General features: G+C 40.5%; 1 protein-coding gene across 5 annotated transcripts; it reads right to left on the reverse strand.

Annotated features, from left to right (window-relative positions):
- Positions 1–6,546: 6,546 nt before the first annotated feature.
- Tnpo1 (transportin 1) lies at positions 6,547–96,223 on the reverse strand. Of its 5 annotated transcripts, none has more exons than XM_051183041.1 (25): positions 96,064–96,223; positions 60,773–60,886; positions 58,365–58,440; positions 54,254–54,403; positions 50,258–50,364; positions 46,908–47,041; positions 37,684–37,765; positions 34,106–34,228; positions 32,450–32,568; positions 31,918–31,978; positions 31,186–31,354; positions 27,745–27,897; positions 26,816–27,041; positions 25,316–25,487; positions 23,988–24,074; positions 22,575–22,682; positions 22,277–22,435; positions 22,113–22,200; positions 20,816–20,914; positions 20,502–20,597; positions 17,705–17,780; positions 16,724–16,823; positions 15,061–15,135; positions 14,192–14,334; positions 6,547–12,232 (listed from the first exon to the last, which is right to left on the reverse strand). In XM_051183041.1, exons 1-24 carry the CDS (start codon positions 96,076–96,078, stop codon positions 14,227–14,229), a joined length of 2,697 nt encoding a protein of 898 aa, XP_051038998.1. In that variant the 5' UTR covers positions 96,079–96,223; the 3' UTR covers positions 6,547–12,232; positions 14,192–14,226. The 5 variants fall into 5 exon arrangements, with proteins under 5 accessions (XP_051038998.1, XP_051038999.1, XP_051039000.1 ...); XM_051183042.1 differs by lacking the exon at positions 96,064–96,223 and adding an exon at positions 61,006–61,137; XM_051183043.1 differs by lacking the exon at positions 96,064–96,223 and adding an exon at positions 61,057–61,077.
- Positions 96,224–144,179: the final 47,956 nt, after the last annotated feature.

The following is a 144,179-nucleotide window of genomic DNA, read 5'->3' on the forward strand; positions in this document are numbered from 1 at the left end:
CACATCACATCAGTACCTTCTAGGGGAAGGTACTCATATTATCATTGGATATGGTTCAAGTTAGTTCTAAGAACTTAAAATTAAAATTGATGTGTGTGTGTGTGTTTTACATAATTCCATGTTGTCCAGGCTGGCCTCTAACTATAGCCAAGGATTGAATTGAACTGATGCTCCTACCTCTCAAGTGCTAGGATTAGAGACACACATCTCTAGTGTGTGTGCATTTCAAAACTTAAAATGGGAGCTGGGTGTGGTATTGTATGCCGTTAATCTCACTCAGCACAGGGGAAGCAGAGGCAAGCAGATCTGTGTAGACAAGGGCAGCCTGGTCTACAAAGTAGTCCCAGGATAGCCACGGTTGTTACCCAGAAACCTTGTTTCAAAACAGGAAAAAATTAAAATGTATACATCTACATTGAGAAACAAAATAAAGACCAATCAACTGACCAAACCACATGGGAGCTGGAGAGAGGATGATTCAACAGTTGAGTTTGGTACTGCTCTTGCAGAGGACCTGAGTTCAATTCCCAGTGTCTACTTTGGGTAGTCCACAATTATCCTAACTCCAGTTCCAGGATGTGACACTGTCTTCTGGCCTCTCTTGGGTACTTAATGATATACACACATTAAAAAAAAAAAAAAAAAAGTTACTTAGTAAGCCTCAACCAGTTCCTTTTCAGAGGGGGCTTACCCTCAAGTGCTACATACTTTGATTTGCCATGGCATGCAAACAAGTGTAGATGGACTAGATAAACTTGTATGTTCTTTAACTTCCATGTGCACTGGATTGATTAACTTTTTAATTTTGTTTTTCTCTTTTGGTTTTTTGAGGCAGAGTTTCTCTGTATTGCTTTGGAGCCTGTCCTGGAACTCACTGTGTAGATCAGGCTGGCCTTGAACTCAGAGATCCACCTGCTTCTGTCTCCCAAATGCTGGGATCAAAGGCCTTCCCCACCAATATCCAGCCTTATTTTTGTTTTTCAAGACATGGTTTCTCTAAGTAACCCTGGCTTTCCTGGAACTTGGATGTTAAGACTAGGCTGGCCTTTAAAAGAGATCCACCTGCCTCTTCTGGGATTAAAGTTACGAGTCATCTCTGTTTGGCAGGCTTGACTAATCTTAACACGATTACTACATAAACTTGCCTGTTTGTAGGCTTGTTTGAATTATAAAGCATCAACATTTTGTAAAAGCTCACAATGTAAGTGCGTGGTATTAAATATGCATGGCTATTCAGTCTTCTCTGAGGTTGAATTTATGTACTGGCACTGCCCTGTCTTGTTTTAGGTTGTATGTGTGTGGCTTTTTTATAGGCATCTAGAGAACGACGTTTCCCATGTCTGTGCTTTACTAAGGGCAGACCCCTTCCACGGCACAACAGTTTAGCCCATAATGTCTTTCATTTGTATCAGTTTAGAGAATGTGAAGATATCCAGGACCCTCCCACTTGCAATATCACATGCCCAAGCAATAACTCTGCTTCAGACAGTAAGGAAACAAATCATCAATCATCAGGATAGACAGCCACAAATTCTTTATTGTACCTTCCTTGTTTAGTATTACTTGACTTTCATCAGTGTTCAGGTGACCAAACTGGAACTGGATTGCAACTCTCTGAACAGAATGCACTTAACAGTTCAGTTCTTTATCTGATGAGGGACAGTTAAGGCTGGTTCCACTTCTTTGCTATTGTGGTAAAAGCAGCAATAAACATGGACAGGTATCTCTGTGACACATGAGTAGATAATGAAACATTGCAAAGAAAAAATGAAATTTGCAGAAAAATAGATGGAACTGGAAAGTAGTAATACACAGTGAGGTAACCTAGGCTCAACTATACCCTTTCTCTATGTGGGCCCCACATTGTATTTAGTGGGGCACGTATGGGCAAGAGGCCAGGAGACTAGGGAAATGTCCATGAGATGGGAAGAGGCTTTAAGGGAGGTGGGGAGGATAATGGACCACACAGAATATGTGAAGCAGCGGACTTACTAGGGACAAAAGGGTGAGTGGGGGAGGGGGAAGGTTGATGGTAGGTGCTGCATCTGACTGAATTCAACATCTACAGACACATTTATCTTTATTTCCTCAACACCATCATATACATAGCACTTACAATAATCTTTTTTCCTTTTCTTTTCTGATACAGGGTTTCTCTGTGTAGCCGTGGCTGTCCTGGAACTCACTCTGTAGACCAGGTTGGCCTTGAATTCAGAGATCCACCTGCCTCTTCCTTCTATAGTGCTTGACCTAGAACTATAATACTTAAAAAATTAGAGTCCCCTTTCGCCAGCCTTTCTCCTGGGTTCTCAAGGATTTGCTGAGCCTTGTAACTTGAGTTTGACATGCACAATTAACTTTGAGAAATCAACTGTTTGGGGGAGGGTTGTCTTAGATACCACATTACATTATGATTGCATTTTACACAAACATGGGATTGGAGATGGCTCAGCTGTTAAGAGCACTAGCTATTCTTTCAGAGGACCAAGGGTTTGGTTCCCAGCACCCATTAACTCCCATCCCAGGGAATCTGAAGCCCTCTTCTAGCCTCTGAAGGCACTTCCCCGACATGGTGTAGTTACACACACAGGCAAAACTAAGATTCATAATATGAAAATAAACCATTTAACAAAGTTTAGGATAGTATCTTTAGATCTTTGAGTTAGCCAGAATTCTGGTAGAGCATGAAGTTATGAACCCAACTTCTTTGTTTTAAACTTGTCAAAAAATTCATCTTGTTGATTGAAGTATGGCAGTTTCATGGTCTGCTTTTTCTGGGCTCAGTTCTGCAAAGTTATTGATTCACAAGAGTAATCCCTCTACCACAGACCTGGAAATAGGGAGATTGTTCTACCCTTGTAACTTTTACTTTCTGCCTGCCTTCATGAATTCAAATACCTTTATCTAGTTTAGAAAATTACAAATCTTCTGAGGATGGCATTAAAAGTTATCTCAGGCTCCTTTTCTAAACTTTTAAATTTAGTTTCAGAAAAACCAGAAACTTCACTTGCCAATTTGACCTTGAGAAAATGGCAACCCAAGGCCTCTCAGTATCCCTGGGAGATAGTATCATCTTTCCTAGTTATTAAAAGTTGGTCAAAACTAATGCCTTGCATACTGTAGTGTCAAGTGAACACAGTGCACCCACTTGATCCCACACAATGTTTCTCTGATCTTTTCATGTATTTTATGTTTTGAATTTTGTCGACATGTAGGTCTGTCTACCAGAAGATGGCATAAGAAATGGTTGTAAACTACCATCTGAGAGCTGGGAATTGAACTCTGGGCCTCTGAAAGAGCAGCCAATGCTCTTAACTTCTAACATCTTTCCAGCCCCAACTTGTTTCTTTTCTTTTTTTTTCCACCTTTGAGCCTCAGTCCTTTGCCTTCTGATATTTTTTCAGCTTTATGGTTTGAACTGCCGTTTATACACAAACTTCCAGCTCATCATCTTCAGCCAGGTATTTTCCTGTTACTCAAAGTGCCTCCTCCTCTGCTTCTCATGGATCCCTCAAACCTCTTCTAGTTAATTGCAATTATGCCCTTCCAGCTGTTTGCCATGCCTAAGGTCTGCCATTTGTCATTCTTTTTCTACTCCGCAACACATTCAGTACATTGTCAAATTCTGCCCACTCCTTACGACACACCCACGGGTTCTTTCATCAACCCCCCCCCAACAATAGTGCCCCCAAATCTGCTTCTTCCTTTGTGCCTGCTGAGCAGTATCGGATTCTACCCCAAAGTCCTGCAGAGCCCTTCCCGCTCACCTTTCAGTTACCCTTCAGGCCGTCTCTTTCCTTGCTGTAGACACTAAGGTGATATCCAAGTACATAACTGTCCAGGCCATCTATCTATGTGTGCCCCATCACCTGAGATAATCTCCAAGAATCAACAGCCTCTCTCCCTCCTTCAGACTCTTAGCCACATGACATCCTTTCACGACTTTGAACCCCTCAGCTCAAGTGACAAAACAGTCCCTTGTATCTATCAACTGTGTTCCTTTCTTGTACCAGCACCATATAACACACTGCTTTAGATAGCTCTCTCACTTCATGTGACCAGGACAGTGTCTGCAACATTAGACACAGGTAACTTAAACCTGCAATACAAAAATACACTTCATACATAAACTTGAAGTTAGAACCCTGGCCGTTAGACTACAACTCACAGCACACAGGTGCTGCTGGCTAGGAAAACCTTAGACCACAACTGACAGGTAACCTTGTTATAACTGGTTTTTTTTTTTTTTTTTTTTTTTTTGGTCTAACAAGTCCATAGAAAGAATACAAGATTACTGTAAATGTATGCCGAGTGTTTAAGCATCTGAACACCCATCACTATTTCATTCGGAAGTAACATTAGAATGAGTGCCAATAGGACAGTTGTAGAAGCTGTAAACTAAATCAAGTACACAGCTACATGAATGTGTACTCATCTGCTGATGAGTCTGGAAGTAACCGTGTCTACAAGCAATGCCAACTCCACACTTACATGCATTCAAAAGCATCAACAATAAACTACTGACAAAACTCATCTATTTCTTTATTGGAGAAAGGGCCACTCTATGTAGTCCTGACTATCTTGGAACTTGCTTCTATATAGACCAGGCTAGCTGTGAACTCAGAGATCTTCCTGCCTCTGCCTCCTGAATGCAGTTTTTGTACTTTTTACTCACTGATACTGAAGAGGAATACTTGAAATGGTCACAGTAAGATCACTGTAACATTTAAAAAATGAGTGGCTGGGACAAAAAAAAATCTCAAGGTGGCAACTATAACAATCTTCATATCACTGCCAGTCAACTAAGTTCTATTAAACTTCAGGCTGTCATTACAGTTTTATAAACACCAGACTCAGAGATAAAGGTGTGTGACCACGTGTGACAGTCACAGTGTGAGTAGTTCCCGATGTCAACTGCATAATGAAGAAAATCCACCCAAGACCTGTACAGCTTCACTGCCACTTTAACCCTGACCCCGAATTAGTATTTTTGTCAGACTATACATGCATTACAAAAATGCCAGTTCAGAGATGGAATGACCCATTTACTCACTTATCAATATGGGTATCATATGAGCTGAGAGGGAAAAAACCATTTTAATAACTGGTAAGACTACAGTTTCAAGATTTCATCTTCAGGAAGCAAACTAGAATCCTGAACTAAGGATGAGGCAGATTTAAAGGAACATCAACAACAACCTAACCCCACAATCCGGGCCTTTTTCTTTTATTCTTTAATTTTAATCTATTCATTTTATATCCTGGTTGTAGTTCCCCCTTTCTCCTAGCCTCCCAGCACTCACCCCCCAATCTTCTCCTCCTCCATTTCTGTTTAGGAAAGGGCAGCTCTCCCATGGTATCAACAAAACATGGCCTATCAAGTTTCAGTAAGACCAAGCACCTCCCTATGTATTAAGGCTGGGCAAGGTGAACCTGTATAAGGAGTAGGGTCCCAAAAGCCAGTGAAAGAGTCAGAGACAGCCCCTGCTCCCACTGTCAAGAGGACCAAGCTACACAACTGTCACATACATGCAGAGTGCCTGGGTCAGTCCCATGCAGGCTCCCTGGTTGTCGGCTCAATCTCTGTGAGCCCGTGAGCCCAGGGTAGTTGATTAGGTGAGTTTTATTATGGTGTCCTTGACCCCTCTGGCTCCTACAATCCTTTCTCCCCAACCATGGACTCTTAAATTCCTTCTGCAAGTTGTTTCAGAGAATACTGTATCTCAGTTCCAATTCATTCTTGTCAACACAATGTGTTACCTCAAATGTCTTTAAAAAGAGCAAAGAACCTCAAGTTTCTGAGCTGCCCTTTCTTGTTCTAAAATGCTCTATATCTTAAATTAAAAAGACCACTTTACAGCTATGTCTGCACACACTCTAGAATGTATCAACACTTAAGTTTTAATTGGCAACATGCAATTATGTTAGTTGCTACAACCTGAGGAGGAAATGGCTGGAAAACCATAAGCCTCAGCTCTCTGAAGGCTGTCTTCTCTATCGCCAGCTCTTTCTATCATAGTATCGCCGTCATCCATTCCCTCTGGCAGAGCAGTTATGGCCCCTCTCCTCCACAGCTTGAGTTGAAAAGCATTAAGAGTAGTTACGCTGGGCAGTGGTGCACGCTTTTTATCCCAGCACTTGGGAGGCAGAGGCAGGCAGATCTCTTTGAGTTTGAGACCAGCCTGGTCTATACTGCCAGGATAGGCTCCAAAGCTACATAGGGAAACCTTGTTTCAAAAAACCAAAACCAACCAAACCAAACAAACAAACAAATCAAACATTAGTTAAGTTAAAATGTATGCAAGTTTCTTTTTACTGTAGTACATGACCAAGAAAAAAAGTTGTTTGTTCAGATAACAACAGGTCACTAATGTGTAAGCTAAAGAAAACCAAAACCAAAACATTAAAAAAAAAAAAAAAAAAAAATCACACAACAACACTTTAATCCCGTTCCCCCAAAAGACCCCACTAAATCTAAAAGAACACAAAATGTAGAAGGGACAAAAAAAGATAATTTCTTTCCATTAAAAATCAGAGTGCAACGTCTATAGTTAAACAACTTTATTAACATAGTCAAGCAGTGATTAACATTCACATCTATTATGTCACATCATACAAATGTAAATACAAAATTACTACAGTACAATATATATTCTCTGCATGATCCAAAATATTTGGTGGCCCCAAAAAACTCTCTTTAAAATTCAGCAGCTTATCAAAAATTAAAACCGTATTCTATTTAAAATGAAGATCTGTTAGCACAGAGTTAGACTTCAAGAAATATCAATTTAGTACAGTTTGAGAAGTTGCAGGAGGATATGTTTGAAGGACACATTCTAACATAGTGTGGCAGGTACAGGAAACATCGAATTTAAAGCTTTTAAGCATAACTCATACAACCTAAGTTGTCAGCAGAAAGATCCAGTTATTTATAACTAAGCAAGTACTACTAAGTTATTGCACCCAATGTTAACATGAATATTAAGTGTAAAACTTTCATAACATGAAGTGATTTACCATGTTTAAGCATCTCTTAAGATGATAATCTATTCAGTAAAATTAATTACATAGTATTATCTAATTATTATCTCCATTAAAAAAAAAAAACAATGACGCTCAGTTTGGTTATATATATCCACATAGGAAAGCACTGACAAAAAGATATGAGGAAAATACAGTGGAACCCCCTTTATGAGGTGGACATTAGGAGGGACGACACTGCCTTACAGGCTAACCATGTTATAGCAGGCATTTAGCAAGATGACCATACCTGTGAATAGATAATCCTGCATAATACCAAGCCACAGTAAGAGTGACGTATGGCAAACAAAACCTCTTGCTAAAAGGAAAACTACTAGCTTTATAATTAGTGATCTACTATTGGCAAATAGATTTGGCTTAGTTTTTAATGTACAGAGGTGGGGGAAAAGAAAACCAGTTTTAACTTCCCTCAAAGTCATGCATACATTCAGCTGCTATGCATCTTTTTATTTCAACACAATACACTCTGGGATACAAACCACAAAAGCAGTTGCTGTAATTAAGCTTATACCTTGCAACTGTATAAGTATAATAAGTAGGCATTGATTGAGAATTATCTACATATATGTGATACCAACAGGGAGAAGATCTATATCAAGCCTAAAGTTAGTTTTCAGTTACCAAGAAAGTATACAGGTAAGAGAAACTAACCTTCACGTGAAACTTAACTTTAAAGAGGCCTTAGAAGCACTGCCATATTTAATCTCTACGAAGTGCACTGACTGATATACAATGCTACTGCATGGTATTGATACTAGATAATATTGTTACCAACACAAGTCACTACTGCTCATTTTTCCATCTCAATTATCCCAGGCCGTTAACCACAAGACCCTAATTTTCTTATAGATTCCAATGCCCACTTTACTAAACAGTATTAGCAGCAACAATTAGTGTCTCCCTGCCTTGTAATATTTGCAAAAGTAACTCTGTAAGCAAAGCTGTGTGCACCTGAAGTACTAACAAAGGAAGAACTCAGGGTTGCAGGTATGCACGACACACTCTTCTCTTGGGAAGAATGCTTTTGCTCTGGCATCTGTTAATACATTCAATATGAATATAATTAACTATATGAAGCAAAAAAAAATTTCTTCATTGCAAAGGTGTTAAATTGAGACAAGAGTTCAATATGTAATTCAATTCTGGCACCTCAACTACACAGAATTTCATGTAGGGAAGAAAAGGTTCCACTTTTGTATTTTGAGGATTTGAAAAGGGAAGGACCAAACTCGACTCATTTTCAGATAAATCTACAGACCAAATGTGGAGAGCTTTCTGTATTGCTCAGTCTGATAGAACAATTGGGGGGGAGGGGAGGGAAATATCAGACTAATTGGGAAGATTCTCAATAAAATACATAAAAACAACAACTCACAAACCTCCAAAGACAATTAAGTACGATGATCTTTCTTTATAAACATGTCACCAAAGCAAAATGATACAAGGATATTCACCTGAGATAAAACTTGTATCCGAATATTCATAACTGAGTAGACAAAGCAGTAAGAGGAAAGTCAGTTGAAATTATCTTAAAATATACATCTGACTCTATTTTACAATATATGCAATTTAAGCAGTTCAGATCAATGAAAAAGTCTTAACCAAAAAAATCACAGTGTTCATCAATGTTAATTACAAAATGTATGCTACTTGTTTTGTTTTAAGATGTAATGGCTTGGTTAAGTGTTTTAAGATCTGAAATCTAAGTTGCATAACAAAATCAAGTAGCAATAATGTAAGCATCAGAACTGGCTCTAAGGATATTTACAAGTTGATTATTTTGGAAATAATCAACAAACAATACAAAAGTTTTTTTTTTTTTTTACACAGTATGAAGTCATTAAAGAGATTAGACAATACAAAAAGCAAAATTATTTCCTGAATAAATGAACACCTGTGGCACTAAGTTCATTTGCTAATGGGCTGTAACATGGAACTGCCAATATGCATTTAAATTACACTAAACACACTTTCTGTTTCCAACTTAGGTTGATCAGCAGCTTTTGTTCTGTTAGAATCCTTCAAAGAGAGAAGCTCAAACAGGAAAAGAAGGCATATATAAAACAGTAAACACTGACCTCCTGAGGTTCCTACAACATAAAAATATTCAAGTAGAAAATCTACATCACTCAGCAGCGGCTGTCTCTGTAGCTGAGCACACTAACAGCATTTTAGTGTGAAAGGAGCAGGCGGAGGAAGCCGCGCTTTAAGCATGCCAAGAGGCAGAAACACTGGAATGTAACAATGACAAACTAACAATCTCACAGACATCCAGTCAACATTCAAAGCTATCAAGACTGCACCACAAGAATTGAGTTGCTTTTTATATATATTTATATATCCCATGATGTGTCACGTTTCATCAAAACAATAAATGCTAACTCAGCGTTTACCTCAATAAAACTTACATGGCTTCTGCAAATTCCTGTGCTATATATATACTATGTTGTCTGAAATAGGAGGAAATAATAGCCTCAACAAGGAAACAACATAAGATAATACCCCTAATCTTAGGTTGTCAGTCATATTTACTTAATTTTCTATCATAAATTTAGAAACAAATCAATTCACTACAAAACAAAATATTGGGTTTTTTTTGTGTGTGCTGCATAACTGCCAAATTGGAAATATATTCGTAATCAGACAGGTGACAATGTTGCTTTTATTTAATAAAGATTTTTTTAAATCACAGGTATATAACTTTATTGAAAATTTTATATTTGTTTTATTATGTTAAGAGACTAATCTGGCTGTTTATTTACTCTTACACAAGATTATTACCTCCTATGTTACTTTTTGGAAAGCATCAGAAGCACTATAGGGCATATGCTAACTACAACCCAAGGGTAAAACAGCTATTCTGCTCCAGCTTTAAAGCCAACTCAAGAAGCAAATTTTGAGCTCCCAGTAAGGTAACTGCACGAACAAGTGATATGCCACATACCCTTGAGTCTAGCTTGAATTAAAAAAAAAAAAAAAAAAAAAAAAAAAAAAAAAAAAAAGATCAGGCATTGTTGATGGTTTTATTTCAGGCCCTATAGACTGAAATTTGCAAAGCCAAAATAGAAGGAAACAAAGTAAAAGAACATGTTAAACATATACACAACAACTAAAACCTTTTTGCATGCTGCCATGCATGTGAAATGTTTTGAAACTGTTTATAAAGTCACATGCACACAGCTCACGCTTCAGTGCAATGGCTTTACCAGTCAACACTTTTAGAGAACAGAACCATGCAAAGAGGAGCAACTGCTTATAAAAAACGGTTATTCGGTATTTATTCTGCAATGCAAAGGTGACAAATTAAAATATAAAAAGGCTGTTATGGCTTAACATTTTGTTGCAGATTAAATATGCAGCATTGAAAAATGGAAAGGTGTGGCTTTATCTCTGACCAGCAGAGCTAAAAAGATAAATCTCTCCATTTTCCTTCATCATCATGGGATACACACTGCTCAGGCAATCCAAATTAATAAAGACTTGCACTTTCATATGGACATAAGATCAAGTGTACCAGTTAGGGTCTTCACATTCACAGTATATAAGAAAATACACATGGAAGGAAAAGTAAAGGGTTAACTTAACAAGGATTTATTCACAGGAATACATGTAAGTAGAGGGGGGAAATAACAGAAAAGTCAAACAAATGAAATGAAGAGGATCCAAACCAACTCTCACTCTGTAGCTTTGAACTTGCACCCTGTGTGCATATACTTAGGGCACAAAGGGCCACCAACATGCGCCAATACAGTGTAGGAACCCTGCATTACATCCATTAACTTAAACATATCTTTAAGATCATGCTTTGAACAAAAAAGAAAAAAGAAAAAAGAAAAAGAAAAAAAATGAAAGAAAAAAAAAAAAAGGAAAGCTTAGAGGCAATATGTTGAGTGGGAATAAACATTGAATATAGCAATCATGTTTCAACTTCTACAATTGTCTTTATGTGCCAACTAACATTTATGCAGCCTTTTACAAATCTTTTACCATGTAATTTGAAATTTGATAAAAATCACTAGTAGTATATAACCATGCAGAAAGCACACCACACTGACAGCACAGAGGCAAAGATTTTGCACAGGTATATCAGCTTTCCACATTGTGCAGGTTACACACAATACAATACCAATCTTATTCCTAACAGATCCTAAAAAGATATTTCAAGGCCTAGCTGTAAACTACAGTACTTTATATATCTATATTCTTAATAAAAATAAAATCCACAAATCTTAAAGTAATTTTAAATGCAGGGCTATTGAATTGGTAAACTGCAACCCAAACTGGCGCAACATAGGTAAATGAATACCAACGGCACTCTATGTGGTGCAAGCATGCTACGGTCCCACTAATTTACACCACTTTCAATCACTATGAGCCAGAGCGCATGCCTGAACCTTAAACTGCACCTTACGATAACGTGTTGGCCTAGAAATTAAATCTAAGAAGTACAACCATAAAATTATATCCACTAACGTTTTAATGTAAAATTAGATGTCACCTTTAGTTTGATACCCCGACCCCATTTATTCCTCCCTCCCTGCCCATCCCGCAAAGGTAAAAGGAGTGACTCGTTGGCATCTCACAGGGTGCTTCATTGTTCAAATTTGTTTTGTTTTATTTCCAACTTTTTGGGGGTACCTTAAAAATTGTAAGGTCCAAGAACCTGCTGCTACTAGGGGAGGCAAGCTGACTTTAACTGTTAGTTTTGTGTATCTCTTCATCAGCATGCAGAACAAGGTCCCCGTACGTAACGTGGGAAATTTTATATAAAACCTCTAATGAACAAAGCTTCCTTACTGTTGTAGCTTCCCACTCTCAGGTTTCCTTTGCTGTGGACCATGGGATTTTCCTCCTTCTCCTCATCCCTACGCATTGTTTATATGGTTCTTGTTTAGGTACAATTCCCCATAATATTTCAGAAAGTACTGTTCTGTGAGTAGACTGAATAGTTTTTGCTTCTTCACATCCAGTGCAGAGTTGTAATTGGAGACAGATTTCCACCCACAAAGGCTCCAGATGTTAAAACATTTCCCAACATCGACTTAATACAGTGACGGCAACACCTCCCTCCCGCCCCTCCCAGTAGGGTTGGGATTGTACTGTATTCCCTACTGGTTTACCCTTCCCCCTGTAAAGGGTAACATTTTCCCTGGGTGCAGAGGCTCCCTCATAGTCTCCAAGACTGATGGACCTGCAAAAAACAAAACCAATTTTATCTTTAATACCCACCTTTCTTTCAGAGCCAATGGAGCATAAAAATCAATCAAATAACAATCCTAACTTTACCTATAAAGAAAATAAGAAATTGGACAAATTGCCAAAGATCATGTTATGTTCTTTTGTGACTGAACAGTTGTCTGCATTAGATATGAAAGTGAACCCACACCGGGGACATACAGCGTATAATGTTTCATATGATGAATTCTGCCTTGTATAATGTTATTTATCTTTAGCTCTTTTAGCAGAATGAGTCTCATGCAAATTGAACATTCCCTGCATAATGTCACCTTACTTTCTTAAAAATGAAATCACAATTTAAGATAGTCACTTTCCTTCCAGGGAATTAAAGGATCATCTACTTTTCTAATATATCCAATGTTTAAGGAAACAAATTCTATTTTTTACCCTATTGGGGGTCAGAACATTTGATAATGTCCAAAAATAGAACTTAACAACCTTCTTTCTTTAAAATTAGATTTATTTATATCTGTGTATTTATGTATGTATGAATGCTCTGCCTGCATGTACACCTTTATATCAGAAGAGGGCATCGGATCCCACTATAGAGGGGTGTGAGCCACCATGTGGCTGCTGGGAATTGAACTCAAAGTGTTCTTAACTACTGAGCCTCCTAACACCCATCTTGTTGATGTTTGTAACTATTCATCCTTCCAACCCTATTGGTTATTTCCTATATTCTCAGACAATTTCATTTTTGCTGATGTGGATGTTTTAAATTGCTAAGACAGACATAAGAAATCAAGTAAGATTACTGGAATAGTTAAACCAAAATCTGACAGTGGTCCTTTTACAAAAATTGCTACTAACCACTTAGGCCAAACTTTTGGACACCTGTAAATGTTCCTATGAATTCAAAGGTTAACTGGCCCACTCCTTTCTCCTGCTTCTGCATGCTACCACAAAGAAGCAAGAACAAGAGATACTGACCCACTTTAAAAATCTAGGAAAGAATTATTTCCTACCTCATCTCAGAAGCAGGATTACCACAGTTAACTCCTACTTGGTGATGAAACCAAAGAATGACAAACTACTTAAGACTTACTAGCTCAATGCAGACTCTTTAAAGCTAAGTCGTTTCTCTCTATCACATTCTCATGGCCTAAGAAAGTGAACCAAACATTTCAGAATACTAAAGCTGAGGATTCATAACTAAAATGGAACAATACACAGAGGGACTAGACAGCCTGATGCTGTAAATAAATTCATTTCTACTCTCTTCTAGGTTAGGTAACTTGGACAATGAAATCTTTCATGCCCAGATTAAATAAGCAGCTAGCAAAAAAAAAAAAAAAAAATAAAATGAAACAACCTTCCAAACCCTCGTGATGTAAAGGGTACTTCAATCTGGTACAGTATACATTTCTACACATTTAGTGTATCCTATGGCTGGCTTCCAGTCAGATAGGTAGTTCTCAAGTCTTGTTCACAACCTAAGAATTTTTACTAGCTCACCACTGATCCATACAGCGAGGCAACTTTGTGTGAAAGGCAAACGTACAAAGTTCTGTTACTATATACTACACAGTTTAACCCTCAACACAACTTGATTAGGGAACTGGAACTGGAGTTAAATGGACGCAGCTGTTACTCTCAAATTAAGAACACAGACTATCAAGAACAAAAACCCAAGTACTTGAACCTCCACTTCCTCAAACTAAGAGAAAATCATCTGTGAACAACTTTGTAGGGCAGAAGGAAACAAGAAATAAAAGAAAGGGATAAAATAATGGATAGAAACCAAAGCAGGGCAAAAGTAAAAAGGAAAGAGAGGGATAAAATAATGTATAGAAATCAAACCAGGGCACTAACCAGAATTTCTGTTTTTCTAAGATTGGGGGTAGGGAAGGAGTATTTGACTGCAGTATTCATTAATACTTTAAATACTTTCATTCTAAAATGTGTAACTTACCCCTAATTCTGGGACTGCAGCTTAAGTGTATCAGATTAAACACCATAAAAAGCTGCAAGGCGCTCTTTTAAGGGAAGAGGGAACTGGTCAGAGAATCGCCTCCAATTTTCATCCCCAACTTGGTTTTTAAATCCATGAAGGATCTGCAGAGAGAAAAACTATTAATTTAAGAGTAAAGACAAAACTCAGATCTGTATAGCTTTAGAAATCAAGCATTACTGCTGTTAATTATGATTTCCATATCAAAGTAGTAATCCTCCAACTTTGTTAATTAAGCTCTAGACCTTATGACAACCAAAACTACCTCCATGCTTTAAGTTTATAATTCAGGAAGTGTCTTTAGCAACATGATGCACTCAAGAAATCTCAGATATTAAATTACAAAGAGCAAAAAAAGTCAAACCAAACAAACACAAAACCTATCTAATGGATAAATTTTTTTTAAAAATGCTGGGTTAAACACAAGCTTTGGGTTTCTGAAGTATAGTCACTAATATCAAGTGACTCTCTTGCTGGGACAGCTGAATACAGATTGTAACTAATCAGAAGAGAGCACTAACAAAGCAAGAGCACCGATCCCTGTGAAAGTCACTTGTGAAGGTTACTCTGGGTTTCAATGGATGTTCCAAATTCACCTTGACAACTTCAAGCCATTTTCAAAAATCGCAATAATAAGACAACACCAATCAGTGTTGTTAACTGGGAAAATACTGGCATGAGTTAGTTCTATATCTTAAGATCAAGTCAGGTTCTTTGCAAAGGACTTAGGTGACATAGTCAACCAATACTTCTCTGGAGAAGCTAAGTTTAAAATAAAGAAGAACTTATATTTAACTGGGAATTAACTGTCATAAATGCTGATTAGTTACCTTACAGAACATGTCTCTGAGATCATCTTTTGGGTTAATCCATGATGCAACAGCATCACAAAAAAATATAAAATCCTGTAACAAGCAAGAAGCATTTTAGGTTGCTACTATAGTTACCAAATTCAGTAAAACACATCTGTAAACTTGAGAGCTTGTCACAATACTTAGCTAAAACCAAAACATTTAAAATCAACTAGGACCACTAAGGAATTTAACATTTCTGTTAAGTCATTATCATCTAGTAATTTAGCAAACAAAAGCAAACCCAGTCTAGCAAATATTTCGCATTAGAAATTGTCTGAAAGTACCAGTAAAGTCAACAATAACACAGTTCTGACTGAATTGTAAACAACCTGAAATCACCTGAATTTATACCACATGCTAGTTTGAAATAGAGAGGAAGAGCATTAAATTTAACAACCATCTTGAGATAGTAAACAAATAAAATGCCTTTTGCATAAAGCCCTTGCTCTTCAAGTTAGGAGTTTTCACATCATCCAAACATCTATGTTTGATGTTAAAAATATGTGGCTGAAGAGATGGCTCAGCAGAGGACCTCAATTCAGATCTCAGCACCCACAGGCCATACACAGTGAGAATCTATTCCAAAAGAACCAAACAGGATCTGGAGGTAGGGCCTAGGGTTAGAGCAACATTGCTCTTGGAGAGGACTGACGGACGGACTGACTGACTGACTGACTGACTGACTGACTAACCAATCAACCAACCAACCAACCAACCAACCAACCAACCAACCAACCAACCAACCAACCAAAAATCCCACCAATCAACCACACAAATGGATACTGAATATTTAATTTATGGTTCCAAACAGGTGTTTTGTATTTTGAGCATGTGGTATATAATTCAATGGTTTATTTCTTAGTTATGTCTGACAAACTGCAGTTGGAACATTTTACTGAAGTCCCATATATAGAACCTGCCACTAAATAATTAAGTTTCTACAGACAGACTGGAGAGATGGTTCAGCAGTTAAGAGAGCACTAGCTACTTCCGGAGAACCCATGCTTGATTCCCAGAACCCACATGGTCACTCATAATCATATGTAATCCAGTTCCAAGGGATCTGATGCCCACACTTCTGGCCTTCAAGGGCACCGGGTACACAAAGTGTACAGACATAAATGCAGGCAAAACGCCCATACATATTAAAAATGATAAGTATAATTTCAAAAATGTTTAAAGACAGCACGAACTTAGGAAACAATGAATAAATGATAAGCTTTCAAAAAAATTTCAAAGAATAACTCAATATTCCATTTTATTTGCTATTTTAAAGTTCAAACTCAGTAAACTGGACAGAGGCATGTACAAAGTAAATACATGAGGTCTACAAGTGCGGGAAAAGGCCTAGTCCAGCAGAGGACAACAGCATAGCCATCCCCTCCCACTCTGTTACTACTCTTACTCAGTGATGTAAGGCTTGAGAAGTCCAGCAGGTATGCTGCCAAGCCGTGAGACCCGAGTCAGTCTCTAGGAACCACTTGTTGGGGAGAGGGCTGACTTCTACAGGCTGTCCCGACTTTACCATGTGTCCATACACAAAATAAACAAATGTACTTAAAGCCATAAAATATTTTTCCTTTAGAAATCTACTACTTAGCACACAGTACACTGAAAACAAACCCCTGTGAACACTTACTTGGATTACGCCACTGGGATTCACACTGATCATGGTACAAATCCCACGGAATGCTGAGTCTTTTTCTTCATTGTCTCTTATGTTTCTCAGAGAGGTACACCTATTGAATTACAGAACTGAGTTTAGTATTTAAAGTAAAAAGCAGATTCAACACAATGTTAACAGACAGTATTTAATGGAATAGGCACCACAATAGAGATAAAGATTACACTGTATTTTCAGAAAACTAGACTTTCAGGTCCTCATATTCTTGTATGTCTGACCCATCTTATCTCAATAACTTCAACAGTGAAATTCACATTTTCTTAATAGACTGAATCTATAAAAACAGACAACTGGTTTTTCTTACTTAAACTATTAGGCAGCCTGAGCCAAAGAGAGTACATTAGCAAATTGATTTTTAAAATTCTTTTATGACTTGTATTCCATTAAACACTTACTAAAATGATTTGAGTTGAAAAATTAGCAATTGAAAGAAGCAGAACACAGGCTATACTGTCACAATATAAACTATTGCTATACACTTATGGTATAGATGTTTAACTCTGACATTAACAAGCAAGTAAGATTTTGTATGTAACAAATTTAAACGTGTATTTAATGCAATCCAAGTTTCCAAATTAATTCTTAAAAAAAAAAAAAAAACACAATGCAAGAACCTAAATTTATAAAATTTGCATGCATCTTAATTTTTCTGGTGGATATTTAAATGCTTTTATGTATAATCAAGCTTTTAAACACAGCAAGCATGTGACAATCTTATCCCATGCATCAATTAGTTGTTAGCCACAACATAAAATAAATATACATGACGATGCTACTGAGAAACCTCACAAACCTGATAGGACAAGATTAGTCACATGGTTGGCAATGATTAAGGATTGTGATTTTTGTAACCAACTGAAAATATATCTAAAAGTGAGATAGAGAAAGAAAGAGTGAAGAAAAATGAATTAAAATAAAAGATTGAATAATACACACCAGGGTCTTATAAACTGCTGTAGCATGGGGGCCACCTCTTGAGGACAAACGTAACCAAGACGACCAATTGTTATTGCTAAGGTAACGCAATCACGGTTATACACCACCAAACGCCAACCAAGACATGAGCAAATGAGGGGGAAGGAGAAAAAATAAAGAAAAAACAACAAATAACTCAGAAACAGAAACCAACAGAATTTGTGTATGATAATAAACATAAGATTCACCAGTGCTGTTTATTACCACCCCCTGATGGAAGGGGCAGCAACATATATAGCATACTCTTGGAAAAAGGAAAACAAAAGGAATTAAAGTAACTAAAGATTGAGAGAACACCAAAAACCATCAAGTGTTTTTCTTGCTCACCCAAATGTAAGTATTGGTAAAAAGATGAGCGATTAGTGTGAGTGGGTTTAGAGATCCTTCATTTGAAGCCACTCAAAACTTCAGAATATGAAGTCCTTCCCCAAGAATTATTAGTAGATGTGGTTACATTTATGAAGTTGATTCAAACACCAATCTCTGGAACTGCATTAATTCAAAATTTCTCAACTTTTTTTTTTTTTCAAGTGATTTCAACCTTTAAAAATCACCCACAGATACTAACCCAAATTTTGATAGCTTTTTTAGTGAAACTTTGTTGCTTGTGTCAAAATCAATTGTCAAACATTGAGTATCATGGTGTCGACCAAATGAATAGACAGAAAAACTGTTCTGGTGTATCAAACTCCTTTGTGACAAATATCCAATAACTCAGGTAGAAGCACTAGCCATATAAAGTTCCAGTGAAGGAAATGTAGGTAGTCTACTGTAGTGACAGGGGATATGGACTAGAGGAAAAAAAAAAAAAAACAAAACCCACACACACACACAAAAAAAAAAAAAAAAAAAAAAAAACTTTGCCACAAAAGGCCTAACCACAAAATATATAATAGCATAGTACATCATTTAATTTAAAAAAAAAAAAAAAAAGTGGGCAGACATTCTTCATCAAAATTCAGGAATTCCTGAAAGAGCTAAAAGAGCTGCAACTCAGAACTGTGGTCTTGCAATTCAAAGATACATACATATAAATACATTTATACACAACGGGTAAATATACAAACAGAAAACAAACCATGAGGTGCTTTAATGGTGTTCTCTCAAAAACTTACAGGTTAACCTTTCATAAAAAAAGGGTGGGGTTGGGAGGGTAAAGAAAAATGTTTAAGGATTACTTGAAGCAAACTACACAGATAATACTAAAATTCAGCAGATTCATATGAAGCAAGAGAAAGAAAACCTATGTTCAAAAGACACAAAACTATGCAACATTCTCATTAAACAGGCAAGTATGAACAATCCAATGAAACATGCGAGAAAGCAGATGATGGTCCATTGAAAAAGTTCAGTGTAGGATATACTAGTTGGAAAAAGCAAATATAACACACTAAGGAATTGGCCTCACGAAATACTGAGAATATGGTAATTGCTAAAACATATGGTGATTTTAATAGTTTAAACCCATTCTTTGGGGGAAGGAATGAAGTCAGTCATTTATGTAGCCACTTGTGGCAAAAGTAACTTAATGAATCCCATGTGGTTCTCATAGGGATTCAGTCCATTAACCTGTACGGCATTATCAACTGTTTTCTTGTTACTTAGGTATGACGATGCCCGGAGTATAAGCTGACCAACAAAGCCAATTGAGTAAAGGAAGTAATAAGATGTCCACCAGCTGATATCCCACAAGAAACTTAAGTATACAATACACTCAACATTTATTTGCAGTTATGCATTCACATTTAAAGATAAATAGGAACTTTTCTTTAGGTTCAACAATATTCTTATAATAGCCAAGTGTTTCCATTCTGAATGTCATGTATAGGTACTGCATTTTGGGAAGATAAAAAAAAAAAATCTGCCAATGTTTTAAAACCATTTTCAACAAGAAAATCTAATTTACTTTGAAGTAAACAGTACCCATACAGTCAATCAGCCAGATAACTGTTCCATCATTAAAAGATTTCCTTCCATACCAATAAACATTATAAACTTCAGTTACACGAGGGTAAAAGTGTATAATTTAAAAATACCAAATTAAAATGCCTCTGAAAACTTGTGTATTTGGAAAACCTGATTTTAATCTTTACCCAGTTATAGTAGTAGGACTCACACTGACTATGAGAAACTACTGGAATTATTACCTCAGTGATGTGCCTGAACATAAATGAAACTTAAATATACATTAGCAACTGTTGGAGAGGTGGAAGGAAAAAAGATGTAATCACCCTGTGTGCGCTATTGTATGGAAGGCATTCTTTAACATCAACATGCTTTACATAAATGCAAAAGAGAAACAGCCTCAAAAATAAAAACCTACCAGGAACTGCCCAAGTTCCTGATTTTAAAAATTTTAGGGTAAAATGTAAAATATATATGACATGTTGAGCCAATTAGCTGCTGAATTACATCTATTTTTGGCCATATATAAATATATATTTAAAGCCATTTCTTCTCTCAGTTACTTTCTGAATTTAAAATAAAAAAAATTCACATGACTCAACAATTAACTTAGCAAGAATACATATCAGAGAGCAGTAAACTTGGGAATATGTAAAAAAGTACTTTTTCAATGTCCCTATAAACTGGCTATGGAACATAGCTGAACTAAGACACTGTTACTAAGAATTCAAGCACACAATAATAATAAGCGGTCAGATTTTCAAAGCTAGCTTTGCTTTGGTTTCTCTTCGAATCTCAATTTAGACTTAAGCAGATCATTTTCTCTTCACCAAACATTTCAGTCACATGGTACCTGTGTTCTCTAACAGCGTCTTTGGTGTGTTGGGTCTGTTAATGATCTCTACCAGCTGGTGTAACACCATAGGAATATAAGGCTGCATCTCTATACCTAGTTCATACACAGAAAGAGAGAACAAGAAAAAAAAAAAAAAAAATCAACATCAAGAAATCATCACAAAACATTTTCCTTACTTCATAACGTGACATGTCAGACTTTCTCCTTCCCGCCACTATCAGAATCTTAAAAAATTAAAGACAAACAGAACAGTGATGGAAATGATCAAGGTACCTATAAATGCATACAGTTCAAAGGTAAAAAAACCTTACCCATTTGAATCGATATTTCCCCAATTGCCCAGGTGGCATTGTTGCAGACTGAAATAAACTCTGGATTCAGATTTGTTCCCAATATTGGCATGAAATCAGCTAGGAAAAACAAAAATAACAACAAAATAATAAAATGAGACTATGTAATAAACTTGTCAACAGCAGATGTCATACTTTTAAAGGAAATCTACTAGATAGAAACTGAAATCCAGACAAAAATAATTTCATCATAAACACTATAGTGTCAATACTGAAACTGATTTTAAACTACATGAGGTAATGCCAGCTACTGAGCTAATTCCACATGAGGTTAAGTATACCCAGGGAGCAGCTCCCCACCCCATCTACTTTTATCTTCTATGCACATGGGAGTTTTGTCTGAATGTGTGTGCCTATACCCACTAATACCAGAGACACTAACCTGTGCTAAACAGAATGCAAACCCCTACTAATCTTCACTCCAAACCCTGGAATTGAACTGACCCTTAGCTTCCAGACCTGACTACTAATTTATGATAACTACCAAGGAATGGCAGGTATGTTAAGTAACACCAGAGGTGCTGTCAGTACACTAAGAACATCAGTAAGCTCAAGACAAAACCTTGGATCCTTTTAACAATGAAAAACAATTTACAAGAAAGAGACTCAGAGATATAAGTTCTGAAATACTGAGTTTAAAAATACCCATGGTCTTTGTGTCTGTGGACAGCAACAATGGGAAACATGTTTTAACATGTGTGGACAACAGAGCTTTGTTACACAGTTATATAAGCAGCTTCTCATAAGAATGTTTTATAATTTAGAAACTGGAAATCGTGGCACATGCATTTAATCCTAACACTCAGGAGGCAGAGGAAGGCAGTTCTCTGAGTTTGAGGATAGCCTGGTCTACAGAGTGAGTTCCAGGATAGCCAGGACTGTTACACAGTGAAACCCTGTCTCAAAAAACAAAACAACCAAAATTTGTATTTACATATAATAGAGAGCACTAAACCAAAAGCTTAACAACAACACACCATAGCTGGCATGACTTAAAGTGCAGAAATATAGTTGATTCAAAAGCATAGTCCTACCTAAAGGTCCACACACCTTTAATCCCAGCACTGGGAGGCAGAGGCAGCTCTTTTAAGTTCTAGGCCAGCAAGAGCTACGCAATGAGAAGAGAGAGGAAAAAAAAAAAAAGCATATTTCTATCAAACTAGATTGTTATGTTGGAGTTCTGTGAAATTTGTTTTTAATAAAATATAACAATTAAGACAGATAGGGTACCCACACCCAAAGCAGAAAACATTCATACCTATACAAGGCTTAACATGTTGAAAGCAAGCTTTAGTCAGATCACCGAGTAAGGCGAAAGAACTCTGCCGAACTTCTGGCATTTTATCCTACAAGAAACGAAGAAATTAACTTCTTGTAACACAAAGAAGCAGGTTCCAAACCATCCACCCTTAGAAGTCTTACCTGCATGCATTGATACATTAGTGTTAGGATGTTACTTCGGGCTACTAGCTGCTCGATGTTGCCTCCCAGCCCCTCAGCTAGGCCACTAAGTAAGTCAAGAGCCACAATCATGAAATCTTTATCTGGAGCTTCATATTGTTCTGGTTGAGCATTGTTTAGCTGAAATTAAACACATTGTCTTTATTGTTGCAGATCAAAAAGTGTGTATAATATTAGACCTATCTCTAAAATTATGATTGTCAGGAAAATTAATGTATTAAAAGTAATGTATATGCACATACATACATACAACACATACCATAGCTTGTGCTAGAGTCTTCTGTACTAGATTTACACAACGCTGATACACAGGTTCACAATATGGAAGGAAGCCAGACTGCAAGGCTGTGGCAACAGATGAGAGGCACTAGAAAGAATCAATCACACACACTGAGTTTTCAGATTATAGAAAAGACCGTAAGTGCTTTAAGCTAAGCAAAAAAAGGTCTCAGTCATTTATGAACCTGTTCTGATGCTATCACAGCAGGTTTATCCTTTCAAACCTTATTTGTTTTGTTAGTCAATCAGAAAATAACTTACACTGTGTTGGGTATTATAAGTAATTCAGATGTGACTTATTCTGAGGGTGTATAGGATATGTATATGTTATACACAAACGCCATACAACTTAAGCATGAGAACAGATTTTTGAAGTGTGTCTGCCTATAGTGTGATAGTGGCATGACTATTATGGAGCAACCAACCACTCTGTAATTTAATAAAAAGTCTGTTCCACAGGAGAGACTTCATACTTGATACTGTAAACTTGGTCAAAGGTTCATGGTTAAGGTGGCCACTGACCTTTAGAGTGCAATTACTGTTGTTTTTGCTAAGTGGATATGTTGTCAAACTACCTTCTAAATGTTTATACTTACAAAGATTAAACTTAAGCTTAACTTAGTCAGAGAAGCTTCTTTTTGCATTGGGAAGTAGTCAAGAGCTGAGAAATAAGACAAAAGCTGGAGGGTGAGGAGTGCTATGAAATGCTGGCTTCTGGTTCTGACAAGGCCAATGCACTCATCAACTCACGGTAGCACAAGATCAAGCTGGCCAATATTCCAGGACAGATGGGAGAGGGGCTTGTGAAGTCCAACCCTAGCAGCTATTGGTTGGTAACAGACAGCTACTGAACTACAGAATAGTAATTTTTCTTTAAGGGTGTGGCTGCTAGTAGGTTGCTCTGGTAGATGTCCTATATTCATAGGCTTACATACAAACAATGATATTTGGACTTAGTAGGTTATTTAAAAGAGAGAGAGAGAGAAACAAATCAAATGATGTACTCCTTTAATTCCAGCACCTGGGAGACAGAAATAGGAGGATCTCTATGAGTGTAAGACCAGCTCAATGAGTTTCAGGACAGCCAGGGCTACAGAGTGAGACCTCATCTTAAAACAAAACCACCGCCATGTAAATGGGAGGGATGCATAGTGGTACAGTTTTAAGAGCAGGAAAGGAAATTTGGGCAAAATATAACCAAGATATGTTCTATACATGCATGAAATTGTAAAAGAATAAATTTTAAAATTCTACAAAAACAAGTTATGTGCCTATTCAGCATTTCAACAGAAACTGTTCTGAGAAACAATTTACCGATGGTCTACCATATACACACCACGTTTGTCATGGAATCACATAGTTGGAATAAATCAACATCACCAGCTCAGCATACCTCAAGTAAAGGGAAGAGATCTTTGTCTTCATCCTTTAACATGTTCCATTTTTGGATCAGAGGAGGCATTAGCATCTGAATGTACTCCTGTTTACAGAGATGAAAAAAAAAAAAAAAAAACACAAAGCTTCACTATCACCTGTAAACAAGTTAGTTCATTCTGAGTTTATAAAAACTAAAGCCCATCTGGAACAATTGTACTAACCCTTTACACACCTATTTTAAGACCCATTCTTCACTTTACAGTTCCCGTCCCATCAATTTTTTTCTACTCTGGCTCCACTTTTTAATTCATATGACCCTGATTTAAAGTAATCTTACATATTTTCTGAAAGAAAATGTGTAAGTATCTCATTCCATTAAAATCTACTACCTGGGTTTCTTTTTCCTTTTTATTTTTTAAGACAGTCTCACTATGCAGCCCTGGCTGGCCTAGAATTCACTGTTACAGTCAAAGCTGACCTCAAAGTCAGAGATCAATTTTCAATTTACCTCTGCCTTCCAAGTGCTGGGACTAAAAGTGTGTGTCACCAGACCCAGCACAACCCACAGCTTGTTAAATCACAGGTTTTACTCCCAAGTGGTCAGACTATTTGGGGGGTGGGGAAGGACTGGCGGTGGCCTCTAATATAATGGCTACTGCTTTATAGTACAGTAATGACACAAGAGGTATGGGCTGTAAAGCACAACCTACCCCTCAACTAAGCAAATTACCCAATACCAAAGCAGACCTACAGACTGGCGCCTACCTTGAGAGTAATTTAAAAGCAAGAGTGAGTTAAGGCTCATCCTACAGGGCCCATGTATCTGATGAAATAGTTTTCAGCAGGGACACTGAGCTATCTTAAAAATTTTAAAGCATTATTTTCAAACCCTCACTTCCTATTCTACACGATGACGACAGACAAGACACTTTGTACTGCACTTCAGCATTTTCAATCTACCATGCCCATTCTAACTTTTCTATAGTAGACTCCTAATGCCCAATATACTCTGAAGAGAAAGTAGCAAGTCTAGACATGGCAGCTTTGAAGTCAGTGTTAAATGATGCTTAAGTGGAGCTAGGTAAATGTAGAAATTCAGGGCACAAGTCTTTTTTTATCCCTTTTCCTCCAGACACTTTAAAAGTGTATTCATAAGATGTTATTACTAATTTCTACACTAACCATAAGCTTACTTCAACTGCAACACCTTTGTTAAGATTTATATTCTCAAAGTAGCAAAACCTAACTGTTCACACTTCTCAGACTTTTCACTTGGAAACACACACTAAGTATTTATTGCAGCTTATTGTAATGTTCCCATAGCAGTCATCCTCAGATCCTTACTGGCTTGTTTAAATGATGTCCCACTGAATCTGCTAGTGTCCCTATGGCATCATACAGAATGAGCAGGTTCTTATGCTGGTATTTACTGAAGGCGAAGACGAGGGTATCGAGTATATAAGCAAGGTACGGGACAAGCTCTGTACAAGCCTCCTCTTCTAAGGTAGCGAAGGCACTACAATGAAAAAGAGAAACATAAGAAATGAAGTCTCTTGTTTGTAGATTATATGTTACACCCACGCATATCTCCTTGCCTCACTGTACATGCTTTCATTTCTCACAAAATTATTTCATGTGTATACACCTGAGTGTATGTGCACCATGTGCACACAGGAGCCCTCGAAGATCAAAATGAGCATCTAATTCCCTAAAATAGACTTCCAGATGGTGGTGAACTGTCATGTGCTGCCAGAAACTGAACCTTTAAGTGTTCTTAAGTACAGAGCCATCTCTCCAGTCTCTTCAAAAAAAAAAAAAAAAAGACAGACAGATAGACAGACAGCCCGCCCGCCCACCCTGGCTATCCTGGAGTTTTACTCTGTAGGCCAAGTTGACCTCAAATTCAGAGACCTGCCTGCCTCTGCCTTCCAAGTGCTGAGATTAAAGGCATGCACCATCATTGCCTGGTTCCCCATTTCTTAATATACTACAGTGCTGAGATCTAAAACCATTAAGTCTTCTGACCCTTGTATTTATTCATCCAATAAGTTTATTTGGTGTTTATTATTCATATTGTCAGAGTGCTGGGAATGAACCTAGATTTAAAACAAAAAACAAAACCAGGTATATTAGTGATTGCTTGCGATTCCAGAGCTGGGAATGCATTTGGTAAGCCAGCCTGGCCTAGTAGGCAAGTCCTAGGCTAATGAAAGATCCTGTCTCAAACCCATGAACACACACATACTTGCAGGAACACTCAAAGATAAGTTGGCTGAGTGCTTGTCTGGCATGTGCTGAGCATCTGAGGTTTGATCCCTAAACACACATTAAGGGTCAACGGTAGAAGCAATTTAGAGTTTTAAATTTAATGCCAGGTCTCTTTTCTCCAGGAGCAGAAATGAAGGCAAGTTGAGTGCCCTAAATCCAACAGAACAGCTTCTCGCACAGATTCACTAGGCATACATTACTGCATATACACCAAAAGTCCACAGGACATTCTGTCTTGTTATGGCAGTGGATCTTTAGACTGAAGATATAGCTACAATTGTTATTTCTGTGAGAATCCATACTTTAGTTGACAGAATGAGAAAGAAGCAAAGGCTTATGCTTAGCTAGGTCACATTTTGTTTAACAAAACCATTAGTAAAAATATTTCCTAGTCAAAAAATATGTTAAAATATGGTAATGCATAAACATCCCAGAGATATAAAACTAAATTTCCAATCAAAATGGCAACATTGTGTGTTATAAAAACTCCATTAATGGTTTAATGTCAACATTCCACTATTGGTTCAAAACAAGGCTCTCACTTTCACAATGAACACTGTTAGAAATCCGTCCCACCTGCAAGCGGCTTCTTGTACTCTCTTGTTGCTGTCCAGGATACGCTTCAGCAATTCTGTCATTAATGGCTTCAGGTATGTATCTGGTGGCTGGCTGACTACCCAGTGTGCATAGCGGCTAAGAGTCCAGCAGGTGATGGAACGCACGAGAGCCTTTTTGTCAGAGAGGCACTGAATAAGGTGAGGAATGAGCTCGGGCAGGTATGGAATCATGCCCTGCATGCAACCTAGGAAACAACAGCAATCTTTCAAGAAAGTGCTAAACTCAACTGTATACTGAAAAGACACAGGCACCCAGAAATAAAAATGTAATACATTTCCAGTGCTACAAACTGAAAAGTGATACCAAAGTATTTAAAATAACAAATCAGAGTTAACTGTTCCTAGGTGTCTTATAAGAGGTTAAAATTTTAATTCTTTTTGTCATGAAAATTCTGGTTTGCAAAGACGCCCACAAAATGTTTTGAGGTAGATATTTACAGCTAAGACGGGACAAACAAAAGACAAACAAACACCTCAATCCTTTAGAGGATGATGACACTAGTCTTACCAAGTTTCCTAGATTTCCCTGGGGAATAAATAAAGCTATTTTCTGAGCAACAGCCCGCAGACATCAGATTTCTTTCTTTAAACAAAATTTCCTTTACTATAACAAAAAAACCTGCAGAACATATGGCTAGGATGCCTGCGACTGTTTATAAGAACAAAGTGGCGCCTAGCAGACGTTTACTTTAAGGTGGCTTCTGAATTCAATCATCTCTTTTCAGTTCTGTATGGGACATAGTCCTGTCTACTACATATTGGCCTTGTCCCGGAGCCATGTAGTATGTGAATTCAGAGTGAAGTCTCCACTTGCTAAGTTAAAAATTCCTTAAAGTAACCTAGCCTTGTTAATATCTATTAAGAACTTGTAATTCAAGCTGGACTTACCTTCAGCAATTGCTCCTAAAACCAAGATGCCTGATTCTTTAACAACCCATTCATGGTGGAAAAGCAATTCTTTCAAAAGTGGCAAAATGTGTGGCAAGAGCTCATCACGATAAACATTTGCGAGAACATCTAGAGCAGCAGCGGAACACTTTCCTTAGGAAACAAAGTGACAAAATTAGCAAAGTTATTAAGATACTTTATTCTGTATCCGATTACAGATTCTTCTATCTTTCTAGAAAAATCTAATGTTCTATAAACCCAATGCTTTCAGAATGCCATGGGTATCATTAAGCAAACAAACAGACCCCCCCCCCCAAAAAAAAAGTCATATTTAAAACTGAGTTCTACTCAGGGCCAGGCCTGTAGTAGCATATACTTTCAATCCCAGCACTCAGGGACAGATCTTTCAGAGGCCAGCCAGTTCAACACTGAGTTCCAGGCTAGCAAGGGCTACATCTCAAAAACACCAGCTTAGTTCTATTTACCATTTCTTTCTTTCTAAAAGATTTACTTATTATGTATACAGTGTTCTGCCTGCATGTATGCCTACAGGCCAGAAAAAGACATCAGATCTCATTTCAGATGGTTGTGAGCTGTCATGTGGTTGCTGGGAATTGAACTCAGGACCTCTGGAAGAGCAGCTAGTGCTCTTAACCACTGAGCCATCTCTCTAGTCCCCCACCCCCCCCATCTTTCCCCCAAGAGTACCCCTGGCTGTCCTGGACCAGGCTGGTATCGAACTCACAGAGATCTGCCTGCTTCTGCCTCCTGAGTGCTGGGATTTAAGGTGTGCACCACCACCACCACCGCGGGGCTCAGTTAAGTATATAATTTCTTATTTAACAACATAAATTGGAACAAAAGTCAGTACCACATTCAATATGGTAGAATAATTCTTTATAAAACCACAGTACTCCAACACAGCTAAGATTTCATTAACAAGATAATAAAATTATAAAGTTTAATTTTTTCCATCCAATGTAAGCTAGATATAGCAAATAGATGATCAAACTTCAGTCAATAGCAAAATTTTGTACAACAGTAAAAGCTGTTGAAGTTGCCTACAAGAAACACTTCATCTATTAGAAAAGGTTTTAGTTTTCATACATATGATAGCTTTGTACAACGGAATAGCACACTGATAAACAACAAAAGAAAATTTCTATGTACTGAACATACACAGAAAGAGCAGCAAGTAATGCAATCTGGTGTCCATTTTGGAAATCTGGTTTTACTCCTAAAAGGCTCGATTAGGAATTTTCCATATGTGCAAAGAGCTTCCGGCAGAGTATAAAAATGGGATGTGGTCACTTGCTGAATGAAACTTGCTATCAGTACCATGTATCTATGGTAACTTCATTTAGCCATTCCCTTCCTAAGGTTGCTAGAATGATATGTATATGAAGGAAGTCTTTGGCAAAGTGCATAGCAAATTAGACATTCTTACGTAAAAAGTTAGATGTAAGAAATTAAACAGGCAGAATCATCAATTATGTGGTCCAGGATGACACACATTGCAAGATAATCATGAAGTTATTAGAAATTTCAACACTTGGAAAATAATAAGGGGTGGTGCCTTACCAGGATATTTTATTGCAGGGGTATTTAATAAGGTACGGAAACACTGTCAATTGTCGTAACTTGTATGTACATCATTAGTATATTATAGTATATAGAACAATTCTCACAAAAATGAAATTATGTGAACCCCAAATGTCATTAATGTCCAGGGTGGAAACCCTGACCTAGAGCAGCAGAGGTTCAAAACCAGCTAGCAAGCAAAAAAACAGGAGAGCCATGTGCTGAGGTCCTTGATGAATGAGATCCACCCTGTGGTTCCTTTTTATCAAGGAACTAAACAGCACCACAGTTGTACCTAAGGTCGGGTAGCAGCATGAGCCTTCCTTGACATGTAGAGCCAATCATTTACTTTGTGAAACCAGAACCACTTTTCAGAAAACATGGCCATGTTCTAATCTATGGCTGGAGGAGGGGAAAATCCAAGGCAAGCAATCAAGCTGTTACTCTTCTGTTAAGAGTGTGGGCCAAGGGGTTAGAGAGATGGCTCAGCAGATAGGAAAGTTTGCTGCTCTTGCAGAGGACTGGAGTTCAATTCCCAGTACTCATATGGTAGCTCATAACCATCCATAACTGCAGTTTCAGGGGCTCCGATGCCCTCTTCCGGCTTCCTCTGGCACCAGTTACTTGACGTATAGACAGAAGACGGAGCACCCAAGCCAAACAACAATAACAAAAACTTAAAACTGAAAAAGAATGTGGGTCAGAATGCCAGTTTCATAGGTGATGAGTGAGGGAGGCGGGAAATCAATGGACTTTATAAAATATATGCTGTGCGAGTCAAGATGGAGAGACTGGGGAAACAAGACGCTGGCCCCTTTCCCCGGTAAGAAGACCACGTAAGACCACGTGAAATGGGTTAATAATTAAGACAAGCTAGCTGATAAGTAACTGGCTAACAGAATTATATATATAAAAAATATATGCTGTGCAAGTTTTGAATATGATAAAGCCAAGACAAGAAGCTCCCTATTCTTAATGACAATTATATCAACATACAAAAACTTGTTGGGAAAACAGAAAAAGTCTTTAAAGAAATGTAATGATACATAGAGCATAGAATAGCGCATGCCTGTAATCTTTGCACTCATGAAGCAGAGGCGGATAGATTGGTAAAATCGAGGCCAGCCTGGTCTATATGAGCTTCAGACCAGCCAGGGCTACATAGTAAGACTCTGAATATGGAAAACGAAAGCAAAACAAAACAAAACAGCAACAAAAACCAACAAAGAAGATGAATATGATTATTAAATATAAGAGCATGCTCTAAAGCAAATTAAAATCAAAGATTCCTAGTCACATTCATTAGATTGGCAATAGAACAAGTGATAAAAATGCGAGAAACAACAGCCACGCAACTGGTGTGAAGGTAAAAATGGTGCAGCCACCATGTAAAATCATGCTGGTGGCTGCAGTATCTTGACCCAGCAACCTTAGGTTGGACACAACAGATCCACGTCCACACAAAAACCTGCACACGAATCTTCATGGATCATTATTACTTCCCACAAAATTACCACCAATTGATGCAAGTAAAAATAATAGAGTACAGGAAAAAACTATGTGTACATGCTACAACAAGGATGGCAAGTAAAAACTGGTTAGGAGGGAGGGAGGAGGGCCATTTGTAAGCCCGCAAATTCTAGGAAGTCACAGTCTGAAGGCTGGTGCAGATGGACGTGACAAAAATATCCCACATTAGCGATCATGGTGATGACTGGACAGATTTACAAATAAAACTCAGTACATAGTCAGGCTGACATCAGGCTTGGGAGCTTCCTCTTCAGCTTCCTAAGAACAGGACCACACACCAACAATAGAATTTATCCAAGTTAGCAACCATGCTCTACCTATCTGACTTACTCAGATTCCAGTCAGAAATTGTATCATCATCATCAATTTCATCATCGTCGTCATCTTCCTCTTCAATTCCATCCTCTTCATGCTGCTGAGCCACTGTCCTTGAGCGATGAAACCGTGGCCTTATGTCCTGCTCACTGTCAGGAATTGTTTCGTCCTCTTCCACATCACCCTGTCATTTAAAGAGAAGAGTTCTGTGGCTACTCTAGACCATTAAAACCCACATAAAGTAAAGGAACCAGAACTTCATATGGGCCATGCACAGGATTCCAGAGTGTCCTTTCTGAGAGAAAAACTACTCCCCTCTGTAGTAAACATGTCCCTGGGAAAGGGACAATAAGGTATATGACACTTGCTAGGTTATAGGCCCTTTCACCTATAAGTTGGTGCAATAAGAGTAACCCAACTCAAATTCATATCAGTGTACTTAAAATAAACCCAGAGAGAACAAGAGGGTCTTAACAAGTAAAATAAATTACAAACTAAAAATAAAGTAAAATAAACCCCAAATAGCTTTGGTCAAAGGTAAACTAAGGAAAACCCCAATGTCGCTATCAATTAAGGTACATGCTACCATGAAACTTCATCACTCTTGTTCTACTTTGAACACCTGTAGCCAATTATAGGTAACAGGAAGTCTTTACACAGGGTCTATCTGAAATGTCCTAGCATCAAATTCAAAACTTTATTATCATATACATATTATCTTCCCTAATCGGAGAACGGTTTCCTTACCTTAAGCAGGATAATGTCTATATCTGAGTACTTCATGCCATTCACTAACACAGGAATCAACCTAGAGAGGATTAATTAAACAAAGCTCTAAAGATCCAGAGTTTTAATATGTACACTAATTAAACCAATGGTAACAGTGGCAATATAGTCCTTGAGCATCTCCAGCAATACATCGCTGCTCCTTTATTAACTCAAGGAATATGAATGGGACAGGTTTAAGAAATATCAGCCAGCCAAACCTTCATGCTCAAAAGTTCCAAATCAGAAGACCAATAGTAACTAAACACTGCAGTTATGCTTATTTGTCTAGGTAGGGTTTGGCCTTTGATTTCTACGTGCCTATTTTGGCACCTGAGCATCCACCCCCAAAACATGAACAAACTATTTTCATATAGTTTACAAAAAGGCAATCCTGGAAATCTATTCATATCAATAATGAAGTCTGACTTCTTCAGAAGCTCCCTCTATGGAGAGAGACAGCATTTTGAGTAGGCGTGTGCTGAGGACGGCACTTGAAAGCAGGGACACTTACTTAGGCAAATGCCTTACAAGTACATCTTTGCATATTGGCTGTTCGGCCAAGGTCAGCCAGAATTCACAGGCCTCCAAAGCCACGTTCTCATCTTGGTCTTGGGTCCGTTGCAGCATGTACTGTGAAGGGAATCCATATGACTCATCAGCTCATCCTGGACAGTAAGTAGTGATTTAGTCCTGATACTACTCTGCAAATCATGGTTCCGACCTGTACTCCTCTCACTTTTAAAGCTCCCTATGTGCCTTTAAAACAAGACCAAGACTTACAAACCTCTCCTTAAGAATGAAGTTCTCATCTGTACGCACTATCAGTCTGCTTCTGTGCAGCAGTACAGAGGGAAACTGCTAACTTTTCTGACATGTTGATGTCAATCAGAGAAAAAAAATAATGTATTATGTTTTTGTCTTCTGGAGACAGCGTGGATCAGCACGGCTTCCAGACTGGCCTGGAGCTCACCATGAAGCCCACACAGCCTCACACTTAGGATCCTCCTGCCTCCTAAGTGAGGGGATTATAGGTGTGCATCACCACACCACACCTAGCTCCTTAACTACAACTTGTAGTTTCAGCAAGGTGTTTGTTTTTATCATGTCCTCCGAACATAACCAAGCTGAATTTACTTATGTATACCTGGGACTCGAGTCAAAGTCAATCAACAAAGTTCTAGTACACCCTCTCCCGGACTAAAACACTGCACGGCAACCGTCATAGGCCTGTTCTACTCCATTACATGTCAATACCTGTCTTCAAATACTGCTGAATAAAATACTACATTAAAATTAGGTTCTCCACATGAGTAAAATTTTAAACTTTCTGATTAACTTCAATCATAGCTGACTTCACAGACACACTCAAGACACCGTTTCTATACTTCTGACAACAGAAGATGCTACACACTGAGAATGGCAGCATTTCCCCTAACTTGCACTGTGTGGGTCTGTACGTGTGCACCTTGAGCATGAAGTGCCCACTGAAGTCAGGAGAGGGAGTGCTCTCTCTGAACTGGGATTACCAGCAGCTGTGAGCTTCCAAGAGCTAGGGATGGGACCTTGACCTCTTCAAGAGCAATAAGCTCTCTTCACTACTGTGCTAACTCTCCAGAGTCCAACACACTGTAACTCACCAAACAAGACACAGATGGAAACACAGGCCAGGCTCTGGACAATACACTGCTTAAAGCACCTGGAAAACCATCTAATAAATGAATGTGATTCACCCAGCAGTATGAAGTCAGATGGGAAAGCTCGACTCTAACAGTACTGAACGTTGCCTAAATCAAACGAATCTTGTTGTGAAGCAAACTCAATTTTTAAATTCTATTTTCCAGCAATCTGAGAATGTCACCTAATATTCCCAAATACCCATAACTTGATCTATACCATGTTTAATGAGAATTTCCTAGTTATGACGATTAAAACCTATCTTGATGTTTACTAAAATTCTCCCATAACATCTTAAATCTCACAAAATAAAAATCACCAAGAGGATTTACAATTTAAAGACAACCGTATCTATATTGTTTGTGTCCCTCCCCTCAAAGGTATTACATAAATTAGAAAACTCTATCTTTACATTATTACAGTTATTACATTTTATGCCAAACACTTCTGTTGGGGGAAGAAATGAGGCCAGAGTCTGCATTGCCTGGGTTACCTCGACTATGTTATGCATATGGGGAAGCAGGCGATCCATCCGGACTTCAAGCAGCATCACAAGCGCCCGGCACACGTTTTTCCGCACTTCAGCTTCCTCATCACCAGCCAGCGCAAAGAGGTTCTGGTGTACAAGAAACACGTTTTTATCCCTACTTTAAAATGCCCAACAGATGAGAAAGGGTTACACTTAACAGAAATGATAAAGTAACGGAGCACAAAAAGACTGAATTAAGACCAAACATATAGCACTTGACTGCTGAAGGCAGGAAGATCTCAAAGTCCAAGGCCAGAATGGGACACCCAAGACTTTGTTTCAAAAATCTAACATTACCAACTCCAGAATTGCCTCACCAACAAGTGACGATAAAACAGACAACAAACTAACTGTGAAGTGGCAGCTACCAAGGATCATGATTGTGACATAAAGATAAAAAGTCGTTCTATTTTCCTTTGTGATTTTTCTGAGATAGAGTCTCTCTGTATATTGCTGGCTGTCCTGGATTTCCCTATGTAGAGGAGGCCGTTCTGGAACTCACAGAGAACCACCCGTCTCTGCCTCCCAAGTGCTGGGATTAAAGATGTGCACCCCAGTATCAGGCTAAAAAGCCATTTAAAAATTATGTCTTGATCATGTGTATGTGGGGAGAAGTGGTGCACATATGTACAGGTGCCCATAGAGGTCAAGAGGATTTCATCCCTTGGAGCTGGAATTGTAAATGGTTGTGGGTCACCTGATGCGGTATTGGGAATTGAACTCAGGTTCTCTAGATGACTGGTACTGCTCTTAACCACTGAGCCATCTCACCAGGCCTAAAATGCCGGTTCTTAATGATAAGACTACATTCAGTTATGGTTTGTGTGTGTGGATAATGCACGTTCATGTGAGTGATGTACATAAGAACATGTGTGTGCAGAAAGGTATCCCACAGCCAATCTATACATTATTATTTTTCAAAAATTAGGTAAGATCACTCACTGAATCGGAAGCCTACCAGTTCTAACCCACCCAGTGCTGGGGTTACAGGCGTGTAATGCCATGCCTGACTTTTTATGCTGAGTGCTGGGGATCTGAGCTCAAGCCCTCATGCTTGCACAGCAAACACTTTACAGACTGAGCCATCAGCTGCTCAGTTATGCTAAAAACATTTTCAATGATTTATTTTTATTTTATGAGCATTAATATTTTGTCTGCATGTGTGTCCGTCAGTTCCCCTGGAACTGGAGTTTTATAGACACTTGTGTGCTGCCATGTGGATGCTGGGAATTGAACCTGGGTCCTCTGGTAGAACATTCAGTGTTCTTAACCACTGAACTATCTTTCCAGCCCCTCAGTTTTACTTTAAATTGTGGGTGTGCACTCCTAGCACTGAAACTAAGGCAGAAGTTCACAGCTAGCCATGGTTACACAGTGAGTTCCAGGCCAGTCTAGGCTATACATTTAGACCCCCTTTCAAAGAAGCAACCAACAAAGGAATCAAACAACGGAACTATATCATTGGGGATAGACGTTCACCCTTGTCTGGAGCAGCAGACGTAAATAACAAGCAGGTTAACAACCTAACCCTAAACTGCTATTGTTCACAAGTCAAGTAACAGCCAGTAGAGAGGAAAGTGAACAGTAGTCAAGGTAATCTATCTTATGCAAATGTGTGTGTGTGTGTGTGTGTGTGTGGGGAGGATGAATAGATAATAGACTAATATATCCAATCACTAAGATATTACTCATTTCAACAGATAAATAAGTGAACATTAGTAGGTGTAAAAGAACACGCCAGACAGAGAAGGGATTTGAAACTGGCTTACATGGAATCTTAGATCCACATTGGTACTTTTGATCATATCAACAAATTTTCACTGTAAGAGTGAGCCAACTTTAAGATAAGAATGGTAGCTAGTGCCCTCTAATTGGCCTGTAACTCTGTCACTTGGGAGACAGAGGTAGAGTGAATAGGAGTTCAAGGTCACCCCAAACTCCACACACAGGCACACTCAGTGAATTAGGATTATATCCTGAAGCTGGGTGGTAGCACACACTTTTAATCCCAGTACTTGGGGGTCAAAAGGAGGTGGATCTGGTGAGTTTGAGGCTGGCCTGGTCTATGAAGCGAGTTTCAGAATAGCTAGGGCTATATAGAGAAACCCTGTCAAGGGGAGGGGGGAGGGAACCATCAAAAAGGGCTGAGAGTTGGCTCAGTGAGTAAAAATGCTTGTTTGGTTATGTTTTTTTCAGGATAGGGTTTCTCTGTATAATAGGCCTGGCCATCCTGGGACTTAACTCTGTAGACCAGACTGGCCTCAAACTCACAGAGATCCACCTGCCTCTGTCTCCAGAGTGCTGGGATTAAAGGCGTGTGCCACCACGTCCCAGCTGTTTTTCTTTTTCTTTTTTTTTTTTGTGGGGGGGAGGGAGGGAGCCTGTGGCAATACACATTTGTAATCCCCACACTCCTATAGAGAGCTGGAGGTAGGGGCAGGAGAAAGCTAGGAAGTTTGAGGGCCAGACACCCTGGAGACTACAGAAGTAGTACCAGCAAAAGACTCAACAAGGAAGGAGAGAACTCAAAGCTGTCTGTGACTTGTGCACCCATTGCTTCTTATAGGTTCTTTTGCATGGCTGGGCATGCTGGTGCACAGAGGAGGCAAAGCACCAGCCAGTAGAGGCCTTCAAGTTCAAAGCCAGCCTGGACTATAGAGCAAGTTCCAGGACAGTCAGGGCTACAGAAACCCTGTCTTGAACTCCAATCCCAACTTGGCAAAAAAAAAAAAAAAAAAAAAAAAAATTCTATACAGAGAAAGAGATTTTTAAAAAAGGGAAGAAAAAATTGTTACTTTTAGAAACTGCATGTAGGATTGAGAAAAACAAGGAAGCTGTTCTCAACTACATATTCAGTTACATCTCTAGGCTGCCTCTACTCCATGCTACAACAGGAAAGAAGTTATTGAGAAAATAAAATGAGCCCTCCTTCTTAAAATTTCAGTTTTTATACTTGCTGTTATCAGGTAAGAGATTCTGAAATGGAATTGTACTGCTTATTGATCATGGCCAGATATTATGATCTTACTCTTTCTGCATTCATGCCCCCAAGAAGGTACTTAGGAATTAATATTTACATTTACAAAGGAAGGCAATGTAAAAACACAAAGTCAAGCCTAAATGGTCTGGCCAGTATACTGAAGCCGCTTACACAACTGAACAATGCAGTTCGCAGCAAGCTCATTGATTGCATAGCTGTTCTTTCACAGTATGTAACTTTTGGATTGTTAACTTCATCCAGTCTTAATGTTCTGTGTTTACTTTCTTTAAGTATTACTCAAGAGTTGGGAAAATCAATTTGCACATACAATTTGAATGGTATATTGAGGAAGAACTCTTTAAGCTAGTAAGCAGAACTACATGTACTTCTGCCATAAGCAGCGTCTGTATCACCACTCCAATGTTCTACACACAAAGAAAGCTTTAATTTTCAGCTAGGAAAAACTCATGACACTGTACCCAATTTTAATAGCATCGGCAACAGTAACATTTTTACACTGTAATTACCAGCAGCCCAGGGCAGTGCTACAGGGCAGTCTCACCTCAATGAAAGAATCAATGTGTAGCATAAGTGCTTGAGTCCGACTGATGATGAACTGGTTGACACATGCAACAGCATGAGACCTAGAATCCAAGTTTACACGTTAATGTATGCTCACTGCAGTCAAGAACTTTAATGTGCATCTCCAGAAACATTACGGCATATGTACCCACTAAAAGTCTAAGTCAGAATCCATGTGTCAACAAAGAAGGTCAATGTTACAGAAAGCAAAAACTAAAGGTGAACAGCGACCCCAGCATTTAAAAAGCAACGGCAGAATATTCCTAGCACATAGCCATATACTTTTATTTAATTAATCTCTGAATAAGATCTGCTTGACATATAAATGGCACTTACTCAAATAATACCTTTTCTTTTACAATGCAGTCTCTCTCCCATAAAAATACTTTTAAACTGAAGGAAAAAAGTGCTTACTTTAGAAGTATATGAGTGTTTAGTAAGCTCGGAGCAAACTTAAGCAAAGTAAAGTATATTTTAATTCCAATTTCCATTTTGGAATGCATGTATAGTTTAGGTCAAATAATACTTGGCCTAAACAAACAAACAAAACCCAGACATGTAGACCATTCAAACAATAACCAAAGACCCAAATAAGTACATGTGACTTCAGCCAAAAACAGGCTAGAGAGAAGGCATTTCCAACAAACAGTGCTAGGAAAACTGTTGTCCACATGATGAAGAATAAATTAGACCTGTATCTATTACCATGCAAACACTAACACCAAATGTGTCAAAGACCTACATGTAGAGCTGCTAAGAGAAACCAGGCAGTACCCCGAAAATGACTCAGGCATGGGGAAGGACTTCCTGAATAGGTAGGACTCAACTTGTCTCCAAATTAAGGCCAACAATCAGTGACAAGTGAACTTTGTAAATCTAATAAGCTTCTGTACAGATAAAGAAACATCATCAGCCATGTGAGGAGAAAACCCAGAGAATAGGAGAAAATCTTGGCCAGCAAGGCATCTGACTTTAGATCTAGAACATATGCATAACAAACAAACAATAAACAGCTGCCCCCCCCCCAGACCCATTCTCAAACTGGGCCTAGGACCTAAACAGTTCTTAGGAAAATTTAAAAAACAAGCTGCTAATAAATATCTAAACACAAAACAAAAAGCACACCACAAAAAACCCACAAACAAACCCCCCCCCAAAAAAACCCCAAACAAAAAAAGTTCATTGTCCCTAGTCTCTGCGATTTCATCTTACCTCAGTTAGAATGGCAAAAATCAACAACAACAAACTCTATAACAAATGCTGTACGGAGAAAAGGGAACCCTCAATCACTGCTGATGGGATTGCAAACTGGTATAGTCAAAAACAGCTTTGGAGAACTATCAAAAAGGTGAAAAGAACCCATGACATGACACAGTCATAGCATCACTTGGCATGTATAGGCCCAAAGGGTTCAACATCATGCCCCACACATACTTGTTCAGCCAAGTTCACTGCTACTCTATTCATAATGGCTAGGGAATGTGGTACATATACTGTACAGGATACTAGTCAGCCATAAAGAAAAATGAAATCATAAACTTTGCATGTAAATGGGTGGAACTAGAAAAAGGCCTACTGAGTGAAATAACCCAGACACAGAAAGAAAAATGTATCAGGTTCTCTCTCAGAGAGAAATCGGGAAAGTAGAAAGGGATATGGGGATGGGGGACCAATAGAGGGAGAGATAAACAGAGGAGGAGGGAAGGGGAGAAAATAACCACAGTATAGGTTACTGCTATTGCCTGTGGCTGACCCTCAGAGTGAAAAGTTAAGTTCCTATTGCTGAAAACACCATGAATTTCAGACACAGGGCCCAGAGGCCCCTGAGCTGGAACTGATCCATATCCTTCTTCTTAAGGGTTAGCTTTCATGGTACCAGACGGCACCATGCAAGCTTTCAAAGCAGGGAAGCAACAAACAAATTTTCTTTTTTCTTTGGTTTTCCAAGACAAGGTTTTTCTATATAACAGTTCTGGCTGTCCAGGAAATCATTCTGTAGACCAGGCTAGCCTAAAACTCAACTTACCTGCCTCAGCCTCCCAAATGCTGGGATTATAGGCGTGTACCACCGCTGCCCAGAGCAACCAACTGTTCTACCCAGCTATGATGCCTATCAGCAACCAGCATGACACAATGACTGTATTAAGGGTGCAGTAGTGGCATCCAAGCAAGAGCTCTTTATTGGACTTAAAACCTATCTAACAATATGGGAATCAGGAAGCAAGTCAGCCAAGTATCAGGGCTAGTGAATTCATGGACCCTGAAAAAGAAGCTCTACCCAGCACTTAACTAAGCGAGCACAATCCCTAACCACATTCTAAATATTTGTCCTTACACCCACAAAACAAGGTGCAGTCTGCACCCTCATCAAGAAAACACCTCTTTTCAACAGACATGGACCACGCAGAAAACCACAGCCAAGTAAGTAAAATGCAGTTGTTGAGCCTTGTCCCAAGGGATGGACACATCGATAAACAATTCCTGTAACCTAAGGCTCAAGGAACCTTCAGAAGAGGGGCAGGACAGAAAAGCTGTAGAATCCAGGGGGTTAGGGAGTTTGTTGTGAGATTGTGTCTCCTGAGAATGTCAGAAGCTACACTTATTAAATGTCTTACCAACAAGACCTTAACAACGATTATGAAAAAAAGAGAGGCCATGAAATTTGAAAGACAGCAAGGAACAATATATATGGGAGGGCTTGAAGGGAGAAACAGGAAAGATTAGAAATTATGTAATTTCAAAAATAAATAGTAATATAAAATATATGATAAAGCCAAACATAGCTCCAGTTACAAGATGCCTATAACACAGGCAGAGGTGAGACCTACCCACAGGAGGAGTTTCTCTCAACCTCAAATCCAGTCACAGGCCCTGCTAAGTTCATGCCCTCTAGGCCAGCACAGATCAGCAGTAGGAAGGAATTTTCAATGGCTCAGAGGGCTGACAGGGAGCCTACTGCTTAAAATGAGGTAACCTAGGGACCTGAGCATAGGCAATAATTGAAGTTGGGGGACCTAAATTCAACCTGCCATAGCCCCAGGATGAGGAAAAACCCTAGGAAACAATTGAGGCCTCATGCTGACAGAGGCTCTCTGTATTGGCAGAGAAGTATATGGGCAAAGGCAATCTAGCCTTTGGTGCTCACAAGCTAAACTCATTAGCTTGAGGTCAAACGACCATGGAGCCAGCTATCTGTCATGGACTCCGAACGTCAAAGCTCCACAGGACTACCTGACACCCACAGCCCAACCCCACCAGCAGGGTGAATAATACTTGGTGGGATTTAAAAGTAGGAAGAATTCAACCCACGCATATCTCAGTGGCAGGGATGTTCCCCACACTCTCAGGAAGATGGGAGAACCACTCAGTACACAGTCTGCAGAATAAAGTGTGGCCAGCAGAGGACCGTGGCATGCAACAAAGCGAAACTACCAAAGACAAGACACACAAGCTTAAGACCAGAATAAGCTATAAGAAAGCCAAGAGCCCCCAAGTACAAACGATGTTCTCACAACTGCACATCCCTGGCATGCTCCAGTTTTCAAAGGTCCAAGTAAGGCTCCACACCAGTGTGCCCTTCCTTTTCTGTTTTGCATTTAGTATTTACTTTTTTGTGTGTTTTTTTTTTACTACCTTTAATGTTTATGCATTCCCACCATCAATCTTTTTAATGCCTTGGTTCTTTTTTCTTCTAATATATAACTTCTAGTAGAATTTTGAACTTTTTCAAAGATTAAAATTTTTGTGTGTTGTAAGTACAGATGTTTTGCCTGCATATATGCCTAAAAAAGGCATCAGAACCTCTGAAACTGGGGTTGTTAGCCTAACACCAAGAGGTGTTAGGAACCAAGCCTGGGTCCTCTGTAAGATCAATGAGTAATTGTAAACACTGGGCCACCTCTCTACTCTCAGTTACTGTTCTTTGAGACAGGATTGATTTCTCTGTGACGCTTTGGAACCTGTCCTGGAACTAGCTCTTGTAGACCAGGCTGGATTCAAACTCACAGAGATCCACCTGCCTCTTCCTCCCAAGTGCTAGGACAAAGGTGTACACCACCACTGCCCGGCTACCCCCAGTTACTTTTCAATCATGTGCCTGTATCTGTGTGTAGGTCTGCAAGTGCCCTCGGAGTTGTCACATGTTAATAGGTTTGAGTCCTAGGAATCTGACTCAGGTCCTCTGTAATACTATAGTCTTTTAACTGCTTAACCATCTCTCCAACACCAGCAAATTCATCTTTGCAAATTTTATTTGCTTGAGATAAGGCTTCTCATGTATCCCTGGCTGTCCTGAACTCACTATGTAGACCAGCTGGTCCTAAACTCAAAGACTTGCCTGCCTCTTTGAATGTTGGAATTAAGGGTGTGTGCTGCCACTCTTTCTGAAAAAGCTTTTGTTACCTTTTATTCCTCTTCTCACTTTCATTTTATCTTGTTCATATATTTCCATTATTAGAGAATCATTTTCATTTACCTGCCTGTTCTTTTCTCTTCCCCTTCCTAATCTCCACTGTTCTTTCCCTTTCATTTACCTGACCTTTTCTTCCCTGCCTGTCCCTGCCTCCTTTGTCTGACCCACCTAATATTTCCACATTTCCTATTTCCTTAACTTCACAAAACACACACTGCATTTCCCCCACTTCCTACTAACAAGTGGAGTATGTTCCTTTCTTGTACTGTGTGCCATCACTGCTTCTATAACAGTTTATCTGTGCCAGGCAGTGGTAGTGCATACCTTTACACAGAGGCAGAGGCATGTGGATCTCTGTGAGTTCGAGGCCAGCCTGGAGCACAGTTAAACCCTGTCTCGAAAAACCAAAACAAACACAACAAAACCCCCCAGCTTATTTGTCTCTCACTAAGTGGAACTGGAAGCTGATTGAATCACCAAAGTAGAGGACTTACTAATAAGATCCATAAATAGAATGGGAAGAAGCATCTAAACCAAGAGTTATACAAATTACAACATAGAAACACAAGAAATATGAATGGGGAAGCAACAAGACTCCCTCAAAGATCATAATTCCACTGATGGATTCAGACAGTGCAATGCCAGACTTCAAAGTTTAATGGCAAAAAATGATCAATGTCCCCCAAAAGGACACAAACACAAGTGAATTAGGGAAGAAATCAAAGCAGCACCCCGAGGAGAACCAGCAGCACAGAGGGAGTGGGTGAAATGGACGAAAATCTCAGTCATGTGCTAAAAAAGCAAAGAGAAATCCAGTAAGTCAACTGAGATTTTGAAAAATAAATCTTATTTTTAAAAAAGTGAAAGGAAAAGACAAGGTCAAGGAAGTACTAGACTCAAGCAGTAAAGTTTTTTCAAAGAAAAAACAAAGCATGACCACTATAATGTCGAAGAACTCCAATATGACCGAAAAACCAAACCTAAGAATTTATAGACTAGAACCTGGTCAACAAATCATTGCAGAAAAAACCCTCTCAAACCTAGAGAAACAGACCATTTAACAATGCCTGCATTAACATCAATAACTTGTTCATAGACCACATGGTAGTCAAAGTGTTAGTACAAAACAAAGAAGCAGCAGGCAAAGTTCTAAGGAAAACCACCACCTTACTAACACACTTCAAAACCCATACAGAATCAGACACAATAGTCACACAACCCCAAACACAGCGGTGCTGGAGACAGCACAGCACCTGACCTCAGATTACACTGGCATCACAGTAACAGAAACTGTACCAAGCTGATACAAAAACACCCACAGAATACAATGCAGGGCCCAGAAATAAACTAGCTTGTCTGTGGTTACTCAACCTAATGGCAACCCAAAGTCTCAAAACAAACACTATACCGAACTGAACAGATAGTTCTGAAAGAAATATAAAGTGATCAATAAATATTTGAAGGTGTTCTACAGCTTTAGGCATTAGTGAAATGTAAATTAAAACTACCACTGAAATTTCATCTCACATCCATTGGAGTGGCTAGAATAAAAAGAAAAAAAAAAAAAAAAAAGATGACATAACAAATACTGGCAGGAAACTGAGAAAGAGGAACTGCTTTTGCCGATGATGGAACAGCAACTGTGGAAACAGCAGTTTCCCCAAAAACTAAAACCAGAACGACCATATAGGCTACTGTACCATTCCTGGGTACACACACAAAAGACCCTAAGTCCGGATATTTTCATATCCATGTTCACTGATGCACCAATTACAACACCAAGGGATGGAACCAGCCTAGACGTCCACCAGCAGATGGGAGGGTAAAGAAAAGCGGACACAAAATGCAGATTTATTTACAGAGCTGTAAAGAGTGAGCTGATGACACACGCAGAAATGCAGAGATGGAGACGCATTAAGATGAAATAAGCCTTATTCAGAAAGACACTACATACTTTCTCAGATGCAGAACCCAGATGTAAATTATATACACACATACTCCGTAACACGTCAAGGTATAAGACTACAGAAGGGCAAGGACAGATATAAAGGAGGTATTGTGGAACAATCTTTTACACTGTGTGAAGATGTATCACTGTGATTGGTTTAATAAAAAGCTCAACAGCCAATAGCTAGGCAGGAGGTATAGCAGGGAATCTGGACAGAGAACTCTGAGGAGAAGAAAATTGGAGTAGCCAATCAAATGGAGAGAAAGCAGGATGGGAAAAATGGAGATGGGGTAACGCATGTAGAGTAACAAATTTAAAAATATGGGTTAATTTAAGTTGTAAGAACTAGTTAGGAACAAGCTTAAGCTATCAGCTGAGCTTTCGTAATTAGTAAGTCTGTTTCCATGTTGGTTTTTTTGTGAGCTGGGGACTCAAAGAAAAATTCAATTACAGGAAGGGGCAACAGCTGCAAAACGTGATAATACAAAATGCCAGTGTGTATCCACAGAATACACATTGTACTAAAAGTACACGTGATGTACCTCCTTAGAAAAGCTCAGCAGCCAAAGAATACTATCCACCATCACAGCAGTAAAACCAAACGCCACCAAAGGCCATGGATGTGTGTGATATGAACTGTGTAATTGCTGTATAAGGTGATTTTAATACAATAGTCAAAGCTGAGTCAGTGAGTGATACAAGATGGGTAAAGCTTAGCAATGCAGAACTAAATAAAGTCATCAGAGACAACACTTAGTACATTATCACTTTTATAACACCAAGAACAAACCACTATCACTTTTATAACACCAAGAACAAACGTGCACATAATTTGCCTACAAATATGCTAAAATTATTTAGAGAGACATGAAAGACATAGACGATGCTGAGATTTAGATGCAAAACTATAGTGCAATGCTTCATTGTTTTCCCCACAGTTCATAGAGTGGGGTAGGTGAGGCATTCTTTTGTTTTTGTTTCCGTTGTTGCTTTCCAGACAAGGTTTCTCTGTGCAACAGCCCTGGCTGTCCTTGAACTCACAAAGATCTGCCTGTCTCTGCCTGGAATTAAAGGTGTTAAACTACATAAGATGTCATAAGTGAGTATGTTACATAAAGATAACACACACACACACAAAAAAAAAACTATAAAGATGGTTTTAAAAACAACTAAAATATGTAAGTCCATTTACCCCCATCCAAAACATAAAAAAGCAAACTGCATATAAAACTATTTGAAGTGGCTAATAACAGAGATTCACTAAAGGAACATTTCGCTGTTGCTGAATTCTACCTAAAAGCTTAATCAAATGACCATGGACAAAAATCAAACCTTTTATGGATTGTTCTGTTGTTCTTCTCTGTGAGAGTCAGGGGGTAGAAGAGCCTACTGCTAAGCCTGGCAATCTGAGTTTAATCCTCAGGAGCCACAAGGTAGAAAGGGAACCAACTACAGCAAGTGCATGCACAAGCCTACACTCGTAGATATTAAAGATTCTTGATTAAAAACGGGCAGGTGTGGAGGCACACACCTTTACTCCCACTCAGGAGACAGAGGCAGGTGGATCTCTTTGAGTTCTAGCCAGCCTGGTCTACACAAGGAGCTCCAGGCCAATCAAAGCTGCACAGACAAATATAAACAGATTTCTAGAAGTGAAGGCTATAAATAAGCACTCTATCACTTGGCGACAATGTTGACAGAGAAGAGTCCATGGAGGATAAACCCTACCTAGTAAACAAGAATGAGGACAGTATCTTACTTCTAAAGGGGACACTTCATATGACACTACTGACCAATATCCATTGAAACATTTCCACCAAGCACAACATAAACCAATACAGTGTAAGATGAAAAGTGCCCAAATGGAAACTGAGCTGTACTTGTAAAATCAAGACATAAATTCATGTTAGGTCTCTGGTCATACAGTTGAAACAAGCCCATGGGATAGAAAACCGAGGCCCAATGAATAACTATATATGGTCTGCCATGAAGTCCATTTACCTGAGAGTGATTATTTCTAGGCAACGATTTCTACTTATATACACCTGTTTATTCTATGGAAACACATGAAGCATTGGCAGCAACAAAATAAAAAAAATAATCAGAAGGAATTGACAATTAACAGAAACAACGATATGTTCCAAAATAACAAGTTAAGAAAATCAACCAATCACACACAAACATAAAAGCCAACAAATCTAACAGCTCAGGGAAGTATAGGAGACGTCACATACTTCCATTAGTTTGCTAGGGAACTGAAGGCAATCAGCTTCATGAGGCCAAGTCAGCTTCCCATAGTATTAGAGTTGAACACTGCAGGGCAGCATCGCGTAGGAACTGCGCTGTTTAAGGTGAAGAAAGACCACTAGCCCAGTCTAACTTGGGGGCTCCCATGTAGGTCTACTACGTCATTTCAGGGCTTACAAAAAGGGTGGTGCTTGTTTAAATGACTCCCCACCCCCGCCCAATTAGATGTAAAACCTTTAAAGTAACAACAGTTAACTCAATGAAAACATGTTTTCATTACAATCCAGTCAGTTTACCTATCACAGGTAGACCTAGACCTAAAGAGGAGCAGACAAGAATGAGGACATCTTGTTTAAAAGTTCAAACATCAGCTAATCTTGTTCGCCTCAATGGACACATGTATTCCATATCGCACTGGAAGAATTTTAATTACACACACACACACACACACACACACACACACACACACACACACACACACACACACACACACGGAGATATATATGGAGGTAACAAGGCAGCTAACTTAAAAACAATTCTGTTCTTAAAGAATGTAATGGTCTATCAGGCTTATAAACCAACAATGCTGCATACACACCTTATTTTGGGACTACTGTGCTTGAAAAACTGTAAAAATTTGGGAATCATGATGTTGAGAGGGCGATCTAAAACATCGCTATCCAAAATCTCGGCAGAATCTTCACATATCTTCTGAAGGGCACCAAATGCTCCCTGTAAAAGACAGATTTATAACATCAGAGTTCACTGAAAACTACTACAAATGGAGAAGGTGCAGTAGGACATTATCTGTAACCCTAGCACCTGGGAGGCTGAGATGTGTATGAACATCACTCACTGGTTTGAAACCAGTCTAGACAATACAGCAAGACCCCATCTCAACAAAGCAAGATCCCAAGATGTATAGAATACTAATTTAGACGAATTTATTTTTTCGGCCCACATGCTTTATAAAACTTAAAAACAAATTAATTCAGAGTATCAAAATAAATTTTAGCATTAAGTAAGTTAAAACTGGAAAATATTTTGGTTAGTTGGAATGTAATAAAAAATGTCTAATCCCACTGAAATATTCTTAACAATTTTAAGTCCATATTAAAATTTTCTTATTAAATGCTAAAAAAAAAAAAAATCACCACAGGAATGTATTTAACCACTGTAACATGCATTAATTTTAAGGTATATCTTAATGGTAACTTTTAAAACAAGCCATATATTGGGAAACTGACAAGGGGATTTATCTTGACAACTATTTCTCCCAATTATTTTTCTTACCAAGAGGTTAATTCTTGCACATACTACAACATACTAAGTAGGTAAATTACTCCTTCTGCTTCCATCACCAACAACTTGATACACAGCTGCAGTATACTTAGTTTATAACAGTGCTAACAAAAGGTACAATCTTTGGGATGGGTGTTGGTGGTGCACGCCTTTAATCCCAGCACTCGGGAGGCAGAGGCAGACAGATCTCTGTGAGTTTGAGGCCAGCCTGGTCTACAGGACAGGCTCCAAAGCAATACAAAGAAACCCTGTCTCAAGGTTGGGGGGGGGGGAGTAGAAAGGGTGCAGTCTTTGTGGCAGTTCAAATATTACTGGCCCCTATATTCTCATAGGGAGTGACACTATTATGAGGTGTGGCTTTGTTGGAGTGGGTTTGGCCTTGCTGGAAGAAGTGTGACTCCATGGGGGCGCACTTTGAGATTTCCTATGCTCAGTGTCTCAGTCGACTTCCTGTTGGCCTGCAAGATGTAGGGTTCTCAGCTCTAGCACCACATCTGCCTGTGTGCTGCCATGTCCTGCCATGACAATAGACCAAACCTCTGAAACTAAGTAAGCCAACCCAATTAAATGTTTTCCTTTATAAGAGTTGCTGAGGTCATGGTGTCTTTCACAGAAATAGAAACACTAAGACATAAGACAGTCTTTTAAGGTGATAGTACTGTAAAAGTCTCTTTTAGAATTTATAATACCTCAAAATTTAAATTTTGGAATTTACACTTAAAATTATATATATATATATGTATGTATATATATATACATACATACATATATATATATATATATATAAAAATAAAGCCAACCTTAGATTTAACATGTATTAGCCAGTATAGGTTTTAACTATGTTACAATAGCTATACTTGAATATCAAGAATTTTACAAACTAATATTTTTTAAAGCTAATGATTGAAATCAAATGTACACTTGTTTCCTGTTGTGGCAATGAAAATTTTAACTAACTGGCTAGCAAAGTAATAATTAATATATATATATATATTTGGAGGCGGTGGGTTTCTCTGTGTAGCCCAGGCTGTCCTTGAGAATCCACCTGCTTCTGCTTCCCAAGTGTTGGGATTAAAGTGTGTGCCACCATCACCAGGCAGAAGAATAAATCTTTAAAGAACCAAAAACCCCACCCCCCAAATTACCATTAAGAACAAACATTTAGGAATTATTGTGTAAAGATATAGAAAGCCTACCTGCTTTTGCACAGTGCCTTACAGTTTTACAACAGGTATAGTTCACCCTCTGTCAGCGTGTCCCAGGGATGCAGCATACCCTGAGACATACTTTAAGAGTGACTTAGACTAGTTTGCCAAGTCTCTCTTCTCTCTGGGGTCGTTCCCACTTGATACAGGCCAGGTAGTCATAAAACTACCTGATGCCATCTTGTTTTTTTCTACCTCCAACATGTGATGCCGTAGAAGCATCTACAAACAGGTTTCTGCCCACATGGAGCATAGCTTTCATCCTATTACTCAACTGCAAAGAGAGATGGATCTCTAGGCATTCTAGGTCACCCAGAGTTACAGTGTGAGACTCTGTCCCATAAGAGGAAGGAAGAGAGGGGAGGTGGGAGGGAAGGAGGGAGGAAGGAAGGAAAGATTGATTCTGCTAGCTAGAAAAATCAAATACTACAATGTTCATCAACACTAAGAAACTATAGGAATGAAATTCCAACAGGGTATGTATGGTGTCTTATGTCTGCAATCCCAGCCTTTGGGAGCTATGAGGAGTTGAAGAGATCAAGGTCACCACAGGACTGTCTCAAAATACAAACCCAAACATTTTCTTCATTTCTTCAACGTGATAGTTTTACAGATTTTTACCAGTAGCAATATATAAATAATTAAAATAGCAGCAGCAGCAACACCACACACACACACACACACACACACACACACACACACACACACACACACACACACACACACACACACCAAAACCCAGGAAACTAAAACACAAAATCAAGAGGTCAGAATTAATGTATAATTTAAAATTTTTGTGCCAGGCTGGAACGATGGCTCAGCTGGTAAAAGCTAGGCTCACAACCAAAAAAAATATGAAAATGCTCGTGTCTTTTATTGTATATCATTTAGAGGAATTATAAGCAATTTATGGTCAGCTATTTTGGAAAATTTCAGTTTACCTTTAAATATGTAAGACATTCATGGGGGGCTGGAGAAATGGCTCACCAGTAATATTAAGAATGCTTGTCACTTGTGCAGGGGACCCTGGCTTGGCTCTCAGCACCCACATAGTAATTCAGACACCAGTCACTCGTTTCAGGGGAATCTGGTGACTTCTGACCTTGAGAGCACCAGGCATACACGCACAACATATACACACATGCAGGCAAACCACTGCCAACCCATAAAATTAAAAAATTAATTGATTATACATAAAAACAGCTATGAATCACATGCATGAAACATTTAAAAATAACTTTAGACAGACAAAATATTTCCTTATAGGAAACACAGTGAAGATTTTTGTTATATTAATTCCAGAAAACCAATAAAAGTAACAAATATAAAAATTACAAAGATACCTTTAGGCTTCTGTGTTTTGAAGTTGTCTATTTAAAGGTACTTCCCTGAAGGTTAATGCATGCTATGAAAAGACAAGCGTAAGAAGCGAACAGGCTACCTCACAGGTGTTGTAATCCTCAGAGTCCAGCAGGCTACAGAGTTTTGGTAAGAGATCAGGCCAATTCTGCAGTTCTCCCTTGGAGGCTATGGTTGTAATTAAAATACCTAGAAAGACAACATACATTTGGAGCTCACTGCACTTTGTGAAGTACATGCAAATATACACTTCAAAATATACCAAGAGAAGCATATTGCAATCAGAGTTGTGCTTAACGTTATCACTCGTATTAGCTTTTAGGCAAGAACCAATTATGTAACAAGATCTTGTTCTTCATGTCAATTATTCTTTCCTAAAGTTAAAATGTAACAGGACACAGGGACTCTGTGGTCACTAAAACTGTAATCCCAACGTGGAGATGGATGCAGGAAGACCCAAAAGCACAAAGCCAAGCCAGGCTCTATTGTGCACACCTTTAATCCCAGCACTTGGGGCACAGAGGCAGGGGATCTACCAGTTAGAGGCCAGTCTGATCTACAGAGGTCTACCAGGACCACAATGAAAAACTCTGTGCCCTCCAAAACCAACCAACCAACCAAACCAACCAACCAACCAACCAACCAACCAACCAACCAACCAACCAACCAACCAAGGACAAAGTGCAAAAAAACTTCAGAGAAGCCAAGTGGACAAAATATAGACATAACCTACAACTTAGATGGCATTATGTTTGTTAGGGAAACATTAAAGAATGTTGATAGACTGACAAATTTCAAATTTATGTAGTCCAACAATCCTATCTTCTCCAGAAAAAGCAAAGCAAAACAAAACAAAACAACAACAACAAAAAAAAAACACACACACACACACACACACAAAACTCCTAATACCCAATACTAAGAAGAGGCGAAAACTTGAAAAGTGACAATTTTTAGTGTTTAGAACTCAAGGCATGGAAGCAGGAGGTTCTGAGTTCAATTCCCAGCATCCACAAGATGGCTCACAACCATCTGTAATAGGATATGACCTCCTCTTCAGAAATGCAGGAATACATGTAGCACACTCAAAATATAAATAAAAAATTTTAAAAAAAATACTTTGGTCCCAATAATGTAATTTATATGAACTTATCTTAAACTTTGCCACAAGTATATAAGCATACATAAACAATACTCATTGGAATAATAAAACTACAAACAAGCCATGAATTATATTATAAGGTAAACAAATCATTCACCCAATGGATTAGCACATAATCATTAAAATGATGTACCTTCCAAATAAAATTTCTTGACAAGATTCACAAATACTTTAGAGAAACGGAAGAGGAAGAAGAAATTATACTTGAGTGCAGAAGGCACATGCCTCTAACTAACTATAGTCCAGGACAGTGAATAGGAAGCAAGATTCCATATCAAATTCTAAAAATTTTAAACCTAAAGTTGCAAATTTACTTTTATAATCAGAAATCCTTAATTAAAAATATTTACTAAGTTCTTAATATGATATGAATATTGTATCAAAAGAAATCATAATTCCAGGCAATGCTTCATGTGATCTACTTCCACCCCAATAAAGTACTTTAAATTCCAGGTGATGGTTTACAATCAAGTAACTGCAATATTGTGATCCACCCAGTAAGTTCTCTCTGCAAGTCACTCCTACTGGTCTACCATCTTCATTCTCCAACAAAACAGGAGGAAAAGGGGAAAGGGGTTTTCTTTGTATTAAAGTTGTTCTTTGACAATTTCATACACCCTAGTTATTGTCACTCTTACCCTTTCTTCTCAACGATCTTTCTTCCTACAAATTCCCTTTCCATATGATGCCTTCGTTAGTGATCCATCCTTTGAAATCATGCACTGGAGCTTGGTGGGTTCACCAGCATGTACATGAACGAGGACAATGGCTACACCTCCCCCACAACCTTTCAGAAGCCAGCAATAGTGGACCCATGGACCCCTCCTCCACCCAAAACAAACTGTTCACAGGGCAGTCTGGTGCAGTCCCAGGACAGGTGAATCCGGTGGCCATCTACACCCAGAAGACGGCCTTTCAAAGCCCTCCTCACTAGCTTCCAGTGCTTACTTAATTCTTCCTACCTGCTCCTTCTGTCATGTGTCCTGAACTTTCAGAAAGCGGTAGCTGTCTCGCCTGGGCAAAGCATTAACTCTCTCCCATTCGCAGCACCATGAGCAGGTGTAAATCTCTGCATATTTTTAAGCTTTTGTTTTGCTGTCTTGCAGAGTCACTTGTCTTTTTATTTTTATTTAACAACACAAAGCAGACACGTTGCTTAACTATTTCAAGTTGACAGTATTATGTAGCTAATATTTCAGACTTTTAAATTATCAAAAATTATTAGCCAGGTGTGGTATGGCCTAAGTCTTCAATTTCAGCACTCAGGGGTAGAAACAAGAAAATCTCATCATGAGTTCCATGCCAGTTAAGAGATACAGTGAGATTTTCTCAGAACAGTCAGATTTTATAGCAATGTGAATTATGGTAAGGGTTGACCAACAGGCAAAACATATGTAAACATCCCCAAACCCCAAGGGATATTTAGTCTGTATGTAAAAGTCAAGAAATACAATGAACTAATTAAATATACTCACTACCATTTTTTTTGCCATTCTTTTAACACATGCCAATCAGTGTTTTAGCCATTCTATTCACAGCCACCATTGAACTCATAATTACTATATCATATTCCAGACATCCCTTGGAAACATACTGCACTGACATCTGAAGTTAAAAACTGGGTTACACTGGAAAACTTCAACGGCCTCACAATCAGAATATTAGAGTAGATAATAAAAATTAGACCTAAAACCCAAGAAGTGGACAGACTTTATGAAATGACATCAAGAAATATGCATTACAGACATCAATAAAATTTTTTGATAATATTTAACTAATTCCAAGCCTGACAGCTTAGGAAGCCAACAACAATCTCACACTGAATTTTCCTTTCCTTTCAGCTAAACTGCTTTTTTCTGCTAAAATCCCATTGTACTACATGTATGTGGATTTCTTTCCTTGGCTTTCCACAGAAATCACTGGCATACTCCATTCTTTTTATCACTACTGAGAGCTGGTGATGCTGCAAGGATACATGAACGCATGAGAATAACCTACAGAGCCCGAGTCTGTCCCCCCAAACTACAAATGTACCATACTCCTCAAATGTGAAGTCAGAATAATGGCACTCTTTAGTACAGAAATGCCCGAGGAGTCAGAACCTCAAAGACACAAACAGTACTTCTCAACTGAAAGACAAACTGCAGGGAACTAAGGATCCTCACCCTGAACAAGAACACCGAATGAGACATTGAGCCAGTTCACAGACGTCATTTAAACAACCTGCTGAATTAACATCGTTCCAGGCCCTGGTAAAAGACAGCTGCTTAAACCCATGGCACTCAGACAGTGGAGGTTCTGTGAAGTACATGTAGCTCCCTAGGAAGTACCTGTGCAGAGCTGTTGACATGTGACATGCTGACATGTGCTGACCAGTCACAGCAGTGAGCTCCCAAAGTGACGCATGCCAGCTATTGCCGTTATTTTACTTTACTACTACACAAACAGTTCTTCAGTCCCTGAAAACCAAGCTGAACACTGGAAAGACTTAAAAAGCAAAGAAGCCAAACCCTGCTGCTGCAGCAGACACAAAGCAGGCTAGTGGCAGGGGAAAACAGTACAACTATAGAATCCTACACTTAAGACTGGTGCTTTAAAACAAGACTTCCTGTACGGCAAGAGCAACACTAGAAACGCCCCAAGGCATTGCAGGCAAGGAATCCCGGTGAACACAACCTCCCAGGAAAAAAGGCAGAGATCCTAATTTAGTCCTTGACGTCCCACTCTGACCAACTGATTTATCCACATCCAGTGGCCTCGGCTTTACGGGGTTGCAGAGCTTTTACTGCAACGGTGAGCACTCACTATAGACAAGGGTTTAAAACAGGTAAAGAAACATTCCTGAAAATATAGCATCCCATTTCTAAAAGTAATCCAGTTAGAAAAAGGACACAAAATTTCTGTAACAGAACTTACCAACAGTGGCTCTAATCAGAGGTGAGGAGTCACCAATATTATTTAGACATTCGCTTTTGATGAAGTCAGTCACACCGTTTGGGAAGTTCTGGAAATGAGCTTTCACATTATTCTTCAAGATCAGACCGCTCAATGATCTTGTGGGCTCATCTGTAAGAAGCAGTAACAGTTCTGAGTCCTAAAGGAATCTTTACTGCAAAATGAACCAACAACAATCACTTTAAAAGTATTTATATTCACGGATTGATTTCCAACATTACTTTTTTTTTTTTTTTTTTGCTATAGCTGGTTTTGGCACTACTGACATTTCCAGAATAATTATTTGGAGTAGAGCACTGCTTAGTCCATTTTAAGATGCTGGTGGCATTATTGGCACCTTTTCAGACCATGGCAGTCCAAAGTATTTTCAGATGTCTCCTTGAAAGAAAACTGCTCCTGAAAAATCACAAACTTCTTCCAGTTGGGGGAGCAAATGTTTAATATATATATATATATATATATATATATATATATATATATATATGGTCCCTTTCATGCAACATGATGGCTATGCTTGTTACTTCTCTATTTGGGGAGACAATGAAGCAAAAATCTCCCAAAGCATTAGAAATAAACTGACTTTCAAAGATGTTCACAGTAGAGCAGGAGACACAGCTCAGCTGTTCAAGGCTCATACTTCTCTTCTGAAAGATGCTTAATTCACCGCTCATGCCAACAGATGACATTAGACTAGCCGACATCTTCTAAAAGCCTGCTGCAAATATTACTACATTCAATCCTTGCACACTTTCTAGGTAGGTAATAATCCAATATACAGCTGAAACTGGAACCTGAATCAAAAAAGACTCAACACAGGCCAAGTTAGTATTTCAAATCAATGGCTTTATCGAGTTATTATTTCAAATAAAAAAATTATCTGAGCCTGGCAGTAGTGGCACACACCTTTAATCCCAGAACCTGGTTAACAGAGGCAGGATCTGAGTTTGAGGCCAGCCTGGAATACAGAGTAAGTTCCAGGACAGCCAGTACTACACAGAGAAACCCTGTCTCAAAAAAACCAAAAGAATAAAAAATAAAAATCTAAAATTATCAATCTGGTGTAGTGGCACACACCTTTATCCTAGCACTCAGGAGGCAGAGGCAGATGGCTCGGGTCAGCTTGGTCTAGACAGTAGAGCAGAGCTAAATAGAGACCCCCATCTCCAAACAAAGTCACGTGGGACCACTAAACGGAGAGTCAAAGGATCACCTGGAAGCACCTAGCTCTCCCCACCACCTCCCTCCATACAGGCTGCAAGGACCCCAGGGCCTGCAGCTAGATGCCACTGTTCTAGAAGACTGAAGACCCAAGTGGTTCCCAGCACCCACACTAGGTGGCTCCTAATCACTTGTAACTCCACCTCCAGGGACCTATTGAGGGCACCCCACACACAGCAAACACACACAGACAAAGTATCAAAATGTAGTTAGTATGCCCACCCACACTCTGACTAGGAAAATCTTCAGGAATAAAGCACATTTCCTTGGCACAGATACCCTATTCGTGTCACCATGGCAATGTGAACTAAGAGCACTTATGACAACACCTGAAAACACCTTTCTACTTCCAATTAGCATGCATTTCAGTGAGTGGCTTAAAATAAAACATTAAATTCTAAGTTTAAAACTCCATGGAAGGCCGTCTTTGTCTAGAGTTAGATCCTAAGTTGCTATGAGATAAATGAACAAATACTAACTTTCTTAAGACACCACAGCTGAATAATTTAGTAATAGATATTTTAAGTGGCATGCATTCATTCATAGGAAATACATTGTCTTTTTATAAGAAATATCACAAGAAGAACACTTTTAATAAACCACAAGGCAAACCAATTTAAAGTATATTTCCAAATTCCATTTAAAAAGCCACCAATGAATTGCTTTCTACCCTTTAAAATAAGATTTTACAGCATCAGGCCTTGATTTGCTCATCTGTAAAAGTAAAGGCACAGACCAGCTTGAACCTAAAGAGCTTACTCAGTCAGGTAATTTAGGCCTGTGATCCCAACATGTGGGAGGCAGAGGCACCTCTTCTGAGTTCAAGGCCAGCTGCCTCTAAAATAAAGAATTGAAAAAAAAAAAAAACTACTAAAAAAAAATCTTTAACGAGTCAATAACAAGATATTAAATAGTGGGGCTGGAGCGACCACAAAAGCCAGGGGCCCTTGCTGCTCTTGTGAGAAGACCTGGGTTTGTTTCCCAGCACCCACAAGGGGTCCACAACCACCTCTAACTCCAGTTTCAGAGGATTCTGGTCTCCACAAGCACGACATTCGTGAGGTATACTTGTGTGTGTGCGCGCGCGCGCACACACACACACACACACACACACACACACACACGGTACGGCACTCTTCTGGGCTGAAGGAAGATACATTTATCGTGGCATAAGAAGAAATAAAAGTTTTACACAAATACAAAACTACCACTATATCCTTGGAGAGTGCCTAAGAAATAGACAAAATAAACTTTAGGTCAAAAGCGAGACTATCTTGTAGGTTTATAATTTAATAGGTCCATGGGGGATGGGGGAGGTTAGCTATCTAGAATTTAAATTCTTCATTATATATATTTGAATTTTTTAAAGTATCTGTACATGCCAAGAAATTCTTAAATAAAAAATATAATACTGTAACAACTTACTTGCAATTAGGGTAAGAAAAGGACAGAGCACAAAAATTTTTAAATAAAACAATTAAAGTTCAGTATGTCATTTATAAATATTTTAGTTCTTTAAAAAAGTTAGCCAGGTGCGTGTGGTGGCATATACTTTTAATCCTAGGACTCAGGAGGCAGAGGCAGATGAATCTCTGAGTTTGAGGTCAGCCCGGTCTACAGAGTGAGTTCCAGAACAGCCAGGGCTACACAGAGAAACCCTGTATTGGTGGTGGTGTGCTGTTCTACAAATGAACTATACCACCAGCCAAATGATCATTGATCACAAACTGGTATGTGAAAAATTTCTCTATATTAATAAAAACAGTATATTCCTAAGTATTTACCAAAGCAGAATAGTAATCAGTGATTAGTTTTAAATTTTTAATATGTCCCTCAATTACAAAAGCCACAAAAGCAACTAGGAAATCATCTGAGAAATCAAAAGAATCACTAGAGTGTGGCTGAATGATCAAATCTTTACTTCTGTAACATGCTAGAGGCTGGAGCTGAGATCTCATAGCATCTGGTTGTCTAGCTGAAATAAGCAGGACAGGTTAAATGCCCAGTGTCAGAGTCCAAACAGCTTCCTTTACAACTCCAAGCACAGTGTTTTCACTATGGCTTCTGAAACCCCATCGCCAAACAAGGGATAGTGCTCTCATTTAGAGGCCACAAAACTGTCAATACTAAGTGTCTACAGTGTTCCAGGAAGTGACGTTCAAATGTTATAAAGAACACACCTCACTATAATATGATCTCAGTGAGGGCAATGATCATTATTTGTTTTATTTGTATTTATTTCTCACAGCCTGTAAATTGCCTGACAAAGAAGTGATGCTAACAAATAATTTGTAAAATAAAGTCCAGAAGGACATATGATATGTATTAGGAATAATTAAAGACCAGTCATTTAAAAAAAGACTAGTTAGCTTTAAAGTATTGTAGGAATAACTTAAAATGAAAATTATATAGTTAATGGCTCCATAATTTGTTAATAATTTTGAAACAGTATATAATCATAAGCCAAAATAAAGTTCAGAGACAACAGTTTTCATTTTGACTACATGGCTATTGAGGTTTTTTTCTATAATGAACATACACATACAGTCAGGTAATTATTAAATCCTACATCCAACCTGCATACTATTAAGAAAGTCATTCTTCAAAAACCAAGACAGACTGTGCAGCACATTTTCCAGCTGCAAATCATGGAGTTACATAAGCATCCAATCAGAAGGAGAATGCTTATTACCCATCTAAATATTAAGAGTGGCAATAACTCTAGGCAGAACATCTGACATCTATCAATCAGATGACAAAATGAAATCCTCTAAAATTAATAATTCACAATATGTAAAATCTTATAGTGAGCAAAGACATTTTTTAGTTAATTATCTACCCAAGTTCTACTTACCTTCAGATTTCAATTTTGTAAGAACAAAAATCAAGTAGTTGTTAAAATCTGGATATTGATTGAGTTGTTCCAGTTTCTAGAACAAACAGTAGTTAAGGAAATTTCTCTGTATAACCTCAGAAAGAAATTAAACATTTTTAAATCTAACAATCAAGAACCCTTTCTACAGTATTTCTAGGCTTCCACTTTTTCTAAGAATAATATTTGCTCACTGAATCGAACTTGATGTTATTTACAACACACTAATACTTGTCAAAAAAATAAAAATCCCTTTCAGTTCCTCATGGCTAACATCCAGCATCGAGTCTATTCACTAAGACACAAGTGAAGGTACGCATCTGCACACACTCACTAAAGCAATGCATGTTCAAAAGCAGAGCTGACAACTTTAAAACATCCTAACCTAGTATTTAGTGCAAAAAGACGGAAAAAAAAAAAAAAAGCGTCCTAAAGAAATAAGAACAAGTTTTTGAGCTCAAGAGCTTTTGAGAATATTAGCAAGATGACTTTTTTTTTTTTTTTTTGACTCATCTGCTTAGAACTTACAAGGGACCAAATGCCATCTTTGCCCATGTCTCTACACCAATTCTTTCCCAGATACAATGTCAGTCAAATCAATTCTCTTTCATCCCAAGATATGAGGACACAAACTGGCAGGTAACAGTGACATAATGCTCTAAATTTTTCAAGCCCTGATTCTCAAATGGGTAGTATGCTTGCCAACAGCGTTTTACTGCACAAAGAGATTAGAATGAATTTTACTAAAGAAATCTAAATTAATTGTTAAATAAATAAGCTAAATAAGCTTTTTACAAATCAGAAATGACCTCAAAATGCCTAGGGTCAGGATGTAAATTCTAGCAATGTACTTTAGTAGAACTTCAAAAAAATCTAACTACTCTCCAACAAGAAAAGCCCAAACATGTGTTATTAACGTGTTAATAAATTTTATGTATTATTTTTCTGATAAAGCTTACTCCCATGCAACTTAACATGCACATACAAATATATAAACATATGTCCATCTGTATAAGTCTTCCAGAAAGTGTTCAAGCCTACACAGAATAAATCGGCTGTATGCTAAGCAGACACAAAAGAACAGGCCCCCACTAGACTCTGAAGTCCTTTCAGCCTCCTAAGTGCTGGGGTTAGAGGTGGCAGGGCCATGCTTGATTGATTTGTTCTTACCCACAGAACATAATATGCTCTCAATACACAGAATAAATTGTACACTAACTACTGGGCTGGCCCAAGCACCACACTTGGTATACAATGGGTATTTAAAACAAGAAATTAAAATACTCAGTGCTACAGAAATTACAATGCAATTCTGGACTTGGCTAAATTTTAGAAACTAATTATTTTGTAAAACAATACCAACATTTTTCAACTTCTAATGACAACACAAATTAAGACTTATCTACATCGTGGTTCAGAAAAAAGCTCCACTATATCCCAAACTATTATTTTCCCTAGTCTCAAAGATATTCAAACAAAATGGCTTTTTAAACAATCCAAGGAGATCCAAGCCACTATCCCATCCATTTTTAATCGGGCAGTGTCACATTCAGTCATCTATTGGAAGGCTGAGGTTACAGCAATGCAGTATTTCCTTGAAGCCCTCTAGTAACTTCACTTCTGTGGTGTTTTAAAATGAAATGAGCACAAACGCCAGGGGCTTATTTACTAAATCCCCTATTAGGTGATTCTGCTGCTTACTGAAAACACTAACAGGAGAATATGCTGCGAACACAGCAGACCTAAGTTCTTAAAGAATTAACTTGCTTGGACTTAGCAGGGGTTAACTGGTTGAGATCTGCCTGTTCGTTCCTTCTGGAGCCTGCACGAGCCCTCCACCCGTGCATCCTGCAAATGCACCGCCTCTCCCTCCCTCTCCAACTGTGGCAACGGGACCGCTACACCAGCACTCGGCACCCGGCAACCCCTGGGGTAACTGTAGTCCAGCCGCGGGCCAAAGCGCTATCCCGCAGCCCTCACTGGAGCTCCAGGGAGGCTGCAACAGGTGTTACCCGGAGCACTACCGAGCAGCCAGGCTTTCCGGCGCGGCTGGAGGAAGCCCCGGGCCCTCCAGACAGTTCAAACCCCGCGCCAGCTCCACCCCCGGCCGCGCCGCGCCGCGCCACGCCGCTCAGCCCCGCGCAGGCCCGGCGCCCCCGCCCCGCCGGGCATTGTGTGGGCCCGGCCGCTCCCGCTCGGCGGCGGGGACGTGGCGGCCCGGCACGTGTGGCCTCCCCGGCGGCGGCCCGGAAGCGGCGGCCGAGCCCCACGCGGCGGCGACGGCGGGCCTGGCGGGCTGCGGCCGCGTGCGCGAGGCCGGGCGGGGGCCGCGGGCTGGCGGGCGGGAGGGGCGGCGGGCGGCGGCGCGAGGCCCCGCACGGCAAGGATACTTGTTGCACGGTCCTCTGGATGGTGGTGTCCGGAGACTGGGACTCCTTGAGCAGCTGCAGGATCTGCTGAAGCCCTTGCTCGTCAGGTTTCCACTCATACTCCATCTTGGTTTGCTGCACATAAAGCCAGACACAGGAAGAGACGAGCAGATGTTAGTCCCGCGCACAGGCCCGCCGCGCGTCCGCGCACCCGCCCGCCGCCGCCCAGCCCCAGCCCCAACCGAGGCTCGGACCCGAAGCCCGGCCGGACCGCTCCACAGCTCCGCGCCAACGTCCGCTTGTGCCTGTGCCGCCGCGGCCGCCTCGAGCGCCAGGAGCCGACCAGACTGAGTCACCGCGAATTTGCAATCTGGCCCCAAGATCCGCTCACGGGAGCCCCCTGGGTCCTAGTGCCACGGAGCGCTCTCAGACCAGCCGACTCATTGAGCCAGCCGAGCTACACAGAAGGCTCCTCAAAGCAAGCCCTGGCGAAGCCCCTGGGGAAATGGGGCTCGGCTCATTCTTTTAAATAAGCATGGTGGAATAACGACAGCGACCGACCGACCGGAATGGGGAAAACGCCGGTAACTCTCCTGACAGCTCAATAGTAAAAATAAAAGCACTTGCACTTCACCTTAATATAAAAAGCTCTTAGTCGTTCAAATAAAATATTAAAGGGCGCGTTGCAATCATAACCACACCTCAAAAACATTAAATGCAACCTTTGCAGAACGTCAGTGGAAAAAATGCATCCTTTCATAAACCTCAACTTAGGGACTCAGTAAATGAAATAAATTCCATCACCAAATAACTAACTGCCTTCCGCAAAGGTCTGTGGAAAGACGGAGAAGCAAGAAAAACCCTGTAGTTTACAATGGTGTAGTGTTTAATTCTGTTCAAGTATTCTCACCAGTCACCCCCGATTTGAGTCTAAAACCTAATGAGGTGCACTCTTTGCTCCCCCTAAAGCTGAACACGACGCTGAGCACATTACTGCAAAGGTTAATCGGTTGAGACTGGGAATTAAAGTGTGCGCTGCATCCGCTACAGCAAACTGAGGCTACTATATCAATGACACAGTTTCATTAAAATTCAATTCTTGAACAAAACCAATAAAACTGAAGCGTTACCTGTGAATTATTTTTAATAAGCAAATCTATGAGAAGCTTGGTGAAGGAGAGGATTTTTAATCAACACTACTACAACATAATGGTTTAACTTAGTGAAAGCCTTTCCTAGCAGGTTAATTTTTTTCCTGATATTGCTACAATCCTCTCATTGACCTTGCCTTCTCCTTCATTTTTAAAAATGAGTTTCCCCCTCCTCTCCTTCACTGTTTTGTGGTTCTTACCTGTAGCATGACTTTGCTTTACATCTTCTATTGCTCCCGAAACAGGGAAAACAAAATCAATTGTTCTTCCAAAGGAACAACAACAAAAGCACCCAGCAACTACACCAAATCCACAACCTTCATCTGGACACAACAAACACCGCTATAGTAAGGGTTTTATTCCAGTTTTCCTAGTATCTGTTGATATTGTAATGTTTTACATTTACATACAATGTATTTTTTTTTTACACTATGTAATAGTGGGATTTTCATTTCTTCCCAACTTTACATATTAGGTGGTTTAAGAAAAATTTAAAACATATCGTGTTCCATTATAATTCTGTGCTGTAATTTTTTAAAAATTTTAATTGACACAATCACAAAACTGTACACATTATATAGCACATAACCAGATGGACTTCTACAAGTGAACTCACCTACTTGACCCACACCCAGTTCAAGATGGAGGTCTCTTATGCTCGTTAGCACAATAAATCCTAGTATAATTTCTATCAGATTATTCTCTTCTAACTTCCAAAGCTTTTTTTTTTTTTTTTAAACTGCAAGACATACGAAAACAACATGGCCATACAAGTGAAGTTGATTCAATGCTACCAGCAAGCTTACCTCTCTGAGACAAAGATTTTAATTGGATAATCTCAATTACATACAGCGTTATGGCTGGAATCTGAAATGTCCCCCCACAGGTCCATGTGTTTGAACCCTTGGTTTTTAGATGGCGATACCACTGAGGGATGTGGTACAAACCTTTAGGAGGTGGCACCTCCCTGAAGGAAATGGGTCACTGGGGTGGGCTGAGGTTTTATGGCCCTTTAGACTTCTGTCTGGTCTCTGCTTCCTGTTTCTCGTCTATGGAGTCACAGGACACCATGCTTGCCCACCATGATGAATGGTTTTCTGCCGCAATAGGCTATCCCCATCAAATTAACTTTGCTTCTTTACATTATTTCTCTCAGAAAATGTATCACAACAATGAGAAATGTTAGGCAATATTCCATGCTACACCAATACTAACTCTACAACCTTTCATATATAATAGAGCACCAACCATCATTCCAGACCAATGCATGCAGTTAACACCTGCTGAAATGGACTACTTATTCCCTCAGGGCCCTTTGAATGAGAAACTAAAGCCAGGGGCTAACAGTCTCTGTATCCTCAGGAAAGCATACCCATTCTAAAGGTGGCTCCCAAAAGACCTAATATATTATCAGAATATTACCACACTTCCATCTCTAGACCTGCATTCAAATCAACAGGATATTTATTTATTTATCATTCATTCATTCAGAGTCAGGGTCTCACTATGTAAGCCTGGCTGTCCTGGAATTAACTCACTATGTAGACCAGGTGGCTGGCTCAAAGACTGCCTGCCTCTGCCTGAGAGATGGGATCAAAGATGTGCTCCATTATGCCTGGCTCTTTGTTTTTTTGTTTTGTTTTGTTTTGTTTTTCTTCCCCCAAACAGTTGAGTATTAAGAATATCTCATTTGAGCTGGGTCTGGAAGCGCATGACTTTAATCTCAGCACTAAGGAGGCAGAGGCAGGCAGATCATCTGAGTTAGAAGTCAGTCTGGTCTATAGAGTCAACACTCTATAGAGAAACCCTCTCTCAAAAGAAAAACAACAAAAAAAGAATATCTAATTTGGTCAGATCATGCTGGTAAGTGATGTCCAACACCTTATTAAAGGTATCTGTTAACAAAAGGCTCTCAAAAATATTTGAGTCACTTTGAACTTCTGTTACCACTTTTTAGTAACTGTGGCAAAGCTAAGTGTGGTGGCATGTGCCTATAATCTCAGCATTCAGGAGGATTAGTCAAGAGAATCAAGAGTTCAAAGTCAGTCTAGGCTACCTAGAACCTGCCATAGCATAGTAAAGCATAAAAATGTAATTACAGATACATAAAATTTACTACTTCAACCATTGTTAGTGTACACTTCAGTAGCATTAAGTACATTCTCATTATTGTACAACCATTGCCACTATCAACTCTAGAGCTTACCACAGTTTACTAGCAATTCAAATTAGGAAAAACCCTATCTCAGAATCATTTCAAAGTCAATTAGATAACAAGATAACCAAGCATACCAGCATTATATGAGGTAGAAACCATTTATTATTTAAAGAATATTTATGTTAATTAAAGAAAGTATCAAAAGTAATGAAGATTTTCTTTAAACATTTAAACAATTACTGGTTGACATACTTTTTCCCCCACAATTGAAGAGTTACAGCTAAATGTCTCAAAAAAAAAAAAAAAAAAGTAACATATAATGGTAAATAAAAACCCAAAAGGCAGTTCTGGGATAGTCAGCTATAGGCAAGAAGATCTATGAGTTTGAAGATCGGCCTGGTTTGCAGATGAGTTCCAGGCCAGCCAAGGTTTCATAGTGAAATTCTGCCTCAAAAAAACCAAAAACATATTTTTGAGAGATGAAGACTAAAGTGCTATAAATCTTAGAAGCTGTGAAGACCTAGGCAAGTAAATCAATCTCTCTGAGCCTTAGTTTCCCAATTATCTTATCTTACCTATTTATCTATTTATTTATTGCACAGTGTTCTGTCTGCATGTATTTCTTCCAGAAGGGGCACCAGATCTCATTACAGATGGTTGTGAGCCATCATGTGGTTGCTGGGAATTGAACTCAGGACCTCTGGAAGAGCAGCCAGTGCTCTTAAACTTTGAGCCATTTCTCCAGCCCCAGTTTCCCAACTATTAAATTGGGGATATACCAGCTTCAAATTAAATTATAAATACCTGGCACAGAATATGAATGACTTGGGAAAAAAAAGTAGTTATGAGTTATCCAAGGGGCTGGAGAGATGGCTCAGTGGTTAAGAGCACCAGCTACTCTTCCAAAAGATCCAGATTCTATTCCCAGCACCCACGTTTCAGCTCACAACTGTCTGTTACTCCAGTTCAGGGGAAATCTGACATCTGGCCTTCACAGGCAACAGTCATATGTGGTGGTACACTGATACATGAAAGCAAAGCACAACGCACATTAAAAAGAAAAAAGCCAAAAAAAAAAAAAAAAAAAAAAAAAAAAAAGAATAAGTAACCAACAGGGCTAGTTGGCTCATGGTTAAGGGGACTGACTACTCTTCTAGAGGACCAGGATGGGAATCCCAGCATCCCCATGGCAGCTCACAACCATCTGTAACCCTAATCCCACAGGTTCCAATGCCTTCTTCTGGCCTCTGTAGGGCACCAAGCACACATGTGGTGCACAGAGTCTGATTGAACAAATATCTGTTAAATACTACTGTGTTGCTATTCATTCAGCTGAATAAATATGAAGTTGAGCAATTATCACATGCTAGGTAAGGACTGGAGATTCTGCTAGGAAAGAGAGGAGTGCTTCCCTTATTTGCTTCAAAGTTCTTCCCCATTTCAATTAAATACAAACAACTATTTGCCAAATTGTCCTAAGTTTCCCCTACACATTGCATCACTGTGAAGAGGTACATGTTGCCATCAGTGACAAGACTTCCCCAAAGGTAAATAAGCTGCGGTAGCGTTCCAAAGGAAACAAGGCATCATCACCCTGCAGTTTTGTTCCTAGAAAAGTGTGTGTGTGTGTGTTTGTGTGTGTGTGTGTACACATACATAATAACCTTGCCAAAAGTATATATGTAAATAAGAGTAAGACTACTGTCTCTGAAAACTGTAAACACATTTTTGTTTCACCTGTATGAGACATTCTAGTGGATCATTCAAAAATCATACAGGGTGGCTTAGGGCAGGTCTTCCCAGGGAACACCCAACACCACTCTGTCTAACCCTGTAAATGAAGAGTACCTCTCAATCATGACATCATTCCCAGCCAGCAGCAATGCCTCAGTGGAGAAAGGTTATGGCAAGGTAAGGGTAAGGGACTAAGACAACAGAATACTAATTCAGTTAGGAGGTAGGGAAAGGCTTCCTTGAAGAACTGACTTTTCACTTAAGATCAAACCAACCAAAAGCAAAAGCAAAAGTGAGGAGGACGGAGAGTGAGGGGGGGCTTTAAAAATCCCAAGGCTAGTAAGTAGACACAGCCTGAAGCAGGGTGAAAGGCAAATCACTTAAAGATCCTCCTACCCAGGAGATGCTCTAGACTCCCATGCTGTTAGGCTAATTTTTATGGGGATTTTGAAAACTCCTCAGGCTATAGTAGTAGCAGGAGGATACCTAACTGCCCAAACTTCATCTAAAGCAGAGCTCCAGTGTCAGGAGAAGGGTAACCATGTTTCACTAAAAGTTCTGGACTTAAACGGTGTAAAACACTGTTCTATATATGTGGGGCATGGTGCTGCTTGTCTCTATTCCCAGCACTCAGGAGGTGGAGGGAGAGCCTGGTCTACAAAGTGAGTTCAAAGCCAGCCCATCTAAAACAACAATAAAAACCCCAAGGTATTATTATGTGAATAACAGTGGCAGCTAATGTATTTTTGGGAGACAAGCAGTCTTCTAAGCACTTACATGGTAACTAATTTAACTTCACAACTTCATGACAGGGTGTTGGTAGTAACCACCTGAAATAGGAAAACTGACTCAGAGGGACGTTACTTGCCTATTACTCAGCAAGTAGATGCAAGACTACACTCAAGCTAGAGTGGTAGCACAGTACTGAGGAGCATGAGGGAGATACCAAGTTCAGCAGTCTGCCTCAAGACATTAAACAAAGAGTAACAAAACAAGACCACCCATGACTCTTCTCTGGTATCAAATCAAGGCTCAGGGCATTTCCAATAGAAATATCAATCTGTAACACACACACACACACACACACACACACACACACACACACGGGAAATAATATATAATATACTGGATACCTCTGTGTGAGGTAAAAAAGTAAAGTCATTCTTTACCACTGTAAAAATCCTAACAGATATGAAAAATTAGTATGTAGTCTGAAAATATAAAAGTGCAATATTTTGACACCGAGTTAAAATGTTCAAAATCTAAATCTTCACTTAGTCCCCTTGTATATACACACCATGTATTACTTTCATTTAGAAAGCAAGTAAGTCAAAGTGGAGCTTGAAAATCACGTGCTGAATTGTTTGTAGAATAAAAATTTAAGACAGACTCCTACAGGAAATAAATGTCTCTTACTTTGGTTTTACCCTTGAAGAGCAAGGAAGAGGGAAACAGATATCCATAGGGTGGGAAAAGAATATCCATTGAATGTCCATTGAGTGAAAGAGAGAGGGTAAAGCAAAACTAAGACTTGAATCTAACCTAGTTCAGCAACTAATCTCAATTAGGCTGAAAGGCAACAAAGACGGGGGTAGGTGGGGTGGAGGGGTATGCATGGTGCTGAACATAGGGCTTCATAATCTTAGGCAAGTACTGGATACTGAGCCATATTCCCAACAAGACAGTATATTTAACATGATATTTGACAGCTGAGTTTTATTTTAAAACACTCTTGACTGGTTGACTGCTTAGGGTAAGTGGTTCAATTAGCCACTTGGAAGAAATATGCTAAGAAGTTAAAATTTTAATTTTCCAGCATTACAAACTTGTTGCTACCAAAGGACTGGAAGAGACACAGAACAGAGAAAACAGAAATAAGGGAAATTTTAAATAAATGTATTCTTAGCATGCGGTAGATCTTTGATCATTAGATATGCCACTCAAATGCAAAAGTATGCACACCAAAATTAAAAGGTATAGTATCTTAGTGACTAAGTGACAAGGGAGAAAAGCTCTATCCCAAGACCCAACCCAAGTTCCAACCGGGCGCTTCTTAGACTTCAGCTTAGCTGACATGCACAACAGTGTGAGGACACAGATATTAATCCTCCATACACAGGCAGAAGTTGGGAGAGATTATGCAGCCTGTTCAACTTATATGTGGCAAAGGGGGTTATTCAACACCAAATTATGATCCCCAAGCCTGTACAGAGCTGAGTAATAACAGTGGTCCACATGCCAGAATTTACACTGTTGTTTAATTCTACGCCTATTATTATCTCTATTTTCCAAAGGAGGATGAAGGCAATGTGTCCACTCACAGACAGTATATACAAAAAGCCAGGATTCTAACCTGGGTCTGCCTCACTAGGGCCAATACACAGGCTAACCCATTATTCCCTTTGTCACTCCATACATGTGACTTGCTCTTCACACAACTTAACAGTGAGTAACACTCTTAGGGACATTTTTCTCCCCTTTGTCATATGTATCACCAAGAACTGAGCAGCCTTCTTGATTCTACCTTCTCTAGTTCAATCACTTCAGGTGTGGTAACTGTGCCTTGTTTTTAGAGGCCCTTGTGTGTGTGTGTGTGGGGGGGGGGTGGCACTTATGTGTGTGAAGGCCATCCTCAGGTACTGTCTATTTATGAGACAAAGTCTGTCACTGGCCTAGAACCCACCAATTAGATAGACTAGGCTGACCAGCCACCTGGGGCTCACTCTGCCTCCCCGGTGCTGGGATTGTTGGCATGTAATACCATGCCTGGCTTTTTGCCTGTGTATGTGTGCTTAATGTGGGTGTTGGGGAACAAACATGTCTTTATGCTTGCAGAGCAAGGCACTTTACCAGCAAAGGTGTCCCATCAGCCCTATTTTTTAGAGTTTAACCCTCACATCTTTAATCAAAACAAAAGTCTGAGAGGACCAGTGTCTTGTTATATTTAACTTTTGGTAATACTTGCTTTTGCAAAATAAAAATAAAAATAAAAAATAAAACAGCAGCTCCTTTTTGAGTTCTGTAACGAGTTTTAACCATCACAGTTACTCTCCATTTCCATGTATCTTTAAGCAACTTAAGCCTGTGGTTTCTAAACTCCAACCATATATTATAATCACTAGAGACCTGCAACCAGATGAGAACCAGTCTAAATAAGTATATCTGCTTCTGGAAATGCTCTGTGCTTCTTACTCTAGTGAGCAATTTCTGAACTAAAAATGAAAAAAAGGGAAGAAAGGAAGAGAATGCAGATTTAACTGGTTAATATGGAAGCCTAGCTGTCAGAAGGCTGATGAAAATCAAAACTCAGGAGTATACTGCTCAAAGTTAGTAATGTGTACCATAGAGCTGGAGATGGCACAGTGGTTAACAGTGGTACCGTTCTTGTAGAGGGCCTGAATTTGATTCCCAGGACCAACATCAGGTGGCTCACAACCACTGTAACTCCAGCTTCAGGAGACTCCTATGCCTTCGAGCTTCCCAGGCACTAAGCCTTTGTGCATGTTGAGTGCCACGAACCACGCACATGCACGCACATGCTTCTCCATGGCTACACCACAGGGCTCTATTTCTTTAAACTGAATTAGTGCCATTATTTACTGAAATGGGACACAGGACACAAACCCTGGGACATGGATTTAAGGGAAAAGCTTTTTAAATGTCTCCTCTAACTATTACAACATGATTATATATTTTATTTCAGAACACTGATTATTGCCAAGAGGTTTTAATAATTTTCAAAATGCTTTTGTATTTGGTTTGTTCAAAATTTCCACTTGAAGAGCTAGCTACTCTTAGTGATATTAAATAACTCACTAAAAGTCACTTAGCTACTTAACAACACTAAGTGTTAAAAACAGAGCTGGGGGGCTGGAGAGAGATGCAACAGTTAAGAACACTGGCTGCTCTTGCAGAAGATTGGGGTTTGGTGCCCAGAAGCCACACAGAGGCTCACGACTGTTAATTCTAGGGGCTACAGCACCCTCTTCTGATTTTAAGAGTACCAGGCACACATCATTTGCATACATGCACACAGTCAAAACACTCATGCACATAAAGTAAAAATAAATATTAAAAAAGACTCGAGCTGGAATGTCTTCCTATTTTGAATCCGATGATTCTATTATTCCGAACTGCCTGGGTTCACAGGTAATTTTCTAAGTACAATCAATAAAAACTGTAGCCTGTCTTAAAGAACCGTTACTCTGTTGTTTGATTTTTTAACTCACTAAGTGTTGGCATGCATAATTCTGGCGACCAATCTGTACCAGTCTCACCAGACTTCGGTAATGCTTGGTAAAGTGCTGGTACTGAGTGATTAAACCCACACCTGTTAGTATTTAGGCATATATACTGGTCTATCCTTTGGGTTCTGACAGGATACGCCCTCAGCTGCAGCCACTAAGAGCACCACCGGTGCACATTCACTGTGTTTCTATTTAAAAGGGCCCTGCCCGCCTCCCATCCTTCTCTCTCTCTCTCCTTCTCTTTGTCTGTTCCCCTCTCTCTCCCTCTCCCTTTCCTTTCTCCTCTCTCCTGCTGCTCCTGTCTCTGGAGGCTGGTCTTCCCCCTTCCCTTTCCCTAATAAAAAGCCCGCTGCTTGAAACCTGCACCATGGCGTCTTTCTCAAGCCACTTTTCTTAAATTACAATAACACCAACATTAGGTAAGCTACTGTTCTCACTAAATGAAAGGAAAAAGGCCAAATCAGCTGGTGGTGGTGGTACATGCCTCAATCCCAGCTCTCTTGTGAGTTCGAGGCCAACCTGGTCTACAGATTTGTGGTCCAAGACAGCTTGGGCTACATGGAGAAACACTGTCTCTAAAAACAAACAAACAAACAACAACAAAAACCCAACCAAATTCCTGTGAAATAAATGTCTGAAACTGTTAATAAAAAGGAATGATCCAATACTTTAGACAATATTGTACAATATTTATCAAGTGAGCCATGCTGGCACAGGAAACTAAGCTGACTCTAAGGAAACAACTACATAGCACATGGGATAAGCACTACAGACCCCTGTGATGACAAGCGTGCCATTTCTGTTAGACTGCTCTGAAGTTCCCACTGAAATAGTCTTGCTCTTTCTCATTCATGTCTCTCACCATCCTTAAGTACAATGCATTGATTCGGTATCTTATCATCTCAAGAAAAACAGCGAGGAGCACAGTGCTATATTCACTCTCAAGGACTAAATCAGAAAATGGCTAGAGCAATGTCTAAAGTAAAATAAAATGGTTAAAAAGTGGTAAGCAAAAGGGGATGGGCTGAGGTTTGGTGGGGGTGATTGGGGAGGGTGGAAGGGTGAGGGAACTGGGATTGACTGTAAAACAACCTTGTTTCAAATTTAAATTTAAAAAAAGGGGGGGGGGGAGCGGTAAGCAGTTAGAAATGCAATTAGCATCATTGTTTAGCCAATTCTCCATTTCTTCACTAAAGCCCACTCATGACAAGGGTGCATCTCAGTAATGTTCAGCCACAGAAGGATGGACACAGTCGGAAAACACAGCAAAGGAAATTAATTTTTATAAAGTGATTTTACACTTATTTAACTTTTGTGTATATGCATTTTTATCTGCAGGTATATGCATAAACCACAATTGTGCCCGGTGCCCAAGGGGACCAGAAGAGGGTCTCAGAGCCCCCGAAACTGGAGATACAGTTGTGAGGCCCCATGTGAGTCTGGGAACTGAGCCCAAGTCCTCTGTAAGAGCAACAAGTGCTATTAACTGCTGAACCATGTCCCCACCCCATCCCCCGCCCAGAAGTCAATTTTTATAGTATTAGTTCCTGGGCTGAATACTGTCATTCTCATATATGTATCACTGTGGACAATCCCGATTTTATTTTCTCAGTAAGCTTTCTAAGCAACAGTTAATTATCTGTGAAAGAGCTGCAATAGTATTCAGTCCTTCACATGACACTCCCTATTAAAACTGTCACTAAAACTCAAGATTCACCCACACAGTCAAACACTGAAGAACAGTCAGGTAAAGATTATGTGCATTAGTTTTGTATTATCAAAGAATAGTCAACAAAAACGGCTGTTTATCTTCTCATTTAAATGGGAGGAGTGTTGCTGTGGCTTGAATGTCACATTGAAAGTTCCAGAGGATAGTAAAAACTGAGCTCTCTGGAAGGCAAAAAGGGCTTAGGAGAGGGTTGAGGCAAACTACTGGCCCTTCCATTCTTGCTCGGCTGCCTGCTAGAACCACATGAAGACACAGCAAAAAACTAGGGAGGACCCACCCAGTATTTTGTGACAGTGGCATGAACAGACTTAGACAGGTGATACCACAGAACCAGAAAAACTAAAAAAATTAGAGGAATGTGAGAAACAAGCAGAAGGTAGAAGACATGGAAATCAAGAGGTGGATATGAAATTAGATAAGAATTTAATATATTTAATATGCCTGCAAAAGTTATATAAGAGAAAACCACAGCTGTCGCTTGATGGTGATCTTCATAGTGTGCAGAGGCAGATAAAATACATCACAAGAAAACTTTATAGTCAACAATGGGGAAAATGTGCAGAAAATAATGACAAATAAGAGATGCTACCTCGTAACTAAGTTTTAGTACAAAAAGCAATACTATCTAGTCTGAGTGTTTCAATAGGTTTTCCTTTTTTAAAACCTTTATATTGAAAATTATCCTAACATTATTAATTTGACAAAGTAAAATATACACACTTCCATCACACATCCCTATTTTTATGATGTATCAACACTTTGGCTGAAAAAAAATCTCTTGGTACTTTCTCTCATTTTCCATCCTCTGAGGGCATTTTCTCCTAATTGCTGTTAGACTGACTTGCAACACACCTAAATGGTTTGGAGGACACCAGAGACTTACCATGGCTCGGGCATGAACAGTAAACCAAACTTTGGCTAATGTCACTGAGAACAACTTGGAATCATAAGCTGAGATAGTCTGTTTTCCTTTTACTATAACGAAAACAAAACAATAATAACAAAAAAATGAAGCTGAATGAGAAATATAAAGTTAATAAACTAAGGCCAGGCACACTTTAATCCCGGCATACCACTGGAGAAGCAGAGGCAGGCAGATTTCTGAGTTCAAAGCAGCCTGGACTACAGAACAAGTTCCAGGGAGCCAAAGCTACAGAGAAACCCTGTCTTGAACCCACCACCAAAACTAATAAATTAAAAAAAAATTAAACAGGAATTTTGAGACTGTGTTGAACACAGGATAATGATAACCAAATATCCACAAGAAATTATTTGGTTCTAAGTATATGACTCTAAAAATGAATATTGGCCTAATAATAACACTTACTGAAATTTTATTTACAAACAGAGGCTGATTTAACATCTCATCCTCCCCCCTCACCCCACAAAACTGGAGTCCATCAGTTAAAATCTAACTGTAGTTAGAGAATAACAACCATTCTCATTTAACCATGAGAATAAAATGAGCACCAGGCAGCAGTGAGCCAATCCTTTTATTTAAAAAATAAGGCTCAGAAATCAAAATTATAAATTAAAGGGAAGAACTTTATTTCTGATTTTGAAACCAAAGCATCATGAGTCCTTTTCTACCTTCATGTTTGAATGGTACATTGACATGGGATAAACATTCCTAAGCAATTAGTAGCTCAGAGGCCGTGTCTCAGGGAAGAGGGTCATGGCAAAGCTTACTGTGTGACCTCATTTCCTAAACAAAACTGGCGAAACTTCAGACAGTGACCTCTCACGTGATGGACCCTAGGACATAAAGGTGAGCTTTATTTAATTGCCTTTCCTGGGAAGATGACCAGGAAGTGCTAAGAGATTTACAATTTGCCTGTTCTAAAAGCTCAAGCTAAAAGGTCACAAGGCAGGTAGCCACACCCAAGATAACATTACATAGATCAGAAATTCTAAGCAGAGAGAATGGACCAGCACAGAGGGTGTACAGTACTGTTGGAAGATCATGTGGGATGCCTTGCTTCCTGATTATTTGTAACTTAAATGGACCTCACCCTTGTTTTCAAAATAATGAAATGTGTTTCTTCTTCAAAAATGTATAGCCAGAGCCTGGCATGGCAGTGTATGCCTTTAATTCCAGCACACTGGAGGCAGAGGCAGGAGGATCTCTGGAAGTTTAAGGCCAGCCTATTCTACATAATAGCTTCAGGACCCTGTCTCAAAACAAACAAACAAACAAAAACAATCAGAACAGGAAGAAAAAAAAAGAGCTTAGCTAGAAAATAACAACTACTATTCAAATATCTATCATATAATCATATACTTTATGTGATTATATAACAATATGAGCAACAAACTTCTCCAAATGTTTTTGCTTCACCTGGATATTTGCAGTTCTCTGGGGGGACTGTTTATTGAGTTGGTACAATGATGGCTCATGATCATCTTGGGAATGCATTTCCTTAGCTTGCACGGCCAGTGTGAATTTGCAAGGGAACATCAAAGTCTGTGAGAGGCACAGGGACTAAGGAATACACCCAGAAGGTAGAGAGGAAACTGCATAGAGGAATGCCACTTTTCTTCCTTCCTTCTTTCCTTCCTTTGGTTTGTGTGGGTGCATGGCCGTGGGATGCACATTTCCAAGTATATATGAAGACCAGGACAATCTCAAACATCCCTCACGAACCATCTGCCTTTGTTGTATATATTTTTAAACTGGACTCTCAGTGACCTAGAACTTGCCAAATCTGCTAGCCAGCTGGCCAGAGCACCCCAGGGAACCACCTGTCTTCGCCTCCAAAGTCTGGCACAATACATGCACCACTATGCCTACGGTTTTAAATGTCGGTTCTAAAGTCCTTTGAAGGCAAACCCTGACTGAGCTCTCTCCGCAGCTCCCTCTTCTGCTTTCCTTTTGAGGGAGGGCGATCACCTCGTAATATTCGCTTTATTAACACTTTTTCCAAGTGACACAGGTAGGACAGTGGCACTTTTTCCTACTGTGCCCGTTTTAGGGGGCCGCTTGTTTCTCAAGATTCTTCACACCTTTTCTATTTCCAGGGGGTAGCACTACGTTTAAGTTGGTAGACAGATACATACTTTATTTGGACAAATGTGAAGGAGTCTCCAGCATCGGTACAAACTGGTATGGTCTCATAAGAGTAATACATAAATAACTATCTGGGAAACTAATTTAGAACCACAGACAGTGCATAAAAAAAAGTTCACAAAAGAAACTCCAGCATTTTACACACACACACACACACACACACACACACACACACACACACACTGAGCCTCACTAAAATGTAATAAAGCAAGCAATGAAGTAAAGTAACTTTTTAGTATATATAACTAGCCATGCTAGTTTTGCAATAACACGTCCTATGGAGCCAAGGCTGTGATGAAGCCACATTAACCATGAAAGAGTCAAACTAACCCAGTCTGCCGGAAGTCAGCTTAATGTGTCTGAGCCTTAGACATTCTTATGCCCTCTCCCCTCAGGGTTATTTTTTTCTGAGCATGCATTCTGAGACTATTAAATATAGAAAAGGATCAACTTAGATTTTTTTTTTCCAGGGTATTTCTGCTCTCAGTTAATCTACAGGTAAGTAGCAAAACATTTAACTGATGAGCAATGTACGACATAGCATCAAAAAGGTAGTAATTTCTGTGTTGACATGAAAAGTGTTTGTGCCTAGGAAGTAAAAAGAAAACAGAAGGTACATCCAGAGTATAATCACAAGTATATATAAAGTACTTGTATGAACTGTGATGTTCTCATAACTGTAATATATAAATAACTTTATCTGGAAAACTAATTTAGAAACAAAAGACAATTCATAAAAGAAAATTCACAGGAGGACAAAACAACAATAAGTTAGTAGATTATCAAAGTGTTTATGTCATAGGTCTATGGGTCTTTATTTCTCCTTAAAGCCTTTTAATACTGTGAGTTTATGATGCCAGTGATGAAAGTTCCATCTTCCCACAATGTAGTTGTTGGAAATCATATAGAGCAGGGATCCAAAGAATGACCCAGATTCATGCACAATGCCGCCTGCCATTCAAAGCTGCAACTTAAGTCCTGAAGCTTAAGTTGCTTTTAAAATGTGTTAAGAAGGCACAGAAGGAGCTGGACAGCCAGCTCAGCCACTAAGAGCAAGGACCAGGGATTGGTTCTCAGCACTCACAAGAGCTCAAAACTATCTGCGTGGAACTCCAGATCCAGAATCCAGCACCTTCTTCTGGCCTCTACTAGCACCAGGCATACAAATGGTACATAGACACACAGACAGGAAAACACCAACCACAAAATAAATAATTTTTAAAAGACAACATAAAACTTTTTGAAAGGCACAAAAGCATGAAATACACTGTAGAAAGTTTTGTGAGTGTATGTGTGTGTGTGTGTGTGGGGGGGGGGATTGAAGGTTATTAAGCTTAAAAGAGTCCAGTCTTTGGGGCTGGGGAGATTCAGATGACTCAGCTGTAAAGAGCGTGGTTGCTCTTGCAGAGGACCTGGGTTGGATTCCTGCACCTACACTGTGGTTCACAGCCATTCCTAACTCCAGTTCCAGGGGATCTGATGCCTTCTGACCTCGACAGGCATCGGCGGCACACCAGTAGTACACACGTATATAAAACATGCATACACATACATAAGTATTCAAAATTTTTTAAAAGAAGTCCAGACTTAATTACCTATAAGATTCATGGACCTAAATTAGTAAACAGAATGATTAAAAAAAAAAAAAAAAAAAAAAAACTTCATAGGAATGAAAAACAAAACAAACGAATGAAAAAAAAAAAAAAAACTCTGGTTCAGCTCTTGCAAGCTGTTTTGTAAGTTAGAGTCCTGGACACAAAGAGGGCTGGTCTGAATATCAAAGGAGAGAAATGTATGTTTTCCTTGGAGAACAAAAAAAGTTCACTTGCGATAGATAACCACTCTAGCTCTGTGTGGAGCCTACTTTAACAATGTTATTACAGGGAGAGATTAATATTCAGACTGACTTAAATGTAAAACATTAAGTAAAGACATAGAGTTGCAGTAACACTGCTCAAAACTTAACATAAGAACCAATGCCACAATTTTATTGAATTTCAAAAGAAGTAAGATTGTAAGCATCTTTTAGTAATTTCCTAATTTTTCAAGACTCTGATGCATAATTGCGAAAATGCCATGCAGGAAAACACCCTCAAATAACTCAAACAACATGGACAGAACTAACAAGCAAAATCTTAAGTCAAAAGAAACAAACTACAACTACCCAGAAAAGAAAGCCTGTAATTCACCAATGGTTTCTGAGACTTTTATAATAGTAAATACAGCAGACTTTCAAAAAAAAAATCATAACTATAAATATCTAAAGAAAAGCTTACATGTATTGCAAGAAACTAGATGGCATACTTCAAATACTAAAAGAGCTAGTGTTGCTGCACTTGCTAAGAAATAAGTTCATAGAACATTGAAATACTTAAAAAAAAATCTTGACAAAACACCTTTTGTTACAATTAAAAAGTGCTTCCGATGGAGTCTGCTTGCTGAAGCTAGCTTGGTAAGAAGGGACATAAGGGAAATGCATGCTTTCCCTGGTGTAGAATTCAGGGCATAGTTCTGGTTCTATATCACCTTCCAGGCAGATAACCACTGCAGCCTACATGCACTTATGAGTGGTAGACACACCAAGTCTCATGAGAGGTCTTAAAAGGACTCCTTGTTTCTATTACTCCAAACTGACTCTGAGTCAGAAATGCACTTCTTACAAAATAAATTCCTAAACTTCTCCCTAGAGAAGGGTGGGGCATGGACAACAAATCTCTTAAGTCGTTGTGACCCAGTCTTCCAGTTTAAATAGTAACTGTAGGAAACAACTGATCTACGGAACAGATTCTAATTGTTTAATAAAAATTCAGAGTCAAATATTGGGGTTAATGCTGAAGATCAGATTAGTAAAGCGGCCACTTACTAGAGAGTTCTTACCTCTACCAATGCTCACACCAAAGGGCTGATCCTGTCCTCAGACTGCAGCCTCAAACTACATCTCTCTTGTCTCCTCCGGCCTTATATTCCTCTCTCCGCCCAGCCATATCACCCCAGTCTCCACCTCCCTAGTGATGGGATTAAAGGCTTGTCACTCCAAGTGCTGGGATCACCCTTGTGTGAGCTGTTTCTCTTTTAGACAGAACCAATTTCCTGTCGCCCAGGGTGGTGCTGGGATTAAAGGTGTGTACCAACAGTGCTTGGCCTCTATGGCTAGTGTGTCTAGCCTTGCATTCTGATCTTCAGGCAAGCTTTATCTGATAGATCATAAACAAAATATCACCGCACCAGTCCCTATCACTTACAGTTAGCAAAATGCATAGGCCTTCTTAACTCCTGGTTCTACGGGGTTTGAGGGGCCGTCTTGCTATCTCACCATGTTGTCTAGGCTGGCCTCAAACTCGAAGCCTCATTCATTATCCTCTTGTCTCAACTCCTAGGGCAGTGAGCACATGCAGCAACTGTGCCTGGCTTGGCTTACACACACACACACACTCACACACACACTTCTCTCTCTCTCTCTCTCCACCACCCCCCCCCCCCAAGTTCCTATGAGGTTAAGTCAGAAATCCCTGGAGCCCTCTCTGTTTTTTTGCCTTCTCTTTTTGTTCTGTTCCTCATTCACCTTCTCAGTTAAACTACGACATGAAAGCTAAGCTAGTTCCTCAGTTCAGTACTACTTATGCTAAAACAAGATTCCAGAAAAAAATCGCTACCTTTACAGGGCCTCCCCATTTCACATCCTTTATTTGTTTGAGCAGAGGATTTGGGCCAAAGGGATGGTATTTGGCAAGGTGTTCAAACTCACAGCTACAGCCTGTCTGGAGCTAGAGCCAACAGCCAGACTCAACACAAACTGTCTCCCTCCAACAGTCTCAAAGTCGTCTGTGCTGTGAAGAGTTTAAAAAAGAAGAGGAAAGGGCATTAGGATTTCCAGGCTCAACTCTCAATTCTCTGCATTAGTAATAGCCATGGGGCAATGCTACACAAATGATTTAAGTTCTTTTGGCTTATTTCTCTACCTAAAAAGTAACTAAAGACCATATTCCTTTCAGCTTCTAGTAGTAAAATATTTACTGACTGTAAATAATGAACATGGTTATAATTCATGTACAAAACTAGCCTCATTTTTACTACCTTCCAGAATTTGCTCTTCAGTTCAGGCACGCAAGTGATGATCCAGGAAGACTGAGCTACTCCAGTGAGAACTACCTGTCACAGGGTTCTTCTGAAAAGTATGTGGGTTCCTGTGAAAGGGACAGGGATGAGCTTGCCTTGAGTCAAGTCTTATACAAGTCACATTCAGCAAGAAAAATAATGCTGAGCTGGGTGGGCATGGTGGCTCATGGTTTTAATCCCAGGCTGGGGAAGCAGAGGCAGGAGCATCTCCGGGAATTACAGGGCAGACTAATCCACACAGACTAGTCCACAAGGGCAACTTGGTCTACACAGTGAGTTACAGGACAGCCAGGGGACAAAGGAAGACCCTGTTTAAAAGACAAACAGACAAAGCAGCACTTTTTGACTGAAACAAACTGCAGCAAGTGTTTTTGTTTATTGGTTTGGTTTTCTGTTTGTTTTTGTCTAGAGACAGTTTCCTTCTGTGTAGCCCAGGCTATGCTGGAACTGAGATCTGCCTGTCTCTGCCTCCTGAGCGCTGGGACTAAAAGCGTGCACCGCAAGGCCTAGCTCAGATCCAGTATTTTAATTTTGTTTAGATACTACTAATTGATTTTTGCATAAGAATATTAATCTAAGTATTTTATTTTTGGAAATTTCTTGGCCAGGTGGTGGCTGCCCATACCTTTAATCCCAGAACGAAGAGGGAGGTTTGAGACCAGCCTGGTTTACAAAGCTAGTCTCAGGACAGCCAGGACATGTTACACAGAAACCTTGTCTCAAAAAAACCCATGCACACACATGAGCATGTGCACACACACAAAACCCCAAAACAAACAAAAAACAAGTAAACAATTAGTGCCTACACTGAAAAGTATGCCAAAGTCTGACATTTCAACACAAAGTTTAAATACCTTCACTTTTCTTGCTTTTCCATCTGCCGTGCACAACTCATCAGCATGAAACATTAAGTTGGTCTTTTCTTAGAAGCACTGTACTGGAGCAATAGCTCAGAGGTTAAGAGCACTTAACTCTACTGCTGCAGAGGGCGGACACCCTCTTCTGCCCTCTGTAGGCAACAGGCACTCACAACACAGCGTACATACATATGTGCAGGCGTAGCAAAAAATACATCTTAAAAAAGTTAAGAAAAGAGGTAATATACTACAGGCCTAGAAGTGTTGTCAAATTTACTTTTAATTTATGCATATGGAAGTTCTGGCTGCAGGTATGTCTGTCTATGCATGCCTGGCGCCTATGGAGGCCAGAAGAGTCAGATACCCTGAAACTAAAGTTACATCTGGCTGTGAGCCCTTATGTGGGTGCTGGGAATTGAACCTGGGTCCTCTGCAAGAGAAGCCAAAGCTCTTAACCACTGAGCCATTTCTCCAGGACCTGATCTAGAAAATTTTAAAGCATTACTGACTTTGATCTATATTTGACTTCCTTGTCTACTTCAAATAATGAATTTCGTCTTTTTCTATGTGCTGTATGAAAGGTCTGTAGTATTAAGGCTTCAAACACACACTGAACTCCTCTGCTTGGCTCTGAGTTCTGGCTCTATGACTTATAAGCCATGGAAAAACTAATGACAGTAGAATTAAGTCTAAGAATAAAATGAGATTGCTAATAGTACCTACATCTCAGGAAGTTGTTATAAAAGAGCAAAATGCCAAAATACTGTGTCTGTCTCTCCTTTTGGTTTTTCAAGACATGGTTTCTCTGTGTAACCCTGGTTGTCCTAGAACTTGCTCTGTAGACCAGGCTTGCCTGGAACTCAGAGATCTGCCTGCCTCTGCCTCGAACATGTTGGGATTAAAGGGGTGCACCACCACCACCTGGCTCAAAGTTCTGCCTTAAAACAAGAAAAGAGAAGAGACCTCTCTTGTCTAAAAAAGTGTTAACAATTAGATACAACACAAAGGTCTGTACTGGATTACATACTGACAGAAAAGAAATACACAATTGGTGTACAAGATTTTATTGGAATAAGCAATGACCTTTTCTGTGCATTTAAAATCCCTTCATGCAGTATTTAATGACTACAAAAAGATTGCTTATACCCAAGTTTCTGCACTCCCTTCTATTTGCAGAAATGCTCCAAGGTAACCTAGTCACCATCATCCCTTCTTCACTCCACCCCACTGAGACAGAGTTCCTGGTTCATTTCCTGGCCTCCCTTCTAACACAGTGCTGAACAGAGGTGACCACATTCACACTGTCCCCATGGTCTCCCTTTCACCTTGCTGGCTACCCTGTTAGTCTGCTGTGATGGCTCACTACCCCTAACCATGATAGGTGCTCTTCTTCTCTCCATGCAGTCTGTGCCATTAAACAGCACCCTGAATCCTAGACTCAAATATCCATCTGTCTGTTAGACAGCCATCTCATACCCAGCTGGGTGAGGCAGGGAGGTCTCTTACCTGTTTTGGGACAGTCTTGCTGCAAGAATCTGCCTATGAGAGAGAGACCTACCACTCACAACAGACTGAAAAAGAGCTCCTGATTCCCTTCTCCACCCATTCAAAGCTACTCCCACCCCTGCCCATTATCACTAAATGTCACTAGTTTTTACCCACTTGTTCAGATCAAATTACTAAAAGGGCATCCCTGATTCTCTGTTTGTCCCACATCTAAAATCCCTCCTGGTGCTGTCAAACATACTTTCCAATGTGCTCAGACTCAGACTGCAGTCCCCTACGAGGGAGGCCCAGACACTGCTCTCTAAGAACATGACCAGCTACAGCTTCCAGGCCTTCATTTTGACGCTGTATAAGCTGCTTGAGATACAGTAGCAAAGATGGTGAACCCTGTGATTAATCATGGACAGGCGTATCCCCTGCCATCGTATCCCCTGCCATCGAAGCTAACCTGGGCCAGTGCTCCTCCAAGTGCACCACAACCCTCCTTGTTCGCCATGTTAGTCACGTCTGCTTTCTTGAGATCCCCTTGCCATGTTGAACATATTCCTAGCTACTGGCCTTTACTCTTGCAACCTCTCTCCTAAACTCTTCACACCGGCTCCTTGCCTTGATCAGCTTTCTGACCACTCTGACACGTTAGAAAGGCAATGTCCTGTGCGCTCCTCTCTAGCCTATTAATCGATTTCTTCTCGCTGTTTCATACTTTTAAAGTATCTAGTTATTATTTCTCCTTTACTCTGTTAAAAAGAAAGGCCCAGGATGAAAAATTAATATGACTTTTCATTGTCAGACAAGGAGACAATATGAAATTCCAGCTCCCTGAAACCATCGTAATCCTGGTTCCCTTCCTAGAAGTACTCTGGGATGTGCTTTTGTGCTATCTCTGTAAAGTTCTTTCCTGTGCATCTAAATATGTAGAAATAATGAAGCATTTTATTTCTGCTCTTAAACAAATCAAAGAATGCCTTAGCTTTCCCAGTCATTGTATATACATTGATGAATACAGTATAATTCTCTGATGAACACTTAACCTAGTAACAGGCTGTTCACTTAGCTATTTTACTGGGTACCTACACATTCTAGAAGTCCTTCAAATATGTATTTTAAAAGAGGTCTAAAAAGGAACAGAGCAATTGAAGGGCTGGGACTATTTTACCTACCATGTGCAAGACCCTGGGCTCACCCCAGCACACCAGAAGAAAGCAATAGAACCAACCAAGCAAAACAAAGAAATTGTAGGCATCACAAGTCACATATGCCTTGCATGCTCTTCATTTTACCACCCTTTAAAAAATCTGAACAAAGCGTTGGAACTCAGCCAAGCAGGTATGTGAGAGGCTGCAGTTACTGGGGTCCTCGCAAGTAGGAGGAGGGAAAGCAGCTGTAAGAAGCGAGGCCAAGGGGTGGGGGGAGGGAGGCAGAGCTTTACAGGTCAGTGTAAGGACTAACTGCTCTGAGAGTCACTCAGGAATGTCTCAGTATGTACAGGCTGCTATGACAAAATACCCTAAGTTAGTTAACTTAAAACCAGTAGGAACTGCTCAGCACCCTAAGGTTAGAAAGTTCATGATCAAGGCACAGCTGAAATCTCATTAGGGCCTTCTTTCTGGCTCATAGATATAGATAGCTCCTTTTTTTTCCCCCTGTATCCTCAAAGGAACAAGAGGCATCAGGTCTCTTCTATAATGGGCACTACTCCTATTCATGAAGTCCCAACTTGCCCAAGTTAATCTCCAAAGTCTCTATTTCTGAACACTATCACTTGGGAGCCAGGATCTCTGCATGAGGTTTGAGAGGACATGTCTTTTCAGACCACTGCAGAATCACCACAGAAGCAGTGGAAAAGTAGCAAGGGCTGTAATGATTTGCCGCAGCCTTCCTTTTGGCTAATGAACTGAAAAAATAGCTAGCAGAGGCCAGGTAGAACGGGCAGACCATGCAGTAACACATGGTCAGTGAGCAGGTTACAATGGCAGTAGCTGGGACCAGGGTTGATGGTGGTAGGAGGAAGCATGGGTCTATTGTCCATGATATTTTGAAGATACAGACTGACCTAAAAGAACACATTTGAAGATAAGAGGAAAAAGTGAAGTTCAGAATAACACGAGAAGATGCAGTTACTACTTGTAAAAAAGGAACTATGTGGAGAGCACTGGGCAGAAAGTTTAGGAGTTGAACTTGAACAGTTGAGATTAATAACTATCATTAGACACTGAGGTAGACATGGTGAACAGGCAGTCACATAAATAGAACTGGATTAGAGATGCTAAGGAAATATATTTGGGCACCGATGTTTAGAAGAAATGTAAAACTGTAAGACTAAGAAAAGGGAAAGTGGATGGTGAAGTGGGGCCCGCAGCTTTGGAGCATTAAAACACCAGTGAAAAAAGGCAGAGAGGTACAGTGGGAATTACTAACGAGGAGTGTGGCACCTGCAAAGCAAACGCACCCAGTGTTTCAAGATAAGTGGAGGACAGGGCTCAAAAATTGCCAGTACAGCCCCCATAGGCATTCCAAAGGGACCATTAGGCAGAGGCAAAGACCTGACTGTAGACAGATTACAGATTGTTCCAGGGACAGAGTTTTAATAGCAAGTGCAGACACTTCTGCTGAAAGATACTACAACTACAAAAAAAAAATCCAAAAAAACCCAAAATAGGAGAATCAGGTACTATGCTGAAGTGGGTCATGTTCTTAGGATGAGAGAGATACAACTGTCCCTCTGCACAGAGTTTTCCATTCATGGATTCCACCAAGAGCGGATTGAAGACTACTGTGTCTACTAAATATAATACAGACTTCTTTCTTATTTCCTAAATAATATAGTAAGTATAACAGCCATTTACATAGAAGTTACATACAGTATCATAAGTCATCTGAAGATAATTAACAGAATACAGGAGTGCATGTGTAGGTTCTATGCAAATACTTAGCCACATTATAAAAGGAATTTGGCCAGGCAGTGGTGGCACAGGCCTTTAATCCCAGCACTCGGAGGGCAGAGGCAGGCGGATCTCTGTGAGTTCGAGGCCAGCCTGGTCTACAGAGTGAGTTCTAGGACAGGCTTCAAAGCTACACAGAGAAATCCTGTCTCAAAAAACCCAAATAAATAAGTAAATAAAATAAAAAGGGATTTGTACATCTGTGAATCTGATACACTGGTAAGGGAGGAGGGATGTCCTGGAAATAATGCTTCGTAAACACTGAGAGATGATTTCAATCACAGGTGTTTACTTACAGAAATGATCCCATAATGAAAATAAAAAGGACCAGACGTAGTGCAATACACTTTTAATCTGAGCAGTAAGGAGGCAGAGGCAGAGGCAAGCAGATCTCTGTGAGTTCAGGGTCGGCCTGTTCTACAAAGTGTGTTCCAGGTCAGTCAGAGGACTACACTGAGACCCTGTCTCCAAAAAGAGAACAAAATGTATGCTATAGGAGAGAAAGCAACGTTCTCAAGCGAGTAGGAGAAGATGGCCTAGCAGAAAAGCAGTCAACAGTAATAGGTATTCCAAGGTCACAGGCAGGAGACAGGACATACTGATGCTTGGAGATCATGGGGTGGCAAGGGTGTGTAGAAATCCTTTTCACACTACTTAAATTTTCTTAGGAAAGCAGGAAGCAAGGTGATGGGCTCAGAGTGATGCTGGGAGAAGAGGCATGGGTTTGAAAGGGAAGCCATGAACTACAGCTACTCATTAGGGGCAGAGAGGAAATAAAGGAGGACCACTCAGGATCATGCAGGACCTACCTGAGATTTGTGGTCATGTGAGGTTGCCTGGCTATACATTTTTGTGGCCGGGTGTGAACAGAATGTACAAGCACACAATTTAGGACCCTGGTTCTACAAACAAGCCAAGATCAAGGAAGGGGATCCAAAGGAGGGATTAAAACAGCTAACCATGGAATTGAAGCAGAATGAACGCCAATGTAAAAGAGGGAAAACACGATGGCAAATAACGGAGACAGTTATGGGTGCTGGATAGCCCTTTGCGGCCAGCAGCAGGCCGCTGGTGGGGGCCTGTGAACTACAAACCCAGCTGCGGGAGTCACAGGATAGAGCAACAGGGAATAGTAAATACAGAAGAGCAAAGCTGGCTGATCTCATGTAGGCAAAAACTGATTCTGGAAGAGGTACCAGGGTATTAAAACAACCCATTATACTTCTTTTGTCAACTTCAACACACAAAAAAACAGGTAATACTAGAAACAAACAGGTATGTAGACCTTTATGATATAACCCAAGGCTGAGACTTCAAGATGTTGGTCCCACTTCTAGGAAACGATAAGGGAAAGTATGCAAAACCCACCAACTAATGCAGAAACCATGGTACAATAAAAGAGGGGGTTCCCAGCAATACAGGGAAGGGTCGCCAAGCGACTGCGTTTGAGACCAGCCTGAGATACACAGGGGACCCCTAAACAGTAAGAAAGAAAGGAAAGTAGATGGGTGGGGGGACTTGGCCATGGTGAAAGGAAAGAAGAAAATGTTGATGAATGAGGGGCTGGAGAATTGTCATAGCATTTAAGAGCACATGTTCTTCTTACAGAGGACCCAGGTTCAATTCCCAGCACCAACATGGTGGCTTCCAACCTTCTGTTACTCTACCCAGGCATGTACATGCAGGCAAAACACTCATACACATAAATAATAAAATAAATAAATCTAAGGAAATGTGAAAAGAGTATGTTGAGAGAGGGTCTGGGAGATGGCTCAGTGGTTAGGAGCACTTGTTGCTCTTGCAGAAGACGAGGTTTCAGTTCTCAGCACATGCACGCTCACTCTCAAGGATCCCGACCTCCAGTTCCAGGGATGTGATGTCCTCTGTAGACTTTCTCAGGCACCAGGCACGTACAATGCCCATACGTAGATGCAAACAAAACACTTATATACATAAAAGATATAACCCTTAACAATATGAATGTGCTAAAACGTTTGTTGTTGGTAGATGGACAGTAAATCCCAGAGGGCCCAATACAGGGGTGAGAAGAGTTAAGATGGGGAGGTGGGTGGGGATGAGACCATGAACATCCTGTTACAAATCTTATTAATGGGATGCAGAAGACAAAGGTGTCAAGGAACCCGGAGGTTCTGCAGTTACTGACAAAGACATCCCAACACTTGACTTACCCACCCTATTAAAATGGAAGTTACTAGGGCAAAATTGGCTCTACTTTAACATTCCTTGTTCAGGTATGGTGGCACATGCCTTAACCCTGCTACTCTGGCGTGTGGATGAGTTTGAGGCTGGGGTCTCGGTTACATAGTGAGATTCTGCCTAAAAATAAACAAACAATATATCTGTGCTTGCTTAGCAGTGTGTGAATTCTGCCAGAGCCTTCAGCATGCTTGTTTTTAAACTTCTGCCAGTATGATGGGGACTTTACTGCTTTACTGTCCATGTCCCTTTCAGTGAGAGCACCAACCTCACTGACTAGCCATATTTCCTCCTCTGTCAATTTCCTCATTTAAAAAACTGGGTTGGGAAAGGACTTTGGGAGCACATTCTCCATGGAGAAATACTCCTTTAACCTAGCGGCAGGAGGGAGGGCCTACACGATGCTCCAAATGACTTGACAGATTTTGTTAATCCCTCCTGAAAGGCATCACCCTCCCTGTGGAGTCAGGTGTGTGTGTGTGTGTGTGTGTGTGTGTGTGTGTGTGTGTAATGGGATGGGAGGCGGCTGGAGGACATGGGAGGGGGAACTGAGATCGATATGTAAAATAAGAATGATTATCGGGTTGGGCCAGGTATGGTGGCACACAACTTCAATCCCAGCACTTGGGAGGCAGAAGCAGGAGGATCTCTGTGAGTTCCAGGCCAACCAGGCAACCAGGGTTACATAAAGAGAAAAAAAGAAAAGGAGGGAGGAGGGAAGGAAGAAAAGGAAGGAAAAGTTTTTCCTTCGTATGTATTTCATAATTCTTTTAAAAATCCATTCTATTCTTGATGATTTATCAAGTAATGAGCATTTTTCATTTCAAACTTTCAATCATTCATTCTAGTGCAATTCAAGACGTGGATCCAATTGGACCAGTTGTCCAATTAAAACCCTTGAGGCAGATCTCGCCACACTACTGAGTATCTTCACTGTCTGAAGCTGCTTTGCCTGACAATGCCAAGGCTGGTATGGCCCACAGAGGAGAAATATCTATCATCTACCCACGTTCAGAAAAAGTATGGACCTGACCCTATGCCATTTAGGCCCTGACTTGCTCAGTGGTCTAAGAACATAGAAGGTTCTTGCCTCTTGCGTACACAGTGAAATGGGTTTCTGATTCCCAAATGATCAAGCCATTCTCCACCATCTTCATGGGTTCTAGTCCTCCCTAAGGCCAGCATAGGTTTACCTAATAAAACCTACCACTCTGTAACTGTGCTACGGTACTCCTCTGATGGGAGATGCCATTATGTATATACGTTTCTCATACTGGTTAATAATAAAGCACTGTTGGCCAATAGGAAAGGAAGATAGGAGGGACTAGGAGACAAGGAGGAAATAGGAAGTAGTAAGGAGGAGTCAAGATGGAGAGTCTGAAGAAAGCAGTATGCCGCCGGCTCCCCGGTAAGAGAAATACATAGATCAGCAGAAATGGGTTAATAATTAAGGCAGAGCTAGCCGATAAGAAAGTAGTAACTGGCCAACAGTATAATATCTAATACAAAGTCTCTGTGTATTATTTGGGGCTGGCGTGGCAGCCGGACAAGACCAGCGGCAGCAGGCGGAAAAACCGTACTCGTTACAAATGGCGCCCACGTGGCTAGTAAGAACTTCCACTTAAAATTTAACAAAAGGTTAAAAATGGGTTTTAGAAACAAAAGAACAGAGATAAGCAAGGTTTCTTGGTAGCAGCATTTTTCTCAGTTGGACTCTGACTTGCTAGAGACACGCAGATTGTTCGGCTCCTTTAAGGGAAGATTCCTGACTCAGCTTAAGCGGCAAAAAACCGCACAGCTTTTAAATAACTCTGCTAACAATTTATTGTTGTGTATGAGAGATGGCAATGGCAGTGACCACATCTCCAAGCCGGCAGCATGCTTTCTGGGTGGCAGCGCAGACCAAGGCGGTGAGCACAGCTTTCCATGCTGGCCGGTAAAAGTACCCGCCACCATCTTTGGTAAACCGCGGCAGAAACAAAGACTTTCATCTTAACAATGTTGTTGTTTAACAGATAAAGACTCATGGCCAGAAAAAGATAAAGATTTACAGTAGAGACAGATTCACATTAAGAAAAGGTGCTAAAAGTTTACAGTGTGTTTTAAAAAAAAAAAATACATAGGCTTGGGAGAGAAAAAATAAAATGGTTTTAAATAGACAAAGAGGAACTGGGTGTTGTAGCACACGCCTTTAATCCCAGCACTCAGGAGACAGAGGCAAGCAGATCTCTGTGATTTGCAAAGTAAACCTGGTATGCAGAGCAAATTCCAGGACAGATAAGAGTTACACAGTGAAACCCTATGTCAAGAAATAAAAAATAAAAGTAAAATAAACAGAGTAATAATAAAGCCACGTAAAGATGAAAAGCTCAGAGAGAATCTGGTTACTGTATGCTATAGTGTTGTCTCTGCATTGTTTGACTGCTGAGAAAATAACAACTGATGAAGGAAATGCTGCTGGATTAATTCAATTTATATATTTTAAAAATGCTTTGACTCCAACATTTAAGTTCAAGGACAAGTTACTGGGAAAAAGGATTTCTATTTTTGTTTCCACAGAAAATAAAAAGCTATGGATTCCTTCCAGACTAATGTGGTTTGATCAAGCCAGGCCCCCTGAAACAGAGTTCCTGGCGATCCAACATTCAAAACAGCTTGGACAAAGCAGCCTTGCAGACTACAGCCAAGATTCCCATGACAGCGCCCCCTATCAGCAGGAAGTAGTTTGGAAAAACGACGCCCAAATTCCCAAATATTGTTTATAAATGTTTGTTTTCATTTAAATGGACTTGGTTTTAAATGGTTAATGATCACAGCCAGTTCTTTTTAAAGGTAAAAGGGAATTATGGTATAGATATGAATACTTTGTTTTGGAATGGATTTTCATTTATTGATACAATTTAAGGTCAATTTTGTGATATATATATTTCTCCTCTTGTTTAAGTATTGTTTAGAAATGTAATGTATAATTCAATACAGATTATAGATAGTATCTATGATAGTCAGATATAGTTAAGTTAGTTAAGTTTTCTAGATATACAGAGATGTATTTGAGATGAATAGGCATTCTTCAAACATTTCAAAGGCCTACAGAATATGGCATTTAAAATGGTTTAGGGTTTTCGTGACAGTGAGACATAATTGCTCTTGGCAATACCACCTGCAACAGAAAGGAAGATGAACATTGAAGAAACTCGTTATGGAGTTTGCCATGTGGACAAGATACTGCTCTTGTCTGGACTGTTTGACTTGTGATGTATAAACTGGACATGCAGGACCCACAGGAAAGTGACTTCTGATTCAAGATGGACATTGCTACAGAGTTCCTGCTTCATGGAAGAGTCTGGGAGACAGTATGCAGGACACAGAGAAAAGTGACTGATAAACTGCCAATACAAGAAGACAGTTTAAAGTTTCCTGCGTTGCTGAAGAGTCTGCTAGACACACTATGGCCTATGGGCTGAAGATGGAAGATTACAGAAGAACTTCGGGTGACTGAAAAGGCAAGATGTCTCTGTCATTTCTAGAGCTTATATATTATCCTTCTGTGGTCTTTGAAGGAGTTGAAGACAGATAGTTATAGTTATAGTTTTCCTTAGTATTAAAGATAAGTTACTTTAGACACACAAAGATAGGATAGATGATGGAATATTTTCTTCAAATCTTGCTAAATGTTAATGGACTAAATAGTGTTAACTGTGATTCTTATTTGATAACTGTTATGTGATATATTTTGCTATGTTTTTATTTAAACAGAAAAGAGGAGATGATGGGAGATGCCATTATGTATATACGTTTCTCATACTGGTTAATAATAAAGCACTGTTGGCCAATAGGAAAGGAAGATAGGAGGGACTAGGAGACAAGGAGGAAATAGGAAGTAGTAAGGAGGAGTCAAGATGGAGAGTCTGAAGAAAGCAGTATGCCGCCGGCTCCCCGGTAAGAGAAATACATAGATCAGCAGAAATGGGTTAATAATTAAGGCAGAGCTAGCCGATAAGAAAGTAGTAACTGGCCAACAGTATAATATCTAATACAAAGTCTCTGTGTATTATTTGGGGCTGGCGTGGCAGCCGGACAAGACCAGCGGCAGCAGGCGGAAAAACCGTACTCCTTACATAGTTTACATAGTTTACATAGTTTTCCCGACTACATACGACAGTCAGTCCTGGAACTGAGATGAGGAAGCCTACTTCTAAGGGCTTACTGTATTGACTAATTGACTTCTAAGATTCATATGTTCTTGCCCAGTTAATCTTTAGCTTATTAAATATTTTCCTTCTCTTTTTAAATATTGGAGTGGGACAGGTGTGAATATCAGAGGACCTCCTCTTCCAACCTTGCTCACTGCTGAGTACATTAGGCTAGCCCATAGCTTTTGGCCAGTCTCCTGAGCACAGTAGGCTAGCCCACACTTCTGGACAGTCTCGGTCTCTGCCTCCCATCTCTCTGTAGGAGAGGTGATTACAGACACAGGCTACCATGCCCAGCTTTATGTGTGTTTGGGGATCCAAACCAGGCCCTCACACTTTCATGGTCAGCAACCTGATCCACTGAACCATCTCCTCAGCTCAGGTATTTCTCAAAAAATGTTAATTCCTAATGGAAACATAAGTTTGTTTGTTTGTTTGTTTGTTTGTTTTTTAAGACAGGGTTTCTCTGTATTGCTTTGGAGCCTGTCCTGGAACTAATTCTATAGACCTGCCTGGCCTCCAACTCACAGAGATCCGCCTGCCTCTGCCTCCTGAGTGCTGGGATCAAAGGCTTGAGCCACCAACACCCAGCCTATGTTCAATTTTTAAAGACTTGGTTGACACCATCTATTACTAAGCATTTGTTTGCATAAGTGCTGCACACATTTGGAATATTCAGTTATTTCTCTTCTATAATTTCCTTTGTTAGTAAAGACAAAAGTGACAGAAAGGACCTGTGTCAGTGGGAGTGATTTTTGCCCCTAGAAGAAAGGGGTGCAATGGCACTATTTTACCCAGGTTTTAACTAGCTGTAAAAGTGAGACTAAGGGTGCGTAGGTGGGTTCTTTTTTTTTTCTTTTTTTCCTTTTACTTTCAGCATAAAACCTTCTATTTTCTTTATGTTGAACAGCTCTAGTCTTACTGGCTTATTTTTCCATTAAGACTTTCATTTATTTCACCAGTAATGGGCTTCATCAAGTGTAGTTTTCAATTCAATTACTTAATGGGCCTTTAAACTTCTTAGTCACCAAATTTAATCAAATTTGTGATTTCTTTGGTTTTCCCTTTCCCATTTGTTTGAGAGCATTAATAAGAATTCTGAGCCCACAAATGCTTACTGCCTTAATTTTACAATTCAGATATCTATCCATCCATCCATCCATCCATCCACCCAATTATAGTTCATCCAGATAAAGATTATTTTTTTTTCATTTTCTAAAATGTAGAAAATTAAGCACTAAAAGTTTAATTTTGAAACTTAACCTTCATTACTTCCAATTCAGCTAAGTAATTTAAAAGTGTGGCCTATGGTCTATAGGTAGTTACATACATAATGTTAAAAAAAACACATATTACATAGAAATGTACAAATAATATCATCTTTTACTTAGGCAGACCTAGATTCAGAGTCAGGCTTGCACATCCAGCCTTTGTGCAAAATGTGTATTTATCTCCTCCCATCAATTAAAGGGAAGTGATTTTCATGTATAAAAAAGGAATGAGAATTATGTAAAAGAAATACCAGACAGATGTCTATAGCAAACTCCTGACATACTACAATGGAAAAAAGTATTAATCCAGTCTTAGTCTTTCTTCCCCTTTATCTCACATTAGCCGGTGCACTGATGTTATGATGCTTCTATTTATTTTAGGAACATCATTAAATTCCCTCCTGCAAGCCTAGCCCAGAAGCGAATATCTATTATTCCAGCACTGAAACGATGGTGCCAGAAGTTGGAATCTGAGGCTATACCTGAGCAACCCAGAGAAACTGTCTTAAAACTAAACAAACGAACCAGCAGGCCTAAAAGTAGAGGCTTATAAGAATATGCTAAGGCAAAAAGATTAAGCGCTATATGGACTAGACAGAGTGAATTCAAGGCCAGAATGTGTAACTTAGTGAGTCCTTTTTCAACATGTGTAGCCTGAATGAGGTCATGAGTTCAATCCCCAGCACTACTCACACAAACAACAGCCACAATATTATAGTCAAAACACTACCGAGATCCAGGCATAGTGGCCCACACCATTCATCCCAGCACTCAGACAGCAGAGGCTGGCAGATCTCTGTGAGTTTGAAGGCAGCCTGATCTAGCATTCCAGTATAGTCAGGGCCACATAGATGGGCCTTGTCTCAAAACACTACCATAAAAAAACTTGCCTTAAGCAAAAGCAGCTTGGCAATAAGGATCCACAACTTGAGAAGATACCCAGGATCACAATGAAACATCAAAAGTGCAGTAATTGTTTTATGCACAGAGATGTTCATTTCAGTGTTTCTTATATAACTACAAGAAATTAGAAATTCCTCAGGAGAAATTCACACAAATATTACATAGTCATTAAAAAAAAAAGCAGACAAAAATAACTGGCTTAAGAAATGTTTATACCAGTTTTTTTTTCTAAAAAGCAGGAAATTACTTATGTAATGAAATTTCAACTGTAGGAAAACAAAAACCCATACTGGAAGGAAATACAAAGGGCTTATAGAAACGGTTATATAGTCTTGAGGTTGGTGACTTTATGTTTATTTCTTAGTTTTCTAAAATAATCAACAGTGAAATGAGAACAGTAGTGATCTGTGAAGTACTCACTAGATGTAGGCCAGGTTATAAGAGCTTATTGTGCTAACTCATTTAGTTCTCGCAACATAATCAGACAAAAATCGGAGACATTGTAACCTGCTTCCAGTTACACTGAGAATTACAAAGGGCCTGCCTTAAAGTGTCTTCTCCTGATGTCCACCCCACACAGGACAGCTCTAGCTTATATCAGGAAGTCAACCATTAGAAAGGCACCCATTGATTCCAACTGTATGGTTTTCACAGCGACAACAACCAGCTCCCCCTTGGTGCTGAGTTCACACAGCTCCACTGTCCTTGACTGCCTTTTGGGAATAAGATGTGGCCACCACTCTGGTATGGGACTTCAGAAAAATCAAAAGGCTGCCACATGTGGCAGTGCATGCTTTGATCCCAGGATTTGGGGTAGGAGATGGCAGCAGAGGCAGGTGGATCTCTGTGGGTCTGAGACCAGCCTGGTCTACAAAGTGAGTTCCAGGACAGCTAAGGCTACACAGTGAGATCTTGTCTCAAAAGACAAACCAATCAAAACAAAAAAATTCCAAGGGAAAACTCCATCCTCATTTCCTGTTCCAATATTTCATTTGACCATGGAGACATTTGAAAGCTAACATTCTTATCACACCAAGTGACAGTACTTCCAAGAACACTCCCTAGAAGTCCCAGAAACACCCAATCAAGCACTTTGCAAACCTCTCTTCACTAACCTCTTCCTACTTCATCACAAACTATCTGTTCTCATAGCCATGGGTCCTACTGTGAATTCATCCCCTCTCTGACCTGCCAGACCCTTGCTAACACTAGTTCAGTTGGCCCTCATCTTGTGAGAAATTTTACTCACTCTAACCCTTTCTTTTTTGAAAGGGCACTGTTCTCCATGGTTTTGAAAACCTCATCAGTTACTCATACTCTAGTTCAGCTTTCTCAGCCTTTGCCAGTAAGCCAGTATGGGAAGGGGTGGGAGAGGGAGGAGACACGAGTCTCCCTGGCACCCATACACCACTTTTTTTTTTTCCTTTTTGAGACAGAGTTTCTCAGTATAGCCCTGGCTGTCCTGAACTGGTTCTGGCTGACCTAGAACTCAAAGAGATCCACATGCCTCTGCCTCCTGAGTGCTGGCATCAAAGCCCTATGTAAGCATTCTTTATACCTGGCAAAGAAAAGCAACCCCCATTGCTCTGCATTCCTCTCTTCTGTTTATACTATAGGTTACATTTACTTCATGTGAGGCGAACGTGATAACCACTATACTACGGAAACAGCTCCAAATTTACTTCATGTGTAACTTGATTTGGCTTCCTTGTAACCTGATTTCTTTTCCTAAAAAAATGTTTGCAAAACCCAATAGGGTTAACAAATACAAGAAATTCCTCTAAGTATAGCTTGTTCACATTTCAACGTAATTTATTCAGTTTATAAGAAAACTGAATGCACACAATCACTTTAACATTATATGAGTAAGGAAAAATCAGTCATGAAAACAATGAATATAACAAATACAGATAACAAAATACAGCTAGGATAATATTTTTTAGCCCCCAAGTCTATTCTGTTTATATCATGTAATGACAAAAGGCTTTTAGGAATGGAGGTAGAAATACAAAAAATGTTTGTTACAGGTCTTTCAGTGGGAGGAAGCACATGAAGGCTAATGGAAGGTGGAGGCCCCTTTTCAGAAAAGGAAACGGAAACACTCATACTGCAATATGCTTATATTGCCTCAAGTGAAAACAGTGTTGCCAAACCACTATTCACCCACACCCAAGTGCCAAGGATTTTAAAAGAAATCCGAACCTCTAAACTAGCATTTTCCCTTTGCAGTTCCAAGTTTTCACCCGGGACAGCCATTCTCTAGAGCAACTGGGATGCAGGGCAAGGGGTAGAAACCATCACCCCTCCCCCCAAAGCCCAAATTCTCCTACTTCATTAAGTACACTTTCTTATCAGTCTTAAATAGGGATTTTTGGGATCCTAAAGATGAACACATCTGAATGGGCATATTCCAGACAAGTCGGTTCCAAACACCGATTTCACCAAACACTTGGCACTTAAGCATCTTTTTCTTTGGGGGAGGGGGGACGACGATAATGCTTACGTATTCACTGAAGCCATTACTGTTTTACAGCAGGACAAACTAAGCTGCCTCATACAACCTTCCCAATTAGTGGACAGCCTCCAACTTCGTTTCTACAGTTACCGCCGCTGATCTGCGATTGGCATACCAAAGTGAAACTGTAAACAATCCCTGCAAAGCCCACGTGATTAAAAAAAAATTAAACAACGCGAGATCATTTCTAAGAGGAAGAAAGGCTCTCTCGAGGCAGTCTGATAGCGGTGGCGGGTCTGTCTGTGTGTCGGCGGCCGTTCCCCGTGGCGCGTACGGACAGGGCAGGGACAGACGTGCAAACCCCACAAACCCCCGCAGTTACAAACATTAAGGCGATGTAAACACACGCCGCCAGGCCAGCGGGCCCCCGGGGAAGACCGAAACTGCGGGGTGTGAGCTCCGGGACAAAGACCGGCGACCTCGGCCGCTGGCACGGTGCGGCCCGACAGGCACCGCAGCCGCCCGCCCCGGCAGCCGCCCCTCCCGCCTCCCCGGGGGCGCCACCCGCCTCGCCCGCGTCCCGCAGGGCGCCCGGGGCGGCAGCTGTTGGGCTTAGAACCGCGCCGTCGCCGGCGGGCTCCAAACGGCCGGGCCGGGTCCGGGACAGCGGGCAGCCGAGCTCGGTCGCCTCGGCGCGGCGGCGGGTCGGAGCTCGCTCGGCCGCTTCCGCCCGTCCGCCCCGGCCACGCACCGTCACGCCACCTACCCGGTCCCACACCATCCCAGAGGCCTCCGGCGCTCGGGCCTTCTGCCGAAGCGGCGCTGCCTCCCGTCCGGGGCCTGAAATGGCTGCGGAACAAAGAGAATCTGGGCTCGGGCGAGCGCCGGTCCGATTGGCCGGGGGGCGGAGCCCGGCGCGGGAATCTTCGGCGGCGGTCGCCTTGGCAACGGCGGCGGGGCTGGGAAAACCGCGACCTGGGCCTGCGGGCCTGCGTCCGTCGGGCGGCGCACGGCAGCGGTTTCCCGAGCGGACCCCGGGGCCGCGGCCTCGGCCTCGGCTCCTGCCCCGCGCCCGCCTCACACGCCCTCGCGCCCGCCCGCCGCCACCTCGCAGGCCCAGCCCGGGACGGCCTAGACGCAGGGCCCTTCCTAGAGGTGACGTGCCCGCGCCACACTCGGGCGCCCCGCTATTGCCCCCGAGCGACACCAAACACGCCGCCGGTCCCGCACTGCAACAGTGGCGGCTTCCCCGGTTCCAGGCAGGAGGCTGTGGGCGACCGCTGCCTGCTTGGTACCGGGCCGGCGCCTGAGATGTGCTGATCCTGCACTGTATAAACCAAATGCAACTATTTAGAAAATTAAATTAACTCTCCAGGTATGCGTCTAATATAAGACTAGTTCGAGCTTGAGAATAATTAAGCTCTTCTCGCTTCATACAGCCACCACGAGAAAAGTACTGTGATTTCAAGGCGAAAATGTTTTAAAATGGGAGAGGTAGACATTTTAAAACCCAGTTGTCATGAGGGTAACGAATGGATACGAATTGTTCTCCTTCCCCGCCCGATTATTTTTATGCAGATTTACTCTGTGTGAATCTTGTAAAAGTGCATAGCAAGGTGCTCCTTATTTCCTAAGGTGAGCTGTCGGTGAGAATTATCCTTGTGCCACATATTTGCTCCTCATCACTTTATTTATAAAGTTTTAGTACCTAATTGTAGAGAATGTTAAATATTTACTAAGACGGCTTATTTTTAAGAAACTTAAGAATCTTCTATTGTAATACTCATTACAATTGGTTTAACTCACTTTTAGACTAAAAGATGGTTTTATTATGAAAAAGGTTTTATTATAAAAGAAGATGAACATAGAAAGGGAATATTTAAAATAACTAAAATATGGCCGGATGTGGTGGTCATACCTTTAATCCCAGCACTGGAGGCAGAAGCAGGCTGATTGCTGAGTTCCAGGTCAGCCAGGACTACACAGAGAAAACTAGTCGAAAGAAAGGAAGAAAGAAAGAAAGGAAGAAAGAAAGAAAGAAAGAAAGAAGGAAGGAAGGAAGGAAGGAAAGAAGGAAGGTAGGAAGGACTGAGAGAGAGAGAGACACGAAGGAAGACAAATAATTAAAATATACGTATCAATATCTTATAATGTTAACTTAGTAGACGTTGGATAGTGTAATAAGAGGAAATATGTTCCTAAGAAAAACAATGTAATGTAAACCTTTCTCCAGAGCTGTTGATGTGTCTGCAAGTAAATTTACTGCAGGGAAAATGCAAACAGGTCTTATTTTTGTACTTAAAAGGTTGCATTGTAGAATAGGGACGTGTATAAGATTGTGAACTGAATTTTACATCACTGGAGTTTAAAAACAAAATTTTGTTAAATCTAAAAGATTAGGGGCTGGGGTTAGAACCCTTGTTTTTTCAGAGGCACTGCACCCTATTCTTGAACTTAATGGTAGATCATAACTTCATAATTCCAGTCCCAGGGGATCCAGTGCCCTCTTCTGACCTCCTCAGACACCGGGCACACACAGTGCAAAGACATACATGTGAGCAAAACGCTCATACACATAAATAGATCAAAACTAATCAGAAAGATTAGCAATTAATGACAGTTATAAAACCTACCAAGCAATTAACATGGATTCACCTAGATAATACTTTGGGAATACATGAAATTAATTGGAAGGGAGGAGAGATTGATTATTAATTCATATATGTAAGAGGATTTAGTCCCTCATAATCTTAAAAAATGCTTGGTTATCAGATGTTATAAAATTGAGATGAGGCAAAGCAAGAATCTATTCTTTCATAACATTGAAAAGATAACATTACTGTAAAGTGGTTCTGGGTAGCCGGGTGGTGGTGGTGCAAGCCTTTAATCCCAGCACTCGGGAGGCAGAGGCTGGCGGATCTCTGTGAGTTCAAGACCAGCCTGGTCTTTAAGAGCTAGTTCCAGGACAGGCTCCAAAGCTACACAGAGAAACTTGGTTTCAAAAAAACAAAAACTAAAAGCTCATTAATTAAATAAAGTGTATTCACATTAAAAAAAAAAAGTGGTTCTGGGTAGAGAGATGTTTATCTAAGCAGCCTTTGTCTCTATCTTTTAGCCTAAATTTAGCCTAAATTTAAAATGTGTTTTAAATAATAACTCTTATCCATCGTTAAAGCATATTAACATCGCTTCTTTCATTTTCCCTTTGTGCATATGATAATGGCTACTTGGTGGCGTTTTTCTCTTTGTATTTCATGTGGTTTAATGCTGCATCATTGCTGGCATTTCTCAATTACATGTTTTGAAATTTAAGATGGTAAATAAATTTTCCTTTAAACTCAAAGCCTTTATACTCTTTAATTTCTATATTATTCTTTTCTTGGGTGAAAAAGTTGACAAAGATAAAAAGCAGAGAACATTAACAGTTACAAAATGGCACCCCAGTAGGACAATAGACACTTGGGAAAACAGACACTTGCTTTCTTTGTCAGATGTGGCATCATCAAAAGCTGTGTGACACTCAGGAGGCCATGGCCCGCATCCAGATGCCAGCTTTGTCTCTCGCTGCTGCATGTTTCCATTCTGTCTGTCAGAACTTTACTTTCTCCGTCTTAGATAGGACTAAGTAAGATAAAGCACATGGGGAGTTCAATAGCAATAGCTAGACAGTGAGGAAGCTGGACAGTAATATATGTAAATGACCACGTTTGCCTTCAGGGGAATGATTTTGAAAAAAAATAGATCCGGAAGTTCAAAACTTGCTACGTATCTTTATTAGGCAATTATTACTAATACTTTTGTTATTTTAATAATAGTTTCATTAGCATTAATAAAATATTTATTGTTAATAATTACTAGTATTATATAGAAATTCACCAAGGGAGCTAAAGTGATGTTTCAGGTAGGCAAGCTTTAAAACAGGGTACTTCCAATGTTCCAGTTGTGTTTCTGGAAGGATACTGTTATCTTACCCTGTACCCACTGCCCTTCTTAACTCTTTATTATTTAACCCCAGACAGTTTAAGGAATTGTCTTCTGCTTTGAAACATCTCCAGGTTGACATTAAGACAAGTCTTTCATAAGTAATAATTTAGGAGAATTTAAAAGTGTTAAAAGAGGACAGTTACATTCAGGAATATGTAAATAATCTATAGATATTTCTTATTTAAAGCAAACCCTTATATAAGGCTTTAATTTATAAAATGACAAATTAAGAAGTTATTACTAAGTGGGAAAGGATTAACTTCAAAGTTCCTTGAGCTATTAATAACTCCTAGTAATTAAAATATAATTCTATTTATAAAAAGGGCCTACTCAGATTCCTGCTTCTGGGAAGATGAAGTAGACACTGTTCACTGTTCTCAGTACAGCTAAAAGTCCCGGTCATTACGTAGAAAACCAACAGAAGACGAAGCTTCTGGTAGAAAACACACAGACTAAGCAGGGACTTTGGAACTCAAGGAATGACATAATGACGAATTCTGGGTTTTCTTTGGCCGTATAAATCCCACACTTGAAACTGAAGACTCAACAAGCTGGAAATACCAATGGCTCAGACCAAACACAAAACAACAGAGAAGTTCCATCAAAACACTGGGCTCTCCAGCAAAAGGGGCAGCATGGAATACAGAAAACTTACAGGGGGAAACAAAACAAAACAAAACAAAACAAAACAAAAAACTGGTTAAATCAGCAAGAATCAAAGAAAATTAGAAAACATCCCATCCCTTCTCCATGTCAACAAAGACCTAATAGAGAGCCTAGATGTCTGCTCTTAGGCAGTTAGAGAAAGGTGTCTGATTCCTTCTTCCTTAGGATGATGTCTATAATTTTATCACCTCTGAGGCCTTCTCTCTTCAGCGTCAAAGACACTTGGACCTCCATGGGCAACAAGCATGTAGGAGGTGCACAGACAAAACCCTTACATATACAAAATAAAACAAATAGATATACCCCCCCCAAAAAAAATTTAGTGGTGTTAGAATTGCCTGACAAGAAGCTTGGCAGAGTGGCCCACACATTTAATCCCAGCACTCAGGAGATGGGCAGGTAGAGCTATTTCTGTGAGGTCCAGGCTAACTAAGGCTACACAGACACTGTCTCCAAAAACAAAGAGAGAAAGAGAGAGCCTTAATGAAATACAAAAATATAAAGAAAATAAAGTGAGACATTCAGAGCTGAAAAATAAAACTATCATACTAAAATGTGGGGACAAATTTAACAACAGAGTAGAGGAAGCAGGAGGAGAAGAGAAAACAAAAACCTGGTAAAGAAATTATCTAGTCAAGGAGAACAGGCTGCAGAGCCATTGAACAGTTATCATGGGACTGGTTCACCATAATAAATGGTTCAATAGTGGATCATCAGACTTCAGGGAGGAGTAAGGAAAAGGATTATTTAAAAATCTAATAAATAATAGCAGAAAGCTTCTGAGGTCTGTTGAAAGATATAGACTTATAATTCAAGAAGCTGAGTACATTTGAGCAAAGGTCTCTGTAGGCGGAGTTTTCCTGTCCTGACTGCCCACTCACAAATAACCAGCAGCCACTTCCCAAATAACTGACTCAGAGAATTATTATAAATGCTCATCCAATAGCTGACGCTTGTTATTAGCCTCTTACATTTAAATTAATCCATGAGTTTCTTTCTCACCAGGTCCTGCTGCCCTTTGCCCCAAATGAGCAAACAGACACTATATTAATTATAAAATTGTTGGCCGGTGACTAGGGCTTCTTATTGGCTAGCTCTGTCTTAATGAATAACCCAGTTCTATAAATCTGTGTATTTCCACGTGGTCTTGGCTTACTGGAGAATGCCTGGGCCTGTTACTCCTTTGGCGGCTACATGGCATCCTCTTGAGGTCTCTCTCTGACTGCCTTTCTCGGAATTCTCGTCTCCTAGTCCTGCCTGTCTTCCTGCCTCTATTGGCCAAACAATGTTTTATTCATCAACCAATAAGAGAAACATATATACAGAAGGACATTCCCCCACCAGAGACTTATTATAAATGCTCAGCCAATAGCTGAGGCTTGTTACTAGCTAACACTTACATTTAAATTAACCCATGCTTCTTATGTAGTCTTTGCCATGTGGGTCACGGCTTGTTACCTCACTTTTTACATGCCCTGCTTCCTCAGTGGCTGACATCTCCTCTGATTCCCTTCTTCTTCATCCCATTATTCTCAGTTTGGTTTTCCCACCTAACTTTATCCTGTCCAGCTACTGACTGGTCAGCTTGTTTATTAAGCCAATCAGTGACATACATTCACACGGTGTACAGAAGGGTTATTCCACAGCAGGTCTCAACATAGTTAAATGGAAGCAAGATAGCCTTGTAAAGAACAGTGCTATTGTGATTAGCAAATGTATGCCAAGGAGTCAAGTTGATTCTGTGCATCATACTGTATATAAAAAGTAACCCCGATTTGATCATATTGCAAGTGCTGAAAATTGAGCCTTTTTTTTTTTTTTTTTTCTATTTTGGTTTTTTTAAGACATGGTTTCTCTGTTTCTCTGTGTACCCCTGGCTGTCCCGGAACTATGTCTGTAGACTAGGCTGGCCTGGAACTGTCTTCCAAGTGCTGGGATTAAAGGTGTGCACCACCAGCAGCACCTGTGTAATATATCCTTTTTTTATGGGGTCTCACTAGGCTGGCCTAGAGCTTGCTATGTAGACCAAGCTGGCCTTGATGTTACAGAGATTCATCGGCCTTTGCCTCAGGAGTGCTGAGATTGGAGGTGTGTCCCACCAAGCTCAGTCAAGAAACACATTTTTTTTTTTTTGAAGTAAAAGAATATAAGAAGCTCTGCATCGGTAGCTGTTAGGGATATGCAAATCAAAGCGTGGAGGCACCACTTGATATCCAATAGGATAGCAGGATAGCTATGGTAATTCCCATGGTATTGGGAGCTCAAGGGGAGCTGGCACCCCCATGTCTCACCAGCAGGGCTATAAAATGCTATGGCTGCTTTGGGAAACAGTCTAGCAGTTCCTCAACAATTAAATCCACAGCCTCTCTGTCTCTCAACAGTTCTTTAAGCTGAAATGAGGACAGGTCTACCCCAAAACTGCGCACAAACGTTCACAGCGGCATTACTTGTGACTATAAGTAGAACAATAGGAGTGTCTATCAATGATTAATGAGTAAACAGTATATCCCATACAGGACTATTATCTGGCACTAAAAACAGAGTACAGTATTTTTGTTAACATTAAATATGAATGCGTTATAATATGAACGAAGCCTGAAAAGATGCCAGGTAAAGGAAGCCAGTTTTTTAAAAAGTCACAAACTGAATGGTCGTGAACGTTCTGTGAAAGTTCTGGCATGGGCAACTGTGTAGAAACAGGAGGTACATTAGTGGTTGCTAAGGGTGTAGGCAGGGTTGGTGCCGTGACAGCTAGTAAGTATAGGGTTTCTTTCTGAGGTGGTGAAAGTTCTAAAATTAGATAGTGAAGTTTTCACAACCCTGTAAATATACCAAGAGCTCCTGAATTGTACATTTTAACAGACTAAATTTTATGGCATACAAATTATATCTCAATAAGGCTATTATTGAAAACAAAGTACATGCAACCTAAGTAAGTCTATGCCAAGACACCTTATCATTCAGCTTCTGAGAATTAAAAACAAAGAGGACAGGAAAGCAGATGGAAAGGAAAAGGCACCAGGGGAAAACAATTCAAATAACAGTGGATTTCAGAAACCCCAGAGGCACAAGGAAGGCATGCCACATCTTGCCAAGAGTTGAAAGGAAAAAACAAACAAACAAACAAACAAAAACCCAGCCTTACTCAAATCCCAAACCCAAGAAAAGAACCCCCGAGAAGGAAGGATGGGTTGAAGACATTCTTAGATGAAAGGAGACTTAAACGTTTTTGTCACCAGAGGGCTTTTTCTGAAGAAGGGGAAAAAAATAGTTAAATTGAGTTCTCTAAAGAGGAAATTGTAAAAGAATTATTACAGGAACCGTGGGACCCAAGAAAGACATTAAACCAGTGATTCTCAACCTTTCTAGTGCTGTGACCTCTTACTGTGTAGTTCCTCATACTGTGGTGACCCCCAGCCATAAAATTATTTCATTGCTACTTTTTAACTGTAATTTTGCTACTGTTATGAATTGTAATGTAAATACCTGATACGCAGAGTATCTAATATGTGATCCCCAAAGGCCGAGAAGAACTATTTCATTAAGCAAAAACATTTGCAAATGCATTCATACAATAAAAATGACGGCGATCCACCCAACAGAGAGTCTGTATCTTGAAGAGCCCGAAGCTACTAAGGAAAGTGGGGAACACAACGACTCACTTCAGATAGCTGCTCCTCTGATGCCGAAACCAAAGTACGAACCTCAAACTATAGGTCGACCATTTCCCACGAGAATTAGCTCAGCAATTCTTGCCAAATTATTAACAAACAGAATTCAGCAACATGTAAAAGTTGCACACCATGGTGAAGGCCGATTTATCGGAGGTTTTCATGGGCTGTTCAGTAATAAAAGCCAGCTGATATCATGAGCCATCAGTTGAATGCACATGAAATCAAAATGGCTTGTCACCACACACCTACTGGAAAATGGCTGGAATTAAATATATAAGCACCAGCAATAAAAAGAAAATTGGCAAGATTTGAGCACGTACATAAGTACAGGTATCCATGGAGGCCAGAAAGAGTAGAGGGTGTTGTCCCTTGAGGTGGAGTTACAGGCTGTAAGGAGCTGCACCTGCGTGTGTGTGCTGGAAACTGAACTCAGGTCCTCTGAAAGAGGAATATATACCCTGGAAGCCCTTGGGGCATCTTTCCAGACCTCTTTTTGTATTATTATTGATCATGCTCAATCATCTTTGGAAAAATATCTACATAAACCACATCCTAGCTCTACCTTCTAGAAATGCTGATCACCCTTAGGAAACCTCAGTTTCCTCATCTCCTGGGGCGGTGAGACGGTTAGATGACGACTATGCTTGTAAAGGGACGGCCACTCGGTAAATGCCTGCAATGGGTACTGACCCACTAGCTGCAACGATACCACTCGTAACGTTACTGACAGTAGATGTGGAGGATGCGCATTCTTCAGCATCCCTTCTCAGCAGGAGTCTTTCTTCAGTTCTTTTCTCATCTATAGACTTCAACCTTTTATAAACTCCTTTTACTATCATTTTCAGAGACTTCTAATTTTCTAATATGCTTAGCAGGTTAAGCCAGAATATTTGATACTAACAGACATCCTTCCCTCTTTCCTCTCCCCCTCCCTCCCTCCTTCATTCCTTTCTATGGTGAAAACATATATTTAGAATTAGCCAGCTGGACTCAGCTTAGTTGGTCCCAGTTTTCTTGACAACATCCAGAGCATCATAATCAGAAGCCTGCCAAACACAGGTCTCCTTCTCTCCCCCAGGTCTTGTGAGGGTACTGACTTTGGCCACATCAGTGCCATAGAGTTTCTTCACAGCCTGCTTAAGCTGGTGCTTGTTGGCCTTGACATCTACAATAAACACAGTGTAATGTTGCCTTCTGTCTTCTCCATGGCTGACCCAGTGGGCAGGGGGATCTCCATGACAGCAAAGTGCTCAAGCTTGTTTCTCCTGGTCCATCTTCCTCTGGTATTTGTGCTGCCTCTGGGGCCCCAGGGTCTTGGGCCTCCAGAAGGTGGGTGACAAATGGGTCTTCTTTTTGTGGCTGTGGACGCCCCTCAGCATTACCTTCTTGGCTTTCAAGTCCTTTGCTTTGGCTATGGCTTTGGGAGGGGCAGGGACCTTATTCTTCACCTTCAGCATGCTCTTGATTCATCATTTTGTTTTTAATTGGACTAAGATACAAAAAAACAATAGATTTTTGTATTATATAAAATATATATTTTGTATAGTATGTTTAATATATACATTTATATGATTGAACCAAGACTACTTTGTTACAAGACTCATTCAGTGTGTCTCTATGTGCATCTGTGCTCTTGGAGGCCATGGAACAACTCATGGGAATTGGGTCAAACCCCCCTCCCACCACGTGGGGCCAGGAGCAGACTTGAGCTGCCAGGTAGGTGTGGTAGCAAGCACCTTCATCAGGTGAGCAATCTTGCTAATCTCAGAACTGAGTTTTTAAAACTTCTTTTAAATTTATTTTATTTTACGTGTGCATGTATACATACCATGTATGTGCCTTGTGTGCCTGGTGCCAAGGAGGTCAGAAGAGCTTCAGAGCTCTTGGGACTGGAGTTATATGTGATTGTGAGCCATCATGTGGGTTCTAGAAGCCAAACTCGGGTCCTCTGCAAGATTGCTAAGAGCTCTTAACTGTTAAACTATCTTCCCAGCTCCTGAAATTGATTTTTTAAAAATTTATTTAATTAATTAACTAACTAAGTAATTAATTGTTTTAGACAGGGCCTCTCTATTATTGTAGCCCTGGCTGTCCTGGAACTTGCTATGTAGACAAAGATACACCTGCCTCTGCCTTCGGAGTGCTGGGCTACCTCTCCCGGTTCCTAGAACTGAATGTTTGACTCGATTTACAGAAGCTATGAGGACTGACTGTGGTTTTATTTTTTAGTTTGACCAAGAGGAAAAAAAAATCCATTTTGCTGCATATAAGTTTGAGTTATCTACTAGATTCACATTGTAATAAAATATTTTAAAATCAAATTTAAAATCGATGCCATGGATAACTAAAAAGTTACTCTTAGGATTTTAATGTAATTGATCTAAAAATTACCATATTTTTTCATGCTTTAAAAATGTTGTTTTAGACTCTTCTATGTGTCTGTTTGTTTGCTTGTATATATCTGCACACCACATTCGTGCAGTGCCTGTGGGGACTGAAGAGAATGTCAGGTCCCCTGGGACTGGAGTCACAGTTGTGAGCCACCATGTGGGTGCTAGGAATTGAACCCAGGGCCTCTGGAAGAGCAGCCAGTGCCCTTAACTATTGAGCCATCCCTCCAACCCCTCTTGTTTTATATTTATAATTCTGCACAAAGTGAATTATAAATAAAACAGAAACATTACAAATCAGACATTCTATCCAGAAAGGGTGTGTGTGCATACATGCATGTATGTAGGGTCTCAGTCTGTGGCCTTGAACTCTTCTTCCAGTGCTGGGATTAAAGGTGTGTTATACCATGCTAGCTAGAAAGGCTTGTATTTTTAAAATGAGGTTATTATGGCAAAATTTACAGATTTAAAAAAAAAATGAAGCTACCTACTGGCATAGTTCAAATGAATCAGTTTTGATAGGGAGCAAGCACAGGTCACAGGAAACTTTGAAGTTTTCAGCCAGAAATTCAGGCAGATAATCAAGCATCCAGCACATCCCACAGACCCGGGAGGACTTGCTGCATCCAAAGCTTTTAGAGAGATTAAAGATTCCTTTGTGGAATTTTCCCTTGGGGTGCTGAAGTTGCTATAGCTCGAGCAACCCCACCCTTTGCTATGGCGGGGAGGGGAGGCCTGGAATTCACAGTGACCCACTTGTCCTGCTCCAGGGTACTAGGGTTAAAGCAGTGCACCCACACTCCCTGCTTTCCCCCTGCACGTTTAGATCGGTTTTCCACACATTTCTCAGCGGTCACTCTTGTTTTGTTCTTAGTCTTCAGTGTCGTTCTTCTTTCGAAGTCAATAGGTTGGCAGTTTGTCAAAAGACCAATTTGAGATTTGTGTATGTCATGCTTTTCCTGGCACTTCTGTCAAGGAAGGTTTAAAGGATTCTAAATAGGCACCAAACTCTTCTGTAGCTGGCCCGAAGTGGAAGTGGTCATTTGGATCGGCTTTGCTCATACTGGTGGTCATTGCACAACGAGAGAAGTGAAATTTGAGGCATGAAAATCCTGACACCATTCTGTGGGGCCTGTGTGGTCTTCCTCAGAAGTATGCTCTGAGCCTTGGAGTTTCTAATTACACAGGTGTGGTCGGTCGTTTGAATGTAATTGGTCCCCATAATCTCAGGGAGTGGCACTATTAGGAGGTGTGGTTTTGTTGGAATGGGTGTGGCCTTGTTGAAGGAAGTATGTCACTGTGGGGGTGGGCTTTGAGGTTTCCTATGCTTGGGATACTGCCCAGTGTCTGTTAACTTCCTGTTGCTTGCAAGATGTAGGACTCTTAGCTACTCCTCTAGCACCATGTCTGCCTGCATACCATCCCAATTAATATTTTCTTATAAAAGTTGCCTTATTTAAGGTGTCTCTTCACAGCAATAAAAACCCTAACTAAGGAAATTGTCACATACAGACATGATACAGGATTAGGGCCAGGGAAACAGAATCTCATCACTTTACTGTATTGAAGATTTACTGTGATTCTTTATATCCAGGGCTGTTTCTGGTTTCTTTGTTTACTATTTGATTTTAGCCAAATATTATCAAAATGGTTTCTCACAAACTATCCACATCTTTCCCCATCTCAGCTCAGGGTCTGAGGAAGAATGATTAAGGCCAATTTTATTGATGCAAGAAAAGTCTAGTAACTAGGTCCGTGTCTGTTCTGTTCTCTTCCATGGAAGAGTACTTAGAACAGCAGGACTGAAGGAGGAGGGCTCAGAAATGGAGGGTCAAGGTAGAGATAGCTGTAACCTGGACTGGTCAACCGTAGCTTAGCGAATACCAGCTAAGCTAATAGAAAATTCACAGTCTGAAAGAAAGGTTAATGCGACCGTGGAAAGCCCGGAACAAAAGCGCGGTAGACCAGCAGGACAGACATTTCATTCTGCTTGAATATAAGCACATTCATTTAGGTATTTGGAAGTGTAAAGAGGAGAGAAGGCAAGAAAGTCAGATTGTTGAGGAGGCAAAAAGACAGCCTCATTGGAAGTGGCCTGGAGTGTTTCTCAAGGAGAAATGAACGATCTGCTCTGGAGCTGAGGAGCCATCTAGTCCTGGGACCATCTGCTGCCCTCTTGTTTCTGCAGGCATCGCTCCCTGGGCAGCACATCTGCTCTGTATACCCAAGGTTTACATCCAATGCTTCCGGCATTAAGGGGCCACTCACTTTCCACGTTTGTTTGTATTTTCCTTATCTCAATTCCAAAGTCCTGGGGATGGCAGGAGGTGCCTCATCTGGACCACAGATGGTTTGGTGTGGTCAGAAGTAATGGTCAGTGGCATAGCTTGGAGCAGGGAGAGGGGGAGGAGAGAGAGAGAGAGAGAGAGAGAGAGAGAGAGAGAGAGAGAGAGAGAGGCTAGGGAGTTCTATAGTTTTCTATGTAGAAAGCCCATTTGTGTGTATGTAGTGTATGTAAAAATATGTGTCTGTGTGTGTCTCTGTGTGTATCTTTCTGTGTATCTGTGTCTATGTGTGACTCTCTGCGTGTGTCTTTCTCTGTGTGTATCTGTGTATGTATGTATGTATGTATATATCTGTGTCTGTGTGTGTCTCTGTATGTGTGTGTTTGTCTCCATATGTGCATCTCTCTCTGCGTCTGTATTTCGGTGTGTGTGTCTGTCTCCCTCCTTCTCTCCCCCTCCGCCCATTGCTCCCCTGTGTGTCTGCGTGTGTGTTCCTGTGTATATGTATGTTTCCCCCGCCCCCTCTCTCTGTGTGAAGGTGAGAGGACAATTTTGGGGGCCAGTCCTCACTATCCACTTTGAGGCAGGTCTCTGTGATCATGTGCCTGGCCTATGTGTGAGCTTCTGGGGACTCCCTGTCTCTGTCTCCCATCTTGCTTGAAAGGCACCAGGGATAGAGAATTGTGTTGCTCTGCTGATTTTACAGGGGCTCTGGAGATTCAGACTCAGGTCTTCATGATTGCAGGGCTGATGGCAGGGCAAACCATCTCCCCTGGAGAAGAACTTGTCCAGGTCAATGTTTCTGAAATATTTTTATGGTTGGTCTTCCTTTCTTCCTTCCTTCCTTCCTTCCTTCCTTCCTTCCTTCCTTCCTTCTCTTCCTCCCCCCTTCCTTCCCCCCTCCTCTCCTTCTTTCCTTCCTTCCTTCCTTCCTTCCTTCCTGCTTTTGGTTTTTTTCAAGTCAGAGTTTCTCTGTGTAGCACTCTTTGAGGACAAGGCTGGCCTTGAACTCAGAGATCCACCAGTTTCTGCCTCCTGAGTGCTGAGATTAAATGTGGCTACCATGCCCAGTGGTTTTTCTTAAGACAGGTTGTTACTCTGTAGTTCTGGCTGGATTCGAACCTGTGGGAATCCTTTCTGCTTCAGCCTCTGAGTTCTGATATTACACTTAAACACCAGCACACTTACCATGAGACTTAACTGGAAGACATCATTAGCTGTTTAGGGAAAGAAAAAAAAATCTCATAATGCCATCATTATATTTGAGTGAGAGCAATATTTGAAGGTTTACCAGAGTTTACCTTATATTTTAGACCTATAAGCAATTTATCATTATTGATTTTATAAATTTCCATCAAATTATTTCTTTTGAATTGAAGCTAGAAGACATCTTAAGTCTATATAGTCCTCAGGAGACCCTAAGTAATAATAACTGGAGCAGCATCCATTTGGACCGGAATCCAAGTGTTTGATTATTTATTTATTTCGTGTTTTTGTTTTTTAAAGACAGGGTTACTTTATGTACTGCTGGCTTCCCTGGAACTCGCTCTGTAGACCAGGATGGCCTCAAACTCACAGAGATCCACCTGCCTCTGCCTCCGAGTGCTGGGATTAAAGGCGTGTGTCACCACCTGCCTCAGTGTTATTTCTTATCTTCATCTCCTTACTTGTTTGGAAATACTTGGTCTTTTGCTTAAAAAAAAATTTAAAGAGAAAGGCCTCTCATTTTATTAGCATGACCTTCAAATCAATGTGTACAGAAACCTCAGCTCTCATTGAGACTATTACCAAAGAAGCTGAGATACATCAGGCCTGTCTGGGTCTCTGCTTCAACTCAGAGATGCCTTGTACTACTGGAAGCCAGGATTGAGGAAGCAGCTTTGGGTCTCATTGGTTTCAAGACAGTGACTACAGTGATAGCTTGGTCTGTTTACAGTGTGACCCCACAGTGAGGATCTGCCCAGTGTCACAGGGCCACCTGCATGGCAGGAGGCAACGCACATGTACACAAATAAGCAAATTCAAGATGACAACTGCCAGGGAGAGAATAAAACGTGGGATGTGGTAAACAGTGATGGGCGATTGTTCAAGGTCAGCAACAAGAGGAATTCCTTGCATCAATGAGTACTCAGCAAAGAGAAAACTGTTTGGATAAATACCACCTACCTAGCAACAACATCACCAATAAAACCACGAAATCATCTCAATAAAACTCTACATGACAGATGATTAAATTCAACCTTCAGTCTTAAAACTCCCTGAAAATTATTGGTTTTTGTCACACTAAAATGTAAAGGGCTGGAAGTGGTAACTAACTCTGTGATGAAGGACCCAGCCACCATGCTGGGAACTCGACTTTACCCCTAGCAACGCAAAAATGAGGGAAAAGAGTAAAAGGTTAAAAAGGAAAAACTGAAAGAGTCTAAAATTAAGATGACGTTGTAAGGGATGGAGCAAATCTAGTGAACATGTCCCTTTAAAAGAGGAACAAAGCAAAGGTGTCCTTTGTCTTCCTTATTGCCCAACTTAATGCCAATTCTGTTTTTACTATCACAGTATGATTTCCAGAACACAAAACAAAACTGAGAAGCAAATATCGGCAAAAATGTGATTCAAAGAAACATAAAATGCAAATTAAGCATTCCTACTCTGCAAAACTGTCAGATTCGGAAGCATCCAGTGAGATGGGAAAATACAGATGCTGAGAATACTTGCAGTCTTCCCTAAATGTTCTGTTAGTAGTGATGAGCTAGTTAGAATAACCTGAAAGTTCTTACAAACTACTAACACATCAATGAAAGAAAGTTTAAAAAGCAAATGATGGATGATGGCAGAGACATAATAGTAAAAAGTAATAGTAAAGACATTTCTCAAATTAATAGGTAGATGCAGCATGTTCCCACAAAAAAACCAGACGATACTTTATAGAATTTGAGAAAATAATTCCAAGAATGTTTGGCTAAGTAATTGAGCAGTATTATCAAGGAAACAAAAGTTATTCTTGCTAGGCATTAAGGTTTTAAAGGTGATAAAGGGAAATGACAGGAAGGTAATAAAAATGAATAACTGAGTGAATTTCAAGTATGGTGGAGCTCAGCTGAACTAGATAACCAGGAAAGGGACTGTCTGTCACTGTAGAGCCGGTAAGACACCAGATCAGGCTCAGTACGGTAGCCACATGGTTGTAATCTCTGCACTTGGAGGCTGAGGCAGGAGGGTTACAAATTTAAGACCAGTTTAGGCAACATAACAAATTACAAGGCTAGTCTTGGCTCTACAGCTAACCCTGGCTCAAAAGAAAAGAAATAACAAAATTCCCAGAACTAAAATCAAAACAAAAAACAGGTGTCAGTTGGACAAGAGCTAACCCAAAAGACATAATAGATTGTCAGAATATTACCACACTTTCATCTCTAGACCTGCATTCAAATAAACAGGATATCTGTCTGTCTGTCTGTCTATCTATCTATCTGTCATCTATCTATCTATCTATCTATCTATCTATCTATCTATCTGTCATCTATCTATCATTTATAGTCAAAGTCTCACTGTGTAGGCCTGACTATCTCGAAACTCACTATACCAGGCTGACCTTGAATTCACAGAGATCTGCCTGATGCCTCTGGCTCCTGAGTGCTGGGATTAAGGTCATGAGTTTACCACCCCAGCTTCACCCAGGCCTCTTTTCTTTTTACAGCTTAGAACCCATCAAATGATCTTTGGAGAAGAATTTCTTTCTTTTGAGAAGACTCACCACAATGAACCTTTTAAATTACCCAGGTGTTCGGTAAATATCTCCTCGTTGCTTTTGCAGAAAATTGAAGTCTCTGGTAGGCTGATGACTCTGACTTAAAAGTGTGAATTGGGTTTATTGCCTGGTGTCCTGTTGTTGTCCACCTTGTTGTTACTGTTTTCAGGGTCAGAGCAGAAAAGCATAGAACCCTGGAACGTGGATTTTATTCCTCCAAAGGAGCTGATTTAAGGGTAAAGGGGGGGGGTGGTGGTGGAGAGGACAGGGAAGGGAGGGACAGTGAGTGAAACATGGTTGTATAGATCTTACCCTTGTCCAGAAATGAGGTGTGAAGACAAACAATACCAAACCAGGCCTGAAGCACATTTCTGTCAATTGATCAAGCACTTTTTGTGGCCCTGGGGATCAAACCCAGTTCCTTAGACATGGTAGACAAGCACTGTACCATTAACTATAGCTCAAGCTCTTAGCTGCTTTAGTCCCGCATCGGCCACACTTTGAGACTTAAGGAAGAGCCCGAAGTCCAGACTTGGGAGAGATACTGTAGTAGGCCAGAATGACATTCTGGAGAAGCAGTTATCGGATGCCAAGAGTAACTGTCTGGAGCCGGTGACAACAAAGGCCATAAGGACTGAGCCAGTGGGACAAGTAACAGACACAAGGAAGGCCAGGCCCAGGGAAAATCGAGCTCTAAGAGGCTAGAGGACACAGGTGTGGTTCCTGGTTTTCCTAACTCAGCTACTAATGACCTTAGTGTGTCACCCTGTGCCTCTGTGGTCTGCGGACTACTCTCCTTCCTTCGTTATTCACTCCACAACTGCTTTTTGGCTGTTGGTTACATGCTGGAGCTAGGCTAGCTGTGCAGGTACTAGGATGATTAACGGTCTACCCTTAAGGACAAAACTATAAGAAGCAGAATATTCACAAATCCAGTGGTTAGGGGAAAAAAAAAGAGTTCAGGAAACAGCCATGGAAAAAATTAGAAGATGGAAACACGTGCTTCCATAAACATTTAAAAGGCCTATAAAGTGAAAAACAATGGAAGAATTCTTGAAGGAAATTGACAAATAAATTATGGCATTTTTTGTTTTGTTTTGTTTTGTTTTGTTTTTCAAGACAGGGTTTCTCTGTGTAACAGTCCTGTCTGACCTGGAACTCACTTTGTAGACCAGGCTGGCCTTGAACTCACAGAGATTCCCCCCTGCCACTGTCTCTCTGGTGCTGGGATTAAAGGTATAAAGGTATAATGGCATTTTGAATTTGTTAGATTTTAGAGAAAGCTGGGGAACAGGAGGGCAGCGACAGCAGTAAAGAAAACAGTCAACTGTGAGACTTAAGTAACAATATAATAAATCCACATCGAAGGCAACAGCAGAGCCTTGTCTCACATTTAATATGTTTGAGGATGTGTCATAGAATTATGAAGAAGCCTCGGAAAAGCTTAACCATTGTCAATATAAATGGATGCAATATAGTAATTTAAAAAGTGACAGCATTAAAAATCAAGAATATGATAATAAAATGCCCAATTGCAACCAAGAACACATCAAATTCCAGCCTTAGTGCTACAGGGTTACACCTAGGGTGCTTCCTTTGTACTGGGTACCTCTTTCTTTGGAGAGGGTTAAATATTGGTCCTGGGGCTTGAACTCAAGGTCTTACACATGCCAAAATAGTCACTATCTCTATCTCCCCAGCCCTCTTTTGCTAGTCTTTGAGACAGTCTTTCTAAGTTGCCCAGGCTGGACTTGAACTCACTCCGTAGCTGAGGCAGATCTGGAACTAGGGATCTTCTCTCCCCAGCCTCCTGAGTACTCGGGATGATAGGCCTACACCATCGGACAGACCAGTGTTATTTTTCTTGGTATGTGCACATACGTGTGTATGAAATGGCTTCATCTTCATGGCACGCATGCGAAGTAGAACTTTCACTATCCTGTTTTACACAGGAGGAAAGTGAGGTGCACAAGGGTTGAGTAGTTATTTTAAATCACATGGTCAAGGAAAGAGCTGGAATCTGAAGCTTCTGAATTATTACTGAACTGGGTTGCTGCTGTACAAGAAAAGACTATAAAAATTCTGGTAGCGTCAGCATTTACATTGTAAAAAGAAAGCACGTAGGAACTACATAGTACAAAATGGTTAAACGGGCTATGATTCACTCTGTAAATAAAAGTTGTTCATCCACAATTGGGTTCATTTTTTCTTTCCCCTGGCTGCTAGACTATGGGTCATACATTTCTCAAACTTGTTACCTGTCCTTTCAAGTTTTTTCTATGTTCCTATGTATTAGAGGTCCTGTCCCAAGAGGATAGCTCATTTGTTCTGTTACTGTGATCTGTAGCTTCGTATAGTATTCGTATATCATTGCTGAGGGTTTCTGGGATGAAAGGTCTTTGGGAATATAAATTACTTTCTTCCCTAGGTACCCACACTTCTTTGACATCATATTTTCATTCTCAGCTGTTACCAAGTGTATATTTTACAAAGGGATGTGGAGATTGAGGTAGATTCCTTGCTATTAGTGTATCTAAGATCTTGCGTTGTAACTATTAGGAAAGAATTATTAAAAATTACAAGTAATTTTCATGCAAGAGAAAAATTGAAATAAGGGCTTAGCACAAAATTTCTCCATATCTTTTCCTACAAATCACAAAAATGGCAATCCATTTATTAGATGTCTGCCGTAGGCCAGGAACTATGGAAAATTTGCTAGTAAGTTATTGCTCTTAATCCTGTATATATCTGTAAAGTCTGTGTTATTTATTATTATCATTTCACAGGTGAGAACACAAAAGCTCGGAGAAGTTCAGCAATTTGCTTCAGGTCACATAATTTGCAGGATCCCAGCCTTAACCCAGATCTGTCTGAGACTAAAGGTCAAGCTGTCAATCATAAGCACACTACTTCCTCCTGTCCTTTCCCCTGAATAAAGTCTGAGCTACTTTCTCTTGTTTGGTTCGATGGCAAAGTTCTAACTCTGTGGCTACAAATAGCATCACAGGCAGTTGCCTTGGGAATGAATTATTATCATAAATTAAAGCTAGGTGTGGCTTTCAGAGTCAGATACGGAGTTCTTTGAAGAGAAACCTGCCATGATTATAAAATAAGGAAGGAAAACAATGAAAGAATATTCAAGTAGAAAAAGGACACCCCTTCAACAAATTTACATTCGCATTTCACAGATATCATTCAGGAAAAGGAATGCTGTATGCAGGAAAGAATGAAACTTTGAAAGTTACTGAAATACCTCCTTGGTTCAATTGCAAGGCTTCCGGAAGTATCACACTTTTCCTATGCCTGTCGATTTAATCATACAAAATGCAACCTTACGTGTAAGTCGGCCATTCACACTGAAGACTGCATAACAAGATCGACCTTGCGTCCCCAGTGGTAAACTCTGCTATATGTCAAGCTCTGTCATGAGTTGCTCCCCGTCTTTCATTCCTCCCCCCCTCCTCTGTTTTTGAGATGGGGTTTCACTCTGTGGCTGAGAACAGCATCAGATGTGGGGTCCTCCTGGGGAGTGCTGGGTTTACAGATGTGTGCTGCCATATGCAGCTTTCTTCTCCTTGAGTGTCACCCCATCAACGGTGGTTTTTCCTGAGCAACCATATTGCAATAGCCGACGCCAACCTCCTTACAATTATGAGAGGCAGCCCACTCCCACACGCCATACTTCCTCAGGATGTGAGTATGACCAGCCATTGGTTCTGCCTGGAAGGACTGTGCCAACTCACGTATCTCATGCTACTAAGCGATAGTTGCCTTGCTCTTTTGTTTTAGGGATTGAATAATGGCCTCTGTCTTTTGACCGTTACCGAGTCTTTTTCAAGATTGTTTTGAACTCTCCGGTTGAAAGCATCACGAGTGACCATTAGGTGAGGAGTGGCACTTGCTGGGCACCTTGTGATCAAATCCTGCTTATCACTCTTCAAGCTAGCCAGGCTTGATCACACTCTGATCTCTGTTGTTACACTGAGTTCTTACTGCAAGTTCATTTTGTTATTCTAAGATTTGCAGACAAATAGAACTTCGTGTGGTTTTAAGCAATTAGATTTTTTTTTTTTTTTGAGTTAATGATGCACCATATGGTAAATAATTAGACCGGGGTCTTTGTGCAATGATAAGCAGACCTTTCATTTTGGAGGTGAGCCACTCAGTGATCTTTAGATGACTAACCCACTTACTCTCTTGCTTTTTGTCTCACTTTTGCTACTGTCTGTCGCTACACACAGTCTGCCATGTTTTCCACTGTTTGCTTCTGTACAAAGCATGTATAAAGGAGTGTTCTCTAGGAAATATGTGCAAGTGCAGGCCTGGCAGCTTTCCAAGCCAAGTAAGCAAGCATGGAGGCTGATGTTAGAAGTCCATTAGACCAGTGACCAATTGTTAAGAAAGGGGAGGGGACTTGGTCTGGGACCAAGCATAAAACTTTCAACGGCCGGGAAGTGGTGGCGCACGCCTTTAATTCCAGCACTTGGGAGGTAGAGGCAGGCTGATCTCTGTGAGTTTGAGGCCAGCCTGGTCTACAGAGCTAGTTCCAGGATAGACTCCAAAGCTACAGAGAAACCCTCTCTCTCTCTTTCTCTCTTACACACACACACACACACACACACACACAAAACAATCCTTCAATGATTGTTTCTTTTTTTCTGGTAATTTGGGAAGGGAGCTCCACTTTGTTTTATACATCCTGGAGTCAAGTATCACAGGTTGAAATCTGTGTGGTTCCTTCATTCTCTAGTTGGCTGACCACAGCACCCTCTGTCCTGGGTTACAGGTTTGTTCATGTCTGCATGTCTCCTGAAAGAGCCTCTGGTTCCTTTAAGATGTACCACAGTCCAAGCTCTGTGGTAGAGCTTGAACATATTATGTCTTTCATTCAAACCCTACTATTGCTAGGGAAAAGATGCACTATAAATTAAAAATGGTAACAGTACATCTGGCATACATAAATATTTAAATTAACATATTGAAGGAGAACTCTAAAAAAAAAAAATAAACAAAAAGTAGGGGGAAACCACCAGTCAATAGCCCCCTTCTTTAGTGGTATATTAAAGTCCCAGAAAACCTGTAGGGGGATATTCACTTTGTCTCCTTCTGTGGCACTGACCACGCCCGTTGGGGGTGGAGCCAGGGTGGAAGTGACCTGTGAATGAGTTCTGAGGAGGAGCAGGGAAAGCTCTCTTGCTGGCTGGATGCAGAGAGGAGAGCATCCGTGGAACCTGCTGGTGTTCATCTGTCTAGGTTGTGAGTTATTTCTCCCTGAATAAACATCTATTTGGCCTATTTGTTTATCCTGATCCTTATTAAACCGCAATAGAAATCATTCTAATACCAAAAGAGTTAATCTCTTCAAGATTTCTTGGCCTTTTAAAGCCTCTTTTGTTGTTCTTGGAAGAACAATTTTTCTCTTTTTCTACTTAGCTTTACCCAACCTTCTAAATCAGTTTTGCTTTTTCTGGGTAATGGCAATCATATTGGAATTTTTTTTTTTAGGTCCCAGGATAGATTAAAAAATTTCATCTAGAACTACATAACGGCTATAATTAAAATTTTTCATAAATGAGGAGCTGGAGAGATGGCTCAGTGATTAAGAGCACTTGCTGCTTTTGCAGGCGACACAGCTGTGGGTCCAAGCAGCCACACTGAGTGGCTTACACATGTAACACCAATTCCAGGCATTCTGACGCCCTCTCCAGCCTCTGTAGGCACCCGCACACACACACATGCACAGTCACACAAAATAAATGAAAGAAATAAAGGAATGTTCCTAAGTATTAAGAATTCAAGAAGACAGTTGTTACATAATTGATATCTTGTTATCTATTTGATTTCGTTTTCGGTAAAAGTTTACCTATGTATACATGGGAGATGGGATTTGTATTCTCTAGAGACTGGGGACCTGTGGATGTTGTAGATACAAGGGTCTGAGAAAGAGTGAGTGTTCTCCATTAGCAAAGGAACAGAAGGACAATTGTGTACAATCTGTGTCCATCGATGCTGCAGACAGATCCTTGGAGGTTCCTTCCTTCCTCTGAACTCGCAGAGGGATCAAGGCAGCTTTGTTTTTGCTAGATCAGCAGCTGTATCTACCACTAATCTCTTTACTATGCAGCATCATATTCCTCGGGGTAAAAGCTTAAAGTTCTTTGAAGAACATCTAATACTTCCATTAAAAACAAAAAAGAAAAAAATTATCCTGCGATAAAATTGACTGGCTGTGCCAGATGCCAAAGAATGAAAGCCACACTTGAGACTACACAGTGAACTACAGAACACTTCAGGAAAAATGAAGCTCATTTACTTCTGTTTGCTGGAAGCACTCAAATAAGGAAAATATGCAAAGCTTCCAAGTCTTTTTCCAGTTCTTATCTTTGGTGGACCCTTGATCAAAAGAACAGCCATTTCTTGTCTGTAATAGAGCATCTATGGATTTAATATGTAGGAGTTATTTTACAAACTGCCAGACAAAACATCCTGCCAAAGGATTATGTTAAATCCCAGGGAGCTGAGCGTGGTGATGTCCCCTGTAATTCAAGCTTTTGGGAAACTGGGTCGGGGGATCATAACTTGGAGACCAACTGGGATTGCATAGTGAAACCCTGTCTCAAAAAAAAAATATCCTAAAAATTTTCTTAACTACAGGATATGATTAATAATACACCTATATTGTGTGAGATTTAAGATTCTACTGATACAGGCAGCTTAATTAAAGCAAAGCCTTTAACATCTTCATGAGAGCTGTGGAGATGGCTCAGTGGACTAAGGCATTTGCCAGCAACCTTCATGACCTGGGATACAGTCCTGGGAGCCACATGGTAGAGGGAGAGAGTCAACTTCTGCAAGTTATCCTCTGATCTTCACACCCACGTTATGATATGTATAACCTACTCATGACCTATGTGTACCCTCATAGAAACACAATGCAATATGCAAATTTAAAAGATTCCTATCTTCTACCATGCATAAAATTATCTCAGCATGGATTAAAGACCTTGAAGTAAGCCCCAAAACCATGACATCCAGAAGAAAAACATGGGGGATATTTGACAATAACTTCTTGAACATGACATTAAAAGCACAGGTAATTAATGCAAAAGAGATAAATTAGACTTAAAAAAGACATAACAGTTAAAGGGACTCGAGAAAACACACACACACACACATATTAATATATATATCATATCTCTGATAAGAGATATATATAATATATGAAGGGCTCACAGGACTCAATAGCGAAAAACTCAAGTGTTCCCATTAAAACAGGGGCTAAGACTTGAGTGAACATTTCTTCTGAGGTGGATACAGATAGATAACAACATCACTAACAAAGAGAAAAGCAACTCAAATCACAGCTAGAGACCATCTCAGATCCATTTAGATGGCAGCTATAGAAAGAAAACTATGTAATTGAATTTTAATTTGAAGTTTTTTTGGACATAAATAAAATTAAAAATAATGAGATAAATCCAGGAGGGTTCTGGAAAAGATCCAGACAAATTAATAATCATGCTCTGTGAGTGAGATTAGAGGATAATTCAATAGCTACATAAGACAGTTCTGAGGCTCTTCGAAACATTACAAGTTCAAGTAATGTATGATCCAACAATCCCACTTCTGCATATGCATACCAAAGGATCAAAGGCAGTGGTTATTCAGAGAATTTACAAATGTGGTATAAAACACACACACACACACACACACACACACACACACACACACACGAATATTGTGGTGGTTTGAAAGAAAATGGTCCTCAAAGGGAGTGGCACAATTGGGAGGCGTGGTGTTGTTGGAGGAAGTGCGTCACTGTGGGGGTGGGCTTTGAGGTTTCCTATGCTCAACCTATGCCCAATATTATAGTTCACTTCCTATTGTCTGCAGATCAAGATGTAGAACTCTCAGCTACCTTTCCAGCACCTTGTCTGCCTACATGCCACCATATTTCCCATCATGATGATAATGAACTAAAAAGCCACCCCAATTAAATGTTTTCCTCTGTAAGAGTTCCCATGGTCATGGTATCTCTTCACAGCAATTGAAACCCTAAGACAAATATTATTCAGGTTTTAAAAGGAAAAGGAAAGAAAACTTGTCTCATGCTACAAGAGGACATTATGTTAACTAAAATAAGGCAGACATAAAGACATACCGTGTGATTCTGCTATCACTAGGTGTCTAAAGCTATCAGATTAGTAAGAAAAAAATTAGAATGAGGTTTATAGGAGGCAGGGTGGGAGAACTGCTTCTTAAGGGGACAGAGCCACAGACTTGCAAGATGAAAAGATCTGGAGATACACTTTACACAGTTATAAATACACTTGACACTACCGAATGACACATTTAAAAGGAGTAACATGGTAAGTGCAATTAACAAAACAGCTTTCACATACTGTAACTAGTCTATTCTCTCTTTAAAATCCAATTCCTTTCAGTGCCAGAGAGATGGCTAAGACTGGTTAAGAGAACTTATTGTTCTTCCAAAGGAACCAGGTTCAGTACTTAACACCCACAAGGTGGTTCGCAGCCACATGTGACTCCCTCTGCTAACCTCCATGTGCAACAGGCATGCATGTGGTCCAAACACACACATGTAGGCAAAACATGCATATACACCACAAGAAAAAAGTAAAAAAAAAAATGCATTTGGAGGAAAAAAAATGAAAAGGAAACTTGGGGCTGGGGAGACTTCTCTGAGGGTTATAAAGGCACTTGCTGCCAAGCTTGATTACCTGAGTTCGATTCCCAGACACCCATGAAAGAGGGAGAGAACTGACAGTTGTCCTCTGATCTACACACACACACACACACACACACACACACACACACACACACCATAGCACAATGCACTCACATATGCACACAAATAAATGTCATAAATTCCATTTTAAACAAACGCCATTTAAAAAAATTCTTTACCATTGTTGATCAAATTAGACAGTGACTTAATCTTCTTTGGAATATCCAAGTTAGAAAATTAAAAGAGTAAGTATATAAACTAATTGCTGATATTACCTTAAAAACAAAAATATTTATAAAAATCTTAGGTAATAGCTGGGTGCGGGGTACACACATATAATCCTAGCACTTGGGAGGCAGATGCAGGCAGGTCTTTGTGTGTTCCAGGCCAGCCTCATCTTCATAGTGGGTCCCAGGGCGGGTAGGATTACACAGTGAGATCTTGTCTCAAAAAAAAAAAAAAAAAAAAAAAAAAAAAAAAAATTAGGTTCTGTTTAAAAATAAATAATAGGTACATTAATTACCTGATGCCTTGATTATGCCTAAAAATAACCGTTACATTAAAGGTAGAGGCAGTAAAAGAAGACTTCTAGGTGCTGGTATACAATACTGTAGATAATTCTAGATGCTGGTATACAATACTGAGGATAAGAAGTACTGTAAAAGTGCTTTTGAGCTCTGGGAGTTCAGAGTCAACCTGGTCTACATTACAAGTTCTAGGACAGCCAGGAATACACAGAGAAATCTTGTCTCAAAAACACAACAAAACAAAGCAAAGCAAAAGTTTAAAAAAACTCTCTAAGAACTTCACAAAAACACTATCATCATCATCATAAAAAAACGTGCAGGGAAAGTTTATGAATTCCTTAACAAATGCACAAAGTATAGGTGTTCACAGTCTCTTAAAAACTTTTATTATTTAGTGATTTAATTTTTGGGACAGGGTCTCACTATGCATCCTTGGCTGTCCAAGAATCTAGAATTCACTATGCAGACGAGACTGGCCTTGAACTCACAAAGACCTGCCTGCTTCTGCCTCTCAAGTGTACCATTATGCCTGGCAGATGTTTATATCTTTCCCACATTACGTTTAATTATATGTAGAGGTGTGGGTGCGTGCGTGTGTGCGTGTGTGTGTGTGTGTGTGGGTATGTACATTTAAGCGCTGGTGTCTGCAGATCTCTTGGAGTTGGAGTCACAGGTAGTTATAAGCGGCCTGCTGTGGGTGCAGAGAACTGAACTTAGATTCCCTGGGAAAGCAGCGAGTGCCATCTCTAGCCCCACACACAGAGAATCATTTGGTTATATGAGGAATGGGGATGGGATCTGTCAAAACCTCAAATTGATACACTTTGAGCTTTCTCACAAGACATCCCACCATAGTGTTATAATTTAAGTGTTATAACATAAGTGTTATAATTTAAAAACAGCGAGAGACTCACACCATGCAACTAACTCTCACATTGGAGGTTTATTGGGGATAAAGGGAGGAGGTTGGAAGACAGAGGCACAAAAGCCTGTCTGCCTCTTCCGAGGAGCAGTGGGCAGGGGGAGGGGAAACAGGTTGGGCTGGCTTTTAAAGGAGGCTTAGCACGTGCACAGGGACACGAAGCAGCAGCATAGCGCATGCGCACAGATGGTGTAGTGCCTTAGAGGCCATAGTACCCTGGGCTGGCCAGACATCTGCCTGAATGCTGACAATGCATGCATGCAGGCGATGCTGCTAGTGGCTACTGTTGAGGATCCTGGGGGCATGCTAGAGTGATACTGGAAATGCTAGCAAGGGCATGTGAGTAAGGAGTGGTTGTGGTTGGTGATGTAGTCTGCTAGGTCCCCAAGGGCAGGCCAGCAAAGTGCTGAATGCTAACAGTAAGGATGATTTGCCGAAGCATTAAACAATGTCTAGAAAACGTTTGTGTACTAGAGGGAAGGCAAATGCAAGCTTTAAATTAAGCCAGAAATAGTGTAAAAACCAGACACGGACCCGTTCAGCACTCCACAGGTGACCGGAGTGACCAGTGGAATCCGGCAGTAGTGACGGCATGTCACTCCCAAGGTTGTGGGAGTGTATTCCCTGCCTGCCTCACTTCTGATTCTCTCTAGAGGAAGTCAGCCATCACAGTGCGAGTGATGGGGACAGGGAACTGAGACATCTGGCTCACAGCCAGGAGGAACTGAGCTTCCAGAGAAGAGCCTGCTGAGTGAGCCTCCTGGGGCAGGCTATAAACTCTCAGTTAAACTCTGGCTTCAGCCATCATGGCTGCAACCTCATGAGAGACGCTGACTCAGAGACTTTCAGGGAAGCTGCTCCCAAACTCAGGACCCTCAGGACTAGGAGATAGCATTTTGGACTTCAAGCTGCTTGGTTTGGGTTAATTTGCTACAGAGCTGCAGATAACTAATTCAATTCTCCAACATCCCAAAAGGAGTGCGTCCCTTTTTAAAGACAACAAAAACATACATTTTGTAACGAGGAAAGAATGTTGAGAATGATCACGAGCCACAGAAACGAAAGTACAGAAGCATTCGTCAGAAGGCCACTCCATCATTTTAGTCAACAGAGTAAATAATAAGGCCCAACCCCTGAGGTTAAATTCCTTAACCAACTATGCAGTTATAGGTAATACAATGGCCTCAGAATTGTTTGGGCCAAACGAAGGAACATTAAAAAAAAAAAAAAAAATCATTGCTGACACTGAATATCCAACCCAAGCTTTGCAGGTGGACTTCAATAATCTATATCCAAGGCAACCTGACTACCTGAAGTAGACTTAGGTCATACACACACACACACACACACACACACACACACACACACACACACACCTGGAATTCACTATGTACAAAAGGCTGGATGACTCACGAAGATCCAGCCTCTGCTTCCTGAATGCTGGGACTAAAGGGGTACGCCACCATGCCCAGAGACTTGGAACATCTTTGAGATTCTTTCATTGATCAGGTCTCGGGATTTGAGGTCGTTGATCTGAAGTGTGTTCCAGGCCCCGAGTTACACTTACTCGCCTAACTGTTGTTCTTCAATGTCTACTGTGCAGAATCTTTTGCGCTTTCTCCATTGTTCTGACAGGTGACTGGACAGGTGATTCAAACACAAGAGCAACACAATCAACCGACAGAGGTAAACTGCAAGTCAAACACTCACTAATTGTCTTAGATAGGGTGACTATTGTGATGGAACACCACAGCCAAAAAGAAGTTGGAGAGAAAAGGGGTTATTTGGCTCACACTCACACATCACTTCCATCATCAAAGGAAGTGGGCAAGAACTCAATCAGAGCAGGAACCTGTCTGGACACAGAGGCCATGGCTTGCTGGCTTGCTCTCCATGGTTTGCTCAGCCTGCTTTCTTATACTACCCAGGACAACCAACTTAAAAATATCCTCATCCAATATGGGCTGGGCCCTTCCCATTGATCACTAATCCAGAAAATACCTTACAGCAGGATCCTATGGAAGCATTTCCTTAATTGAGGTCTAATACTCATCATTTGGGTTGGTTTTAGTTATTTGGGATTAGGTGATGCTTACACTCGGGTTTATCTTATGGCTTAGATGGGATATAGGTAGATTAGCCTATTTTCTTGAGAATTTGTGTAAGAATGAGATAGTATTTTACAGCTTACATTGTTGTGTATTCTTATGTGGTAAGCTATGTAAAATTAAGTTTATTTTTTGTTATATTGTGTTAAATATTTCCACTTACAATGTTTTATGCACATTATTTTTTTACCATATTCTATGTATGTATACTTTTCTTGTATTCAAGACATTTTGTATATTGATACAATTTGGGATATTTATCTTGCTGCCCTTTATAGTTCTACCTCTTGTCTTGACACTTATACTCTACCTCTATTTTAGGGATTTACATGTATGTATATGTAAATAGTTATATTGTTTAAGTATTTGTTCCTGCTTTACTCAGGGAAGTTTTAATCAGTCTTTTTAGCTAAGTTCCCGAGTATTACAGATTATCTTCACTCACATTCCCTGTACCTATGAGATTAGTCAGATATAGATGCTTAATCTTCAATCACTTCATAGACATGCAGAACATGGCATTTAAATGTTTTAATATTAGTACTCCATTGACATGAGACACTGTTGCTCCTGACAGCACCGTGCACTTTCCCGAAAATATGTTGGACACTGTTGTTGCTCCTGCTAGAGTTCAATCTCACCTCAGCTAATGGCCTGTTGGGCAAAGAATTGCCCCCACCTTGACCACTGATTTGGACATGCAGTCCTATGTGCTTGCAGGAGACAAATATAGAAAACTGCTTAACCTTGCCAAGTCAGAGTAAGACAGCCATTCTACCTCCCTGCTGTTGTTGTGGTCTGTCAAGTTCTCTTGGCCTTAGCCAAATCTGGATGTACCAACGTTGCTGTGAGACCTAGGGTGACTGTTCAGGTGGCTTGCTGTTTCTGTCCTTGCTGCACCTTTTGGAAGTTGTCCTTCCGCATTTCCTGTCTACTCTAGTATTGTTAATTTCCTTCTCAGGTCTTGATGAGGTTGAAGATTAAACTATCACAACTATTATTCTCTCTTCCTAGTTAGATATATTAGGTGCTAGACTTATGTTTTCCAGCTTAGGACAACTCTATTGTAAACTCCATATTGCCCTCACCCTAGGACTAGATATGTAGGTCATTTTGTTCTCGATTTTCCTTTTCTTAGAGCACACTTGTTATTCACTGTTTTGTATATAGTTTTGTATTAAGCCTAAATCTTTTCTTTAGACTAAAAGGGGAATTGTAGTGAGATAGTTCTGTGACACTGACCACGCCCATTGGGGGGTGGAGCCATGGGCGGAAATGACCTGTGGAAGGAGGTCGGAGGGGGCCAGGAAAGGCGCTCTCTTTCTGGCGTGACTCAGACAGGAGAGGATCGGGTTGAATTTCCTGGTGTTCATCTGTCTAGGTTGTAAGTTATTTCTCCCTGAATAAACATCTATTCGGCCTATTTGTTTATCCTGATCCTTATTTACCGTGATAGAGGTCCCCTTCTCTCAGATGACTTTAGCTTATGTCAAGTTGATATAAAACTAATCAGTACACCATTGAAATCTCACCCCTAATCTGATGGGAGATGTCATTCTGTAAATATATTTCTCTTATTGGTTAATGAATAAAACCCTGTTGGAAAATAGGAAGGCAAGATAGGCAGGACTAGGAGACAAGGAGGATTCTGGGAGATGTAGTAGGGGAGATTCAAGATGTAGAGACTTGAGAGAGAAGAGGTCTGGACCCTCTCTCCGGTAAAGTGGAAGCACTTAGATTGATAGAAATAGGTTAATATTTAAGAGAGTTAGCCAATAAGAAACACCAGTAACTGGCCAACAGCTTTGTATTTAATACAGGTGGGTATCCATGTTGCAGGTGCCACTTTGTTACAAGTAGTTTTCCCACCAGCCTGGTCCCACAGCCGTGTCAACTCCGAATAACACACAGAGATGCTGTATTAGATACCCCCGCCATCTTGGATAGACAGCAGCTAGTACAGCTGTGGCTTTCATTTTAACAATGTTGTTTAGCAGATAAAAGACTCGTGGCCAGAAAAAGATAAAGATTTACAGTAAAGACAGATTCAGATTAAGAAAAACCTCTAAAGGTTTACACTGTGTTTTAAAATATATGTAGGCTAAGGAGCCTCATTAACGCAGTAGGTAGGGCGTCAGGATAAAGTGGGACCGTCTGATTCTATCCAGCACACATCGGAGTGCAAAGTGACCAGTGACACTTGTCACTGCGCAGCCATGCTCTCCAGGAGATATCAGCTCCTTAATAGCCCAATAGTCTGTCTATTCTCAGCTCACCGTGCTTCTCCCAATAGTCAACATCTTGATTTAGATGCAGGCACTGCGTCTGATCAGCATAGCCCACCTCCACAATGGCAGAAGCAGGAAAAGCATCTTTGCCTTTTTGCTTTAGCTATCGAGTGGTCTCATCACCCTCTCTTAAAACTCTCTGATTTTTTTCCTTTTAGTGAAAAATTTTGTTACATTTCTATTCTGCCTGTGTACATATGTATGCATGCACATATACGCTAGGGGACTGCACGTGGCAATCCAAGATTAACTGGCGGAAGTCAGAGTTCTCCTTCCAAGATACTGGGTCTGGGGATTGAACTTTAATCATCAGGCTTGGTGGCAAATGTATTTACCTACTGGTCCCCCCCCCACCTTCAAAACTTCCTTTCTTACTAACAAAAATAGTAATGATGATTTCTTAATCTCCATTTACTGTGATGTGTTGGTTAGTCAGTTTGATATAAGCTAGCGTCATCTGGGAAGAGTGAACCTCAATGGAGAAATTGTCTCCATAAGATTGGCCTGTAATTCGCAAATCTGTGGAGCATTTTCTTGGGTTAATGACTGATGAAGGAGGGCACAGCCCAAGGTGGGTGAATGAGCCATGTGAGCAATCTAGTAAGCAGCACCCCCCCCCCCCCCATGGCCTTCGCTTCAATTCCTGCTCCAGGTTCCTGCCTTGAGAGTCCTCTCTGATTTCCTCCAGCCATGGAGTGTGACCTGGGATCAGTAAGACAAATCAACCCTTTCCTCGACAAGTTGCTTGTGGTCACGGTGTTTATCACAGCAATAGAAAGCAGAGTAGAACACATGGAGAGAGCTTTAAATGCATTAAATCAATAATTGGAGATTTCCAGTAACCTGTGGCTACTGGTACTTTTCAGATGTCTGGGTAACACTCAGATTTGAAGTTATTAGTCTTGACTCATTTGCTTATACACCTGTAGGTCTATTCTTCACTCTTCCTCTGTTATGCTCAGTGTCACAATGGGCTCTTCCCGTCAGCTCTGTCAATTGTAATCTGTGGCAAAAGATGGAAGTGATATGGGCTGTCCTTCTGGATGCTGAGAATATGAGTCGCTTTTATTGGTTGATGAATAAAGCTGCTTTGGCCAGTGGCCAGACAGAATATAGCAAGGTGGGAAATCCAAACAAAGGTGCAGAGAGAAGGAAGGCGGAGTCAGGGTAGATGCCGAAGGAGTAACAGCCTTGTGGCAATGCGTAGATTAGTAGAAATGGGTTTATTTGTAAGAGAGCTAGCCAGTGGTATGTCTGAGCCATTGGCCAAACAATTGTAATTGATAGTTAAGCCTCAGGGTGTTATTTCGTAAGTGGCCTCAGGAACTAATGGGAGGGACAGAGCACTTCCTACGACATGGAAGGCCCCTATTTCTCTCCTTTTACATCTGGGAGAGACATGACAATAGCGGTTCTTTCATCCCCAGTCCTTTGGACACACCTTTTCTCTTGCTGGTGGAGATGTGATGCTGTGTATAAGGTCTCACAACCCTGTTTTGATTCTCCGCTTTACTTACATCAACCACCCGCTCCCCCCAACCCCAAACATCTAACTTGCTTTCAGATTTCCTGGACCACAGCTAGCAACCAACAAAGTCAGAAATTGTACCAGGCAGAACTGAAAGACTTAGGGTTTAGTGTTAGATGTGCCTCTTGAACTGGACTCGGTGGTTGTATTAAACAGAGCTCTCTAGAGCAACAGAACTAACAGAAAGAGTATGTATTATAAAAGGGGACATGTAGACTGGTTTACATGAGAGGGGCTGAGTGATCCAACAGTGGCTTCTGCATGCTCCAGGGATGGGTACCTGGTTGCTGCCAGTCCACACATCTGGATGCCTCAGCGCTCTCAAGCTGGCACTGGAGGCTGGGAAGGTGACTGAAGGGTTACTAGTCTGTAATCCACACTGAAGGCTAAAAGAGACACGGTCTGATACCTCGGTGGGAGGTGTAGCAGTGGTGTCTGCAATGATGGATACGTTCATCCTTAAGGAGTGGAGTCTGGAAGGCAGCAGGAGAGATTGCTTTTTACTTGGGTATCTTTAGATCTGGGTCACCCATTGGGAGGTGTTGTCAGTAGGAGGGTCTTCTCTTGCTTAACCCATCCTGAAAATGCCCTCACAAATTCCAACAAGTTGCAGATCATGATTAATTATTAAAAAAAAGAAAAAGCAAAAGAAAAAAAGGCGGGCTGGAGAGATGGCTCAGCAGTTGAGAGGGTTAGCTTCACTTCAAGGCGACCCAGGAGCTATTCCCAGCACTCACATGGCAACTCATACCATCTAACTTCAGTTTTGGACTCTGATGCCCTCTTCTGGCTTTTGAGGGCACCAGGCACACACACGTAGTGCACAGACATACTTGCAGACAAAACATCAATACATACAAAATGACAAAACAAATAAAGACAAATTGAAATATCAAAACACAAAGTAATATAACAACAAAAGATTAACCATCACTGGTGATGTATGCCTATAGAAAACAGAAGGGAGAGGGGGTGGGGGAGGAGGCTTTTCCTAAACCACGGTGATCATCAAGGATCACCCTCACCATGCTCAAGTAGAACCCTTTGTACTCCTGGGCTTGTACAAAGTAATTCAGCATTGTTTAGAATTATAGCTCCTGCCATGTAACAATTTAAAGTGACTTTAAATAAAAGTTTAAAGCCCTTAGTTTAAAAAAAAAGAAGGAAAAAGTACTAATAAAGGCACCATAGAGGCTTTCCTTTGAAATGTTTGATTACTTACAAATTTCCTCAAAGTTAAAAGCATAGTATTATAATTTTGTATAATATAAAGGATAGGAAAATGTTTTGTATGTAGCATCTTGGCCAATTATGAGATTTTTTTCAGGCTTGTCCTTTCATGGTTTATTTAATGGATCATTCAACTTTAACTTTTTACAATTTTGTTCTCAGTAGGTATAATTAAAACTAACATTTGTTGGTCCTGGAAAATGACAAATGGAAAATACCTTCTGAGTGTTTTAGTTTTTGACAAGGCTTTCTGCTAATGTTACTGGAGTGATTGCCACAGTATTTTATAACCTGTGAGAACATGTAGGGTACATTTCTGATAAATTATTTTGAAACAAATTTTGGCACACATAGCTGACAGTTCTCATGGAACATTTTTTTCCCTAAATATATTTAGTCTTTAATATAAATCAGTTTTGTAAAAACCTAAATTTAATTTTAAATGTAAATTTGTACAATAGAATTCTGTTTCCTTTAACATTTGCTGAAACTCGTGAAGATTGTACCAGAAACAATGAAATATGAGTTCCTGATTTGTGGAAAATTAAAAATCATGGCTTATGCATTCTACCAATGTGTCTTTAATTACTCAGAAATAGTAATGTTTAAGTCCTCCTCCTTGTTAGTAATTTGTCTATAGGAAGCTTGCTATGGAAGTGATATGCTTTGCCATCCAATGGCCAGACTCTGATGGCTACTGTCTCAAGCCTGTGGCTCCGTGCTTTGCAATGCAGAAGTGGAGAAACTAAGCTCTTTCTGGGACCTCTCATAGATTTTCTCACAACAGCCATGTGTACACTTGGATTTCATAATTGTTCATTGATAGTCTGCTGCCTACATCCCAATAGTTGCAGTCCCAGCAGAAACCAGAGTTAATGCTTGTATGGCCGTGGAAGGGTCAGGCTCTGGGACAGATGGGCAGGCCATATTCTCACGTGACTCATGGGGATGTCTGCACACAGGATTTCTCCTTTCTTGAGGCTCTAGCCATGCCTGCTAAGGCATTGCTTCTCTGTTATTTTCACAGTCCCTGATCCTTGCTGCAGATCCGGGCCCAGGTCCAAGCCCGGCAGTCTCGGTCAGTGAATACAATCTTCTTATGCTCCTAAGACCTTGGAAGAGGAGCAGAATACTGTAGCAGAGGAGCCAGGGATGTTTGTCTCTCTTATACGGTAATAAAAATTTCAACCTCTAATGGAAGGGACCTCTATAGCTGAGACTTGCTGACTCCTGTAAGTCTACAAAGCAGGAGTCTCAGCAAACCCCATAGCTGTGCTGAGGGACCCATAGCAATGAGCACCGTTGTTTTGCAGGATGTCCAAGAGTACAGTTAACATTACAGCTCACCAAGGATCTTTCAGAAATGGTGTTACATGAAGATGTGCGTGATAGGTTCAAATTATCTATCTATCTATCTATCTATCTATCTATCTATCTATCTATCTATCTATCTACCTTTTTCTGTTTTGAAATAGTCTCAATGTAATCCAGGCTGGCCCTGAACTTTCAGTTCTCCTGTCTGAGCCTTCTGGGTGCTTTGATCACAGTCATGCAACACCATACCAGACTCCAAAGATGCACTTTGCACGGGCCTGTGCTGATCTGAATGAATACCTCCTCTAAGCCAGTGTCCTCTCTCTTGAACTGTCTAACCAAACCACCACACCCCGAGGAAACTCAAGGTAGATTCTTAGGCGCCCCCCTCCCCGTCTTTAGCTTGTTTTCAAGATTCTAAATGTGAGTATGAAATACATTGTATTATTTTTCAGAGGTATATTTTGGACATTCCTCATTATGGAAATTTTTTTCAATCATACAAAAGTAGGGAGAAAAGAAAGACAAGAAATTAAGGGGACACGAGAGGGAAAGGAACCTGGAGACTGGTTGAACCCTCTCACCACGTGAGAAGCAAGACTCCTGCACAATGAACCACATTTTCTGGGAAGGCTGCCAGGTAGAATAATGCTCCTTTCATAGACAGACATTTTATATTAAAATAGTAATGACCCAGGTGGTGGTGCACGCCTTTCATCTCAGCACTTGGGAGGCAGAGATAGGAGGATCTCTTTGAGTTTGAGGCCAGCTGTGGTCTACACAGTGAGTTCTAGGACAGCCAAGGCAACACAGAGGAACCCTGTCTCAATTAAAAAACAAAAATAGAAAAAGAAAAAGAAATAAGACCCACAACCTCACTTCTAGGGTCTAAAACAGTGGGTTTTCAACCTTCCCAATGCTGTGACCCTTTAATACATTTCCTTATGTTGTGGTAACTCCAACCATAGAGTTACTTTATTGCTAATCCCTAACTGTAATTTTGGTACTGTTATGAATCATAATGTAAATATATGATGTTCAGGGCATCTGATATTCAACCTCTGTAAAAGGGTCTTTCAACCCAAAGGGTCATGACCCACAGGTTGAGAACTACTGCTCTAGGGGAACTCCCCAGGCTGCTAAGAGTGATAGTGGGAAAGCTATGCCTCCTTTTAGCTGTACTCCAAGCTGCTGACATAGTAAATTCTCTTGTATGTTTTAACTCATCTTCAACCATTTCATGAATAAAAATTGTGTCTGTCTGTCTTTCTGTTTTTAAAGACAGGATCTCATTATGTAGCCCTGGCTGGCCTTGAACTTACAGAGGTCTGCCTACCCCTGCCTCCCAAGTGATGGAATTAAAGATTGTACCCCTAGACTCAGCATCATGAATATGTTTAAACTGCCTCCATCCACTTCCCACCTCTAGGAAAACAACCCTGATCCTTTCTCATTTTACATGCAATCATTTCCCGAGTGTCTTTAAAAGAATATATAGCAAGCATTATTTCACCTGAAATCTGAACAGTTCTTAATAATTCTTATAACTCTTTATGCGTGTATATGTGTGTATTTTGTGTGTATGTGGGTTTATATGTGCAAAACTGTGTATGCATGCAGAGGTCAGAGGACAGCCTCAGTACCATGTTTCAGGAATACTATCTGCCTTGTTTTCTGAGAGAGGGTCTCTTACTGACCTGGAATTCACTAATTAGGCTAAACTGGCTAGCTAGGGAGCACCAGGGATAGGCTTGTTTCCCCATTGCTGAGATCTTAAACATGTATGTGCATATATTCTGGTGATCAGTTGCAGATCTTGTGCCTGCAAAGACAAGGCAATAGTCAGTTGGACTAATTCAACTTATAATTGCTCCACACCTTCTTTATTTGTTGAAGAAACAGGACCATTTGTCCTGTACCGTTACTCATGATCTGAGTGTTCACTTCTTGAATCCAGTTATGATCAGAATGTTGTTTCCTCCCCCAAGTTCATGTGTTGCAATGTTGTGGTTTATTTATTTGTTTGTCACACTGGGGGGGCAAAGTTGGAGCCTGTGCGTGCTGGACAAGCTCTTTACCACTGAGTTGCTCACCCCCCCCCCTGCCCCAGACTCCTGTGTTGACACTCTTATCCCTTAAGTGGCAGAACTTGGAAATGGGGCCTTTGAGAGGTACTTAGTCAGAGCTCTCCTAAATGAGTTCCTTATAAAAGGGACTCATGAGAAACACTGCAGAGTGGGAGGTGTGGTCGTGTTGGAGGAAGTGTGTGACTATGGAGGCATGCTTTGAGGTCTCACATATGCTCAAGCCGTGCCCAGTGAGACAGACCACTTCCTGTTGCCTGTTCAAGATGTGGAACTCTCAGCTCCTTCTCCAGCACCATTAATTGCCTGCACACTGCCATGTCCCACCACGATGCTAATGGACTGAACCTCAGAAACCGAAAGCCACTCGGTTAAATGTTTTCCTTTATAAGAGTTGCTGTGGTCATGGTATCTCTTCATAGCAATAGAAACCCTAAGACAGACACTTCTACATCCTTCGTCATGTGAGGACACTGTCAAGATAGCTGTACACGAGCCACTCAGCAGAGCCTTTCCAGACAGCGTACGTATTCTAAGTGTCTAAAACTGAGGACTATTTCCCTCCGTACTTTGCTATAAGCTCCACACTTCACTAGATTTTGTTTGAGAAGTCTGCATGGGTCAGCTTGATCCCCTGTGACAGTGTCTTCAGCATGTGCTTGCTCCCTGTGTTTTTGTAACTTGTTCCTTTATTTCCGCAGGGTTGGGGCATTTATCTTTGATTCTTTGGCACGGGGTGACTTTTAACGTGGTCGTGTGATACTTTCAATCTGAACACAAGAATGTTGCAGGGTTTATAAGATGGTTATATTTAGCTTACAGAATTATTTATTAGCTGGACGATTCCTGAAAAGATAAACCTCCTGCACAAAATAGAGAGGTCTGAGAAATAGTCTGGATAAAAATGTTAAGACACACATGACTGTCTTTATTTATCAATCTTTGAAATAATGAATTATTTTCCCAGAATCTTGTGGATATGAGCAATGAAGGATTTTTATTTAGTTTTTTTTTTTAAAGTTAATTTTTTTTTTTAAACAAGGTGTTTCTATATAGTCCTGGCTGGCCTTGAGCTCACTGTGATCTTATTGCCACCGCTCCCCCAAGGCCTGAGGTTACAAGTGTGCACCACCATGGCCAGCCATGAGGAGGTTTTCAAATCTCATTGCACATTCATAGATTTAAACTTATTTCATCTATTTCCATCCTTATTAACATTCAAACTGCCCCATCTCCAGCCAATTGAAACATCATCAAATTAGTTCTTGGGTCGTTTTGATTAGACCCAGATAGCCATTTATAATTTTCTTGCTTTTTTGGAATAACGTGACATTCCAGCTTCACCTGGCACATTCTCTGTCCCAGATCTGGAATCAGCCAGTTCTCCAAGGTTTTGTGTGTGTGTGTGTGTGTGTGTGTGTGTGTGTGTGTTGTGTATAATATATGGTGTGTGTGTAGTATAATAGGGTATGTGATGTGTGTGATGTCTTGAAACTGCAATCAAGTTTCTACACTTTTTCAGTGGACAGTTAGGAATTAAAAAAATAATAGAAATGGTGACTCCAGACTAGTCCTTTTATTTAAAACTCAAGATGACTGAGTTTTTATCTCATACTCCAGTCATCCATCATCTGTATGCATCTCTTTTCTCCATGCCAAAATTGGTTTGTTTCCAAGGATACCAACATAATTCTCAGTTGCTTTATCCTACAAAGCAATCCCAAAATTAAGCATGAACTTTATACTAATAATACTTTCACTAGAAATAACATATGACTGTTTATGTATTTCTCCTTTGTCTTTAGGGAATTTTCTACAAAGATTGTATCATCAAATGATTGTGTTGCAAAGTAGCATGAAATAATTTGTGTGAATCTTTTTTAAAATTTGGTTGTTTTATAAGCATTAACTTTTCAAAGTTTCATTTGTGTTCCATAGTCACTTAAAATACTTAGACACCTCCTAGCCAGACACAAAATAAAATGCATTCGGAGCAGTGTGTAACTCTTGCCTGTATTTCTTCTCTATTCTATTCCTGTACCATAAATTTAAGTTTTTTTTTTTTTTTTTGAACTAGGCATGGGAGTGCATGTCTGTAATCCCAGTACTTGTAAAGAACAATTGAGTTGGAGGCTATCTGGGACTACACAGGAAAGGCATCTCAATTTATTTTTAAAAATTTTATATAAATTAAAAACAATCTTATTTTACGTACCAATCCCAGTTCCCTCTCCCTCCCGTCCTTCCATTCCCCCCACCAACCCTTCATCCCACCCTCATCCACTCCTCAGGGAGGGTGAGGCCTTTCATGAGGGATCATCAAAATCTGTTGCATCACTGGGGCGGGACCTAGGCCCTCCCCCTTGTATCTAAGCTAAGAGAATATCCCTCCATAGGGAATGGACTCCCAAAGCCCTTTCGTGCACTAGGAATTAATACTTGTTCCACTGCCAGAGGCCCCATAGACTACCCTGCCTCCCAACTAACACCGTGTTCAGGGGGCCTGGTTCAGTCCTATGTTGGTTCCCAGCTGTCAGACTGGAGTCCCTGAGCTTCCACTTGTTCAGGTCAGCTGTTTCTGTGGGTTTCCCCAGTATGGTCTTGCCCCCTTTGCTTATTTTATAACTCCTCCCTTTCTACAACTGGATTCCAGGAGGATTACATTTTATTTATTTATTTTTAGAATATGTTAAAAGACACATCGTTTTCAACTAGCTGGGATTATTAGCAGACAGACTATGTAACCGTACCAATCCGAAGTGGCAGAGTGGCAGAGACAAGAAGGGAGGATGGAGATGCATGCTATATCAGGTGTGATAGTCATAGCAACCATGGCAGAAGGCAGTCTACTGTTTCTTGCCAGGGAAAAAACAAGGTACAGTGTAGGTGGTGGAGAGGATGTTGGAAAGTTAATGATAGCGAGAGGGAAGGCAGGGTGAATATTCCTTCCTTCAGTAATTTCCGCAGACCTGCTGTTTTCTGGAAATAGGGACAGAAGCAAGACTAACCAGGTTTCAAGGAAGGTGCAGTTTTAAAATCAGGAATGCGTTTCAAAAGCAGGGTATGTGTTTTATGATCAGGCACGTGTTTCATAAGCAGGGTACCTGCTTTCTAATCGGGGCACGTGTTCATTATAATATTTTGGTTCTTTGATGTAATAGAGACTATTCTGACAAAGGCCCACTGCACTGCATTTGGTGAAAGTATTGCCACACAAATTCATCTCCATAACCTTTCGGCTGAACCATGACACTCTATGAGGTTCTACAAGGATACAGATGTCTGGCAGATAGGGTTCTGCTCCCTCAAATATACGGTTGTCACTTTTGGAGTCAATAAGAAGGAATGAAGGGATTTTCTCTTAAAATATAATTGTGGCCAATAAGTACAATGAGGGGTCATGCAAGCTTAATAGAGGAGAAGTGAATTTGGATCAGGGCTATCAGGAAGTGTTTCAGTCCCTCTGTAAAGTCCTTGACTGTTTCAGTCCACGACTCTTGAGTAGGAATTCACTGAATTCATTCATTCACCGAGAGGCAACAAGGAGGTGACCTACTGATGATGTAGGTATCGCAAAGGGACTTATTCAGTCAAGGCTGTTGTTCTCATATGAATCAGGTTTTTTTTTTTTTTTTTTTTCAAGCAACAGTAGAAATAAAACAATTCAACCTGCTTGGTTTATGGTTTGGCATAACTAAATAAAGTTGGTTTAACTTGAACACTTTAAAATAGCGGGAAGATATTTCCTCTTGTAGAGTTATGTTACTTAGCATGTGATGGGTAAGGTACCCAGATGAAACATCATCCAGAGGATGGAAGGAGGAGTTGTCCCCCTTTCCCTTCGTGTCTGCCTGTGTGACTCTGGACATGCCACACCTTCTTCTTAATCCTCACACTAAGAGTTACACAACTGGCTCCCCTGGTGCTCGATCTTGGCCTGGAATTACGACACCACTGCTTCTGGATTCCAATTTGCATGAGACTGACTGAGGGACTTTTTTAGCCCTCTGATTTTGGATAATAAAACTCCCTCTCTCTCTTTCTTATACACACATATGATGTTACATATCTGTGGAATTATACATCTCTCCATATCTATACATGTATGTATGTATGTATCTTGATTGTTTCTGAAGAGCCACAACAGAGTAAGCAATTAATTTCTTAAAAACAAGACCAGTCTGTAGAAAAGAAAAATCAGCCTTGAAGATTGTTCTTCTGCAAAGATCTCTGTTGTCAGGTGAGATGGGGACCCGTTCTTGTGAGTCACCTTTCATTACACTGCTACTTTTATTTTTTCCGCCTGACTCATCAGGTCTGAGAGGGAATAAATATATCCTTGGATACTAAGGTCAAAGAAAGAAGGTAAACACTGCTTTTCATCGGACTTACGATGGCATGGGCTATGAGATGTACTGTTCTTTTCTTTATTATTAAGGAAGAAGAATATGTTCATTAGATGGTGGCATAATATAAAATTAATTCCTACTTAGATGTTGAAATATAAAAAGACATCGGCACTTTAGAATCAGTGACCGACTGGTCGCCCCCTATATACTCCGTTCTTGAATATTGACAAATAATAACTTAATTAATTCTTACAAAAGCCTGGTGACTGGTATTCCTGCTTCTATTTCACAGATGAGGAACACAAGATACAGGAAAGCTAACCATATTGGTCACTTAGCTATTAAGTGGAGCAAGAGTCTCACTTTCTCAAATGTCTTTTCTCTTTTGAAACAACGGTCACCTGTCATCTCTAGCGGTGACAGATGGTTAGGGTAGAGTAGTTAGGTGGAGGGTCCTGTCTCAGACATTGGCTGCCTGACCTGCAGGCTTGTCTGACGCTGGAGTAGTCAACTTGAAGGTGTCTCATTCGCATGGCTGCCAAGCTGGTGCTGGTTGTTGGCTGGGCTTTTAATTCTTGGCCTTCCTGTAGGGTTGCTTGGATGTCTTGGCACAGTGTTTGGATTCCTCTAGACTCAGCAATCCAAGAGACAGATGGAGTGTGCCATGCCATTTATGGTCTCTCTTTGAAGGACACACACTCCTGCTGGACTAACTTCTGTCTGTAGCTGAGACTCCCTAGTCAAGCTGTGTGTTGACAAATTGTGAACTTTTGAACTTCTGCAGCAGATGACCTTTTCAACACGGGCAAACCCTCATGGCTTGTCCTTGATAATGCAAAGTCTGATATGTCCTAACGCAGATGGTCTTGGTCTTGAGGGCCATCTATGAGAATTCCTGGAAAAAAGCTATGTCTGCAGACTGAAGGACTATCAGAACTGCAGCAATGTAGAGAGATTGCAATGTTGCTGGTCCAAGACCTATCTTGGGCTAGCTTTCCTTGCCCACCTCTGTATTGGAACTAATCTTTGACTAATAGATAAAACCTTCAGGAATTTATTAACCTAGTGGACCACTAGCTTCCATCAGCCCCAAAGCCACTAATGTTATCTGATAGCTTCTGAGGCCCATAGGGAAGCTTCCCCCATCTTGCTGTTCCTGCCTCTATAATGTGTTCACCAATGTATTTTAAACCAGCCTTGACTTATGGCTTTCTTTGTTTTGTAAAACTATAAAACTTCATGAAACTGTTTCCATTTTGGAACATGGAATTTGGGGTAACATAAAATCTGTGTCCCCGGGGCCGTGGTCACTGAAAATGGTGCCAGAACAAATTATCTCTCATTTCCTTTACAGTGAGAGCTGAGCTGTCTATGTCTGTCTGTTTTTCTCTCTCTCTCTCTCTTTCTCTCTCTCTCTCTCTCTCTCTCTGTGTGTGTGTGTGTGTGTGTGTGTGTGTGTGTGTGCTGGTCACTTTTCATATATAGCAAACCTCACAGGTTACATGATAAGGCAAAGCCTAAGACATGCTCTTAACTCATTTGGGTTTGACTACAAGGGTCACTGAGCGGTTTTGAAGGTAAGGAGGGCTTGGCCTGGACCTGGAGGAACTAGCCTTTGGACAATATGTAGAAGGTCAAAGAACCAGGACTGACACAGGCAGGAATCTTTTCCAGAGAGACCCCAGGGCTTTCTAGCTGGGGGCAGTATTGAAAATAGGACAAAGGGCCATCTATTTGTTCAGGATAGCTCATCTGTCTTTTTTCTTAGAACTCACAGGGCAGGCAGGTCCCATGGCCTGAGGGAAGTTAGCGGACTGCTGCTGAGGGAGGGCCTCTGACTGATCTCAGCAGGAAGCAGGGCTAGGGAGGTCTGAATGCAGTTGTATGGCTGACCAGAATAATAGAGGCCAGGTGGAGCTGAGTTCAGTGGGCTAAGTAAGAGTCCAACACTAGAAAAGGGTTCGCAAGACCTCAGGCGATTGTTAGCCTCCCTCTGCCTGGTGGAGGCGGAGCCTGGTCCTCTCATGTGATCTTGATCTGCAGGGAAGTAAAGGCTGGTGAAGGGAAGTCTCCTTCCCTGGTAAGAAGCCAAGTTCGTGCACTGGACAGCTTTGCCTCCCTGGCTTGTTTTTGCCTATGTTTCCTGTTAGTTAGGTTTCTATTGCTGTGAAGAGACACCAAGACCACAGCGACTCTTGTAAAGGAAACATTTAATTGGGGTGGCTCACAGTTTCAGGATTCAGTCCACCCTCCTTGGTGACACACTTTCTCCAACAAGGCCATACCTACTCCAACAAAGCCACACCCCCTAATAGTGCCACTCCCTATGAGATTGTGGGGGCCAATTACATTCATGTGGTAGTTTGAATGTTCTGAATGCATGTCCTACAAAGCTTTTATCAGTTTTATACTACAAGATACATCACGGTGACTTCTGTTTTCCTCAGTTTCCCTCGCAGGCTGTGTCCAACACTAGGACATTGTCATCTGCAAAGTCCATGATCTAGAACTGTGTGATTGTTACAAAAACATTGTAAATGCTCTTATCACATTTTAAGTGAGTTTGTGATTCGCTGTCAGGCCACATTCACAGCTTTCCTGGTATACGTGTGATTTGTGAGTGGCAGGCTGGATGGTCTGCCAGTAAAGTGGAATGTTAACTTCATAGATTAGGTGTCATGATTGAGACTGAGTGATTACAAATCTGTATTCACTGCAAATTAATTCCTTTTCCTTCTAGTCCTCTTAGGCTGGGATTGAATGGCTTTCTTACAACTTAAGTGTGTCTCCTCTTTATCCACCTTATAATAGTAACTAAGTTTTCTAAAAGTTGTTCTAGTTATTACCCTATCCCCTTAGCTGACTTTCCTACAATTTATTGAAATTAATGCTGATATATTATTTTTAATTGATATTAAAAATTTAATAACATTGAATATTAACAAAAAGATGTATTCAAGAATTACACATCTCAGAGAAGCAAGGAGAAACAGATTTTTTTTTTTTTTTTGGAGACAATGTTTCTCTGTGTAACAGCCATGGATGTCCTGGAACTCACTCTGCAGACCAGGCTGGCACTGAACTCACAGAGATCTGCCTGGCTCTGCCTCACTAGTGCTGGGATTAAAGGTGTGCATCATCACCACTTGGCAATAAAAAGCTTTTTGAAGATATATTTAACACTAAATGATTACTGACTATCTCGAAAGTGGTTTCCCTTAATTTCTAGATAGGAGCTTTAGTTTACATCTAAGATCTCTGAAAAAGGATGTGTATGTGAGTGTGTGTGGTGTATGTGAGTATGTGTGAGTGTGTAATGTGTGTGTGAGAGTGTGTGTATATGTGTGTGTGTGCGTGCATGTGTGTGGTTTTTGAGACAAGGTCTGGCTATGTAGTTGGGCTGCCTGTGAGCTCTCTATGCTCTTTATTTCTAACTCACTCTTCTAAGTCAGTGGTTCTTAGCCTGTGAGTCGTAACGCCTTGACAAGCCTGGATCTCCAAAAATATTTGCATTATGATCCATAATAGTAACAAAGCTACAGTTATGAAGTAGCAATGGAAATATTTTTTTTAATGGTTGGGGTCACCACGCATGAGGGACTGTATAAAGGCTGGCAGGGTTAGGAAGTTTGAGAACCACCCTGTGCGTAGGTTGTAAGTATGTGGCGTCATGTCTGGCTTAAAAGTATCTTTTAAGGAGCAAGTTATTTTCAAGACAGAGTTACAGTATGTAGCACTGGCCTGCCTGAAACTACCTGTGGTAACCAGGCTTAAACTCACAGAGATCCAGCCACCTCTGACTCCCAGATGCTGGGGTCACAGGCGGGTGCTACACCTTACAAGAAGCACATAGGGGAGGGAATGGCTCCACTGATTAAGTACTTGCTGCTTAAGGAAAGCCTGCCACCCCAATCATCGGAACACATGGGTGGAAGGAGAGAACAGACTCCTACAGGTTGTCCTCTGACTCTACACATACTGGTGACATGTGATCCCAAAACATCAATACATAAGCAAACGCAAAAAATATTTTTTAAAAGCATCCTAAAGGAGCAAGGCTTGTTTTGGTCCCTGGTTCAGGGGACACAATTCATTGTGTCTGGAAAGGTTCGGGGACAGGCCCAGATTCTCTCTGGTAGATCAGGAGTCAGGGAAAGGAGAATGCTGACCTTATTTTTGGCTTTCTTCTTTCCCTTTTATCCTCAGTTCTCTTTGGAGGCATCCTCACAGACACCCAAGGGTGCGCTTTACCAAGGCCTTGGGTGTTTCTAAGTCTAGTGGGATTGCAATGACAATTAACCTCACACATGCCCAATACTAAGCAGCCAAGAGCAGAAGTTGATGAAAGTAGAGGTTTGACTGATGAACACTGGTGTCTTAGGTGAAACTTCCCTTGGTTTCAGAATGGTCTGCTTGCACTAGTCCTTCAGTGAGTCTGCAAGGCCAACATCTTCATTTTCCTCAGGGAAGCCCGGAGTGTAGGGCAGCAATGCCAAATGCAAACACTTCACTGTACGATATTAAGATGTCTGTTTAATAATGCAAAGCTGGGATATTAACAAGTCAATGCAGAGAATTCATTTATATCTAAATTTAGGCTATCCGCTGTGTGACTCCTGGTGGAGTCGCTCACATTTTGGTCTAAGTAGTGTCCGAGATCTCACCCTGGCGTGGGAAAGTTCTGAGGGCCTGTCCTACTCCTGCCAGCCTGGCCAATGGAAATCCGTGGAAGGTTGACAGAATCTTGATGCAGCAAACATGGAACATGGGCATGTGAGTTACTTAGATGGAACAATTCCAAGGGTGTGTTGTGGTCTCTAATGATCGCCTCGGGTGTCTTTGAGATGCAGCAGGAATGCCCTCCCCGAGGAGGGAAACAGAAGGGTCCTGTCCTAGGTCTTTTTTTTTTTTTTTCATTTGATTGACAAAGAGAAAACTGACTTTGTAATATGGTGATATATGAAGATTCCTGCAACTGGACCCATGAGAGGTAGGAGGAAGAGAGTCTCCTTGTGTTTAGACTGTCTCTGAGGCCTCACTGTCATAGAGCTTATAAGGCTGACAACTAGTTGACCATCTTTGGCTGGTTACTGAAGCTTTATATTTAAAGGGACTGCCCTTTCCCGGAAGTGACCTGGGGCATCAATGGAAGGGTCTGTGTCTGTGTCACCTCCCTGAAAGTGAAACTGAGAAATCAGAAAGAATATCCCAGGACTGGAGGGCTGAATGGAGCTGCTGTGTGGAGACTGGAACTGTAGTGCAGAGGGAGCCTGGGGACTCTGTCATTGTTTTTCAAATTGCCATTCCACACTAACAGATAAGAGCTCCTGCTTTCATGAGGATGTGATGAGGTTATTTACCTTTGGGCATCAGAGGGAAGGTTGCACTCAGAAAACTGGAGAAAGTGGAGGGGGGGGGGGAGGGGAGAGCTGAGTTGCTTATTTCCCCAAGTGTTCCCTCCCCCCCCCTTGTTGTTGAGGCAGGGTCTCCTGTGGTCCAGGTTGGCCTTGAGCTCGCTACATAGTCAAGGATGACTTTGACTTTTTGATCTTGCCTCCATCTCCCAAGTGGCAGCATCACAGGAGTGTACCACTACACTGTTAGGAGCAGTTTTCTGCCAGCCTGGTCCGAGAGTTGAGTCAGTCCCAAATAACACACAGAAACAGTGCATTAATTATAGAACTGTTGGCCAGTTACTAGCATTTCTTATTGGCTAGCTCTGTCTTAAGTATTAACCCATTTCTATCAATGTAAGTGTTTCCTCGTGGTCTTGTCTTACCCGAGAATCTGGACCTCTTCTCTTACTTCCTACATCTTGATTCGTCTCTACTACATCTCTCAGAATCTTCCTTGTCTCCTAGTCCGGCCTATCTTGCCTTCCTCTTTGCAAACAATGCTTTATTTCATTAACCAACAAGAGAAACATATATACTGAATGACATCTCCCATCATCCCCTCTTTTCTGCCTAAAATAAAAAGAAGGGTTTTCACTTTAACATAGTAAAATGTATAACAAAACAGTTATCAAATAAGAACTATAGTCAACAATATTTAGTCCATTAACATTATCAGGAATTAAAGAAAATGTTCTATCATCTATCCTATCTCTGTGAGTCTAAAGTCTTATATGTAACTTATCTTTAATCTTAACTAAGGAAATCTATGACCACAATTATCTGTCTTCAACTCCATCAAAGACCACAGAAGGATAATATATAAACTCTATAAATGACAGAGACAACTCACCTGGTCAGTCACCCCAAGTTCTTCTATAATGTTCTGTCTTCAGCCCATAGGCCATAGTGTGTCTGGAAGACTCCTCAGCAAAGCAGTAAACTTTAAACTGTCTGCCTGTATTAGCAGTTTGTCAGTCATTTTTCTCTGTGTCCTGCAGAATGTCTCACAGACTCTTTTATGAAGCAGGAACCCTGTAGAACTATCTATCTTGTTTCAGCAGTCACTTTCCTGTGGGTCCTGCACATCTACTTTATAAAGCATATATATAGTTAAACTGATCTTACCCAAAGGCTAGTCTTGCCATGTTGGAAGCAAACTCCATAATGAGTTTCTTCTATGTCCATCTTCTTTTCTGATGCAGGTGGTATTTCCAGAAGCAATTATGTCTCACTGTCAAGAAAAACCCTAAACCATTTAAAATGTCATATCCATTTGAAATATATCTATAAATCTATAAAAACCTAACAAACCTAACTATAAGTTTTGACTATTATAGGTAACTATAATTTGTACTTAATTTTATATTACATTTTTAAATCAGCTATATAAACACAATACTTAAACAAGAGGAGAAATATACATATTACAAAATTGACCTTAAATTTGTATTAATAAATGAAAATCCATTCCAAAACAAAGTATTCATTTCTATATCATAATCCCCTTTTTACCTTTAACGAGAGATTGATTGTGGTCATTAACCATTAATAACCAGCCTCATTTAAATGAAAACAAACATTTATAGACAGTATTTGGGAATTTGGGTGTTGTTCTTTCCATACTGCTTCCTGCTGGAAGG

The sequence above is a fragment of the Phodopus roborovskii genome, unplaced genomic scaffold, assembly GCF_943737965.1.
Source record: "Phodopus roborovskii unplaced genomic scaffold, PHOROB, whole genome shotgun sequence".
NCBI classification, from domain to species: domain Eukaryota; kingdom Metazoa; phylum Chordata; class Mammalia; order Rodentia; family Cricetidae; genus Phodopus; species Phodopus roborovskii.

Coding starts and splice junctions, on each gene's coding strand:
- Tnpo1 (XM_051183041.1), bottom strand. Junction 17,781..20,501: donor GACGCTGTTAGAGAACACAG/GTACCATGTGAC, acceptor GCGTTACCTTAG/CAATAACAATTGGTCGTCTT. Junction 16,824..17,704: donor CAGCAGTTTATAAGACCCTG/GTGTGTATTATT, acceptor GTAATTCAATAG/GTGTACCTCTCTGAGAAACA.